Genomic DNA, 121216 nt, shown 5'->3' with positions numbered 1-121216 from the left:
AATGCTGAAATGTTGAAAGAATGGTCAACAGGAACAGAAAAGAACAAACTGGACTGTATTGCGAAGGGACTCTGAAGAATAGTTGGGAGTTGCAGGTTATTGTTTTCACTCAGCTTTCATGCAGGACTGTCTCAGATCAACAACCTATGCAATATACTCTCACTCTGTTCATTCACACAGCCTCATGGCTACTGGCATCTAAAATCACTATAGCATTAAAGTTATTTTTTGTGGCTGTAATCTTTTGTATTCTGTGTTTTTAATGAATTATTTGGTCAGGAAACTGGTGGCAGGATGAATTGATAATGAGGGAAGCAGATTGAACTGAATATTTACTGTTGTGGAACAAATAACGTATTACAGATCTCCTGTGAGGTCTTCAGTTTAGTTCATTACAATTTCTTCCACTTTATACTTCAACTGCAATACATTTTAGAAGGAAATACTGTACTTTTTACTCACTACAGATGAAAGCACCCTTAAGTATATAAAGCAATTAAAATGATCTTCACATAAACCAGCTAAAACATTAATAGGCTTACATTTCAATGCATCATATTCTACTTTAAGCTTTATCCATATTTATTTCACAGCTGTAGTCACTAGTTACTTTCCTGATCAATATTTTATATGTAAATCGCTGTCAGTTTGTTATATATTCATTGGTATACTTAGATTATTCAACTTTATAAGGTGTTAAAACTACCTTGACAACATAAAATGCAGCTTACATGTACACATCAATGAATCAGTTGTAATTTTCGAATCAATATAACATTAGGCTGTTTTGCATAATAAGTACTTTTACTTTTGATACTTTAAGTACATTTTGCTGTCAATACTTGTATTCTCTTACTTAAGTAAAAGATTTCAGTATTTCTTCCTCCACTGTAAAAATTAGTGTAGTGACCCAACTGCTGCACAAAACCACTCACATATGTGATACCACAGTTCGCCACTAGATGACACCATTGGTCAATGTTGACGACTCAACACAACAAAGCTTCATTGAAAAGTAATAAATATTTTCCCAACACCAGTTCAAAGTTACTTTTGTTAAAAGACAGCACATCCTGCTTTGGGATTTGAGCTTGAAAACATCAGAAATGTGCAAAAATGCATTCAAATGTTGATCTGAAGCTTATATAAAGCTTTATCAGTCTGAGTTAGTCATATCACACCTGGCTGTTGTTTTATGACTGATTTGAAAAATTGTGGACCCATTCAGTTCACATTGAAATAAATTAATAATTTAAGTAGGTCAAATGGACATGCTTGTAGTTTAAACTATTTTTAAAAGATTTCTAGATACTATTGAATAACCTGCCTGTGTGAATTTCCAAGGTAAAATAAATATTCACATCCTTTACTTAGGTAAAATTACTCTATTACAAGTAAAAGTCCCGCATGAGTAGTATTAGCAGCAAAATGTAGTTAAAGTATTACAGTAAAAGTAGTGGTTTGGTCCCTCTGACTGTTATATTATGATTTGTGACATCATTAGATTATTAATAGTGAAGCATCAGTGTTGGAGCAGCATGTTACTGTTGTAGCTGCTAAAGATGCATTGCTCCAGCAGCTCAAAAAGATAGTGATATGAGAAAAAACTATAAAAAATACCTTAAAGAGCAATTATAGTGTGTTCAAACTTTTGACTGGTACTGTATAAAAAGTAGAAAGTACAATATTTCCCTTTCAAATGTAGTGCAATGGAAGTATAAAGTAGCATAAAAACTAATGGGAATACTCAAAGTAAAAGTACAGTACTGGTCCATATGCACTTGGTCACCCTCCACCAGTGAGAGTGAATCTGATCATAATCACACGCATTACCAATAACAGTCTGGAAAGTAATCACGCATGCGCAGTGTTTTCCTCCTGGCAGACTGGGAACGGTAATTACGTTTCTTTGGGCAGAGCGCGAACACACCGCTGTGAATATGAGCTGTGTGTCTAACATGAGGCGAGATTATTGATAAGAAGAGCCTCTTTACGTCTCGTTTCTTCTTTGGAAAGCCCTCTCTTTTTTTCTATTTGTTGTTTTTTGTTTTGGTTTTTTTTGTCTCAACTGGAAGTGTCTACCGTGGAGCTGTTGCCACGCAGGCCGCGGATCGGCTCTTGTTGCTGGGAGGAGACCGTTCAGAGACCCCGCCGACTCCCCTGCTAGCATCTATTAGCTGGGGCTATGATGCGTCGCTGCTGCTGCTGTAACGTTATTTCCCACCACACAGCAAGCCACTGTAAAGCGAGGCAGGTCCTTGGTTAAACTGTATACCCCCCACCCCACACCACTGACGGTGACTTGGAAATACACCACACCTTTCAAGGTAATGTCTTGCTAAGCTAGCTAACGTCATTCATGGGGCCGATGAATGCAGTACACACACAGACATACTAGCAGCTAACCGCTAGCCGCTGCACATTTGCATGAATGGCCGCTTTGCTAAACCAGTGCTAGGCAAATGTTGCATCCTGTTAACTAGAGGGTAATTGCCTGGTTGGATGAGATTATCACACAACATCAGCAGCATACAGACGGTGTAATTATAGCTAATGTAGTGAATTAGTAAATTACAGTAGCAGGCGTTTGGGGCCGTTCATTGTAACATAATGGTGAGGTGGTAATGTCGAGTTAATGCTACAGGTAATTTATCATTAACATTACAAAGGATGGGTGTCTTTCTGGTTAAACACAGGTGATACACTCTGACTTTAACTACACTTATAATGTGTGTAAACAGGTGCATGCACTTGTTTGTCCTTTAACGTTAAATTGCCATCATATAATTTGTTTTATTTATTGCACATTAAACAAAATACAAAAAAGTAACATGTAGAATTGTTTTGAGATTAAGAAAAGAGAACAATAACTAACAAAGGAGAAATGTGCAGAAAGAGACAATAAACCCCTTAAAGGGCTTGTCGGGTGGCCCTCCTATGGTGAGACATGCAATATAAAAACTAGAATAAAGAAATACAGACAAATGCATACAAAAGTTAAACTAAAGCATAAAAAACTAAGGTGTTACAAGAAAGGTGACAATTTATCTATGATATGATAGTGACAGTATGATAGTGACAGTAGTTATGATGCTGCATTGGTTCATGGATCCAGACAAAAAGAGTATGGCTAATGTTGTTTTTGACTGGTGGAGTTTCTAATATGAACTGGTAATCAGTGCCAACAGAAAGGACCTCTGAATCTGGTTGAAAATTTGTGTCAGTAAAATGCTCTGCACGACATGTCCCACACTGTGTAGGTGTTAAAGATGTTCAGGAAGACAGTCCAGTGAAGATGAAAGTGTGTTTACAATGGGATGGAAATGAGACAGCAATAAAGCTGCTTAGGGTTGAAAGTGAAAGTGTCCTGAGTTTGATGTTGGTACAGTCTGGAGCATACAAAAGAAATCCTAAAAACCTTTTATTTATTAAGCACTTTTAAAAAGCAAAGTTAGAAAGCTTCACATGAGAATTGATTAAAAAACCTATCTAAACAACATAATATAAATGATTGAGGCAGTGCATAGAACATGTTAATCAAAATAAATGAATACAAGGTGCATAACAGAAAAAACCTCCACTTCATACTCAAATGCAACCCCCTAACCCTAACCCAAATTTATAATAAATTGTTTTTGGAAGTTACTGAGGTAGCAAAACAGATTTCAACAGAAGAGTTTTGGTCCCTGACACCAAATGAACAACCGCCTGTAGTTGTAACTGCAAGCACATTTCTGCAGGATCTGAGTCTGTATATCAGTGTTGATCAACTATCCATAAGATTCCTCGGGTGTTAAAAATGTCTGCCCGTGATTTTGGCTCGAGCAGCTAACATAATGATTAGTGGGAAGTAGGAAAAAGTTATGCACGAGATATCTTTTACTCTGTGGTGCTAGACTAGTACATCATTTCAATACCAGATAAAACACAGACTCTGACTCCACACTGTCATCAAGCGTTTGACATAATGAATGTGATCATGCCTGCAGGGATGCCACTTTGGTGCTCATGTCTCAACCGCCCGATCTAAGCATAATTGACCCCTAAGATGAGCATTATAGGAGCAGCACCCAAAACAGTATTTTCCTCAATAATCAACAAACACCAGATGAGGATTTTAATAAAATATGTATTGGAAAAAAAATCACTCTAAGCCACTCACAAGCCATGCCAAGGTTTCGGAAATGCAACTTGGCAGATTGTGCATGATAATGTCCTGTTATTTGGCTGTTTCCTCTTTGCTCAGCAGTGTGTCCAGTAGAACTCTGACTGCAATATTTGTTTTGTATTTTATTTTATTTTTAAAGGATGGATGTTGATTTGTGTGCTGGCGGGGACAGTACCAGGAGGAAAGTGGATATGTCCGGGGTCGCTGAAGGTACAATGGACGTCGTACCGTTGGAGATGTACGACTCCGCCAGAGCAAAGATAGCGGCCAACCTGCGGTGGCTGTTTGCCAAAGCCTATGGCATCGGTAAGTGATTTTAATTTGCATACCTGCTACTCAGATGTGAAGTTTCTTTTTTTTTTTAATCGCCAGTGAACTGCATAACTTCACTGTAAATAATATCTAAACACCTACAGATTTAAGGTGGCACATTCACTACGAACCTCCAATCTGTGGCATATTTTCCTGTTTTTCTCATAGGTATTTCAGATGTTGTTGTTGGAACAATGTGTTTACTCTTGTCAAAATTCAGCCAAATTTGTAGAGCTTCAGTGGTGACACATTGACAGCGAGAGCCCGAGGAGAAAGAAATATTTGTGTATGTGTGCTCTTGAGCCAACACTAATTCCTCCTTGACACTTGGCAACTGGAGGCTCCCCTCAGTGACTAACCACATCCTCCCATTCTTGTAGGGTGGCCAGTGAGATTGAACCCAAATCAGGCAGAGTGACAAGCACCAAGGATTAGGCTTTATTTGCTAGACTGTGCTCAGAGCATGGAAAATACTGATCTGTGCTGCCAGTCACTCACACTCCCTGTTAAGATGGTATCAGCATTAGTAAGTGGGCCTCAAGGATAGATTTTCTTGTCTGCGGTTGATACAGTAGAAGAGTTGAATGGATTTCAGCACTGAGAGGAGTTTGTATGAATTTTAGGATTGCCCTGATGGATTAGTTCTGTTGTGACTATAAAACCAGAAACCTTAAAAAAAACTACAAAATCCCAGCACCATCACTGCTCATTTTTTATTGAGTAGTTGATATGCTGAGTCCACTTTCTTTACACAGAGCCTTTGTGTCTGTACTCGTTGTATCTGTGATGCAGGACAGTCTTCACCAGTACTGTGAGCAACTTAGCGGGTCAGTGGTGAGATAATGACAGATACTACCAGATAAAAATAACAAACAATCATTTGGTTTGTGGAGTTTTGTTATGTGCAGTTGAATGTAATATAAATCTGAGTTTTGGTAGAGGTACACCTAGCAAAAAACTAAACTTGTAAGTAGGGCTGGGTATTAAAAACTACGATACCAGTACCAATCCAAGTACTTTTTAAAGTGATACTGATACCAATTGAGTACTTCATTATACAGTACACCCATTATACATTTTGTGTACTTGCTTTTATCTGGTGTAACATGCATGTAATGTAGCCATACTTTAGAGCAGTGGTCTCTAATCCTGCTCCTGGAGAGCTACTGCCATGCATGTTTTAGGTATCTCCCCTCTCTAACACACCTGATTGTAATAATTAACTCATTATCAAACCCCTTGACGAGCTTCAGCTGCTTGATAACGAGCTCATTACTTAGAATCAGGTGTGTTAGAGTGAGGAGATGAACATGCAGGGCAGTAGCTCTCCAGGAGCAGGGCTGTAGATCACTGCCCACAGCTTTTTGGGCCAATCACATGTTGCTTTAAATCAGAGAACACTTGTATTTGATTGGCTGTGAGCAAGTTTATTCAAATAGTCATATTTTCAAGCTTTCGGTGCAAAAAGGAGCGATTGTAGGTATCGTTTGACAGGAGATGTTTTGATGTTACTAGGTATCGTTTTATTTTGGTTGATACCTTTAAAGGTATGGAGTACCAACACCCAGCCCTACTTGTAAGGTACGCAGCCAAAACTAGTGCAGCTGACCTGAGTGATCTAAACAGGAAGGGCAAAATACTATAAACCTGTTTAAGTTTAACGCTCCAGTGTTTTGTCATGATTGTGTCTCTAACTGAGATTTGTCAAACTGCTGTAAATGCAGACAGTGTAGCTCGTCTTATCTGTGACTACATTCACAATACAGGCTGACGTGGTTCAAATCTGATGTTTGTTTTTTTCATGGAGGTGTAAACAAGCCAAATCTGATTTTGGGCAGCTTGCACATGTTGTCCTAGATCTGATACATATCTGAACTCTCGCTATGTGACCGCTCTGTCACAACAGTCAGATAGGAATTAATGATTTTGTTTTAACATCTCACATCTCTTTGCGCCTGTTGTCTTTTTGTTGTCATCATTCAGTGTCGGCACCTCACAGCGCAGTAGAAACAAACAGGGAGGAGAGCAACAGTGTTTGTTGGACAAATAATCAACAAATAATTGTGGACATGTATGCTAGCACATTCATGTCATCCATGTTTATGATTCGACTTTCACACAGATGACATTATTGTTTTTATTCTTGAAAGCATGCGCGGCGGTTTAGGACCTTAACACTGTCACTTATATGAATATAAACCATCACCACAAAAACATTAGGTAAGACTAAAACATCAGAATTGAGCATTAAAGCCTGTAGTATGAACACAGCCTATTGCGGTGTTTCCACTTCACTCTACTCGACTCTACTTGCTTTTCTTCTCTGGGTTTAGTTTTCCTCTGCAGAGAGGACCCCCCTCAGTGGGGGTGGGGTATACAGGGCTGACTGTCGCTGATTAGTCAAACACACACAACTTTTGTACCCGATGCTCTTAGTCTGTTTCAATGCTGCATTTATTCTTTTCATTCATTGATTTAATCCAACTAATGCACAAGTAAATAGAAATAACAGGACAAGTCTGTGTTGTTTTTTTCCTCGTGTGTGAACGCTGTGTACTTTTAATTTTTTAGCTGCGGAGTGTACAAGAGAGAAATGGCATGGTGGTGGTCTAGTGAGGAGAGGGAGCGTCAGAAAGCAGTGAACGAGAGAAATGACTGACCAATCAGTGGTCTGCAGTGTTTGTCACCTTTTAGCATCAGCTCAGCTTGCTTTAAACCCTGCTGGAGGTGATATAGAAAAAAGTAGCAGGTGATATCCGCACCTTTCACCTGATAAAATACCAAAAAATGGCAGATAGTCGAGTTGAGCCGTACCACATGGGGGAGAAAACGGCTTATTTGGCTTCATAACAGTGCTGGAACAAGTGGTGATTGGACTCATGTTGTGAGTTTGCTGAGAACCTCACAGCTCTTATCAGAGGTGGGCCATTAACGGCAATTAACTGTCAAATGTGGGTGCGTTTTCTTGTGTCTCCTCTGCCAGCATGATAACCATAATTTGGAGCTCCAGTTAATTTTATAACGGTGAAATAGTGAGACCAGTTAAAACCAGTCATGTGTCTTGTAGTAACTGAGACTCCTGTCCTTCATATTGTCATCAGTCAGCACAGTGCTGGCATGTTTTTAAGATTAGATATACTATGAATCAGTGGGGGTGGGGAGTTGTCTCTATACAGTGTGTCCACACAGGGACAAACATGAGTAATTTCTTCTGAGTCAGGTATTTTATTACATGACAATTTTGGTACATTAATTTACCAGCCAGTGTGGCAGATAGCTTTCCAAGATTTACTCACCAAATGGAAAATCTACCTGTATTTGGTGCTAGTTGGTTGTGTCTTAGTCAACTTCAGTTTCAAAGAGCTTTATTAGCCTGACTGTTTGAATACAGTGTTGCCAAAGCTGTAGGATAAATAACACAGAAATGTTTAAGAAAGGAAAAGGAAGAATACAATAGAATAAAACATCAGAAATCTTGCACAGTAATGTGGGTGGAAGCAGTAATGTGAACACAGAAATAATAGTTGCTAATAGTTACTCCTTCTCTATTTGAGCTGCATCCTTATATCTATCTTTTGGTGGTTCCCTCTTTTCTCTCTCTTGCTCTCTAATCTCCATATTCATTCTCTGTCCTCTGTCACATTCACTTCATCTTTTTTCCATTTGATGCCAGCTGTGTTAAAATCAAACAGCTCTCAGGGTCAAACTCTTCAAGGAGCATCAGATTGGTGAGATTTGTATTACTCAGTGAATTTAGTTTTAATTCTAAATCCACATTTAACATGTCACACTTGGAGTTGTGACCAAAGCGATCTTAACGAGTTTTTTCCATTTCAGTGAATACACCACTACGTTTATGTAAGACAGGCTCGGCAAACTGTTGAGAGGAACAAGAAGCATATACGAGTCACTGGAAACCATGACTTGCTTCAGTGAACACTTACCGAGCTTCTTCTGCACTTATATTACATGAGAAATGTGTCCGAAGGAATTCTCAGAACTGTTTTAATATCATGTCTCTTATTGGCTCCAAAACAGTGAACCATGACAGGATATAGCTTATGTCAATTTCATCTATCAAGGATCCTACGTACCTGCTCTTTATGTCATCAGAGGCTGATTTTAGGGTTGAAGTCAAAAATCTCTTTAAAACTTGTAACCATGAAGAGAGCTTCTCTTCTCCAGGGCCTGGATGCACTATTATCTCTCTCAGGGCCTCTTTGGTAACTTCAACTATCTGGTGGGCTGCTGAGGAGTCCAGATCTTCTCTTTTTGAAGTGAGAGGGAGAGAAGGAGCACATGCATAAATACGTCCTTCATCGTGTGACAGAAGGCCACAGAGCTGAACTGTCTGACAGCTCTCAGCAAAGGGTCCAGAGAGTCGGAGGCAGCCATGTGCTCCAGGACATCTCTCAGGGCTTTCAGTGATCTACACACCACTGACACAGCATTGTGAATTGACAGCCACCCCTCGCCGCATTGGCCTGGGTGAATTTCAACTGGGGGTTCCATCCAACTGTTTCTGCAATTGACGCAGTTCGTTACTCCCGACAGCAGAGTTGCCGTAAAATGCGATAGATTGACTTAAATTCCTGCTGAAATTGTGATTTTTGTGTCAAACATGGGTCAGGTTAGTGGTTAACATAGTTTTATAATGGAAAGATGTGAGGTGTACTTTATACATTGTTAAGGAAGAACATACTGATCATATTCTGACTCATTATTAGCCTCTACACCAATTCACATTCACAAATTCCCCATCAGTCATTAATAAATATTCAATCAATTCTTCTGATTGATAAATGTTATTGAAAAAGAGACACTCGCAATCACTATTTTATTGTTTCATAGAATATGAGGAATAAAACATGTTTAATAGGTAAAACTTATACATTTGCATATATAATAATGTGAAAAAACAAACAAACATTTTATTTCCGTTTATGTAACCGTGGTTCACATTAGGGGAAAGTTCAGCTAAAAGAAATATGTGTTAACAGGGTGTTTTTACAGCAGAATTTGACCCTGAACAGTATGTAAGGGTTAACATGTTCACCCCTATTTTGGGAATAAGTTCAGTTCAGCTTTTCTTTCTATTGGTCATGAAAGAAAAAATCCCCATTGCTGTCATGTATGAGTATGCTGGCCTAATTTTCCTCCTAAGAGCATTCTCTCACATTATAAATTTTTAACCTCTAAACTCCCACATGGCAACAGAGAACATCTCTGAGTGGTTGGCAGGTGTCGTAATGATCAGCGGTCAAAAAAGACACGTAGTAGGATTAACACGACCACATACCGCCATTGTTTTTACTGCAAGGCGGCTGTTTACTTTTTTTTTTTTTTTTAATGTGCGACAGGGTGTCTCCTTATCGTGGCGGTAAAGCTTAGTCAGTGTTCACTTCTGCTATCTGATGCACACATCCAGTCAGTCACTGTTTTGCATGTCAGTTGCATCAGTGTCTCTGACCATATCATCTTTCATTACACTCAGAGTTCAGTTCAAGCTTTCCTTTGTGTTCTGCGGTCCCTTTTACATGTCTGTGGTCATTACACAGATTTCCTAATGTCACTGAAGGATTTAACAAATGGCAGTAAAATCAGAGTTTTAATGACAATCCAGGTTATGGCTGAAAAAAAAGCAATTGTCTGTTTTTGTTTTTTCCTCCAGTGTTTTATTATAAAAACCCGGTCTCTGTGGTTCATTACTTAGACTCAAATACAGTCTCTGAGTTCACATTGAGGCTGACTGGCATAATGATATTGGCTTGCTCAGTTCACTGTCATCACAGGCCCCGGCTAATGAAGCAGACTGAAAGATGGAGCATAAGAACGGTTTCTCTCTGTACAAACAGAAACGATACACCTCAGATGAACTCGGGTGGAGATGCTGTTCAGAAAGCACACAGTACCCCCCCCCCCCCCTTAAAGCTTCGGCAGCCCAGAGGACGACAACTCCCAGGTGCACATGCAATTATTTTCCGCCCATGGGAGCTCAATGTATTTGGCCCATTTCGCTTTCCACCCTATGGCTCATATGGTGTCTGCTATGTTGCTAATGCTACACAGTTGCTTGCTTGTAATGAGCGACAGACGCAAGCAGAGTCACGCAAACAGTCTCAGTGATGTAGTTCAACATATAGAAACAAGGGCCTGACTAATACAGGATTTTTGGGGTTGACGCTGATAATAGGGAGTAAAAAATCAGACAACATATACACTAGAATATCTATATTACATGTTTTGCAGTAATTCCTCAAATGTGGTTAATAAACACTTGTGACAAAGATATGCAATGGAGGGCATGATATTTTCAAGTTTAACAGTAAGCTGTAATTATATAGAACGACACTGAACTGTAAACTTCACTCGAAACATATACTGTATGTTAAACTTGAATTAAGAAAAAGGATCAAATATACATAAAGTGCTGCCTTTATAACTTAAAACATATATATGTATTGGAGCATATCAGACACTGATACTGATATATCTGTGACAGGCCACTATATATAAACGCTGCCACCCCATGATGTGGGGGTTGTGACGGGTTCAGGTGTTCAGGTGCATCTGGTGTGTACTCATCACCCTCGTTTCCATGTCGAGTATTTTAATCATGCGTGTAGCGTCTGTGTTTGTGTACATGCACTTGCCGTCTCTCCGCCCTCTGTGTGGGCCACAGCTGCTCGCAGCCCGAGCGACTGCCAGCCAGACACAACACTGGTGAGAGCGAGCACCTGCCACGGTTTGCAGGGTTATTGCAACGAGAATCCTCACTCACTTGCTAGTGCGCTGATCATGGTCGGCTGACTCTGCTCCGAAGCTCATCTTCATTCTCATGCTCCACCCCATCCCAGTTAGTGAAAATGTCCTGGTGGCAGGAGGGTGGTGTTGGTAGGGGGGGGGTGGGGTGGTGTTGGGAGGGCAGCTGCCACACAACATCAGTGTCTGTGGAATGAAGTCAAACGTGAAGACTTGCCCTGGCTAGACCCCCTTTTTGTTTTCATACACAATGACTCCCACTGTTCCAGCGTGTTTATATACTCAGACGTCGCTCTCCAGGAATGACCCGCACTACTGGATGTTATGCATAATAGATTAATGCTTCAGTACAATGACCGTCTTATTAGCATCATGTGTACGGCGGCAGACAGCACATTAGCATCAGGTCTGTGTTGTTGTTATAATGCATGTCGAATAATAAAAAGTATACAGGATGTGAGGATTATCGCTTTTCCAATTAATACCTTTTTAATGTAATCTTATACTCTCATATATCTTCATATTTATAATAGCAGGGAGATTTGATGGATTAAACCAAGGCTCCTTATTGTTTCCCACATTGCATCAGCTAATGACAACAGTGTGATAAGCCACGTGAACTGTGCACAGGCAGGGGAGCAGACACAAAAACAAAGCCAATGTCAGGAGAGAGAGAGAAAAGCAACACTTTATATTAGGAGGAAACACACACAAAAAGAGGAAAAAATGTGTTTAAAACTAGAAAATCATGACTAAACCTATCATTTAAACTGGATTAATAATTACAGCAAATAAACAGCTAGTCTGAAGAATAAACTTTGAACACATTTTTCATCTAATTTGACATCTTCAAACCAAAGATGGTTTAATCTACCATTGCAGAAAGTAAGCAGCAAATATTCACATTTTTTAGAGGCTGGAACTGGATAATTTGTGGTATTCATGCTTTTAAAAAGTATTTAAATAATGAATCACCATTTAATTTTATGTGAATTGACAAGTTGTTCCAGCTCTAATCACAACTTCACACCAAAATGTGATATGATGAATGAAAGCCACAAATATGTCCAAAAAACTGACACTAAATGACACAATAGGAAAGTCATTATTTAATGTTTTCCCCAATTAATGTGACAGAAAGTCATACACTCTTGTCCAGAATAATGCAACATAATGATTTGTCTCAGGCTGTATTCTCCATTATTCTTCAGCATCGGATATATTAGATGTAGTAATGGTGATCTTTACAGTGGTGTGTTCGATGGAAGAAGCTGCCTGCCTTTCTGTTTTCGTGAACAGGAGATTGCTGACGAGTGACTCCCTTTATCCCATCAGTCAGAGCAGAGAGCAGACATTAAGAACACGCACACACACACACACACACACACAGAGGGAGGGAGAGAGACAGAGACAGAAAGAGAGAAGGCTTACGCTGTGTTGCTGGAGCTCAGGCATAGTACAAAATAGATTTAATAGAACAAGGTTATTTCTCTGCCTGCACATGTCTGTAAAAAAATGGAGGATTTCAAACAGGTTTTGTGCGTCGTTCTAGACCTATTTGAAGTTTCAGTGTGTGTGGTTTACCTTGTAATATAGAGCATGCCTCAAGTCAAGAGCTGTCCTCAGTGCCCTTATATGGCTCTGATTTTTTTTTTTTTTTTTTTAAAGAGAGTGACTTCACATCCAGAGCAACAGAATCTCTTGTTTTCTTTCATTTTTTTGTAGCTCCAGTAATGTTTAAATGTGTCACCCGCTGAGATCGGAGCTTTCCTACTGCACTTAAACTACTCATCTAAGTGCAGCCGGTTACTTTGATTCTGATAAAATAGTTTTGCTCTTCATCTACATTTACAAACACGAGCTTCAAAACAATGTGAGCATGACGAGAGATGAGAAACGTGCCCTTCTGTCTGTATCAGTCCTGCCCCCTCACATGCTCTATCGATGTGCCTGTGTGTGTCTGTGTGTGTGTTTGTGTGCACGTGTTCAGCTGAGAGGTCGCGTCCTGCCTATCAGAGAGTGGAGAGTCGACTCCAGTGTTTGACAAATATTAGAAAAATAATTGATGAGAAAACACATTAAGAATTGCATTGATTGCACAGAAATCCTCATTAAACAAGACACGGATGGCAGCAACTTGACTTGATTGTGCAGTAAGTATTAAAAAGCCCACTGAAAGCCCTGCATTTTCCGTATACGCCACACAGACGTTTATGGCTTAAAGAATGAAACAAATGAATTAACTATATTTTATGAAACAACAGAGAGAGAAAAGAGGGAACCACAACAAGACAGACTTGTGTCCATATGAGGAAAATGTAGGCTGTGTCTTAGCCTCACACTCAGGATGACAGTTAGATGAAAATGAAGACAGACCAGACCCCCAGATCGCCAGACCCCAACCCCCCCCCCCCCCCCCCCCACTCCCACCCAGACTCCCTCTTAATGACTACTTTTTCCCACTGGCTGACTACTCCTCATCCTTCCTGTGAGAAGCCTGTTCTCACTGATCGCTCTGCTTAGCACGGATCTGTGTCCTAACGTACGACGTCCCGAGGCAATAAGCTGCGACTTGTAATTGCAAATGTTTGCTCCGAGTAAACTGAAGCTGTTACACAGCAAATATTACGCAGACAGTGCAGTGCTTTGTTGCATACCATGGCAGGAGTTCAGGCTGACACAGGTATGGGCCAGATACGGGAGATGTCAAAGGTCAAGGGTGCTGACTTATAGCCCACTGAGGCAGCGTCATTCTCCTGCTTCATACAGCGCTGCATTGTCTTACCATAAACTCATACCTGTCTTCTATCCTGGTCACAAACTTAAAGCCATTTGACATTTAAAATTTTCGCATCCTATAAAAGAAAAAAATGAGTGGTAGATAAACAAATCCAAAGTAAGAAAGCAGGAGCTGGACCCAATAACAAAATCTGTAAAAGCGAGAAAAAAGTCTGCACACTGCAGCTCCCAATGCAGGTAGACTGGGATCCACCTGCATTGGGAGCTGCGGATGTGCGCGTCTACCACACAATTTTTTCACACCCTATAAAAAAAACGGAAAGAACATTAAGTCACTAAATTATACATTGAAGCAGTATTTTTGCTTCTCTTTTAAAGCTGCAGTGTCTACTGTGCTGCGGAGGAAAGAACGACACGATAAAAGAAAAGCAGCAGCACAATTCAGGTGTTACTGTGTGGCCGAGTTTCTAGTATGTAATATCTGAAGCATCTGATGATAGACTAGCCTATATAATACGGCTACGGACATGTTGCTGCAGCAGCAACAAAGAAACTGGTCACTTTTTTAGAGTTGTGGTTTTTAGTTTTTGTGAGAAAAACCTGCTTAGGATAACTTTTTTTTCTGGCTGTTACCATGGCGTCGCTGGCCTTTTTTGTTTGGAGGTGTGTGCGCTCAGGTGGAGACAGACGTGCCAGGGGAATTTTGAAGTAAAAGTGCGGTTTTAATGATCGATGTCCCCGATATATTGTTAAACCCCTACAACTCACCTAACCCCCCCTCCCTCTCTCTCTCTCCATTGCAGACCACATCCCAGAGGACCTAAGGGACCCGTTCTACACAGACCAGTACGACCAGGAACACATCAAGCCACCTGTCATCCGCCTGCTGCTGTCCTGCGAGCTCTACTGCCGTGTCTGCACCCTCATCCTGAAGACGGAGCAGGCAGCCTCTCTTCAGTCCCACCTGTCCGTCATCCAGGCTCTGTCCAGGAAGGGCATCTACGTCCTGGAGAGTGACGACACGCCTATCACAGAGGGAGACCTGGCCTGCATGCCCATCAAGATGGTGAGTAGATGATTAGGATATGATGTGATTAAGATGGTTGTTATTATTATTATGTAGATGAGGTTATTCTTTTTTTTTGGCATCTTATTTGCGCTAATAGACAATTTTCAATTTAAGCTGTTGCTCATAGTGAAATTAAAAGTGACTAATACTGATTAGTTTATACATTCAGCACCAGGCAGCCCACAGTGTTGCAGCAGGTTTTACAAAATATAGTAGGCCCTGACCGATGCTGGATTATTGAGGCTGTTACTAACATTGACAGTAACTGTTTCTGTGATGATCTTGAAGATGCAAGAATGAGGCAAATTGGGAGTTCTTCTTCTTCTTCATGTACGTTTAATATGAGCTCAAATTAACTGGCTTCATGCATGAGACAAGTGACAATAGGCGACCGAAAGTGAAAAGCTTATATAGTAGTGCTGGCATTTCAGGTATTTCCCAAGAGGTAACCTGAACAGAATATGACCTAGGCATCTGATGCCCTGCCAAGTATTTTTACCCAATGTGTCATCATTCTCCAGTAAGCTTAGAAAATCCGGCGCCGGAACATGTCTGACACAATAACATGATCCACTGACCATACTGGGTACCCAATATGAACAGTAAACTTCACAGGCAATTTCATAATTATAACGAAGGCTGGGTATCGGTACTTGATACTTTATACCAAGTAGCATTGAAACGTTTACTGTCAAGCGATTCCTGCAATTGATCCTTTTTTGCAATCAGAGCTAGAAAATATGACTGATATATGCAGATTTTGAGCATTTTGTATTTAATACATATGAAAAATTTGAAGACCAAATTGTGTAGAAATCATTTATATGTGGAGGAGTGGTTATTTTATACTAATCACATGATGGGTATCGAATGAAGTACTCAACTGAGAGGGTACTTGGATTGGTACTGGTATTTGTAATATTTTAAATGATACCCAGCTCTAATAATAATTATAAATTGCCTTTTATATGACTTAAAATAAATATATATATATCGGCGCATATCAGGCAACATACACGCTGATGCTGATATGTCTGTGATAGGCCAATATCGGTTTGTAGCACAGATTGCCCGTCGGAGAAGAAGGAAACCAGGCCAGAAGCTATAAAAACTTTGCACGTTACCTGTAACATCCTCAGCTCTTCCTGCTCCTGATGTATTATCGTACCACAGTGAAATTAGAGGAAGCGACTATTGTTTTAATGCTTATCCAGCAATGCAATCAGCCTCAGCCACAGGCGTTAAAAGACACTGAGAAAGCTTAATCCCAATTTAGAGTAACCTTAAAAATATTGTGAATCGATGTGCAGTTTCAGTTATTTGCATTTTTGAGATTATTCATTGTGTGTGTGTGTGTGTGTGTGTGTGTGTGTGTGTGTGTGTGTGTGTGTGAGATTTGTCTGATATGATTTGCTGCTGAACTGAGCGGTACAGTCCCTCGGATGATTTGGCTGCACCCTTTTTATAATTTTTTTATTCAAATACAGAGCTGGGATTTGACTGTTACTCATGCTAGTCGTGCCGTGCAGGAGAGAGGACTGTTTGTGCTGTGTTTGTTATCGCGCTATGGCAACAGTGTTTTTAGTATGTTTTTGGCCAGACTTTAGTTTTTCTTTCTCCGTTTTAAAAGTTGGCGTTCATGACGATATCTCTGACATTTGTTAAGGGTAACACAAGTTTAAGGGTCACAGCTCATTGGTGATGAATCAGTGTTTTTTTTTTTTTTTTTTTTTTTTTACATTATGGCTGCAACACAATTACTGATTTACTGAGCTGCAGCAGGATTGCATTATGATGAAATAGTTAAAAAAAAATCTAGCTGAATGAATGAGAAAAAGGAAACACTGAAGTCATTAAAAAAAAGGAAAAGCTGTATTAGCAGGATTATCTTCTGTGCCTGTGAGTCCTTAAATCAGAGGACGTTGCTTTCAACTCTGCTGTCAATAAGCATCCACTCTGCTGTAGTTTCCAGCTGGGAAACTAACTCTGTTTATTACTTTTATTTTGATAGTCTATCTATAGTTCTATCTATTTTATTTTACTTTATTATTTCACAAACAAACGAGGCCTGAGCTGACTCAGAGCATGCAGTTTAATCAGGGGCATCAGTTAAGAGGGTTATTCTTGCGCTAATACTTCTAAGAATGGATTTTATTGTGTGTGATATTTTTCTCACCTACATTTTTGATCCGTTAAGAGCATTTGCTGAATGTTGGCACTTGAAAAATGTTCCCCTTTTGTCCTCATAGCCCAGTTTTAATGCCTCTTATTCAACTGAGCTGCCCCAGTGGACTCATTAGTTTCTAAGATAAATGTTGATCCTAGATAAAAAATGTTAGTATAAAACATATCTGTTTATGCCAGAAACTGAGCGCGTGACTCTGTAGATCTCTTCTGTAGTCGTTATATGAGTTTTATGTTGACCATGTTTGTACACATCAGATCTTGAACAGGCCTCGGTGTGTAACTCACATGCTGCAGGTCATCTCAGGAATCAGTGAGTGAAGCACAGAGTCCCTCCTTCCTCTGTCGCAACGAGCTCTGACGTCTCACATGTTCACAAAGTGCACTTCACGCAGGATAGAGTGAACACCAAACCGGCTCGCTGTGCTCTCAGCCATCTTCCTACCCTTTTGTTGCCATGGAAACCAGCGATGGTGAAGGAGCAGCCCTCCTCTCTCTGCGGGCTGCTGGGAAGTGCGTCTGCATTTCCTGGTAGTGGCCTGACAAAATAATCCACACAGGCCTGCGTGTAAGCATCCAGACACAAAGCCTGGTGAAGGGATGGAAAATCCTGGGCAGGACAGCGCTTATCTCTGATAGACTGCTGGAATCCCCCTCCCTTACATCCCAGTTTGCTAACTTCACAGGGCGTTTCCATAGAAACCGGCATTTTCCTACCTCCCGTGTGTGTGTGTATGTGTGTCTGTGTTTGTTTGAATGAAACGGATCCTATACCTGCAGACAGTTCCTCTGCACCTCGTCTGACTTTTGTTGAGGCAACAGCTGAGGCTTGTAAAACCTCAAGAATCTAGCCGTCCTCTAGGACCACTTAAACCTTTGTTTGTGTGTGTGTGTGTGAGTGTGTGAGTGTGTGTGTGTGTGTGTGTGTGTGTGTGTGTGTGTATATGTGAGAGACTGTGAGACTGTGAGTGTGAATGCACACACATAGCTCAAGGCACGCAGCAGCCCCTACTCCCCATGGGGTTCCCCACTGTGCTGCTGAAGGGCAGAGTGAGAGTGTTGGAGGAGAACAAAAGATCGAACAGCATATCACGCTGTTATATTTGCCCTGTTGTCTATTTATTGAGTTCTACTATCGACATGTAGGTGCTCCGTTAAGTGCACCTTTTTTAAGTTGATGCATGTTGCTGGGTTTTGTGAGTCTTCTGCATGATTTAACTGAACATGTTTTCTATATCAGTACATAAAAAACATTTTATCTCATAAATTGTAATCCATTTTTACTTAATCCTTCATGAGAGAAGCAGTTGAAGTAAAATAATCATTGTTGGTATAATTTTGGTTTCATATCATCTGGATCTTTTCTGTGGATTATGATACACATTGTAATTATCATTTGCCGGTACAGATTAGTTAGTTCCTCCGTAGACTTCTGACAGAACAAGAAACATATTCAGACATCCATCCAGGTTTCAATCAAGCTTACAGTATTTAGAGAATGAAGAGAAATGGTAAAGTAATTACTGAAACTATCATTTGTAAACATCTGTCACTGTTTATTGATTGACATCTTGATTCAACTTGCTGTGTTGGTTGTGAACACAGTGCAGCAGCGGGCGGATTATTGCAAATATTTCCACTTCACTCACATTTAGTTTAACCTCACCAATAAAGCCATTTCTAATATTACGGCTAAACTTTTACTTTGTTTTAAAATGATCAAGTTTCTTGCCCCATCTGGTTTTTAGCAATGTTGTTGAGTTTCGCAGATCTCAGCGGTGCAATAACAATGGAAATGATCAGATGGTCAGATTTATGAAATGTCCACGTTGTAATGAACCAGAATTATCCTTTAAATGAAAGTAGAGCAGGAGCAGCTGTGAACAGAGATCTGCAGGCTAAAAAACTCTCTGTCTCTGTACTGAAACTCCTTTTTGAAGCTCAGTGAAACAGTGACTACTGTGTGAGTGAATCCAGTGACCCCGGCAGAAGATTCCTTTATACATAGTTTTTATCCTTTCTTCATATCTAAACTTTACCGTTGTCTTATACATCACAGTGTGGGGTTTATCAGGGAGTAGATATTCACTGTTGTCGTCAGTTTCCATGTAGGTCGTGCTGTGGAGAAAGCTCTGAATAGCTCTCATTCGTTATGTTAACGAGGCTAATCTCTGTGCACTTCCATCACCAATTGGATTAGTTGGGCCGAATGTTGCAAAAAGCACCGACTGAAATAATGACGTGTGTATTATTTGTTTTATAGTGGATTCAGGTGCTGCATTTATTGGGTTTGATTGTGTGGACTATAAACAAGCAGTCAAAGTTTTATTTATAAATCAGCTTTCACAGACAACAGTCACAAGGTGCTTCACTTTCAAATTAAGTAAAATCAAATACAATCATACAAAATAGAGATCAATAAAAATTTACACACCAGATTAAATGACCTATACAGACATAGGTGTCAAAGTTAAAACATGAAATACCACAAACTACCTAAAAGCCTGTCTGAACAGATGGATTTTAGGTGTTTTTTTATTGAGTCAACAGTAACCAAGGACCTGAAACTTTTTGGCTTTGGGGCTGCTGACTGGAAAGCACAGTCTCCTTGAGTCTTAAAATGTGTCTGAGGTACACTTAAAAACCCTTAGTAGAGGAACTAAGGGCTTGGCTCATGGTATGAGGGTGCAAAAGGTCTAAAATGAACAGGAAGCCAGCGCAGTGAGGATATTAATCACTATACATAAAATCAGGCGTAGAAATAAATGGTTCCACTCTGGTTGTAAAGAGGAATATTTTGGCAGGGCTGTACCAGGTGTTGTGCCACTTGGAGCAGGGATACCCTCGCTAGTCCTCTGTTGTTTTAGGATGAAGACGGTGTGAGGTTGGTTGTGCCAAATGAGAGATTTCACTTTCTTTTCCAGTCGGTTGACAGGAGATGAATTAGCATCTGTATGTAATCACTTCAGTCATACTCCGGTTCCAACTTCTCCTTTGTGAAGATTTCATGTTTTTCTCTGTTGTAAATGAATATAAATGTAATACTTTGGGGCTTTGAACAGTTGGTTGTACAAAACATTTGAAGACGTAATCTTACACTCTGGAAAAATTTGATTTGACATTTCTCCGAATTGTCTTTGACTAAATGATTAATAGATTAATCGAGATAGATCCAATCGAAGTTCAGTGTAGACTTTGTCATTCATGACCACACATGTGAGAAGTTTTAGTCCTTCCTCTAAAACACAGACATCAATTAAACTATAATATTCCCAGTATAATCGTTAATTCAGTCCTAGATTAAGGCATCGTGATTATTTAAAACTCCCAGTTTGTCCCGTTGGAGGTCTGAATTAGACATAAAGCTTCTCCATTAATCGTATTTATTCATCCAGCTAGGATACACAAGCTAACTAGATTTCCATCACTGTGACCTTTTAAATGATGGTTAACTAGCCGCCAAATAAACAGATAGAAGGAACAACTTAACAGTGACAAACGAGTGGCTGATTTCTATCTCTGTGATGAGTGGATGTAACTGTTTTTAAAAAAGGTTCAATGGTTGACTGCTTTGTTTAATTACAAAGAAAACACAGATGGTTAGATGAAGCTCCACTCTTTGAGCACCTTAATGTTTTATGATGTTTGGTTAAACCTGCATTAGACTGCGGATCTCAGCGTCTTTGCCTCCAGCTTTTATCTTAATTGCATTGCACTGAAACTGAATTGTCCTCTTGTTTCTCTTTTCTTTTCTCCTCCAGAGTGCTCACATGCCCATGATCGACGCCCTGATGATGGCCTACACAGTGGAGATGATCAGCATTGAGAAAGTGGTGGCTTCCGTCAAGCGCTTCTCTACCTTCAGTGCCTCCAAGGAGCTTCCATTTGACATGGAGGACGCGATGGTCTTCTGGATCAACAAGGTCCAAAAAAAACACACACACACACACACACACACACACACGAGCTGCCTGCCATCCCACACACATTTATTACATCAGTCAGACAAGCACAAGGTTTCTTTTTAGTCTTGGCTAAAGACCTAAGAGCTAATAAAATGTTTCAAGAACTAATAGACATGTACAGGTTATTCCAGATGTTCAGGGTACTCCAACCACGTACATCTATGCACCTCTTGATTTTTTTGCAATCATTTGCAACCGCCACATCCTGATGACTTATTTTCCATTCACATCCTGTCCACAGAAGCATCAGGATGCATTAGTGTTAACACTACAAAAGATATGTGGTCAAATGCATCTCAGACCACCTCAGCAAGTGGTTTGAGTAATCGGATCATGGAGCGTCTCAAAGGTCATTTACACTTGTATTTAGTGCAGTCCAGTTGTGATCAGATCACCTGAGAGGCGTGTCATCGCCAGGTGTAAACACACAGACATGAGCACATGAGCAATGCAGATTTAATATGAGAGACACAGCTGAACATATTGATTTGAAGACTTTTCACAGTGCATTACAAAACACATGTTTCATACGTCTGTGCAACCTCTCTAAAATCCAGCCGATTACGTTCATGGCATGACACTCACTTGGGACTATGCGGGGTGAATAACGTGTTTCACACTGACATAATCAAGTGACAGTGGTCCACTTGTAATCTTGTGGCTTGTTTGTCACTGGTGCTCAGAGACGGCCAACACACAGGACTGTGGATCTGGTGCTCACACACACAAGAGGCTCCGGCTCATGTTACACTCATCTGTCAATGGAGTCCTGGAGGTAGCGAAAGCCATGACTCAGTGTGTCCATTAATCATCACGATGCCCCACACCATCACTGTCAGGGAAAAGGAATGTGTCCATTTGAGATGGGCAGTATTTCCTCAGCTAGATTTCACCTGGAGGACACTGTTTTCTTGGCTACTTTTAAGCTTACTTGGGTTTCCAGTCCGCATTGTGGTACATGTAAAAATATGTACTAAATAAATCCCTTTTAAAGTCAGACCAAAAACTTGCCACGGTAAATTAGTTTCAAGGAGGTCTGTCTGCCCTCTTATTGCACTTTAAAGAGAAAAAACATTTTTAAAAAAAGAGCTGCTTTTTGCCCTTTTTTAACTTCACTGGATCTTTACTGTTAACTGTATTTATTCATTGTTTTTTTATATCATTATATTTTTCCTAATATTTTCTTTTATTTCTTTCTTTCCTTTTCTTTTACCTAATATTATTATGTGTGGTGTCGTGTTGCTGCTAATGTTTCTCAACACCATTGTAATTCAGGATTCCTCCCCAATGGTCTTTCGAGGTAAAATAAAGGTTAATAATAAATAGGTTTGAGGGTGGTAAAGCTGTTTCAAGGAAGGCTGTCTGCCCTCTTATTACACTTTTAAGGGAATAAAACAGTTAAAATAAGAGCTCCATGCTTCCAAATAAGGTTGGGGGTGAGGAGAGAAATGTATATGCAAATTTAAAGTAATCAGGTCATTGCAGTACGATTACCTGTGTAACCTGTTTTTTGAGTGCATATAAACATCATTCATTGTTTCCTCTGCAGGTGAACACGAAGATGAGAGAAATCACCGACAGGGAGAACAAAGTCAAGCACCACCCGCTTGAGTCCCCAAGCCACCAGAAGGTAAAGTATCTGAAAGTGTAAAGAGAGAGATAGAGAGAGAAAATAAAAATAAATAAAAGTACCAGAGCCACAATGACCAACAAGTTTCTGCAAGTAGCGTAACATTCCTGACCTTTAGGGAATTTTAGAAATAATTCTCTTTTTATTACAAATATTTTTCCTCTTTTGAGTCTGTATCCAGGTGGGTGTCAAGAAGAAACTTAATGAGGAATGTTTCTTCCTGAAGGCATTTTGGAGTTGTTGTTGACCCTCTTCTCTCTTTTTCTCTGTTTTAAACCGGAATCAGATCCGATCCTTTTGTCTGTGACCTCTGACCTATTTAATCTTTCTGCTCCTGTTCCTCATCTGTCCCTCCTTCTCCTCTCTCCCCCCTCCTCTCTTGTCCTTGCAAACTGGATAGTCTCCCTCCAAATGGTATTGGAAGCTAGTCCCTGTAAGTTGGATGCCAGCCCTCGTCCCCCCCTCGTTCGCTCCCCATACCCCATTTTCTCCCCCCTCCTTGCTCCCCCTTGCACGCATAGTTCTGTGTTGATGTGCGCACACACACTCTCCACCGCGGCTCATTCAAGCTCATTCTGTGCTGCTTGTAGCCAGTGTGTCAGCAAGGGGGAGAAAGCTGACAGTTTCTTTTTTCTTTTCTTTTTTTTTTTTCCTCTCCTTGTGGCAAATATGTCACATAGGTGTAAGGTTATTCTGACCTTTTGTAAACTGTTCGGAGATATTCTTTGAGCTATGCAGCAGTGTGTGCTATCTCATTTCAAGCTCAAGTAGGCCATGTGGATTCACTGTATGTGTGTGTGTGTGAAAGAGTGTGTGTGAGTGCGTGTGCGTATGTGCGTGTGTGAGGTATTTGCTTGCCCGGTGAGAATAAGAGCAAATCCATGCCTACAACTCTTCTTCGCTTTGCAGTCCCATCCTCGGCCACCACCACCTCCTCCTCCTCCTCCTCCTCTTCTCCTCACTGATCTGCTTTGTCATCACCCCTCCTCTCTTCTGATCTCTCTCTTCTGCTCTCACACACTGTTTCCTCTGTGCCCCACGGACTTCTTTGACAGTATCTCTGCTCTCTCTCTATGTGTGTGTGTGTGTCAGCCTGATGTAATGCACGAGCTGGCCCAATGCATGCTGGAGCCAGAGGAGCTCCCCGAAGCGGTACAGTGTTCCTTCTTTAGTCCGGAGAAGACGCCCCCCTTTATGTAAAACTCCTCTTGTAGTAGAGCTTGGAAGTTTGTTTGGTAGTTGGTTAGTTCACCTGTTACTCAGTACAGTCAGTATAGTAGCGTGGCATGGAATATATACATAATAAATGAATCAAAGTTAATGTTGAACAAAATGTTGTACATATAAATTTATTTAGTAAAATATCATTTTTATTTTTGCTGCCTGGTTGTGTTGTGCTGTGCTAGATCTGTTTAAATAGTGCGTAGTTGTCTCTAGAGCTGTAACAATTAGTAGATTTTTTTATTCATTGGCTATTGTGATTTTTTTTTTTTTTTTTTTTAACCCCTCTGTTGTCATCCTGTTGTTGATATGACTTTTGGCCTCTATAGGTTTTACACATATTGTTTTGGAAATTATGGTCAACAGGCGTCATTTAAATGGGACTACACCTCATTTTTAAGATTTTAAGATTTTTAGAAAGTCCAGAGTCTCTGATTCTATCTTCTCAAATGTAATTTTTTTGTGGTTTCTTTAGTGCTTCTATGATAGTAAACAAAATCTTTTGGATTGTGGACAAAACTAGAAATTCAAAGACATTCCCTTGGGCTTTAGGAAACAGTGGTACACTTCCCCCCCCCCATTTTCTGACAGACCAAAAAAAATGAAAAAATTGACAGACTAATCCATAATAAAAAATAATAATTAGTTTTAGCTCTAGTCACCTATGTTAAATGTTGGCATGCTTAATTAGTCTTTTGAGAACTCAAAGTAGGGGTTTAAAATCAAGCTTTGGTTTCTTTATTTAAAGGTTTAACTGTTACTGAAGGTTAAAATTGACTCCTGTTATGTTTGCTTGTTGCAGTCATTTCTTTTTCTGCGTCATGTGATGCAAATATATACCGGTTCAAGGCTAATTAGATCTGCATTTCTGAATAGCTTTGATTATTCTTCTCGTTACATCACGAGAGGCGTTCTCAGAATAAAGTGAATACATGAAGAAGCATTAACATGCTGCAGTACCAGTCGGTGCAGTTTTGATTTGGCACCATGTGCTGTGTACATTTATGTTGCTTCTAATCTTAGCGCTCTGACTGATCTCCCTTTTCAGTTTCCTTAATGTGTGTGTAACAATGATTAGCTGATATCATTTAAGTTTATTGTATTTAATTAATTTGTGTTTGGTCAATCTTTAAACCAATCTGAAATAAATACTGAAAGTATTCATCCTAGCCTGTTATATAAGTTACAGTGAGGGAGAGTGAGTGAGTGAGTGAGTTTCTCCACTTACCACACAGTCATTTCTCATAAGTAGGCCAGTGATTACCCCAGTTTCTCTCTTGGTCAGCTGGTTCTTGTTGCCTGGTTTAACTGGGTTCAGCTGCTGGCTGCCTTCCTCCTTTAGGCCTGAGGAAGGTTGACCATCCACTCTGTGTTGTTCATATCACTGCTCTAACACCTCCACCTCCATCTCCTCATTATAAAACCAGCTCTTCAGGGTTCTCCCTAAACTAGGTGATCAACAGAATCTTTTTTGTTGCAAAATTACACCAAACCTGCTGCTGTTGATCAGTTGAAGAGGAGTTTCTGCTTTTATTAATAAAATCAAACAATTATTGCTTTGAAACTCTCAGGGAGAACCTTGATCGGATTATTAAATTGACAGCCGAGGCCGAAACATCCGTGATCAATATATGCTTTGACTAGTTCAGGTGTGAATCTCAAAACTAAAGAGATTTGTACTTGTGGCACTAGTCACTGCATTTAGGATGTTTTAAAATGTGTCACTTATTGGTGGTGGTACTGTGGCAGTGGTGTGTATGTGTGTGTGTGTGTGTGGTGGTGGTGTAGCTTTTTTTCTCATTAGACCCTCATCCTCTCCCTCTGGTGGATAGGTGCGGTATCGTCGGGAGCACGCGTCAGGCCGCCAGCTGCCCTTCTTCCCACTGCTGGAAGACCTGATGAGGGATATTTGTGACGGAGCGGCGCTGCTCACCGTCGTGCACTACTACTGCTCCGACCTCATGAAGCTGGAGGGTATGCTGTGCTTATTTGCATACAGTTTTCACACACTTACCCGGACACACCCTTGCTCAGGGAGTTGGCTGCCTACGATAATAATCAGTTCCCCTCAAAGAATGTTTCCTCTAACGATCATCCAGCTTTCTTTGCTAACACATTGAATTCAATATCCATGTGTGATGCTATTTTTGTCTGTTGCACATGGCTTCCTGTCATAGTGCAGGCAGTGTGACATTTATAGCCATCAGGTCATCGAGTTGTGTCCCGATCTGACCCTTTGCTGTGCCCGTCTAATCAGATATTTGCCTGAAGGAAGTGCCCTCCATCGCTGATAGCCTGTACAACATCCAGCTGCTCAAAGAGTTTGCTAACGAGTATCTGAATAAGAGTTTCTATCTTACAACGGAGGACATGCTGTACTCGCCTCTTGTGCTCAAGGTAGAAAGACTGACACCCTTTTTTTGTTTTCTTTAATAATTATTCCAAAATGACCCATGCAGCACAGATATCTGATGGTTCATTATGCATCAGTGCTCTTAAACGCCATTATTCATCAGCATTCAAGTGTTTCTAATGTGTTCCCTTTCGCCAGCACAATGTGATGGTGTTCATCGCTGAACTCTTCTGGTGGTTTGAGACCGTCAAGCCAGAGTTTGTTCAGCCCAGAGATCTACAGGAGTTCAAAGATGGTAATTATCCTCCTCATACAAACGCATAGTGCATGAAAATGACCAAGTTGTATAATATAATGAAGTTATGACAAGTCAGTTTATCTATACAGCACATTTAAAAACAACAGACGGTGACCAAAAGTGCTTTACAGACAGATTTAAATGTGATTGATGGTTACATTCAAACAAAACCACAGGATCAAAGACAAAAACACAGTCACAAATAAGTCAGAAAATCAGATTACAACACAAACAGCAGTTCAGACACAACAAGTAAATACAAGCCAGTGTTTCGTCAGCCATGACATAATGAAACCACACCTGCGGTTCAAGTTTGGTGTAAGTTACTCAAAACATTAAGTCGCCATTTTAATTGTAACATTTTTTTTTTTTTACATAATGGAAGAGTAGCAGATAATGAAGTATTATTGTTTTGTGCCCATCTGGACCAGTCCATTAAGTAGGTTGAAGTGATGACTTACTGTACTTATTTAGTATCTTGTTGATCTAGAAACTGGTAGGCTTTTACCATCTATGTATTTATTTTCTTAATAAGCAAGAAAGTTGATGTGATGACAACTGATGTGTATGGAAATGTGTTGTTGGGCAATTTAAGTAGACCAAACAAATTCATGTATTTTAATTTCTAAAAGGAATTATAACTGAGAGTGTATGTTTCTGTGATAATCTTGAAGATGCAAAGGTAAGGTAAATCAGGAGTTATTTCTTAATGCACGTTTTTTTAATACTGGCCTGGATCAACAGCTATAGCAAACAGCATTCAAGAATACAGTTGATGATGATACAGAGCGGCCGAGAGACCGGCTTATATGGTAGCACTGGCATGTCAGGTATTTCCCCAGAGGTAACCTAAACAGAATATGATCTAGGCGTCTGATGCCCTGCCAAGTATTTTTACCCAATGTGTCATCATTCTGCAGTAAGCTTAGAAAGTCCGACACCAGATACCAGAACATGATCTACTGACCATAACGGGTAGACATGTATAACAGATATATTGGCTGATAATAAGACCCTGTAAGGTAAGACCGCAGTCTTTACCTGCACTTCAATGATTAATATCTCTTTTCTCTTCTTCTAGCTCGAGCCATCGCTCAGCCCAAGAGTGCCCGCCCATCAGTGCCCATCTCCAATGCCACCAAGCGCAGCTTCCTGGCCAGCCCTGGCATGGCCGATAATCAGAGCAGCCCTGAAGTCTGTAACAGGTACTTCCTGCACCCCGAAGACTCTGACCCCCTGTAAGTCTTCCCTCACTTTCCTCCTCATTCCACCTCTTCATGCTCCTGTCTCCTAAGCTGTTACAGTAGCCCTCAGACTCAAAGGATGGGGTAGATATGGAGCAGTGCCAGGTTTTTATTCTCACACCGGCTTCTCCCAAATCTCAACAAATATATTAATGATATGCAAACAGCCAAGAAGATTCCTGCATTGCCTTTTGTTGTTCTGTGTGTGCGGTGTTGGTACTTGTAAAGCAGACTGAAGGTTTAGCTTTGCTCTTACAAAGGATTACATTTAAAGTGTTGGAATTTTTTCATGCTGCTACTTGCTTGTCTGATGTCTGTTTGAATATTTGTGTTTTACTGTCTGTGTTGAAAGATAAAGGAATGCATTTGGTTGGCAAATGTCTCTTGAGTGTAACCACCTGTGTGTACTGACTCGCTTTGATGAGGTAAAAAGTCGTCCTGATTTCTTTTATTTTTTGGCTTTTAGTAAAGGGGGTCCAACCTTCAGTCCCTCCCACCCACTCTTGCCCCTCCGACAGAGGCAGCAGAAGCAGCAAGGAGAGGATGGCCCAGGTGAGTCTTTATTCCATTTTATGCATATGAAAAAAAGATATGGGTCCATGTTCATGTCCTAATTAACCATGTGTGTGTGCTTGTTTGTGGTAAGGTCTGAGAAACCGCTCCAACTCGTTGTCTCAGATGGACGGACAACCTCGAGGTTCTGTCGTTGCATGGCCTGACAAGAGGCAGAGGTAAGAATGAACTTTGTAACTGTGTTTTGAAAAGTGCAAAGTGCCTTAAAATAAAAACATGATATATATAAAACGCAAAAGAAACTAAATAAAACACCATAAGATGATGGATAGATCACTGAAAAGGAATGTGAGGTACCTGAACATTGTACAATAACTACACGTTCCTGCTCATATCTTGATTTTTGGAATACAATATGCTTTCACAGCAGATGCAAATATTGAATTATTGTTTGCTTACAAGTCGGGCTCTTTCTATAAACTGCATTGTAATGTTTTTAGTCTACAAAGAAACAGGTTATATATATATATACATACTTAAAAAAGCTCTAGTTGTAGGTGGAGCTGTAATTTTCCACATATATTTGTTTCTACCTTCACAATGATATCTTAGGATGTCTTGAAGGCTGAAATAAAGCTATTAATACTTAAGGAAACTTTTTTGGGTGAAAAACAGATGTTGAACCATCATAACTTTATATATATGCACATATTTATGTGTCTAGAGTTCATTGGGTTTATTGAGTGGGTTACCTCTCGTTATCCTTTTTACACTGGAAGTATGCTGACTAAATAAATGGGAAAAGCATTCAAACTTTGTATATTGTAAGCTGTATATTAAATAAACTATTCATATGAGTTTCCAGTTAATTAATAAATTCAATTTTGTTCTCTCTGCAGGCCGATGTCCACACTGAGCCCCTACATGTTTCATTCAGCCACGGACAGTGACGCTGACATGGCCTCTGGTGACAGTGTGAGTCTGGCCCGCTCTATAAGTAAGGACAGCCTGGCGTCCAACGTCATCAACGTCACGCCCAAACATCAGACTGCTGGCCACCAACCCACCCAGGCTGGAATGCGCAGAGTCAACGGACACAGTCTACTGGGAAACGTCAATATTGAGGACGAAGAAACTCCGGTGGCAGTCGCTCGGACTGACGCTCCCGCCATCTCAAAACAAGTTGACGGGATGCAAGCGACTGCCAGGGTGGGTCCCAAACCCTCCACTGAGTCCAAACCTGAACCAGATAGCTTTTACTTAGAACCACTGATGCCTGCCGTGCTCAAAACGGCTAAAGAGAAGTCTGTATGCGTAAACAAAGAGGAGGAGAGTGGCGAAGTGCCCCGGACTTCAGGAAGGGGCTCCCTACGCCGAGGAGATGGATCTACATCGGCCGTTCGCAGGAAAGCTCCCTGCACCTTGAACCAAACCTTTAGTCCTCCAGAGGAGGCAGATATGTCAGAGGAGCCTCCTCAGGGTCCGGAAGGTTTCAGACCCAGCGTCACTAGCAGTGTGGACCCCTCATCCAGAGAGCCAGCTGGGGGTTTCTACCTGCATTCAGATTCTGAAGAACCAAAGCCTGGCCAGGGCCTGGACGCTGATCTGGAGGACCTGGATGAGGAGGAAGAAGATTTGGATGAAGCTATTACAACTAAAGACCCCACCTGGCCCAGGAAAGCCTTTAATGAGGACGAAGAAGAAGAATCAGCCAAACTCCAAGAGGACATGAATGTGAAAGAGCACGAGGACAAAGACATGAACGGCTGCAGCGGTCGCTCCAGTCCGTGTCTCAGCGCTCACTCCCAGGCCAGCAGCATGGCCAGCGGAAGTGTGCGCATGACCTCCTTCGCTGAGCGCAAAGCTCAGCAGCAACGCTTCGGCAGCAACCATGACCTACGCTCCAGTGCCTCCAGCTCGCAAAGAACCACTCCAGATGGATCAGAGAGCAGTGGGCCCCTGCCCTCGTCCTGGAGGCTTAAAAGAGACCAGAGCCCCACCTCCCCCATGGGAGGATGTACTCGTACAGGCGACGGTAGTGGTGGTGCTAATGTTTTAGCTTCTGAAATCATCCAGCTCCGTATGCAACTTGAGGAGAAACGGCGTGCCATCGAGCACCAAAAGAAGAAGATGGAAGTGCTGTCGGCCCGGCAGAGGCAGAAACTCGGTAAGGCAGCCTTCCTGCACATCGTGAAGAAAGGTGGAGGCAAGAGTGACACATTACCCAACCCACTTAAAGCCGACCTGTCCAAAGATGAGCTCAATGGGGAGAAAGGAACATCAAGTAAAGATGATATGTGTGTTGATGCCCTGAGAGGGGACAGCGAGGTGGCGGGAACCACCCTGACAGGTGCCTTAGAAGCAGACAAGAAAGGGAGCAGCGGGAGCTTCTATCTCGAAGAAGAGCTGGACCTTAATGAGTGCAACCGCTCGATCGAGCTGCTGAATGATGCCATCGGCAGCATCCAGCAACAGATGATGCAGCTGTCACTCCAGCAGGAGATGTTGATGAAACAGAATGTACAGTCCCCCCCTGGTGCAGCTTCTCCTCATCCCACCAGCGACAAAAACTCTAAGGCTGGAGCAACCTTTCACTATGTGGAGCACCTCTCCAGCGCCGCCACCGCCCCCACCAGGAAGCCCCCCAAACTGAGCTCAGGCCGCAGCTCCAGATCCAAACCGTCGGAGCTAAAGATAGCCAAGGAGCAGACCCGGCAGGCCTCCAGGACCCTCACCCCGACCCAGAGTGGGTCCGAGACATTACCACACCCGAGGCAATTAGCTGGGGGCAGGTCCCCCAGATCCGAGCAGCCCAGCAGCCCCAGAAACACCACTGCAGGAGAGACAATCGATAGGCCAGGCTCTGGCCACATTCGGAGTGCCACTTTCAGGCTCCACGATGAGGCGAACATGCGTCTACCGACCCGAGTGGACCTGGCGGCGGTGGTTGCCCCAGAAGTGTCCTTTGATGAGTGCCTGTCCACCAGCTCCATGAAAGAGTCTGAGCTCAATTCATCAGACAGTTCAGGAAAAGAGAATATACCCTCAGAGGAGATCCAGCGCTGCAAATCTCACCTGATCGAGGTGGATCTGTCAGACCTGAAGGCTCCTGACGAAGAGGCTGCTGAGGGAGGTGAAGGAGAGAAATCAGTCATGGGCTTCTTCTTCAAGGTAATCTGGATGAAAGGAGAAATAAAGCCTAAATAAATAAATAAAACTAACTAAAATAAGTGACCAATATTTATGTTTTGATGGATATTTTATTATCAGTTTCATTTTCTGTGGCTCTAATTTATTATTCCTTTTAGCATTAAATTAAAGATTGACTGAATACTTACATGATCACTCTGTTGTAGGATGAGCAGAAGGCGGAGGATGAACTTGCTAAGAAGAGAGCAGCGTTCTTACTGAAGCAGCAGAAGAAAGCGGAAGAGGCTCGGCTTCGCAAACAGCAGCTAGAAGCAGAATCTGAGCTGAAACGAGATGAAGTCAGGTCACTAACTTTACTCATCTTGATTTGTATAATTTGTTTCCACAAACATATCAGTCGATGCTGATATTTATGTGTTTGATTTTAATACTAGACGGAAGGCTGAGGAGGATCGCTTGCGTAAAGAAGACGAGAAGACACGACGGGAGCTGATAAAGCAGGAGTATCTGCGGAGGAAACAGCAGGAGATGTTTGAGGAGCAAGGCCTCGTCCCCAAAACCCCCAAAACCCCCAAAACCCCCAAACCCAAGCAGAAACACAGACCCAAGTCTGTCTTAAGAGAGGAGTCATCCAGTGATAAATTCTCTTCTTCCACACGTAAGATGATTACATCACTGATTGAGCATTTAGATAAAGCTTCACATTTTACAACGTGTCTCAACATGGTGTGCTTCATTTAGTTTTCCAACTGGGCTGCGAGGCACATCGAATGCCAGATATTTTTTGTTTCACTACAGTAATCATCCTGCGTCCATCGTCCTGCAGTTTTTAACAGTACTGAGACAAAGATTGGTGCTTTTTCTTATTTAGCAGTTACTTAATCAGTGACATTAGAAAATACTTTGTGTCTTATCTACCTCTCATAGCTGACAACCTGAGCAACGCCCAGTCAGGATCCAGTCTGTCTCTGGGCTCCGCTGCCACCAACGAGGCCGACAGTGTTAACTCTGGAGGGGCCGGCTCCCAGCGGTAAGTTACTCACTAAGAGAATTTGTGCATCCGTTCATGAGTTGCTATAAGTTCTGTTTTTTTTTTCTTCTTTCCTTTCCTCCTTGTTTGTCCATTTCTTTGAATGTGTTCCTCTCTCTTGTTGCTCGTTTCAGCTGCGACTCGGTGGAGTCATTTCCTGGAAGTCGCACCAGTCGAACTACAGAAAGAGACTGGGACAACGGCTCCACTGCTTCCTCCATCACTTCCATGGCTGAATATACTGGTGAGTGTACACATTTATCTTCAGCTTTAATTAAATATGTAAACATCAAAAAAAGTATAGCAAATAGGACCTTTTTGTTTTTCTTTCCTTCTGTACTTTTTAGCAATCATTTTAATATCACAATCATTTTTAGTGACTCACTTAATTGCTTGTTTTCTTTTTTTCTCTCCCTTTACATTTCACATAATACATGGCTTTCCTTCTTCAGGCCCCAAACTCTTCAAGGAGCCAAGCGCCAAATCCAACAAGCCAATCATCCACAATGCAATTGCCCACTGCTGCCTGGCCGGCAAAGTCAATGAGCCCCAGAAGAACCAGATCCTAGAGGTCAGTTTTCTGCTTCACGCGGACCAAATAATGTCTGTTTTATAGAATTAATCAAGATGTTTGGTTTAATTGTTTATGTAAAATCTCTGTGCTCAAGAATCTATGTTCATTTTCATTTTTGGCGGGCTATGAGTCATCCTCTGACAGATTACCCTTTATTCTCCATTTCTTTGGTAATCAGGTGGAAACACTTTTCCTCTTATTGAGAATTTTATTTCCTCCGTTGAACCAGGTGGTATAAATGGCAAACACACTTTAGATGGGCAGGGAGAAACTAGCTAGCCTAGCAACATTTAAAGGTCCAAAAAACACAGGATGTGCTTTGTTAGTACATTAATGACCCCTAATCTTTCAAATGTAATAATATATACATTATATATGTTTTTTAAAAGTCAAAAACAGGTATTTCTTATTCTTATTGTCCACACAGATTCATTTTTGCTTCTAGGATTAAACTAACATCCATGCTGGTTAATGTGACCAAATTGTATCTAATGTCATGTTAATGCAAACATTTTTCTTTCACCCTCTTTTCTCCCCAGGAGCTGGAGAAGTGCGAGTCCAACCACATGATGATCCTGTTTCGCGACGGCGGCTGCCAGTTCCGGGCGATCTACACGTACTTCCCTGACACCGAAGAGATCACGAAGCTGACGGGCACGGGACCCAAGAGCATCAGCAAGAAGATGATCGACAAGCTCTACAAGTACAGCTCGGACCGAAAGCAGTTCACCGTCATCCCCGCCAAGACTGTGTCAGTCAGCGTGGACGCCCTGACCATCCACAACCAACTGTGGCAAGCCAAGAGAGGTACTGTGCCAAAGAAGAGCGGGAAATAGCGCCAGGCTGGAATTTTTTTCAAAAAAACCCTCCGTCACCTGAAAAAATCATTTCTCTTCCCCCCATCTCGCTTCTGTCCTGAATAGACTGCATTGACGCCCACAGCTCAAAGCTCGCCGCCACGCTCGGGTTTGGTAACCTACTCAGGAGAGGCCACATTTACACGGACATGTGGTCGTATGTAGGTTGACCAAGGCAGGAACAAGGGAAAAGGTGTGTGTGTGTGTGTGTGTGTATGAGTGAGTGAGTGAATGAGAGAATGTGTACGTGTGTGTGTGTGTGTGTGTCCCAGGTGGCCTAAAGGGATCAGTGCTTGCAATATAAAGAAAAAAGAGAAAAGCTGGCTGAATTCGCTTCTTCTCCTCTGTGACTTCGGTGCGATCTGTTCAGGTTCTTTTCTTGTTTTTTTTGTTTTTTTTCTACAACGACCACGACTCAAGTATGTGGTTTCTTCTCTTTTTTTTTTTCTTTTTCTCCTTCCTTTCTTCCTGTCTCTTTCATATGTGGTGGATGTTCATTTTTACATCAAGTATTTATTAGTTCAGCACTGTCATGGTCGAGAGCTCAGCCGCAGCACTACAAATCCTTCCTTCTCTCTCCGTGGGGGGGAAAAAAAAACAACCCCTTGCCTCTCCTCTCTCCTTGGACATGTTACGACAAAAAAAAAGGAGAGTGGCAGGGATTATTGGAGAGGGATTTCTGAAGCACGGGACCTTTGTACAACCCTTTAGGACTGTTGGGGACTTCTCTGCTGTCCAACAAACAAACACAACAATCTCTTCTTCCCGCGTGGACTGTCGAATCAGGCTGGCATTGCCGATTTTTGCCTCACCAGGAATCTCCGTTTAAAAAAAAAAAAAAAAAAAAACAATACAAAAAAATACAAACCTGCTGCTCTGAACTTGTCTTCTTTTTCGTCACGCGGGAAGCTCTCCTCCGCCTCCCTCGGACATCCGTTTGGCCTTTCACGCATCGTGGGTACTATCGTCTGTTTATTCAACCGCTTTTTAAAACTTTAGACGCTGATCGTGTGTAGCACTGGATATGTGTATAGCAAGAAAAGAAGAAACAAACACAAAAAAAAAGCAAAAAACGGTCATTTTAAATACTTTTAATTTGTCGAAACATCCTTTTCTTTTATTAAAGGGTGTCAAAAGAGGGGGAATTGATAGGCTTTGGTACAGAAATGATGCTTTTTTTTGTTTTTATTTTAGCTTTTTTAAAATTATAATTATTATAATTAAAGCAATGTGGTATAGAGTTTGAGCTGATGATGTTATGTGTTTTCATCATAACGGGGATTCTCTGATGTTTAGAGCTTAGTTGTGGTTTCTCTCCACTGGGCACTCTTGAATTGTCCTGTATAAAGGTGCACTCATGAACACTTGTCGACGGCTTCTTTCATGCAATGTAAACCGGCCCCCTCCCCCTCCTCACCTCGTCACCCACCCAGCCTGCCCCCCCTCCCTACTACTTCTTCTCTGAGTGTTTTTGTCTGTCATCTTTAAACCCCACGAGAGCAGCACACACACACACACACACGCTCTTATTGTGAAAGAGTGTTCTCGTGCTGCTCCGTAACCGCTTTCGAATGACAGTATTTGATATATTCACATGGGTAAGGGGGGGGTTTTGTGTGTGTGTGTGTGTGTGTGTGTGTGTGTGTGTGTGTGTGTGTGTGTGTGTGTGTGTGTGTGTGTGTGTGTGTGTGTGTGTGTGTGTGCGGGTGGGCAGGGGCGGGAGCGGGGGGGGGACTGTGGTTCAGTTATGTACCAACATTAAAGAACATTCCTCCAAAGGTGTTGACAAACACTGCCACTTCGTCTCTCTCTTCTGTCTTTTCAATCATCAAAGTGCTTTTTTTCTTTATTCATTTTTTAAAGAAACCGTTTGTTGGCCTCAAGAACAACCAGAAGTGTTGCACGAGCACTTTACTTTCTGTTCATTTTTTGGGAGGGGTGGTTTTACCTTTTTTTTTTTTTTTTTTTTTTTTTGAATGGGCATAAAAAAAAGAAAAACTCTAAATGAGGACTAATGAATAATTCTGCTGTTTTTCGCCTTCTAACAGTGAAAACTAAAACCAAACACTAAGATCCATTACTGAGAAGTAAAAGCTGATGGCCTCCACTGATAATGATACTACTGCTGTCTCCAAAAAGAAAGAAACACAACAGAATACTTGATTTCTCATTTGCTGCATTTTTTTTTTTTTTTTTTTGGTGAGGGGGGGGGGGCTTTGGGTTGGGGGCGGTGGGGTGGTAGATCATTAATTATATAAATGTGTGTGCGTGTGTGTGTATTTTTTTTTATGTCAACTAAAAAAAGATTGTATTGGCATTTGTCACCATTTTTGTTACACTAGTGTACTTTTCATCCTTGTTGATTTTATTTTTGATCCCATGCCATCTATTTATTTTAAAATGGAAGCACTGAAACAAACGGAATAAATTTTCAATTGAATAAAAAACAAAGTCACAGTTTTTCATTATTTAAAATTCTTTTCCCATGACTTGATTTTGTCCATTTTGTGAGACTCACTTTGTTTTTCTGTTTCTAGCTTTAGACGCCTCGCTGATTGTTAATCTTTAGCTCACTCACACCACAAATGTAGGATGTCTGCTGCATCTTTTCACTCCAACACTCACTTTCTTTCACCATTTATTATTAAAACTAAACTCACAAGGTTTTTATCTTCTCAAAGCAAAAAATAAACAATGTATCATCCAGCATGACACACAGGGTTTCTAATTTAAGCAATCCAAGTAGTCAAAACATGTTCAGGCCTCCCATGGTGCCTCACAGTCCACCGATCAGCTGGAACAGCGGCTTCAATGCCTGAACGCCAGCGCTCATAACCACGACAAACCGCGCTGTCATGACAACTGTGTCTCTCCTTCACACCTTGATGCTTCAGGTGATCACAAGACTTGGGTTCAGATTGTAGACCTGCAGCCTGCGTCCATCACATTGTCCATTATGAAGGGTGAGTACAGTTATTCCCTGCTGATACTGGATTTTTATTTTATTTTATATGTTTAAAGAAAATGATGAAGTCAAATCTATAACGTGATTCCTCTGTTATCTCCACAGTTGTTGCTGTTCTCGCTTTGTTGGTGGTAAATGTGCGTTTGAGTCGTTCTTGTGATGGAGAGGTTCAGGTTTTGTTCTGCTCGCAGATACCACAAGGTGACTACTCCAAAATGTTCAGTTATTAACTTTTAAGTCAACTTTCTGTATAGAGAGATATAAGTCTTTAATCAAATGTTGGATATTCATCAGTATGTAGTGTTTTCTTCTGATTTATATTCTTAGATCTTACCTAATATCAACAAAATCTATATTCCTGGAATTAATTATAAATATCTTGATGTATTTTTTTATTTTTTTAACATCTTTTGTTGTGCTTCTTCAAGAACATTTGACAATTTGATTGAGTGGAGAGTTTTACAGTCAGCTAAAACTTCTGTTAAAGGGCAGTCAGATACAAAATCTGAGGTCTTGAATGTGGTCAAAGAGTTGAGTCGATGAGGTTCTTTGCGCAACATTACCACTAGATGGCATCAGAAGCAGGACTTTGTCAATAAAAAAAAGAAGATAAATCACAAAATATGAATTTAACACATTAGTATATGTTGTTTGCTTTCAGAAACCTATTTGATTCCCTTCTGTGATAAATTAAGTTAATCTATTTGCAGTGTTGGCACAAAATTAAACAATAAAATACAATAAAAACAAAAAAGGAAAAAGAAACATCAGTGGGTATCAAAGAAGTCTGCATATTAAAAACTACACAGCACTGTCCTGTAGTGTGTTTGTTGACATTAGAAACTGTCAGAATTTATTTTTATTTATCTTTATTTTTATTTATCTCTTCAGTATAGGTCACTGAGGTTCCCTTTAATTCACTCATCTTAATTTTCATTCCTGCAAGCTTTATTTTTTCCTCAAATATACCGTATAATACAATATAATAAATTATGTGCAATGGAAAAAATGGCAGCATTTGGTCAGAAAACACAAAGTGAATGAAGATATTTTCATTTTTCAGTTTCAAGTTTCAAACACAATAAAACCTTAATTTTAAAAGAGATAATTCATCGTGTTGCTCTTAAAGTCTAAGAGCATGAAGTTCCTTAAAGAGACATTAGAAGGACTCAGAAGTTTTAAATTTCATGTACAAAAGTGAAACATTTCTTCCTGTTTGCTGTAGGCAGTAATGTTAGATATCTCTCAGGAGATGTAATAATACAAAATGTACTACAGGAAGCTGTTAAATCCTTTTTAGTGTAGTTTCAGTCAGCAGCATCAGATCTGTAACAAACACTCACTACTGTCAGTATTAATCTGTAACTGGTTAATCCACTCATCAACTTTCTGCCACTTATCTGGGTCGAGGTCACATTAATAGATTACTAAATAATAGGCTGCAATTTAAGAATATTTTAATTATTGGTTGAAAATCTTCATTACAAGTTTACAGAGCTCATGTTTGCTCTTCAGACAACTCAGTGTGGTTTGTGCGACCACAAACCAAAACCCGAAGAGAATTGATTTAATGGTCCCAGACAAGCATGAAAACCAAGAATTAGTCACATTTGAGAAGTTGGAACCGGTGAATTTTTGCTTTTAAATAAATAAATAAAAATGGCTTGGTTATAAGAACTGTTGCTGATCATTTTCTGTAGAACTGTTAATCAATTAATGGTTGCAGCTCTAAATGATTGCTGGGAGGTACTTTCAAGAAAATCTGATTTAAATGTCATTAAATTCATGTATCCTGTAAATATTTATATGGCTTTTTGTCTCGCCTGGTTTTCTGTAAATTTGCTCTTAATGTGTTTAAAAGTCATGAGTTTAGTTTGTTGAACCCTGCAGAAACCCTGAATCCTGACACTCTGCTTTTAGCTTTCAGACCTGGTTTTTCGACTCTGCTAATGCGTCTGAAAGACGTCGGAGAAATCAACTCCACCGTGTTACACAGCGACAACCTCGTCTCTGTCACCAAGCTCAGGATCACCAACGCTGGAGTCACAGGAGTTGCTGAAGGAGCCCTCGGCTCCTTTCGAAACCTCGTCGACCTCAATTTAGAGAAGAACCTCCTGACAGAGATCAGCCCGAGCTGGTTCAGCCGGCCTGCCGTCCTCACTGACCTCAACCTCTCAGGAAACCAGATTGAAGTCCTGAATGAATCCATGCTGAACGGGTTCAGTAACCTCTCAAACCTCAATCTGAGGAACAACAGGATCAGGACTATTGATCCAAACTGTTTCAGCTCCCTGACCAACTTGGCTGTGTTGGACTTGTCTGGTAACAACATGACGCGGGTCCCACCTCAAGTCTTCAGGTCTCTTAATGCCACAAGGATGAGATTGGACGGGAACCCCTGGGACTGCTCATGTGGAGCTGAAGACTTTGTTGACTTCCTGAAAGGTGTGTGAAATGTTCGACACATGATGATTTAAGTGTTTTTAAAGCACATTTAAAAACTTTTATTTGGGATTTCATAACTTCATTGATTTTTTTTATACTGAATCTCTCCATAATGTTTCTTTATCCTATAACATTTTGATTGTTGGATTTTCACTTTAACATGTTATACATCGGACTTGTTTTTGTCTGTAATCTCTAAATATATCATGAAACCAGAGTGAGGCTGTTTCAGCAGCAAACAATAGTCAGGTATCCACATGAACAGTAGGAGAGGTTTTCCTTGCTGTTATCATTCCTCCTGTTCATACTGCCTGTCAAATGTACTTTCAGTATAAGTGATGGAGGCCAAAATCCAGTTTGTCCACACAGTCATTTTGTGTAAAACCATATTTAAAAGTTGATTTGAAGTTTACGTGAGGCTTCAGCAGTCTGAGTTAGTCATATCAAGTGGATATCTGCCACATTTACAGTCTTTTTAGCATCAGAGTCCCTCTTTATATTTCCCTATTGAGCTGTGGTGGAAGTACAGTAACAAAAATAGGGACTTTGACATTAAAAAAGTCTGTAAGGTTGATTGATATCTACTTGATTTGACTCATTTGGACAGCTGAAGCTTTATATTAGATTCAGATCGACTTTTAAATACATTTTAGCACAGAAGAGGACTGTGGATTATGTCCTCATCATAAATACATCATGAAGGGATCTTCTAATGGTCAGTATGAACAGGAGGAATAATTGCAGCAAGAAAAAACATTGACAGTTCTCAGTTGGAGTCCTTACTGTTGTTTTAAGACAGACTTGAAAATTGTGAATCCGGACTTTAAAGCTGCTTCTCTTCTCAGATCTACAGAACAGATCTCTGCTGGAGGAGGAGATGAAGGTGACCTGTGCGAGTCCTCCGTCCCTGAAAGGTCGACCTGTGTGGAACGTCTCGGTGTGTGTGACGTCACCTCCATCAGTACCATCGTCACCAACACAAACTGTCGACCCTAAAATCACTGATGCACCCAGAACTCATCCAGCATCCACCGGTACATTTAGTTCTTGTCTCAATTTTCTATTTTTTAGTATCATAAGAATCATATTTAATATTCACTCCAGTTCTTATATAAATATTTTTGACGTGTCACAGCAGGAAAAGCACGTTTAAATAATTGAATGAATTTAGTTTAGCTGCTGTGCTTTCAGTGTCTGAACCACCAGACAAGGTTCCCAGGAAGCCTGCGACTACAGAGGGTTTTCTAAATCCACAATTCATCCAATCCACAAGGGGGCTCCAGCAGACTTCCCATAATCCTCAGCAATATGGAAGTCATGATGTTTTTATCAATAATTTAAAAAACTATCATGAACATCTCGATATGAACCACATTTTTTTATTGATGTATTGAGGGTCATTCATAATACCTACAGGCTTTTAGGCTTAATAACAGATTTATTATAATCTGCTAAAGTTGACGGGCAAACCATCTACAATGTGAGAGTCCTGAGTTGAGGATTTAATATGAATATAATAATAATATCAGTGATTTAATAGTTTAGTTAGAAGATTTCACAAAATATTCTGGTCAGATTTATTGTGGCTATTGTGTAAAATATCAAAAATGAACGGGTGAGTTACGGGTTCAGGAGTTTCACTGCAAACTGAAGGGCAGACATTTGGATTCAGCCACTGTCACAGTTTACTGAGATATATGAGCTTGTTTTCCAGCTATGAGTCAGAGTCAAACTGTCTGCAGTCTGTGATCAGTGTCTCTGTTTTCTCCTCCATCACAACCTTCAGGAACAGAAACCTCACCCACTGACATCCCTGCACCCTCCTCAATGGCCGGTACATTTAGTTCTTTTCATCTCAGTTTTATTTTATATTTAAGGCTGAACTAGTTAATATGTTAAACTTTAATTCACCAGGAGGGCAGAAACACAACTCCAAATGAATGAGTGCTAATGTTGCTAATGATTTAAATACACCTGTGTTTTGTTCACAGCTTGTTATGCTGCCCTCAAGTGGACACAATTAATTACTGCTACGTTCAATTTCTTCATCAATAAAATCAGAATATTGATACATTATTTATATTTTTGTTTAGTAAGTTAGTTATTTTAGTAAATGGCAAAAAGGACACAACAATTCAGTGTTTGTCATTAAAATAAAACCTTCAGAAGACTGTTTGGCTGTGAGCTCTATGAGTGATGATAACTGTTCATTTTCAGGCAATTTTACAGAGAGTGGTTTTACAATTAGTTACAAACTACAAGAAATTTAAGAACTTTATTTAGCAAAATGTCAAAAAAACAAACAAACTGAAGCTAGACACCTGCAACTTATTAACATAAAGCTAATATAAAATGAAGGAACTTTAAAATAAATTCATATGTTATTTTCTTTAGTTACATCCATGACTTCACCTCCATCAACTCCTCCACCATCAGACACAGAAACCTCCATCCATCCTAAATCCTCTGACCGACCCATAACAGACTCCACACCTGCTGGAATCACTAGTATGTTTAATTTTTGTGTCTCTTTTGATATTTGAAAAGCAAAAATATTAGTATTTGTGCTTCATCTCTTCCTTCCAGAAACACTGTCATTTTAATATAAACCAACTCAACACTTTTCTTATAATTTGTAACCAATTGTAAAAAAACAAAAAAAAAAACAACTCTGTAAAATGGCCAAAAAATGAACAGTTAACATCTCCTCCACCATCAGGCACAGAAACCTCCATCCACCCTAAATCCTCTGACTGGCCCATAACAGACTAACCTAATATGCCATCATGTTGTTTGACACACAAAACTACACACTGGTCACGTTTTTTTTTTTTTTTTTTTTTCAATCTGTTAAATAATTGTTAAAAATCAAATTTACTAATAAAATCAAAAACAACAAATTAATTCACATTCAAACTTTTTTTTGTGCAAAATGTCAAAAATGCTGCAACTTAATATAGAATTAAGGAACTGTAAAAGCAATTGTTACTGTGTTGTTTCTTGTAGTAACATCTATGACTTCACCTTCATCTCCTCCACCATCAGGCACAGAAACCTCCATCCACCCTAATTCCTCTGACCGGCCCATAACAGACTCCACACCTGCTGGAATCACTAGTAGATTTCATTAAAAAAAACATATCTGAATCTGAATTTTGCCTCTTGCATTTATAATTTGTTTCATCTTTTCCTTCCAGAAACATCTGTGACATTTGCACAAGGACCTCTGTCAGATCCAAATATTGTCCGTACACTCATCTCTGTGATAGGTTTGTTTCGTTTTTCTCTTCCAGATTTCCATTTGTCCTAAAACACATCATCAATATAACCTTTCTGCTCCTCTGCAGTGTTCCTCTGTGTGCTGCTGTCTGTGGTCTGTGTCCTGGCCGTGCTCTACAGGAAGAAACGCAGAGGTAAAGTGGTGATGCCCGGATCTCAAAAAGAGGAAAAGATGGAGGTGAAAGAAGACGGCAGGTTGAGTCATGGATCTCCAGGACTCTCTGAGCGGAGAAATGAACACTGGGACTCAGAGATAGGAAGGAGGAGACCCGACACTGGAGTCAGAGCTAAGTCGGCAAACGCTTTGCTCATCACGTCTCCTTTTTGTGTGTCTGGGAAAGATCAGACTACTTTACAGACTGAGATACAGGCTTCATCATCTGACACAGAATACCCATCTGAAGGAAAGGAGACACCGGGGAATGAAAGTGAAGCAGCAGGAAGCATCGAGGCAGAAAACACGACTGATGTGATGAATAAGAACAAGAAAGAAGCTTTAGATGAAGACGCCCGCTCTGTTTCAGTCAACACTGACACTGTGCCTTATCTGAGCATCGGTACCAACCAGAAGAAACAGAGCCCCGATGATCTCAACAACCAGTCTGCTGAGAGTCAGGGTCAAAGGTCACAGAGAGGTAAAGCCATGGTGAGGATCTCCACCTGGCCTCCGACCGCAGCTCAGTGGCAGGAAAGATGTAAGGCGAAGGAACAAGAAGAGGAAGCAGCTGATGAAGGCGTGAAGTTTCCAAATGAGGAGAAGAAAGTACAAAGTGAAGTGAAGGATCCCTCATTTTTTGACAAAGAAGGAGTCAAAGAAGAAGTATCTGCTCTCACGCAGGATCCAGGTCTCTCAAAAGTCTCCAAGATCTCAAAACTAAATGACAAGACTTCAGAGTCCACGACAGATCATGTAACCGACTGCTGCTCCCATTTCAGTGATGCTCATGACCTGAATGATGCAAGACAAGAGGAGCAGCTGAAAGAAGAGAGGATCCAGGACTCAGCCGCTGCACGACAGACAAGCGAGCCCCAAAAACTGAATCTGGACCGACTCAAACCTGCACAGAAGCACAAGAGCAGCAACAAGGTAGAGGTGAGAAACGAGCCGAAGCAAGCTGCGATGAGAGAGAACAGACAGGACAGGAGGGCAGAAAACAGAAGCAGAGGCTCGAAGGCTCCATCTGATAGCACCTCGCCCGATGATGAGACCCTGCTGGACGGCAACGAGTACGCCTTCATGGACCTGCTGCATGAGGTGGTGCAGAACAACGGCCGCTGGACCAGAGACAGGTGGAAGCAGGTCAACAAGCAGCGCCTCAACCATTAGGGACCATAAGTTAGAGTTACTGAAGGGATCAAGAGGGAGTTTAAAGTTTTTCTACACATGAAAATTACGCTACAATATTTGATTTAAAATGTTTTATTTTCCTGCTGCTGCATTTTAGAGTAATCTTGTGAGATAGAATCAGTGCTTAAATGAATACTTTGACATTTTTGAAAATACCTTCATTCTTTCTTTGCAGGCAGTCAGACAAAAAGTCATATCAGACACTTAAAGTGATTTATTTCATCCTTCCATTAAATTAAAGGACTCTAAATCAAATCATTGTAGACCCAGACATCTTAACCTTAAGTCTGTAGTTTGAGTCGAACAACAAATATTTATCACTGGCTCCCAAGTTTCCCATTATGCAACCTATGCTGCGTTCACTAAATGTCAGCAGAATAAGAAAATCTCCTGTAATTCTGATTTGGGAGCGTTCACGGATTATCCCAGTATTGTAACCCTGCTGGTAAGTCTGCTTGTAGTCACATCATTTAAATATCCTGCATCAGCTGCTTTTATTAAGTAGGCAGAGCAGTTTGTTTATGAGTGAAAAACAAACCTTTACAGCTTAAAATCAGAGCTGATATTTTATTCATTATGTATTTTATTATTATTATATTTATGTCTTTATTATATATTTTATTTCTATGTTATTGCAATCAATGAAGATTTTGCAGTTTCCAGTTTTGTTGACGCAGAGTTTTTTTCACGTCGCTGTCAGGAAGTCTCAATGCCTTTGATTTAGAGTTAAAACTGAACTTCTGATTTCTGTTAAAAAAAAAAAAAAAAGTGGGGAGCCCAGACTAAGAAATCATCCCAGTTATTTTCTCAGGCTTTGAAAATCTGGCTCCAACACTGCAGAACAACACAGTCTTATGATTATGTGTGTTCACTTCTTCAGTGTGTACCCTACCGTACATCAGTAACTGGTCATAACTACCACCACAATATCCAGCACTAATTCCCGTTCAGGTCAGTTTTGTGCCACTTTGAGCTGTTTTGTTCAGTTCAGTAAAACTGAGCCAACACAAGCTCTGATGATAAGGAGCTCAGCAGCCACTTATTTGCCAAAGTTCTCAGCTTATGAGTTTCTCTTGTTTTTCTTCTGTGTTTTAATAAGCTTTAAACAAAGAGGTGACACACTTTGTATCACAGCTGAGCAGAGAACAGTAGAGTCAGCTGTGTCCTTCACCCGAAAAACACAACTGCCTATAAAACAAATACTTTTCACTTCTTGTATAGATTTAATAAAATAGATATACATTACTATGGTGATTAGTGAGTTTTCAGATCTAATTATCTCCCCTTGCTTCCAGTCTTTATGCTAAGCTAAGCTAAACTAAGCCAAGCCATCTCACTCTTGGCAAGAAAGTGAGGAAGCACATTTCCCCAAATGTCAAACTATTCTTGTAAGTGTGGCTGAATAATAGGAACTTAATGATATGAAAACCTGTGATTAAGAGCTGTTAAATTGTTTATTTACATGTATTATTTACAGCATGTGATTATCATCCTCATGTTGCCACGTGATGATGTGTGGGGGGAAATAAAAAGACCTTTTCATCCAGTGTCTCTGGCTGCATGCAGCATTTATTTGTTCATATTTTATATATGGAGAAGTACACTCGCTTCTCATAAGAAATAGTACAAAATGGATCAACCCCTTTTTGACAATGACTTAAAAACACAAAAGTGGAAGTAAACATAGTACGTGGGCTTTTGATAACACCGAGACGACATGCATGTTCCATTCATATAAATACACAGTATCAAATAAATGGCTCCAATTTGCAAGCAGTTGAATTGATTATGGGTTTTGTCTAGCCATGAGACACTAAACGTCCCGCTAAATGTACAAAATGATCATTCTTGGCAAGCTGTATATCAAAAAACATGCTTTTTAGTGTTTACAGTTCATGCCCCCTTGTGGTATTTGTAAGCACGGACAGTAGTAGATCTGAGGTGAACTGATCGTGGAGTGTTTTAAGATTTTGTCAGAAGTGAGGACGCAGGAAGACGTTAAATGAAAAGATCTACACACTTATCATATCCTCCGTCGCGGTCGCTCGCTCGCATGTCCACTCCTCAGCTCTCACAGTCCTGTAAACTGACCTCATGAGGGGCAAAGATGATGATGATGAAGATAATTTCTAAATGATAAAATAATAAAAAAAAACACTGGCATATCTCAATCAGCAAACAATCCATCTGAGATTACTTCAACGTGACGTCACCTCTTCTTCATATTTCTTTTATAGATTAAAAAAATGGCGGACACACACACACACACACCAAAGAAAGCTTTGCAAACTTCTGCGAGGTAAATCAAAAAACATCAAACACATGACATGGTTACAGCACATTTGACTGTTTCTGCTTCACAGGAATGAGTGAATACTGCCCGCCGTGTTGTACAGATTCAGATTTAAAGGGTCATGCTGTTATGCTCTAGACATCACCGCAGAGCTTAGTGCAAAAATAGTTCAAGTCCTCTTTCACTTTTTTTTTATCACACAGAAGAGACAAAAACTAAAAGAACAAAATGGCAAATGATCAAAATCTCAAGATGCTATTTACAGTGATGAAACAAAAAGTTAAGAAACAAAAATTCGACATTAAATACTGACTCTGCCTTTATAGACGACGTGTGGCCTGTACAATGTGAAGAGGAGAGCACTTCCTTTTTCAACTCAAGCACGTTCAAAGTTAGACGTAACAGATTTGAGTGTACTCGTCGCTGTCTGTGCAAAATTTTTCTGCTACCAGTCGTACTGCAACTCCTGAAGAGTTATTAAAACTGGAGGATCACAATAAATTGATGTTTGTCATCAATTCATAATGAATTCAAGTTGAGAGTAACATGATAAAATAAACTGGAGCCCGACGGGTTATCCGTTCTTGAGGCGGATATGGATAGATATGAAGGTTAAAGTAATTTGATATGTTTGTATAAATAAATATAATACTTTCTGATAAAGAGCTCTTAAAAGGAATAACTCGACTGTTTGAAAAATAATCTTTCTTTGCTTTCTTGCCAAGAGTTAGACGATAGAATCAGTTCCACTCATGTCTGCACACTAAATGTGGAGCCACAGTCTGTTAGCTTAGCTTAGCTTAGCTTAGCATTGAGGCTGGGGACAGGTCAAAGCAGCTAGCCTGGCTCTGCCCAAAACCCCACCAATCAACACCTCTAAAACTAATTAATTAACATGTTATACAGCAGCTCTTCTGTTAAATCACACAAAAACTGATGTGTGTTTTACAGGAAGTGTGTGCTTCAACAACCTCATGGACTCTGAAGTCACTTCTTCCAGCTAAGAAATAGTTAACTTACAGCACATAACTCCCTATAAAAGAGACACCATTGTATTTTTTACTCTTTGGTAAAAACGTCTTCTTCATATTAATTGTAAAGGAGGGACAAATCTTTCATCTAACTCTGGGCAAGAAAGTATATATACATTACTCTCTAAATGTTAAATCATTTTTTAAACATTTAGCCTAGTTATTAAACAGTTGTGAGACATGCAGTTAAAATAACTAAAATGTAATTAAATGTTACACAGTTCAATAGAAATTAACTCTGTAGTGTTGTGGCTGAGCCTGTTTTATGAACATTATGTTAATTTCTGATAGTAACTGATCACAAATGTATTATTTGTGTTAATTTATCTGTAATTTACTGATGCACTTTTGGCACTTCTTACTTATTGGCAGACATATTGATTTTAGCTTATTGTGAAAATATCAACCCAGCCAATGTATCTGTCAGATCCCCACTGAAAATAGATGCTAAATGGCACATAGTGTACAAAATAAACAAAATAATGGCACATACAGTAGTGTAGACATTATTTTGGGACACTTAAAAGTAGTGAAATAAATTAAACATAATTCAATTTTTTAACAATAACCACAACAACAACAAAAATCGGTTTTCCAAAACATAACGACAGAGAAATAAATGCTAACATGACTGATAAAAAACGTGCGACTACAGTGTGTATATTCACAGATGACAGTTTTCTTGTAAAAAAAAAAAGAAAAAAGTGAAAATCTGGTCTGATTTAAAGACGAGCAACAGCAAACCAAACAAGACATTTATAATAAATTAAGAAATAAAAAGTTCACATGGGCTGTAAATTCATGGTAAGTTTCATTTCAGAGCATCTACGACGTACATCGTTAGAAAACATGACTGTTGATAAAGATGGTAAATCAGATTCATGTGTGGGTTAGCGCTCTTGTCGGTGCCCCCCCTCCCCCAACTGGCACTGACACAAACAGAGCTGGAGTTGGTCCCCGGTGCACCTGCTGCACCTAGTCTATAGGATGGGTCAAATGCAGAGGATACATTTAGTGTTAAATGTATGTGAGTGCTGAGAAATGACGATAAAAGAAATAAAAATAGGGTGTAGTTGCCCCGGGATTCTGACTGGGTGTCAGTTTTGGCGGAGGGGGAGCTCAGCCTGAGTCGTGGCACGAGGGCAACTTCACCCCTGAGCGAAATACGTCGAGTGAAATGATGACGTCAGAAAAAAAAACCCTCTTTTGACTGTCTCACAACATCTGTCACATCTGTCAGTCCTTTGGTTGGAAGGACGGGGTCGTTTCCAGTGCCTGTTTGTCACTTTTAGATACAGTAGGTATGCGAGACAGAGAGGGGCAGGGAAGAGGGGTCGGGGTTGATGACGAGGCACTCTTCATGCATCCACCTGTAGCAGCTCAGTGGGGAACAGCAGATCTCTCGAGGCCGTCCTCTTAAATGCAGACACATGATTCACATTCATTCACTGTGGACGGCCGTGCTTCCTTTTAATCTGTGAGATAGACGAGCTCCGTCGGTTTGGGCGGTGCTCGGACGTTTAAGGGTCAGGGTGATGAGGACTAAGGGGGAGGTGGGGAGATTTTTCTTTTTTTCTTTTCTAGAGGTGAGTCTCATCTCTGGTCTCTGTGCCAAAGTCCTGCTGGTTCCTGGTGCTGCGGGACTGCCCCACCTGTGAGTCCTCGGGCATGTGTGCCAGCGGGTCGGACCGGATAATGTACCTGCAGAGACAACATGGAGATGATCTGGTGCTGGTGTAACATGACGGTTTACACTCTAATTTAAAACTGAGATTATAAAGCCTTCAGGCAGAGTAGCATCGTCATGGCAACACAGAGCCACCAACTTGAAGCGTGTCATTACAGGTGGCCAAAAACTTGTCATTTGTGTTATGACGCAGGATCTTCACAGTCCAAGTTATTGCTTCTTAACATGTTAAAATATGGTGTCTAAAAGGATCATTGTGTCATATATAGAGGCATCTATCTGTGTGGTTACAAATTGCAACAAACTTAATGCCCCTCCTCCTCCAAGAGTGATAGAGAACCTACAGTAGCCACGAAGTTTCAGGCTACAATGAGGTACTGGTCTGCCTGTAAACCTTTTTATATCACCTGTTGTTCATGGCACTGCATGTTAAGTGGTACATACGTTTTGTGATTTTCTGTTACTGATATCAGATGTTTATGTTTAACTTGGTCCCAAAACTTGAGGTGAATGTACTGTATGTAAAAATGCTTCCTGCAAGTCAAAATCCAGGGCTTCAGTCTGCTCCAAAACCAATCAGAGTGAGCTCCCCTGAAGGAGGGCCTTACAGACACAGGAGACATTACATATTTGGTTATTTGGTCCAGCACTTGCTTTCTTACTCTGGATGTGTGCGTCTCCCACAAACCTTTTGATATCACATGCACTAACCCTAACCCTTTGCACAGGACCTTAAAGGAGATATAAAAGATGAATACTGAAAATAGCCCTGGAAAATTAAGCTAAACTTGGCACTTAAAAAAAACTCATAATTAAACTTGAACTTGCTCGATTTGTCTGAAAAGTTTAATCTTTTCTTCATGGTTCCTCTTCAGTTTAATTTACTGTTGAACTCAAGGAAGAAAATATGCTCAGTTATTACTGAATTGTGCCTGCAAATATTCTTCCTCCATGATTTATCAGGCTACAGGAGGCCACAATGCTGTTTTTATGTATAATCGTAAAGTTTACTGAATGAGGGAAAGATGGCTTTGTTGTGGTTCTTACACAATGTCGTTGAGCTCCAGCATGGTGTCAGGAGGAGGATTAATGAGCACGTAGGACAGCGTGTTCTGGTGGTCGTTCATCTCATCTGTGAAAAGAGACAGAAGAGACCTTCAGAGGCGCTCTGGAGCCCTCCCTCATCCTCCTCCATGATACAGTTCATCAGACAGAAAATGAGCCCTCTAACCGCTGCAAATATGGGACTCCCTCATTTCCAGCGTTTCAGTGAGGACAAAAGCAAAGTAACCCACGCACAGTATAGGACCAAGTGGTAGGAAAATAGATGTTTAAATGCTTTGTTTTCTACTGAAGTCTGGCTGCAAACTGAGAAGATGCTCGTTACAACTGTTAAGTTAACAATTTACAATTAATTCAAATAAAATGTAGCCTAGTAACACCTACTAGTATTGAAATGTACAAATCGATCATAAAAAAATAATAATAAAAAAACAGAAATAAATATATGAATTTACAAATAGTCCCTTCTCACTTTTTAACTACTTTTTTTTGGTTAAATCGTCACAGGTGGCATGTTGTTGTATTTAACCCTCTTGTTTTCCTCTGGTCTATTTTGACCTGAGAGGACAATACACATTAACTCAAAACTGAGGTGTAATTTCATTTAAATGAGGCCAACTAACCATCATTTCCAAAGATATGTGTAAAACGAGTGGTAATAAGTTGAAATGAAGCTGACTAAAAAGGTCTAACAAAGAATTGGGTGATTATTTATACCTTACTGTATACTTTATAACAAGTCCGGGTCAGTTTTGACCCAGGATGACAAAAGTTGCACTTTTGAAAGGAGGGTTAATAAGGGCCGTAATTACACTACTAATGTATGTTGGCATGATTTTGCCCTTTCATAAATAGTTTTATTCAGAAATCACTATTTGAATTTGAGTACACTTGTGATCTGACTGGTTAATTTGTAAAATCCTGAATTAGTCTCTTACGGTTAGTGTGATTATTTATTATTATTATTATATAAACAATAAATAACATTAACAGTTGTAACATTGGTCTTCTGTTTTTATAAGTATTTTATTCCTTCCACAATCTAATGAAGCAAACTGTGGATAGTTTTGTGCTCTGGAGTCTCAGTCAGTGAGATGTGACTGACTGTTAACATTAAATCTGTTTATCACTGTGTGAACGTGTTGAGTGTGTGTTGTTCATGTTTATATGTGTGTGATGTGCTGTCTGCTGGCATCTCCTACGTGTGTTATGTGAAGGACGGAGGGAGGGAAAGGAGGGCACATGTGTCTCCATGACAACCCACCTGCTTGTGGCCCTTTATAAAGCCAGGCGGGGTGGAAGAGAGAGAAGGGCTAACCGTTACTGACAGGGCACTTTGTGGAACAAGGGGAGGAAGGGGGGAGGCCCATGCTGCCTGCTGACTGTAACAGCACCTCATGCGCAGCTTCAGATCGGAGCCGACATGCAGACAGCGTCCGCGGCTACGCCAACATATTGACTCCCATCACATTCCTTTATTGTCCTGCGCATTCCACACTGGACCGACAGGCCGGTAGAGACGGCAGGTTGCCATGCCAACGGACGACACTCAGCCCCCACAACCCGCCCAAGAGGGACAAGTGACACACCGACAGACACAGAGGACATGCTCCAGCATCCGTCAGACTGGACCAAATGCAGAGCGACTCAAACCAAACAGAGCGAAGCAGAACACATTGGGAGTGGAAGAAGTCGACCTGCTGCTGGATCATCATCTGGAAGTTAAATCTACAGTGTCTAAAATTACTGAAAATCATCAAGGGCTGTTAGCGTGGAAGAAAAGGCTCGCAGGATTTATGTAAATGATGTAAGGGTCTGTTACACACCCCAATTTGTGTGTCCTCTAAACACACATGGTGGACTCCCCAGTGCATTTAATATGGATTATACCATGGCCACAGACATTGTTTGACTGGGTGAGAGCTGATGTTTAATCCCATGGTGCTACAGTAAATATGTAAAGCAGTCACAAACTATTAGGTCAGTGATGTTTTTCATTGTTGTGGCTCTGTATTCCAGGACATTACATTTAATGAGGGTATTGGAGGGTGGTCATGTCTATACTGGGTGAGCAGTGCAGGAATATGCATATATAGTCCCCTGATATTAGGACAGTGTAGCAACCATGTAGTTATTACTAGTTATTATTCACTTAAAAACAGACTGAAGGCAGAAGCTCTTAAAGCAAGCAGTACAGGCCTGGCAGAGCGTCACCAGGAAGATAAAAAAATGTCTGCTGATGTTTGGGGGTCGCAGTCTTTAGACATTAATATTTGGTTGCAATCAAACGACTTAAACAGTAATTTAGTTTGTTCTTCAGTTACACTGGATCCTCTAAAAGTGCTGCTCATCTAATGTGGACGATCACAACCTCAAATTAACAAGAAGAACCTGATAGTTATTATTTGTGTTCTAGTGTGTAATCACCAAAACAGGATTTATATTTAGAGTTAAGGAATACGTTAATGCATGCTGACATTTGTTTTATTCACTTTAATTTATTTATTTTTTGTTAATGATCCCTTAAATTTGGTTATTTTAAAGGTGCAGTATGTAGAATTTAGTGGCATCTAGCAGAACGGATGTGCAGAAATGGAATATAATACTAATAAGTATGTTTTAACTAGTGTATAATCACCTTAAAAAAAGAATCACTGTGTATTTGTTACCTTAGAATCAGCCCTGTATATCTACAAAGGGAGCAGGTCCTCTTCCACAGAGCCCACCATGTTTCTACAGTAGCCCAGAATGGACAAACCAAAACACTGACTCTAGAGAGGATCTTTCACAGCCACTATAGGTTCTTCTACATGGTTGGAAGCAGGAGTGGTGGATGGGCTATTTGGCTGGTTACAATCTGCAACCTTACCACTAGAGGCCACTACATCCTATACACTGATCTTTTGAGATATGTGAACAAGAAATGTGCTGACTGGACATTTCGCTGTTGGAAAATAAACTTCTCAGTGCTTTCTGGGGGACAAACTATTTAATGCAACATAATTTCTAAACTACTCAAAACAAGTTATCAGTACAGCTGTGATAAACTAAAATAACACCAGCGGGTTAGTTTATCAGTCTATTACAGAGCAAACACAACAGAAAAATATTTCACTGTAACAATTTAGCCTGTTTTAAATCAGCGCGCAAGTAACATTTGAAGTCCAACTAACCATTATCAGCAACAGTAGTTCTGCTTCGTGTCGACTCACAGGTGAAAAACACCAAACTATGAGCTAAACTGTGTGTGTCAGTGTGTGTGTAGTGGCCATGATATAAATACAATAATACCAGGACACCTCTGATTTAATTTTTCATAAATCCGGGGTATGCGAGGTATATACTACATCTATCCTTCCATCCACAGACATAATGTATTCCGCTCCACTCTTTTTTTAAGCCATACTCTGATGCCCTGCAGTACTCTAGCCATTTGGGACGTCACCTCACGTAAACACAATGCAGAAAAGACCAGATAGAGGCAGAGATAGTAGAGTGAGATAGTGAGAGGTTTGGCTGCTGATCTAACACTCATACTGGCAGGACACACACACACACACGCACACACATACACACACACACATTTACATACACGCGCACACTCATGCAGTAAAGTTGCAGTACTGTGATCAACCAGCTAACCTGACGGTCTGGTCCCCTCTGTATACGGGTGCTCTGAAATGTCCTGCAACTCTAAGCAACGGTATTCACTGTTAACTTCAATGGCCCTTTATTGTTAACAAATCTCAAGTGCTGAGCCAAACCAACAATGAACTGATCTGCTTACAAGTCTTGTGCGTGTGTTCCTACTGTAGATCTACCTGTTTCTATGTATAACTATAATATACATGTATAAGTGGTCTAATGATCATCAGTCTTATTTCCAGCTTGTATCCTAAATTGTAATTTTGACCACTTGTTGGATATAGTATTTATTGATCATATTTACTGATCAAGTGATGTCCTTATGTCCTTAATTGTGCTGTTATCTGTTGTATTTCACCATTTTGATAATTTTCTACTCTTTATAATTTTTATATTCTATTGTCTGACAGGTGACGCACACTATTAGTAGGTTTATAGTACTGCGTCAACTCAATGCTGGAGGCATGTCGTTGCCTCGGCGCCGGCATGAACCTTTCGAAGTTCTGGGTCGGGGTTGAATGGTGCTGTGCAATTCTCCACCAAAATAGTAGGGGGTGTGAGGTTCCTGAAGGGTTTGTCGTGAAAGTTGTTTACTGTTTATCTCGTAGAAGAAGTGCTTGTAATTCTGTACCTCCTCAATCAAGCACTCTTCTACTTGATACCTGTGTTCAATTTTTTGAAGGATACATGCACAACACTTGTAAGTATATGTTCATTGTTGGTGTGGCTCTGCACATGAGATTTGCAGAGACTGCAAAATATGTAAAAAAAAAAAATCTCCAGTTTTATCCTTTAACCAAAACAGATAAAGCAAAAAGTGAAAAAGAACATCTACAAGTGAGTATTTCTACAATTTGTGGCTAAATTCAGTGCACTATTATTCTTAAATGGATGCTGGTGAAAGGACAAACTCCTTTCTCCACAAGATGGAACCACTCACATGTTGTAAAATGAGTTGTATAAACAGCAACACAATTTACCTTGCAAATATCCTAGATTTACTCGATTCATGACATCGCTCGCAGTGAGATTAGAAACATCCTCTACAAGCCAAAAGAGGGAAGACAGGAGATAAAGAGAAAGAAAGGAGGAAAGGAACAGAGGAAGGGGAAAGGGAGGGGGAAAGAAAGAAAAATCAGGCAGACAGCGAATGCATTTGCAGTTTCGAAAAGAACTCTTAAAGAGGTGAGAGCAATGCAAAAAAGAAGCCATGCATTAGTGTGTGCACAGAATCAATTCCAAATTAATCATCATGTCACACGTTAAGATCCTCTCCCAGTAATCCTTACTGACATTCATGGTTAAGATGGTCTTGACCTTTTGGGGTTCTTCCTGAAAGGTATTTAAGTGACATGTTACAAAATATTTAGTAAGTGCAACACATCTGGAGCATGATTCTGCTTTTTTTTTTAATTTTAGAAAGCATGAAGCTGCAAGGAGAGAAGAAGTGGAAAAAAAAATACAGAAGTGAGCAGATAAGAATGCAGGCAAATGCAGTCTGTGATCAAATGCAATAGAAACAAGGTTTAGTGCTCCCTCATCTTCATGCATGATGTGTTCACATCCACATGTTGATATGATCATGATTAAGTGTGTGTGTGTGTTATGGTACATGAAGGAAGAAACTGATGAATGCGATAGTGAGAAAAATGAGGTATTCTGAAGGTTAATGGTGATGTAATGTGATGTCGGTAATGAGCTGAACTATCAAGACCCGCAGCACCACGTCTTAATAGGAAATGAGATGAGACAAAATGACTGGAATACAGTTTTAAATTAAATACGTTTTTCCAAACACAGAACTGCCTTCTCGCCTGAAATAATCTCATTGGTTGAGAAAAAGCCTCAGTAGGAGGAGCAATAGCAGCACCTGAAAACAAACATCCACTCCTTTTCTGTCCAATTGAAATTATAGTTGAGTGATTTCACTGAATGAGCAGCTAGCATCAGGCTAAGCTGTGAGTAGATTTATCTCTTTTTACTTAAATGAATACAATCTATGATGCAGAAAACTAAAGGTTTTGAAGAGGTCGCTGTCTACATGTAAATACAGCATCCTGCAATACATAGTTTAAAAGAGAGTGCTTCATTATCTAAGTGTGGTTTGTTATGTCAGACTGAAGCTTAGTGAAGAGGACAGATGATAACAGAGCAGCTTCACTGACTGAGGCCGTCATTACACATATACTATGGTCCATGCCAGATCGACAAGCTCTTCAAATAAAGTACCAAACTGGCCCGAAGACGATGTATCGATCTGAAAATTACATCCTGACAACTTTTCAGATCGTAGATTACAGATTGCCATTATGGCTTTGTTATATGAATGAGATAGCTAATTATTATCTGTTTTTATTATATAAAATGGCAGATAATTGGCCCCTACAATTTCCTAGAGATAAAGCTGACATCTGTAAATGTGTGCAAATGTTTTTTCTGACCAACAGTCTAGATACCAAAAAGATTCAATTTGCAATCATAAAAAACAGGAAACCAGCGAATATTCACATTTAAGACACATTTTTTGCTTATGACTGATCAACTTATGACTTCAGCTCTACACACCATACACGGTTCATTCTGCGCTTAATGTTGGCCTTTGCGGCTAGGATGGATTAGCTCACTGCATTAGATCAACTTTCAAAGCAGTCACACCTGCCGACAACTACACAAGTCATGTTCTTACTGCTGATCTGTGACGACTATGATCATGAATATAAAAAGTGTCACCGCCTTTTGTATTTCAGTCTTTTTAATATTTTGTCTCCTTAAGTCTCTGATTCTTACTGCAGGCTCTATCCTCTGAGGTTCAAATCAACCAATGGCATTATTTCTGCTTCCAGAGGTGCAATGACCTAAAAGAAATGTGACTCCAGTCTGCAACAAACATTATAATTAGCATTATTATTGATTATCAAACACATTATACCTAATAATTATTTAATAAATATAAAAAGTACATAATTACATAGAAATCATACATTTATCTGTTTAAACCAGCTTAAAATAAATCATATATTGTAAACTACTGCAGTGAATTACAATTTAAAATTGAATAAGTCAACTTCTACAAACAGTATGAAAGGAAATATATAGACTTCTTATCATTTAACCATGTTTCAATCAGTGGTTGTACTCACCGTATCCCACGGTGGGCAGGCCCAGGTGCTTCATGCGATTCTTGACCAGCTCAGACAGCTCCTGTCTCTCAGAGCGCCGGTACAGGTTGAGTCTCTGCTGCGAGATGCGCTCGGCTCTGCTCGACGGCTTTGTGCTCTTCCTGCTCAGACGCCGCGCCCACTGCATGCTCTTCTTCCTCAGCAGCGGGTGCTCTGATTGGTCACTCGTGGTGGAGTTTCTGTGGGCTGTCTTTTCCTTCCAGGACTCTCCACGTTCACGATGCTCCTCACCCTGCTCCACGTTGATGGACACCTGAGACTGAGAAAGGAGGGTTTGTTTGACAGTTTTTTTAATTATTTCGATTTCATTCTTTCAAAAAATACTTGTTTGAATGACAATAAAATCATCTTCTATCCTTTTCTATGCGCTATTTTCAGTAACCATCTTGCTATGATGGTTATGAACTTTTTATATTAATGTCAGAAAAATTCCAGTAAGGTATTTTTCTTTGTTGCATGATGTCAGCATGGAGTGACGACAATTAAAAAAACACATCTGGATCTTACCTGTGCGTAACTGTCCTTGCCCTGGAACAAGAGAGGGACAAACAGACATCCAAATAAAAGGAGATGCAATGAAAGATGGGGGCATTCAAAGCAAAATTGTTTAAAGCCTCAGTAAGCAGCATAAAAAATAGTAAATGTGCTGCATTTACTATTCCATCATTGACTATTCAGCAGTGGGGAAATGAACACTCCCCAGCTATGATACATCTCTGGTTGATGATGATTTAGAGGCTGATTACTTTGTTAATAATCACCCTGGCTAGAATAAAAGTCAGTGTAATTGGGGACTTTCTGATGAGAGCTGTGGTATCCAGACAAAAATGTTAATTTCCCTTGACTGCTTTGGCATTAATTCTTGTCACAAATAATTGCATAAACATAACAGTGGCACACAATGATGCAACTGAGGTGAAATTGAAATGAACAAAGGAGAAAGAAAAGTGGAGAAAATAGAGGAGCGAGATGCATAAAGAAGTAAGCAATGATAGATGGTAAGGGAAAAGGAAAAGCAATAAAGCGATACAAGCAGTTAGAAAGAATAAAGACAGGAGGAGATAATGGAGACAAATACTGACTTTAGAAAAGAAAGGAGAATGAAAGGAGGATGTGAACAAAGAAAAGACATTTTTACAAAAAGAGACATGAAAACAGAAAGAAAGCGAATCAAAAAACTATACAACTATACAATGTAGAGGTAATGAAGAAAACACAAGAAGATGGAGGGGAGAATTTAAGGATGTGTAAGCCAGGGCCACAGCAGTTTATAAGCTGAAGCTGAAGCCAAACCAGGAGCCGAGGCTGAGACCGAACCCAGATCCAGGAGTCACATGATAAGTTTGTCAGACTGAACTTGCCTCTGAGGTTGAGAACATGTGCGACTCGGTGCGGTAGATCCCGATGGGAATCTCAGCGCTGGAGGAACAAAGTTTCTGGAAGAGTCTGCCGTAAGTCCTGATCCACAGGTCCTCCTCTGTGATCTTCATCTGAGGAAGGAGAACAAGGATCAATGCGATTACCACTTCACGGTCATTTTATCAAATTTACAAATCCACTGCTCAGAGGAGGGAGCATCGCCGCTTACAGCACACAGATACCCAGAGCCAGGCGTGGTGTCCAGACCCAGAAGCAGCCTCGCAATTGCGATCATGTAGTCCTTAACAAACGACTGTCGAAACAAAGAGAGAGACTGCGGTGAAAAGATATTCAACTCAAGTGAAGTCCAGCTGGAAAACGAATTGTTCTGCATCGATATGCTCAACACAGTGCTAATCAAGTCTATTTGATTATTAAACACTGTCAAATACTCCCACATTATTTTACCCCAGGACTTATTTTGTGACAAATGGTCCTAATATTCTTTTTTTGTCTGTCCATTACAATGTTTTTAGGAATGATTTGCCCTTTTAATATCAATTATCATTATTATTATTGTTGTTGTTGTTGTTGTTATTATATTCAACTAATAAATGCTGCTACTTCTTCTTCTTTGGACATTTAATTCATTCCTTTCAATAATGCTGTTTGGAAGTAACACTTTGATTGAAAGTGTGTTCAGATTATGTTAATTGAAGATTCAAATCAAGGTAAAACACAAAATACCTGTAATTTTGACATGAAACTTGTTGAAAATGCTGAATATCACTAAAAAATATTGACTTAGCTGCTGTGAAACACTCTCAATCAGTTGACGTGTGTGTGTGTGTGTGTGTGTGTGTGTGTGTGTGTGTGTGTGTGTGTGTGTGACTTAAGCCTAAATTTATCTTGACATCTAATATGATGAATCCTGAAAAGTCGGTGTTTGTCTTCCCACCTGGTACAGCAGAGTATCCAGCATGCTGATACTGAACACTCTGCCTGCAGCAAACGGCAGCCGGAACATGAAGGCCAGGTTGGAGCCCTTATCTCGCTCTATCTGAGGATTTGAGAAACAGAGCAACAAGATGATAAAATCTCACTCTTGTACATTTACTGATCTATTGCTCTCTTTTTCTCTACTCACAACAAGATAGATTTGAAAACAAAAAAAAGGCATTTTAACACCAGAAAAACAACAAGTTGGCCAAGAGACAAGTTTTAAAGCAAATTATTACTGTAAGTAGAAGAAAAAGGTGACATGAAACATTCAGAAATGAGAAACTACCTTCATCTAGAGTTGATATACAACTAAAATTCATGGGAAAATGTTGGTTTGTATACTGTGACGTTGTGGCCATGATACAAAATATTATTGATCGTCATTATTGTGCTTTTCAGTGTTTATATCCTTAAATAAACTACCTATTATTGGCAAAACAGCTGAAGAAATTACATAATAGAACTAGAAAACCTTTAACAGTATGTACGGTTACTTGTTTTTGGAAGGGTGAAAAATCTCCTCCAATATAATATAAACAGAGCAAATGCACTCTCCTCTTAAAATAGCCAAAACATAACAGATATGATTATGCAGCGTGAAATAGGAAATGAGTATAATTTTCGTGACACATGCAGTAAGACTTACTGGTGAGAGTAAAACAAAAAAACATGATTCCCTCAATCTCTACTCACACACAAGCAACTTGTATAGAGAAATCTAAAGTACTTTAAATGACTGTACAAAGGTTAACTTATTTTAAACATTACAACGCTACAGATAGTCTATATTCCAGTTCTGATTAGTCCTTTTATGAGATGGATGGATTGCAGAGTTTCACACTTTTCACACAGAGGAAAAACAATGTGGGTTAACACTAGGGAGTCTGAGGGTCACTCCCCTCAGTCCTGATCATCTCACCTTCTCCAGTTTGGAGAGAGCGAGTGAGTAGCAGTCCTTGGCTCTAAACTGCATGAACCTCATGTTGGACGGGTGTGTGAGCTCTGTGATGATGCTGAGACTGGGGAACAGCCTGAGAAGGGGGAGAAGAAAAAAAAAAGAAGAGATACAGAGGGATGTGTGAAGAGATTAAAAGTTTCATGCTGTGGCAGTGATCAGTGCTTTTAATTTTGGTCGTTGAATAATAGAGCAGTTTCAGAGCTTTGGCAACTGTGGTTTGTCTTTGAAAACACTTTGAGATTAACTCATTCTGGCAAAAAACAAGCATTTATTCTCCAGACTTCTACTGAGAACAGATGAAGAAATTAATTAAATGTGGTGCTCATTTGATGCTCCTTTGGACAAGGATTGGATTGGATTAATTGAATGTTTCTACACTGTAAAAAGTCTCTCTGTTACCTGAACATAGTCTGGACGTTGACGATGGTCTTGGCGTCTGCCATGTAGTCCTCCTCAGCGCTCATGGTGCTCTCCTTGTCCACAACCACCAAATTGTCAGCATAGATTATACCACACTGCAGCAGGTTGTCCAAGCTGGTCCATTCAAAAAACAGCAGAGTTTATTATTTCATGGCATGTCAACTCTTTCTTATTAACACAATGGTATTGACATCAATCTGTGATGTTCAATGCAGTCCACTGAATCATTTTAGAGCACACACTTTTCCAAAACCTGCATAATCGACATATATTATAACTAGGCTGTAAGTGGTAATTTGTACATGGATTAATATTAGCATACATTTGTTCACACACTTAAACTGCAACTTATATTAGCTTGGTAATATATGGCCTACTGATATAGAAATGTGAAATAGATAACATGGTATATGGTCGTCATATCTGAAGATTTAAGATTAAATTTCATAAAGATAACACAATTGTGCCTCAAATTATAAAGGTGCCATGTCCATAACGTTATACTAAAATATCAAATAGCATTGGTTTGGTTAGCATAAATACTCAATAATGTTGAATAACTCTAAAACACAAGTATACATTTATACACAAGTATATATTTTTTAATTATTGTAGAAATAAATCAAAGTCACACCTACATATACAAAAGGTAGACAAGTTTAATATATGGTTTTCCCCTATAAAACTCTTTTTTTTGGCAGTTGTGACACAACAGTGACTTCCTGTTTACATAGTTGACTTTTGATTGGAGCAAAACCAATGTTTCCTAGCAACTGATTCACACATTACTTTCTCATTTCTCACTGCTATTACTTTACTAACTAAGCTTCTTTAAGTTTTAAAGGTGCAACACAATTAAGTGAATCAATAAGATAGTTTGTAAATACCGGTAGTTAGTAGTTACTAAAAGAATTAAGGACTTTGGCCTGTGAGACTCTATCCTGACTGAGTATGAACTGTACATTTAGCTGAAATCAGCGTCTGGATCGTTGTAAAATTACTTTCAAGCCATCACTAGTTTTAAACATTGCTGTAAAACTGAGTGTTGAAAGCAAAAGAAAACTATATCTATATAACTATATAACTATGTCTTCACTAGTGTGGTGCGCATTTGTGGAGGCGGAGGGGGAGGGAGAGGGTGGTGGTGGTGGAGGGGAAGGGAGTGCGGGGGTGGGATATAGGAGGGAGGAGGGGTTGTTGCTGTTCAAGGTTTTTCAAAGTGCTGTGTGAAATGCAAGAAAGGTAGTTAATCATATCAGCATTTTTTTTATAATCCAAAGACATACTTATCGATTGTGCCAGCCATGAAGTAAACCATTGGGAAGCAGCAAATGGCCTCTAAGAAGTGGTTGTCTGGCCTGCAGTAAACAGGAAACATCATGAATTAGCATCTCATACTAATTGTTGCAGATAATGACATTGTTGAAGTAATTTCCTGAAATGTACTTGTTGATTTAGGAAAGGGGTTGATCTGCTTCCACTGTATTAAATGATGCTTTATTATGCAGCAACAGGAAAAAATATATGTTTAATCACTCATGCCATGGGAGGATTTAAGTGGTTGCCATGGAAACTCCTGAGGGTCTCACTAAGGAAAAGCTTTCTTGGCTCTCTGTCTGTGTGGTTTATCGGTTTCAGTTACTGCAAAGATTTGGCCAAAGTTAATGAACTCACAGTGAGTTACAGCAGAAAAAACACACACAAATGTATACGTACCCTGAAACACAGATATGCTTTCTTATGCAAAAAGATCTGTGTTTATGAATAATGCAAAATGATTGTTTTCTTTATCTTACAGCAAAGAAAACTGAAGTTCCAGCTGTTATTATAAAGTCTCTACTGAAAGCAACTTGTTTTAAATTGCAAATACATGAAAGTACTGGGTGCACTTTGATCCTTTTTAAGCCCACATGCTTCGGTAGAACACAATTACTGTACAAATACACACTAACAGGCACATACAGATACATTCCCCATCCAATTTGTTCTGCATAAAGCAAAGTGTTTTATTAATAATGTAACACTCATTTTTCTTCAAGCTTTAATCTATTGCAGGCAATTCTGGCACAAAATGTGCTCATATTTAAGAACCAGATAATTTTCATCAATGTCAAACTCTGAAATAATGAACTAATAAACAAGTAGTGCAAAAAAAAAAACTCTTTTAAAGCTACTAAACCTTTTATCCGCATCTTGTGCAGTAGTGTTAACATTCATGTAGCAAAAGTAGAGACAGATAAAAGCCTGGTTTCCGAGTTGGTAACCGAGCAGCATATTAACTGATACAGGGCTGCAACTAGTTATTATTTTAATTATCAATTCATCTGTTGATTATTTTCTCAATTCATCAATCAATTGTTTGGTCTATGCAAATGTCTGATATGGTGAAAAAATGTCAATCACTGTTTCCAAAACATCCTCAAATATCACTTAGTGTTGACTGAGACAAAAAGGATATTTAGCTTACGTTGATGAAGACTAAAGAAACCAGAAAATAGTTCATATTATATTTATTTGAGATTTTTTTTAAACAAATGACTAATTGATTGTCAAATAGTTGAATAGTTGTTTTTTTCTATCAATCAACTAATCGACTAATCAACTAATCATTCCAGCCCAAGAATGATATTTATATTACTACATACATTTGAGATATAAATACATTGTGTGAGGTTCTACATTGTTTGATGCCCATGTATTAAAGAAACTTGAGCACAGCCTTTGATTTGATTACTGTATGGAGAAAGAGCAACCAACCAAACAAACAAACATTAGGTTGGACAGGTTGAGTGATCTTACGGGTAGTCCAGTAGCAGCACTATGGGGTTGAGCTCCTTCCTGGGCCGATAGTACGCTCGCAGAGGGACAATGAAGTTGTACAGACCATTTCCTGCCATCTCCGCAGACACTATAATCAGCTTATTCTTGAAACCGTACGCCTTGGCATCTTCAAAGCTGTTGTGCGTACAGCCCTGCACAGAGACAGACAATTCAGACAACAGGAAGTCATCCAGGTTTTAGTTTTACAAAGCTCTACGGAGACACATAACGATTTCTTGTTTATCAGAACGAGGTTAGTGCATGTTGACATTTCACAGTGGTTTTCTTGTGGTTGAGTTCTGAGCTGTCTCTTTCTTTTCTTGCGTGTGGATTCACCTTGTCGAGACGAAGGCAGCAGAACGGCGCTTTTTGTGGTAGGAGGTGACACAGAGTTGGAGAGCTGCCGATGTAGGGCGAGTTGGGAGGGTAGCCCTTCACAAAACTGAGAAGAAGCAAAGAAGAGAGGAAGAAGAAACACTCAGTGAGAGGCTTTTGAGTGACAGCAAACTTTAATAACTTATTTTTCTTCCAAAGATACTGTCCACATTTCATCTGATAGAGATACCTACCTGTTCATAGCTATATTAAAACTGTCTTGCCTTATCTATTTTTTCTATATATTTTATGAAGGAACAACAAACTTCCCCTACAGACAAAAACAGCATGAATTTTAATTCAGATTTTTACTGATACATGATCGTACAGGTGTTCTAGATCACTGTCACCTTTTCATCATTATTTTATCACACTGAATATCACCATCATTTACTGAAAAAAGGAAAATGTTCAACTTTTCTGTGCATTGTCGCATTCTGCAGTCTTTTAGCTCAAATAAGTGATGCTTTAAGTCTGAAGAACTAATTTTCTTCTCTATACCGAGCCCATTTAGTTTTATTTGTGTCTCATTTAGTCAGTTTGGTTTTGTGTCCCCAGATTTGTAATGTGTCAGCTACAATTACCCTCATCAGTTTCACAGTGTCCTCCAGTTGGCTAATGAAACAGACTCTGGCTTTGTTTATAGATGCATCACCACTGGATGACCACATGATGGCACTGTGGGACCTTGATACTCTCTTACTTACTGTCCTTGCACATGTTGCAGATGTGTCTAGCTCCCCTTTGGCTGTGCCTGAGAACTCATACAGGTGCGGTGTGCAGGATTTTGTGACATATAGCAAAACGAACTTGGCAGAAATTGAATATAATATTCACAAGTATGTTTTAATCAGTATTATATTCAGTTGGTTGTAGTCTGTAACCTCACCGCTAGATGCTTTTCAATCCTACACAAGAAAAACTACTCAAGCATCATGGGGCACAGTAATAGAGGATCAGAGGAAAGGAGGACTTAATGTCCAACATAATGAGAGCCAGTCAAGTCTGGTTCTAACCAGACTCGACCAGTCACTCTTTTGATGTACTTGTGTGTGCTGAAGTACAGACTGTGAGCCACAGAGGCACATGCAAACAATCCATCCTAAACGTATCTCCATCTAATGAAACCACATACAGAGAGAAAAGAGAGGAACAAAGAGATAAATGATTTCCTCTGACCTGCTGAACTGTAATGGCGACTATCTGTCTGGCCTGATAAATGAGTGTTGAGGATCTATGTAAGGACACTGTACGTGAGCTCCACCCAAGAAGGAAAGTGCTGACCTCCCTTGTCATGTCAGACACATTAATCACTGCCACGTCAGCACCTTGAGGCATCATGATACACAGATTACACGCCTATTTCATCCTCGTCAATCTCTCCTCCTATAACCACTCAGACACGAAGAAGACAAGGAGAATTGGTGACATCAATCAAGTGTACAGTACCGTATGCTTTCACTATTTCGATCTTTACTACCCCAGCAACCTCATTTTCTGACAGACAGACAGACCAACCTAACGCCTCACCCCTCCTTTTTTATGTCTCAACCACAGCCACGTCACTTACTCTGACCCCACAGAGCCCTCTTCGTCTGACTGGTTGGTCTCATCCTCTGATTGGTCACTGAGGAGGTCGCAGGGCAGTATGGCAGAGGAGTCAGCGATCTCTAGGACAGGTGCGATGCTTGGCCTGCGGCTTCCAGCGCCGTTCTCTGTCGGCAAGGTTAGTTTGCTGCTTTCCTCGGGGGGATCGGGGTTCTGGAGATCTATGGCTACGGTGCCTGAAAATAACAAGGTGCTATTGTATGTATCCCACTGAGAAGCACACCATAAGGCTATTAAAATATAGCAAGGGCAGCACATTTATTCTATTGTGTTTTGAAGTAAACAGCAGATAAAAGGACCCAGGACCATTTTTATCTCAGAAAACATTCTGCTGTTGGAGAACATGTTTTCACATTCAATATTATATCGTGTATGTTTAGCTTGTTCAGCATCTTAGCCTCCCTCAGTTACAGCACATTTTTTAGATTAGACATTTGACCTTGACAAGAAGATATATTGCTCTGGCAAAAGCTACAGAAAAATAACATGCGAGCAATATTGATCATACATCATATTACAGATAGCTAATATGATGTATGCCAGGGTATTTCAGGTATGTATGTGCAATGTGTATGTCATCATGGTTAATGTGAAAATGAAGATTCTATAAAACAAAAGATATTAAGTAAAGGGTAATATATTAAAATATCACTATGCCTACAGTGTGTAATAAAGAAAATAAGTGTTGTTTCATGCACAAACTTACCATATGAAGTGGCCTGATCAACTTTCACAGTTCAAAGAAAAAGCACAACACAATAATGTCAGCCAGCAAAGTAAAAAAGCGTGTAGTAAGAAAAACAATCATGCATAACAGTAAGTGAAAGCATACAACACCGCCCGTGCAGTAACCATTGGAAAAATGTGCAGCGTGAGTGCAATTTAGTGCAAGTAAACATCATCAACAACAAAGCACCCATTTTGTCTTCTTACACGGAAACCCTTTCAATCAATCATACAGTAAGACTTTGTCTGCAAACTGAATCTTTACTCGTACCACCACTACAAATATCACATTCCCTACGTCTAAACCTGCTCCTCCACAGTCTCTCAGCCTCTCTCAGTCTTACCCATGCTGGCGATGATACTATGCACAGGCAGTCTAGAGGGGGCGTCGTAGAGACCGGTGACGGGCAGGCCCTTGTTGTGCTTCTCCTCCTCTTTGAAGATGAAGGCGGAGTTCTCCTCCTTGGTGATGTTGATGTAGTAGCAGGTGTCCGCGGCAGTCATGATGTGGCGGGGGCCAGGGTTCAACATGATGCTCTTGTTGTCCTCCCTCTTCACCCCGATCAGACACACACCATACCTGTGAGGTAAAGGAGGAAGCCAAAATTCAAAATGCCCTCCTGGGAAAATGCTTTTTCATGTGTTAGACACTGTAATGAGATACAATATTAATACAGTGCGTCCAAATCAATCAGGTGGAAGTTTTACTAACTTCTTATGGGCGTGGAAGGAGGCGTAGGTGAAGCTTTTCCCATCATATTCCCCGAAAAACTTGCTGTCACACAAACGGATGTGGTAGACCTCGTTTCCAGAGCAGCGTCCATACGTCCTCTGCCACTGCTCCGGTGACATCTGTCCTTCCCTGGAAAAGTATCATCAGAATAGTTGCTGAAGTTTCCAATTTCTACCATCAAGTCAAGGTTTGTGCTTGGAGTAGATGATATCGCTATCAATTTATCAGTTTTTATGTTAATTACAGCACAAAAGTAATATCAATGCATAAAATAAATTGCCTTCGAATCAATTCTGACTTTATTTGCTTTTCCCATCAACTGATAAACGTGTTTGGCCTTTTATGACCTTTCGCTCCCCCGCCTCTGAAATTAAAATCACAATAACGATCCTAAGAACACAATAGGTCGAAGAGGCTAAAGGGTCATTTTACCTGAGCAGTTCATCTGCTTTACAACTTTAATCAATTTGATGATGTTTAAATTAACACCCGTCACGTAGAAGTCTATTCCCATTCCTGTCACCTTCACTGCCCCAAGCCAGCACAAATTTCCCCTAATGGAAATTGAAATGGATGTTTTAAGTCTCTGCTGTGGAATATATTGGTCACCTTGCACAGAATGTGAAGAACACAGCCAGATTTATAGCCAAACAAGGAACGTTGTAATGTTTACTGACTTGGCAGTGACAAGTTTCTGCAGTGGTGACAGTACAGTATTCAGCGACAAAAACCAGGAACAGTCTGTGTAATTATAAAACCTGTGCTGCACTCATCTGTATCAGTCATCTTTGTCTAGAATTAATCATCAAGTGGGATCGAATCTGTCTACATGAGTAATGAAATAAATTAATATTAAACATTAGCAAGATTTAAAGTTTACTTATAAACTTGGTTGAGTTGCTCTGGAAGCAGAAATAATGTCATTGGTTGAGTTAAATCTAAACAGACAGAAATCCACAGAGGTTTTGGATAAACGATGTCAGGATGAAACCCAAAGAAAAATATGAAAGACAAACTCTTTTACTACTGTTCAAACTGCTCAAGCAAACCAAACTAAGTTATCTAGGGTCACTCAGTAGCTTAGTTGACATTTCAAACAGCTACAGTAGCATCTGACTACCAAAGCATGGTATGGTCACGATTCAGAATAAAATGATGACGTTAATCATCATATTTGAGGGGCTGCCAACAGCAAATATTTGGCTTTTTTTTATTAAGAAATAATTACTCAATTAACAAACTTGTTGCCAATTCATTTTCTGTCAGTCAAGCAGCTCTACCGCTGTAAATAAATGCTACTTGTAGTTATTTCTAATAAATGTACAAGATGGTGTGTACTCACTGTCCTCTGGAGGTGTGAACCAGGAGTGTGACTAAAGTAGACGTGGCCGGACACACACAGTTCAGCGCCAACATGGCATATTTGAACTCCTCTTCACACACTACATGATCTGATGAAAATGGACAAGTTGCAATGTTATAGTGTTAGATTTAGAAGTGTAAAAAAATGTGTTCGTTAATTCAAAATGTGTGTGTATGTACTGGGTTTTAGAAGAAAATCATACAAAATGTAAGAGGGATAAAAGAGAATATGAAGAACTTACCAGCAAATTTAACATGAAACTTATTTTCTGGTTTGAGAATTTGGACATAGAGAGGGCAGTTTGGAGCAAAGTCCTTTGCAGCCCAAGCCCTCAAAATAGTCTGGTGATCCTATGGGAGAAGAAGTAGTTCACCTATTTTACTCATCCAGTAAGTCATCTATACAGCAAATGCAATCTGACTTTTATGGACCATAAATTTTGCCTCCGAGACTCAATGTGCTCTCAGCACTCAGCGGCGCCTCCAACAGAATCACAAGATCAGACTATCTCCAGTTCGCAGCTAATTTGTAAAGGAAGTAGAGTGTGAAGGAAAATGACTCAATTTAAAATAATTATTATCTTGGGGAGTGGTTTATACTGGAAATGAGGGTTTACAACAACTGAAAAATGACTATTGATGTGACTCACGGCAGCAGTTCGGTCGACCTCATTCCTGCTGCTGAGGATGAAGCAGGCCTCGGCGTCGTCCATTCTGAGGGATTGTCAGAGAGAGACAGACGAAGAAAGGAGCAGAGACAAGCAGGGTTAATGGTTGGTGACTGTGAAGAGAACATTCAACCAAACGTTAAATTCATTATAGAAGGAGATCAATGCTTTAGAGAAAAGCTAGGCAGGGATGAGCGCTAATGTTCAATGAACAAGGCTGAAAAGGTCAACAGTCCCATTCTAGCATGAAAACAATCTGCCTTTGGTTCACATTAGACTGCAATGTTAGAGACACATGAGTGGCACAGTGGTACAATTCATTTGTGATAAAAAACCTGCATGTACTATGGACTTTAAGAGAACAACAGTAAGACATGCTTACAGTAATATCCTCATGTATTACCTACCTGAGTGATTTTATCTGGAATATCTAGTGCATAAAATTGCCTCAACATCTAAACACCTGCACAACTTCACACATTGAATTGGGTATGTAACAAAGAAAAGAGAATGGACTCCTGGACAAATTTATGACTGTGATTTCACACTGCCATGTGCTAGTGAGAGGTAGTTAGGCCCCATTGAATTTTATGTTCATAACATCATGACAAGTAATATAAAGCAGCACAACACCATCTGCCAGTGAGAGGCATGATCTCCTGAAGCAACAGTACAAGCATGAATGGCACACTGGTGCTGAAATATATAGTAAGGACATAAACAAAGTTGACAGGTGAAACATATATCACAATCTATCGCAGTTTCTATTTCTGCCGAGGTATATGGCCTCTGATGTGAACGCATGATCAACATGGAGTGAAATCCCATTATGTTAATGTGCAAGCAGAGGGCAGCCAAGTGGACTTGTATCTCACCCTTCAGCTGCACTTCAGTGACTCTAATTTTCCCGTGGAGGACATACATTTTAAATTTAACATGAAGTCTTTTAGCTGAGATTTTTATCCAGAACTTTTGCATTAATGTAAAAAAAAGTGCTAGAACCTGAAAAGTGCATTTCTTGGTGAATATGCCTTATTTATATATTTAGAATCAGAAATTGTATCCAACTGCTATGAAGACAACTACATGCATAGGTATTTGTATACATGTATCCCCTTATGTGTGAGCATGAGCATGCAACCACTCACTTGGCCCTCATCAGGTCCTGATCTTTGAGGGCAGATCCTTGAAGATAGATGACCCTCTGGGACCACAGAGGGATCTGGAGGATACGACGGACTTGAATATCTATCTCAGTCGGACACAGAATCACCACATAGTAATCCTGCAAGACAAAAGAACATGAGTGCATTTATTGAAACCATACTGCCATTCGAAGCACATATAGTATACTGTGCATAGTTTCTCACAATGTATGGAGGTAAAGTGTGTTAACTTGTGTGGTGCTTTAAGTGTGGTTCATTTGTTCCAGACCAATGAAGAGTAAATATATGGACACCTTTTAGTTCTGGTCCGGTTCATGTTCATGCTGACTTTTTACATACAAAGCAAAAACTGTAAGCTTGAAGTAATATGAACTGACAGAAAGGTAAATCATTAATTGGATAGTTGGTGATGGTAACGTTGTCCGGCATCATCAGTGCTTGATGGACCCAGACTGGAAAATTAAATTCTAGTGACTGACAACAGACCATGCTGCACTTCGCTGCACCGTTTTGCATATTTATGTTCTCTGGTGTCTCAAAAAGGTCAGAAACAAAATAAGTTAGTCAAGACAAGACTGTGACTTTGCATATTATAAATTCTATAGTTTAGTGAGTAATAAAAAGCGGGTTGTCCTGTCTGCATTTAAGACAAACATCCAAACCCCTCTGTTTTTGTCTTTCTGTTGTACCTGTAATCTTGGATGAGCGTAGAACTCGTTCAGGAAATCCATCAGCAGGTCTATCTTCAATGAGCTGACACACAATACCACATGCTTCTCTGTCTGTGCTCGGTGTCGGCTGTAGTTCCCTCCTAACTTCTGGCTCTCCATCCACAGGTACGCAAGTTCTTCAAACTGACACAAAGATCAAGATTGGTGTCAAAAGCATCAAGAATGAAATGATGGAGTGAAAATTGTAAATGCAGTAGTTTTCGGGTAGTAGGAATTCTTTGTATTGTTTCTATTTCTCAACCAATTTGCACTTTCATATTAGATATGAGAACATGTTTGTGATCCCTATAAATAAATAATGCAATCAATAGTTGGATTTATCATGCAGCAAGAGTGTTCTACTGCACTGAGCCAGCATGATTGATCTGAATTTTAAAAAAGATTTGCAGAGAGATTCTGCAGCCAAAAAAAACACAAAAAGTAAGACACTTATTTGCTGTCAGGCTGAAAAAGCTGCAAGAAAATGATAGATAGATAGATAGATAGATAGATAGATAGATAGATAGATAGATAGATAGATAGATAGATAGATAGATCTATCGATCGAAGAAATCTTAATGATAAGACAGCACTTTGGTAAACCCTGGTTTTTTACCTGCAGTGGGAGCACCACCAGAGCAACACAGATCAGGATGACCACAAGCAGCTTGGAGGGCCAGATCTGTGGCGTCACATCCCCATAGCCCACAGTGGAGAAGGTGACGATACAGAAATAGAACGAGTCGAACAAGGACAGGTGCTTCCCGGCTCTCTCTAAGTGCTGGATACCACAAGCTCTGCAAAAAACAAGACATTAATAATGCGTGACACAATAGTCTTACATAAGACATATCTCCTGTAGGTAAATATAATTTAAATAAAACATGCAAAAGGATATAAGGGCAATCTGCTCCAGAGTTATAATACTATTTTATTCTTCTTGACCAGCAGAGATGGTATGTAATACCTAGACAAAGAGGCCTGACACCACTACATCACGGCCTGTTCCAATCTTCCAGTTGGTGTAAGGTTCAACACATGGACCTGGAGCATTTCTCTGTGCCCATATTGCTTTAATATTTGCAGATACTGCTGGATAAAGGACTCCTTGTCGCTACTATGGAAGTGTGTATTGCTGCTGTATCGGCTTGACATGTATTGGTGGATGATTGAACTGTAGGGACACATTGTCTGGTGAGCTGTTTTCTGAAAGGTGCTCTCTGGTTGCAGCAGCTTCATGTTCTGTCCACTGCCAGTGACAGTTTGTCTTGTAATTCTGATAGGCTTGGGGTTACCAGCTTTTCTCAGTTTGGCAGTATTTGCCCAGCAGCCAGGTGTTGAGGAACCGCATTCTGATGTAAGTCTACTTTATCCTGTTTTAGCTCCGACACAGTAAATAGATGTGTCGGCTGGATTCTGCCAGTCTGATGCTTCATTTGTTTGTTATGGAGGGCAAAAGAAGGGTTGTGCCTTGTCTAAACAGAGACTCTCGAACTAGATTATCAATAGAATATTACAAACACACAGCCTCAAGGGCCTCCAGGTCCCCCCAGTGAAATGTCATTCTATAATGAGTGTCTCCATTTCCTGGGCTGTATTGAAGGGTGCTGCATCTGTGCTGCAACTACATGGGCCTCTTCCTGTACCTTTGCCCGCTTCTACAGAGTTAACGTGGCCACCCCACATCCTGTGTAGACAGTGATGTTGTCTGCTCCTTCTGTCTGCAACTGAGAAAAGAGTACATATTCCTTGGGACCTTGTTGATGTTACATACCATCTCTGGCAGTCAGGGAGAATTAAATAGAATGAGAATTACAAATGTAACTTAGGTTCTGGATATTCTGGATGACCGCCATCGTTATTCAGAGTCTTGACCAGAAGACTGTGATGGAAATGACTGCTGGCTGGCAAGCCCCTTTATCCAGTTCCTTGCGTCATCACGTCTGACTTTGTTGATATTATGTCTAGACCCTCTGGTCTCTGGTGGCCATACAGAATTCATAAAACCTTAGTTACATTCGTAAATCTTGTTTAGCTAGTCGACTTGATAAAAAAATCCAATTTGCTCCAGATTAAATGGTACCAAAGTCAATACAGTGTAGCGTACAGTTCAGTATGTCATTTAAACACCATTGACATTCATTGACACCATTGATTGCTCTGTCAGTTCCATGTCACTGCTCGTGTTAATTCATTTGTGTCTTTTCATTGATAAGTTGGAAGATTTAATGAAAGCCTGAGCTGGAGGTGATGGGCAAGTCTAACTGGATGGAGCAGAAGAGGAGGCAGGTGCTGGGTGGTGGCCAATGAAAAAGGCTGCCAAAAGATGACATATACAGAACAAATGACAGCCTTGATTACACATTGTGTTATAGTGGTGGAAGCCAGCAATACATAGGAAATGAAGAAGGATGGCCATGTATGTATTGTATTCTGTATATGTATTCTTTGTATTGTATATTTATGCAACTGAATTGACGTCCAATTAAGCAAAGTGTTCTTGGTGCATCACTATATTTAATCATTTTATAGTTTTTCTAGTTAAGTTCTGTCTTAACTGGTCAACTCCAACTCATTTTGTTGCTTTTTCAATTTGTCCCTCAGTCTAATTTCACAAGAAAATGTTTGAGAGATGTTTTAATAACTTCATTTTCCGTTCTCCAGACATGTACAATAGTAAATGTGCTGGAAAAAAAACATTTTCTGGGTCATGTGGTGCAATCTACAGGGAACAGAGCAGCAATGGTCAGAGTTGCATTTCTGTGAATAACAACAAGAATTGATGTTCACTCACCCGGTGAAAACCAGACACAGTAAGGTGCAGATGAGGATGAACACCTGGTTGAACATGGCTGAGTGGGTCCTCTGGATGGCACGATGAAAATCATTCTGGAGAGAGGAGGAGAGCTACGTTACATAGGCAGGTGAATGGAGCTATTGGTCTACTGGATATAGTTTTTTGTTGTTGTGTATATCAGGTATTCCTAATTTAATTACATACTGGATTACTCTGTACAAAGTTTATAGATTCTCAATAAATCTCCATCAGAACCATTAGTGACCCAATGCTTGAAAAAGTCAGATACTGTCTTCACATTAATTGTCTTTGCATATTTTTTTAAAGATTCTTCCCTGTCTTAATATATTGGTGGAGAAAATTAAAAGATAAATATAAATGAACACAATTAACTTTCTACTTTCATCATCCAGCCATGTATTTGCTACACAAAATCAACATCCGTCTCTGCTGTCCTTCTCCTAAGTACTCATCTTGAAACGTGGGAGCTCACAACTCATTTTCAGTTGCACCTTGTTAGCATGTTCTGCCTAACACCGCCTCTCCAAACTGTCCCTGCTCTCTCTCCATGTGCTGGCCCCAGATTCTACCATCTGCCCAACTACCGCCTTGGCATGAAGCTCTCACTCTGTCATGATCTCGCCTGAATCACAGCAAGAGCACACCCTACATCAGTTGGATATTATTTAATTGCTATGAATGCTATGTACCAGTCATTTTGCACCTACTATACATCCTGGACAATATATTCTAACACCAGATTTCAAGAGATTTCATATTTTCATTAAATGCTTAAAAATGTATATCCTTCATTTGTATTATCACCTTTATCTAACCTCCAGCAAATGCAGCTGGTGGGAAAATCAAGATGAGTTGAATGAGTGCAAGTACAGTAATTGCTAGCTCTCTAAGTAATCATCCGTACAAGACATACATCTTAAAGAGCTTGCTGTAGGGTCTGTTCAGTCCTAAACTAACCTGAGTTGGATTAATTTCAGTTCTTTGGAAAAAACCTGTCTCAACTTCCTGCAATCTGTACTCCAAATAACCCAGTTAGCCTGAACAAATGGTTTTAGTTTTGTTAGCCAACTAATTAGCCACAAGGCAAATTTATCAACGTAATCAATGTTCATGCTAACAATGTTACACAACCTATTGTAGTAAATAACACTAACTTCCTGAGTATATATTGGCTGGTGTGCTAATCAAATGGGGGTTTAACAGAAGACAGTGTTGGCTAACCAGACTGAAAGAAATTAAGCTGCTCAATTTATTTCTCTTAGAGCCAATACGTCTGCCTAAGGATGGAAAATGGATGGAAAACTTTGAAGTGATAAAACCTAAGCAGTTTCTGGGTGAACACACAATCAACAGTGCTACAGTATGTCCAGTACAATAAATAAGCTGACGAGTACTTACAATCATGTTCTCCAGGGCACCTTTGGCAAGCCAGCAATTAAGAAATACAGGGACAAATATGTTTGTCAAAGGAGGCCAGAAGATCTAAAGGAAGAAAGGAAGAAAGGGAGGGATATATCAGTGAAATACTAATCATTTAAAATACTTGAAAAGGAAAGATTAAGATATGTAATTGAATATGCCACTAGCAATAAAGGGTATCTGGGAGGTAAATCGTTTAGTATCGGATGAGGTTCAAATGGCAATGACATCTCATAATTAGATAGCTCAGAGCAATCTGAAACTAAAATGACCTTCAGCCTAAATAAAGGTGCCTGTGCTAATCATGTTTATTTTTGTGGAACAGATTGATCGATTGATGAAGTTAATTACTCACCGTGATTATAAATGGCACTGTATTCATCATCTCCAATATGAAGGATATCTGGAAAAACTGCTCCCAGATGTTCCCCTGGAAAGTAAATTGATGGTAAATTATTCATCTAGCCAATGCAGATTGTCTGAGATGCGTAACTGCAGTAATAACAATAAAAATGTTTGTATTTTTTCTGAACTGATCAAAGCTAGGATGAAGTAGTGCGGTAATTATTCTCGGGTTCAGAAACAACACACCGCATTGACCCGATTTTTGCTCTTACAGTATTCAAAGCACATGCTGGTTTATGGTGCATAGCTACTGTAAAACCCACAAGAGTTTATAGATCAAGAATTACTCCTGCATTTTCCCCAATTAAATCTATTTTTTAACATCACTACATTCTTCTAGATTTTAAAACTTGGCGTTAAGTATTTTGGAGACTCTGCTTTTGCTTTGTGTTATGTAAATGATGTTTATTAGCATCCTCTCATTATTATCATGTGCTGCAGCATGCATTTAAAATTGCTGATAATGAGGCAAAGCTTAAAGCAGTTTTTCAAAGATAAGATTCTTTTCAGTCTCGCAGTTCTTTGAGGATCCTGGCAAGATGCAGACTCGAGCTTCAAAAAGAGCCAGTGACCACATATGCTATAGATACAGAGAGAAAAATCGATTGGGGCACTTAATTACCCAATCCATAAGAGGGATTGTATACTGACTGGACTTTTGAAGTAAAGCAGAAATTAGAAACCGCAGGTCAGTGATGGTTTATTTTGGCTTGCAAAGTACAGTATGCGACACTAAAATGTTTAATTCCTCACCAACTGCAGAAAAGGAGATTTTCAGTATTTGCCCCCCAGAGATAAGCAAAGAAAAAACAAATGGCAAGACATAAAAGATGAATAAGATATAGCCATATTACGGAAGAGGATTAGGGCCACTGTGGAGAAAAAAGTTCTGACTTTTTTCTCAGAAAGTCAGAATTCTGAGATTAAAGTCAGAACTCACTTTTTTTTCTCCACAGTGACCCTAACCAGGACCAAAAATTTGAGGACCACCACAGAATACGGATATTAAATCTGTCAGGCTAAGATGGCTAATATTTCCAAGCAGAGACAAGCTTGTTTTGAGACTGGCAGTACTTTGAGGAACCTTAACACTAGCAATATGCAGTACCTTCTTGATATTTCTAAAGTAATTGAGCCCTACTGTGCTCATACATAATGTAATCCAACCCACACCCCATAATTTAATATATTCAGCTGCACCTGTGTGAAACTTAACATTTCTTTTGAGCATATTGGTCTGTCTGTCATATTTTATTCACCTCATTTACATACTGTATATTACTATAATGAAGGGACAATAATCCTCTTCTTATGCCCACAAATGTATACAAAGAGCGTCTGTTGCTGCTTGTATGAACTTGAGTTACGGTATTTCAATAATGTTATCTATACATGATTATCCCTTTAAATGCGTATGAACTAAAGACAGGAGTGCATCCCTAGAGGACCCCTAGATGAAACCCAAATTGCACTCCCAGCTCTCAGAGGCCATTTATATATAACTTGTTTCTGAGGCAGAGTACAAGAGGTCTGAATCTAAAATTAGTGGCAAAAGACTGCTGGCCTGCTGTTTTTGATGGGCCGACTTGGCACTGGCAGTTGGACTGGACACTGAAAGTTGAGCCAACAAAAAAGAATAAATGGCCAGTGCTGGTCTTTGATCAGACAGCTGTAACAGACGTCAAGATATGGGTTACAGAGACAAACTGTGGATTGTGGACCAGTTCCTTACCTTGTAGCTGAGATATGTGATAAGCATGGTCTCCAAGAAACTGATTAAGGCCACTGTCACCTAGAGACCAAAGCAGAGAAGGAGATAAATGAACCCAATAATTGCAAACTCGTCTCTTTTGGCTTTAACCTTCACTGAGGAACCATTGTGCAATGCTTTTATCTAATAAATGCCTGCTGGTGTTTTGGGTTGAATCCTGCATTGAGATTCACATAAGGCAGTGGAATTTGATTTATGAGCACTCTGTAGCGTTGGTACTCTTACCTGTATTGCCCATACAGGAACCCGTCTGTTAACCCAGAAAATCAACTCCCTATCCAAAAGCAGAAGAAAAATGTCTTCACATTTCAGTGCATTTGCATATAATTACAACATAAGAGGACAAACACGCTTCGGTTTACAACTGTATACTGTTTTCAGTAAAACATACCAGTTGATTTCGTCCGACTGTGTTATATTAGTGTTGTTCCGACACATTGCACTGTGGAGAAAATAGCAACAAGGGAAACACAAAAAGAGTGTGAGATTGCATTCAGTGGAAATATGTCCGTTGGGAAACATTTCCATCATTTGCTACTGAATGTTACCATAAAGAACAAACCCAACGTGTGTCTTTACAGCCGCTGGCAGTGAACAGATGTTCTATAACTTACATGACTGCACAGAAACGGCAACTTGGCTTCATTTCTTCCCCCACTTAGATGATTTAGACACCCAAATGCACGCACTCCAAACAATAAATCAAATAATTTTATTACTAATAAGACAAGTGCATCCACAGTCTTAATCTATACATAATGTTCAGGTCAAATTTGAACATTGAAAAACAATACAAACACCCTAAATTAAACTCTTTATGCCTGAAATGACCCAGAATGTACAACAATGAAAATAGTTCCATTCAAATGTTGCATGCTTCAGTTTCAATGAGTCAATGGAAATAATTATGGCTATTATGTTCTCATTTTGGATAACATGAGATCATAATAGTGATTGTGAATGTATTTTCACTATAAACAAATAATAAAATAAAACATTTGATATATGCACTAATTATATCTGAATACTTAAGTTGGGTCAGAATATTATTAGTATTTAAGGGTTCATTTTTATCAAAAACACACAATGTCAAATTGATTTAAATGTTGAATTAAATTTTAAGTTTAAGTTATTAGTTTAGGAATAATTCTTAAAAAACCCTAAAAATGAATAATCTTTTATAAAAATAGATTCTCTGCTGCCCTGATCTCCTTTCACTCATTTGTTGTTGTGTGCACATGTCAGCAGGAAAATATTTTTCCTCTGACATACGGCAAGTCATCTGGTTGGTTTGGACTTAATACAGGGAAAGAAAAAAAAAACAAAAAAAGCACAGATGGATTGTATGAACAGTTATTTCTAAGAAGAGCTTATGAGGTGGCCACAATTAATCGTACAATAAAAAGCAAGTATTGAGAAAACATTTACATATCTGGAAAAGGAGATAATCAGTGAGTGGGTGATAATGATGTAGAGTGTGACGCTCACCTTGGGGTATCATGGGGATTATCCAGGCTGACTCTCACTATGTAGAGGACACAGGTGAGAATCTTCAGGGAGAAGTTGAACAGGCGGATTCTCAGGCCTGCGGATCCACAAAAACAAAAACATCTCAAGTAACAGAGAGAGAGAGTGATAATCAGCTAAATTAGATCTCTGGTGTTTTCCTCACAGTGTTTACATTCAAGCTAAACGCCCTCTTCGTTTATTTTGTCACCCTTTTTTTCCCCCACAGATTTCTGAAGTTCTCTCCTCACTACAAAGTTAGCAGGCCTACTGCTTGAGCGCCAGTTTAGGTGCAGGAACTGCCTCATGTGAACCACCTTAAGTGACTATGTCTGTCGAAGCCCTGAAGCGTGACTAATGCAGCTCCTCCGTGCTGCTCTAGCACCCTGTCATAACTGATTTCCTTTGACGTGTAACTTTCAATCCTCTAAGAATAACACCAGCACTTTTATGGGCTAAAACTGTGACGAAGGATGCGCCAAGATAACGACTGGTGTGAAAGTGCAGAAAAAGTTGGGACGGGTGATAAAGTTTGTGGAATCAGAGTTTCCCGTTTGAATAAGTGCAGGTTTATACTGATAAACACTCAAATGACCTGCACCAGCAAATATGCATATAACAGAACTTGACTGCAGACTTCCCTGCTAGCCAGAGGGGGGTGCTAGCTGTATTACCCATTTCTAATCAGCTTCAGCAGCTGCCTAATTTGTCCTGACACAACCTCCTTAGAAGAAGCCAGCGTCAATGTTAAAATGATTTGAAGCCGGACAAACAAATAGCACCGCAATGATACAGAACAAAAGACCCCTGCAGCCAAGTGTGACATTTTCATTACTGCGTTGTTTTATGTCAAAGACTGTGGGGGTTTAGTGATAATGACAAGTGGACGGAGAGAGAGCAGACCCCTGCTAGAGCTGAAGATATGTTAACAACATGCTGCTACCAGAGACACAGTTATGGTAAATGGACTGCATCATGTAGCGCCTTTCTAGTCTTCCCACCACTCAAAGCAGTTTGCACAACAAGCCACATTCACCCATTCACACACACATTTGTACGCTGATGTTTCTGATCATTCGCAGTCACACAGCCCTCAGGAGCAATTTTGGGGGTCTTGTTCAAGGACAAATCGACATGCGGACTGGAGGAGCAGGGGATCAACCCGCTCTTCCCACAGCCGCCCTGTAGTCTACATTTTTACAACAACATATAAATGAATGGCTTCCTGGCACAATGCACCAAACAGCTGAAGTGCACAGTGATGTTGTGGTATTGTCAGTCTTAATGAGGAAAAACACTGCAGCCACCCTGCCTCCATATCAAACCCACTCTTCAAGGCCAAGCTGGACTACAGTGGTGTGCACACCCAAATATACAGTAAAAATGAGTCCGCTAATGTAATAATGAAAACCCCAATGGAGAACAGAAATTGGATTTTCATCATCACAGCCTGCAGTATTCTTCATTATGCTTTTATTTACTCATTTAAGCCCTGAGCATATCAAGGAGCAGCAAGCGTTTTACCATTTGCTTCGTGAGAGAAAAGCAGCAGTGGTGTGACGTTCCCTCCCGGCTGTACTTACTTGACCTTTGGTTTTTGATGAAGAAAAGCTTCAGCCTCTCCTTGAAGGTGTTTTCGTTCACGTAGAACTCCACCTGCACCCTGTGGGGAACAGTGACATGATGTCGGCGTGCAGAGACATGAACATTTAGAGGCCCCCACCAACATAATATAATACACACACACACACACACACACACACACACACACAGAAATGTATAACATGTTACCAAGAGTGATGGTGAGTTACATTTGACCAAAAAGTGCATATACCATACTGAGCAGTGACAATGGTCCAGGCATGTTTACATTCACCTCAATATGATCTCACAATATTTTACACTGCTGCCCAGTTTTAGTAGAAATCCCTCAGCTTGTAGAATACAAACCTGTTTTCATCTAAGCTACAGCTTCAACTGATGATTACTTTCATTATCGATTACATTTTTGGGCTTTATAATGCCAGAAAATAGTGAAAGATATCTGTTATAATATCGTAGAGCTCATGGTGATAACTTTAAATGTCTTTTTTTCTGATTAACAGTGCAAACTGTATTCAAGTTATTATCCTGTTTGACAAAAAAAAGCCTCAACTCATCACATTTGAGAAGCTGAATTCAGAGAAACTTTTGCTTTAAAAAGTGACAAAAACAATTGTTCAGTATTTTTCTGTCCATCAACAAATCAATTAACTGACTAATTGGTGCATCTCTAAACTAAGCCCCTTTTCAACAAAGGTTAAATATAGTTTTAAAACTATTTGCCAAATTATAAATTAAACATAATCAAATTTAGAGCTGCAAAGATTAGTTGATAAATCAATCTTTTTCTTACAGTACAGATACAGTAAGTGATGAGAAATGTCTGGTTCCAGCTTCTCCAATGTGACGATTTTCTGCTTTTCTCATATAAACACTCAATATCATCAACTTGAACATATTTCAAAAACGTCAGATGTATTGATAATGAAAATAACTGTTCATTGCAGCTTGTAAAATGAGTAAAGTCATGATTTCCAATAAGTAAACAACCTGACCAAGCATTGAACAATCAGTAAAGGTTTCCAATATGAAAAAAAGACTACCAACCAGCTACATACATTATGCAGATCTAGCACAAGAAAATAAATACTGTGCATAGTTCCCTTTGGATTAATTCAGTTTCTCTCTATATACCATCAGTCATTATGCACAGGTCCCTCTTCACAATGTAAAGTATCAACCTACAAATACATATGAGGCTTACACCCTTATGTGCAGCACCAGTACTTGTATTTTTCATATACCGCCATTATCTTAATGGCGCACTTTGCTGTGATGCATACGCTCATTGTAAAGACATGACACGCACGCTGAGTTAAAACTAAGGTTAGAGTTTTTAATTAATCTTCTGAGACATTAGGCTGTATCAGTTGGGCCGAGACTCTTCGTGCATATGAATTAGCGGGGTAACTTGAAAGAGCTTGATTGATATTGAACACTAACACAAAAGCTTTCATTTATAACTGACAATCATCTCCTACTTAAAACTACAGTACTTAAAATCAAATAACAAATGACAAAGCCTTAGCTATTAAAAAAGGGGTGTGAGGGGGTGGGAAGGCAGGGGAAGGGGAAGAGGGCACCAAATTATCACTTAAAGACAGATTATGATGTAGCCACTGCAGGTAGGATAAGATGGATGCAGGTAGTGAGACTAGCCTATTAATGATTTCTGTACTGTCGAGGGCTCAGTGTTACTAATGAGCATAGAAGGGATATAACAATAATAATGTCCTCGCCGTTACAGGAGAGACCCTCAGAGCTTCCACCTTGTCTTACAAGATGAACACGGGGTCAGCGCAAAAAGACGGGAGGAGAAGAGAGCAGGAGGGCAATTACGGCAGCCAACCCCGCAGGGAGGTTTGCATGAATAGATATACTGTAGAGTGTAGGTGGAAGAGAGAGAGAGAGGGAAAGAGAATATGAGAAATACAAGCTATCCCCCCACCAACCCATCATTCTCACGGCTGTATCACCATAGCGACAGCTTCCAAGGCAGGAAATATCTACTCATGTGTTTGTGTTTCCAGTACGGGGAGTCATCGGCACACACACAAACATATATACTGTATACACATAGACACATACAAACAATGACATACTCTTCTCTATAAGCAGTAACCACACTCTCACCACTCTCTCACCCCCCTGACTCCATCCTAACCAACACTCAGCCATATGTAAAACCACATAAACAGTGCAGAAGTAGAAGGAGTAAAAGACTAATGCTGATCAATAATGGATGTTTTTCAGGCAGTCTTCATTAACACCGGTCGTTTGAACAGATGTGGACGAGCACTACAAAAGGCTGCAATGTTTACTCAGCTTGCCTGCTACATTGCTGGTACATGCAATTACACTTCACATGGTGAACACAGCTAGAGCCTGAAATCTAACTCCAAAATAAACTCTGATGTAATAATTGTAATGATGTAATGATGCTGCCTTTTTTTCCTTCTTTTTTTGGTTTGACAACTGAGCCTCGTGTGTGTTTGCTTTTCATGTGTGGAGGCATAATGACGATGGAGTGACGTGTCTCTTCTGCTACTAACAATCTAATATGAGGATTTCCCTTTTAGTAGTGTTTGGACAGAGATGAAGTGTTGGACCTGTGTTCTTTTGTGTCAGCAATTTTCTTCTTTTATTTGCATTTTAAGGAAAAAATGATGCTTGAGTTATGTAGCACGGAAAAGGAAAAAGACATAAACAACATTTTTTAACAAAATACTTATACATATTATAGTTCATCAAATATAGTAAAGTAGATTAATAGGTAAATAGACTATTAGAATATTATATTATTATATAGGTCAGAGGATATATTATACCAGTGTACAAACAAGAGCCAGGTACCATATATATATATATATATATATATATATATATATATATATATATATATATATATATATATATATATATATATATATATATATATATATATATATATATATATATATATATATATTCTAAGTACTCACAAACACCCACACACACAAACAGACTCACACATATGTGCACACACGTGAATATGTGCACACTTATTCACACAAACACACACCCATATCCATAAACAAATTGAGAGATATCAATACAATTAAATTCATCTTATAGTTGTCTAGTTATCACATTTAAGGTCACTAGAATTATTATGTGTTACCATTTTCCCATCTTTCTTCAAAAGTATGTACTTGATTTATGATCCTCATAGTTATTTAATCCATTTCATACATTTACTTTACAAGTTGCTTAGCCTAACATGCTATGGAAACTCATTAAGTCCTTTGAAGGATAAAAGTTCACAAATTAAATATTGAGTATATTTCTCTTCAATTTCATCATAGTTACCACTTCTCTATCTCCGGCAGAGTCACCTTTTCAATGTCCTGGATCCTGAATGATGAGATATTCAAAGTCATTGAAATGTACATCTATCATTTCTCCTCATGGAGCTCTTGTGTTCATTTATTCTCTGTTTTAATGATGTTTTAAGTACATGGGCTAACCCACAAAGATGATAGCAGTCCATTTCAATGACGTTAAACATGACATCTCATCATTCAGGTTCCAGGACATTGAAAAGGTGACTGCCACAGATGTGAAGATATCTCCTTTGGAAAAAAAAGAAGAGCTTGCATGCCTTAAAATTGTGGTGAGAATGTGTTAAAATGGCTACAAATCCCATGTTGTTCACCCACATTGACGTGATCCCCAACAATCATCCTCAAAGCTAGAAGGTGGCACTATACCCAAATAATAATAATTGCTTGATTTAAAATCCAAAGTGTTGAATTACAGTGAAAGAATGATGAGATGTGTCTCACTGTCAAACACTTGTTTTTGTTTTCAACCACCCGGCCAAGCTAATGGAAAAAAACCCTTAGTGCTGGAGACATACACCATAATTACTTTTATTTATGTTCATACAATTAACAGCCACACGAGCATATGACTGATGATGACTGATAAATACTCTGCAGGGCACTGTAGCCTCTTACCATGTTTCTATCATAGTTCAAACTGAGGCTACAAATAGCAGCACTTCTTCCATATTAGCCGACTACCAACGACTGTAAACTCACAGCAATACCTTTTAAGCACTTGCGCTCCTTTCTTTGGGATCCTGGTAGTCTGTGAACCATCACCACCAATCTATGGACATCAGCCAGATTGCCCAATGTAAACAGGAGCGGTCTGAATATCCAACAAGCCAGAAGACATTTACAAAAGGATGGTACTTCTTAACATGAGGAGAAGACACCCACCTCACTTCACTTACTGTAAGGCAATGCATAACCCAGGAATATTTTGCATGACCTGTGATCAAATGTTTAGAATTGAGTAACTTTTTTTTGTCCTTCGGCTAAATAAAGTAAATGGTCAATTTTTTTTTTTTTTTTTGGCTGGTGAGTTAAGCAAATCTACCAGTCACTTGTAGATTATTGTGTACCATCATTTGGCTGATGGATGGTGCCAATTTTGTGCCCGGTGACACACCCACCCACACACAAACCCACACCCACACACACACACACACACACACACACAGAGCGATTGCCAGTGATAGGATTACAATTTTATGCACCCTTGCCTGATATACTGAAAGACCATAACTGCTGTGTAGACTCTGTAAATAAACAAACAAGCTTGTTGACCTCAGGGTAATCTCCAACAGAACAGAGCCGTTCAAACGCCTGCATTCATTCTGTTGTTGACAAAAGAAATATCAAAAGGCGGCCAGATGCTCTGTGACACGTGGGATGTTTTTCAGTGTTGCAGTGGCAAGCAAAGGTGAACAGCAATATCATTTAGCCTTGTGCAGAATCACCTGGGGGCACAGATGATCATGGGCACTGTGGGAAGAAGCTACAACACATGTCACAGTTCTGCATGCATCACAGGAGTTTGATCAAAACAGCATTTCATTTCCTGCCAATGTGGTACTGTAGAGAGCAAAGAGAACAGTTGTCAGCATAAAAAAAATCAACATAAAACACCACAAATGAGATAAGTAAATGACAACAAGAGTTGGCATGGTAACAAATGTGGAAATCGTTAGCTCAGTTATCTCAAACCAATCAGGTGGTTTAAATAAACCTGCCTGTTGTATCATAGCACATTGCCCTTCTAGCTTAAGGCCTTTTTCCACATTAATACTGCAAATTATCTTGCAGCCAGCACAGCATCAGTCTTTCCCATCAAAGCCTGAATACTAATTTCATATTTTCAGATTTCAAGTTTGTCTGCTACCCCCTTTTGACAAAGTAAACCTTTGAAAATAGAATCATATTCAGACACCACCTTTTAGATGTGTGCCTGATATAAAAGCAGCAGAGATTCTAAAAATATTAGTCTCACGTTCTGCTTCTGTTTCAGCTCGCCTGCATCTAAAAACCTCACGTGGCGAAGGTACTTGTCATCCAATATCTTCGTTACGGTATTCCAACAGCACAAAAAAAAAAAGAAAAGTTGACTGGGCCTCGGGCCAGACACGGGCTGTGAGAGTACTTTGTTAAATGGATAGTGAAGTCAGAAGGCTCAAGAGGAAAGTGTACAGTTTCTGTTATTATCAGCGGGGGGGAGGGGGGGGGGTGTAATAACTTTAATGGGAGCTGAGTGGCCTGTGGATCAACATAATAGAGCAGGTGCGGGTCACTTCTGATCCTTTGAGGTATCCTTACACTGTAGAACCTGCTATATATATATGCATGGGAGCTGTGGAGAGCATCCATGTATGAGCACATAGCATGTATGAAGGACCTAGATGAGCCTGGAGCATTGTGTTGTAAAACACTTTGTATGAGGTTACGTGAGTGCACTGCAGCAGAACTTATACATTCAGTTTAATCAGCATTTGAAAGAAGCTGATTAAAACCAGCTGTCACTTGTCTTTCAAGGTCTGTCAAAGAGGTCGGGCTCAAACGTGCTGTCATGATAACAATGCTGCTCCCTTTATTGAGGACTATGCAATTTCTGTGAAAAATTAATTCTCGCTGTTGAATGAAGTCAAAATTTTGAAAGCTTCAGAGCCGGATTGCTGGATAGTTGGAGAGCAGTCCTTGACAAAGCAATTTCACATAAAAGGGATGTTCCTCAAAAGGCAGAAGAGACGCTGAACACAACATTACCAGCCCAGAAAACTCTTGGGTCAACTCAAGAGGGTTTCATACAATGTTAGCTGAGCCCTATTTGCAAACCAATATCATACCAACACTACACTGATTAACTAACACATTTTAAGATGTTACTCTATTTCATGAAATTCAAAGTAGATCATAGCAATTAAAAGAAGAAACAACTATTACTACTTGAAATTCTTTACAATAAACTGCCTTCCAAATTAAGACCTCTGTATAGACTTGTGCAATATCAGTATTTCAGGTTTACTATTTCTTTCAGCACAGATGTGTGATGTATTTTAAAATCTGTGTAATATCAATATCATACTCTTTCTGAAAACACCAATATTCCTCTTGTACATAATGTTACTATATTTTTAAATTCCTAATTGTTCTCACTGCTTGTTTGCTAGTTATTTATTGTTCTCTATTTTTGCGATCCACTTTGCTGCTGTAACACTGTAGATTTCCCCATTGTGGGATTAATAAAAGGATTTTCATATCTTAAACAAGACAGACTTACATTTCATACAAACAGAGACTAAACTAGACCCTACATTAAAGAACACACTATTCTACCACTTCTCACTTGATTTGACTTTCCTATGAACCGGGAAAATTAAAAAAAACAGTGTCTTCTATTCACACACAGTACCACTTTTTCCAAAAGTAGGACAACGTGTTCATATCGAAACAGCCTTTTCACTCTCACTATGGAGACAGCTGATGATGAATGAACACTTCACTTCAAGTACCCAGCGTTATAAATGAAGGTCACACAGCGTCAAATAGAGTCTTCAAAAATGTACATCATCTGAAGTTCAATGCATTTCAGGAAATATTACTTATAATATCTGCTACCTACCAACTGTCGCTATTCAAAGCTGCCTCTGTATGACATGGCTGCTCCTCCATATTGAGATGAACTAGTCTAGATGTTTTGACCGCCTGCTAAGGATGCACCTCGAGCGTCTGTAACCAAGATGATCTCATTGGTTTCATAATGTGTGGCTGCTGAAAATGCAAAGATGCACTTCTTGCTGTTGTGCCATTGCAGAAACCACAATGTTTGGTTTCAGCTCGTTACTATCAGAATATCTCTTTGAAACAAAAAAAAAAAAAAACATTTCCTGCCATGTTTTGTAAGTATTTCCTTTAGTAGCAGAGGTAGTTTTGTTATTGTAGCAGAAATTAAACATAAATTATTCAGTTGCTGAATATGTGTTGCTGTGTTTAGGATCAGTATTGCTTTAATAACATGTTGCTATGATTCATGCAAAAAATTTAAAATAAAAGTATGCTCTGTTTGCCTGAAATTGCACATTCAGTCTCAGCATAACAAAAGGGAAACAGTTGAGGGAAACACTTGCATGTCAACACATACTTATGGCTTAGCACTTAGCACATCCCCAAGGATCACAATCCATTTTCCCATAGCAGCAAACACCACACTAAAGCAGCAATCTGACACAGCTGAGTGCTAAAGCCACTGCAGAAGATTGCCTCAGTGTGAGCTACAGTCCTCCTATTAGCTGCTGCATGCTGGTGACAAGAATAATAATTGACTGTAGAGACAATTTTAAAAAAAGGTCCCTACTTCTCTCTGGAAGTAAAAGCTGAAAATAAAAGGCCTCTGTGTTTTAATTTATATATTGGTACCAAGTCTGTCATTAATGATACATGATGCTTTAATTAGATCCTATTTTGGGGTATGTCAACTTGATTGACAGGTATCTTAGCTGCTGTGGGTATCTCTTGCTAACCCACCTTGTTACATTTAGTGCTCACACTTTAACCAAATTTGGATTTTGTGGTTTCTGTTCTCAATCACAACTTATAAAAGTTTAAAGCTGAATCTAAATGTGCTGACTTTCCTGCACTTGCAAATTTAGTGCAGCAGACTCATTCTCAAGAAAACAAGATCAGCCAAATTCTGCTATTAATCAATCTGGAAGCCACAAATCTTTGTAACTAAAAGTAAAATCGTAATGTTTTCTGGTGCCTGTTGTTTTTCATTCATTCATCCAACTATACAGAGCTATTCATGCTGCAGCAAAAAAAACATACACCGGGTGAAACTGTGTTAAACATTCTTAAGATCAGAGACTCTGCAGCATGCACAGTCCACAGTGAGTATACAGGACAAGAAAGTGACATGTTATCAGCACCAACGTCACACCTCTAACCTGTAGATTATCTCTGCTAACATGATTGATGCTTCAAGCCCAGATCTTACATGGACGATACTGACAGAGAGAAGATACATCCAAGTCATGTGACAGATAAGATGCCAAGAGAAAGCTAATTTTAAAAAAAAACAAAAAAAAAACATCCAAAGCTGCCTTTTCACCATTTACTGTGGTGTGATCGAATGTGACCTAAATCTCTGATAGGGTTAAATGTTTTGAGTTTTCTTTGAGCCACAACAACTGTTGAAAAGGTAGCCACAAGTGAATGAGTTACTCTCAGCATTCTTTACCATCACCATTACAATCATTTCCCACTTTGCAGGTCATGGCACTTAAACCTCAAGGCATAATCAAGACATTATTTCTATATACAGTCTATATGCTGAATCAAAAGTGAACAGTGATATGTGCTCTGGCTGTCATCCTTTGTACAGTTACCACCGCAGACATAATCCATGCCATGCAAGCATGATGCTGCCAGGGACTTACTGGGCATTGGTTGAGTCCATACTGTACTCCTCCTGATACCTGGACACAGCACACATGGACACAGATAGGCACAGGTTAGGAAAGAGTGGGGTTGAAGAAGCAGGGAAGGGATAGAACGGGGGGGTTGGAAAGCAAGGAAAGGAAAGGAAAGGATGCCACTGCAAAATTTTCTAGCATTCACTTGCATCTCAGGTCAGAATGCAACCATATTACAACCTTGAGGGATATTTTGAATATTTTGTGCAGCAAGAAGGTTTAAAGTTGGGATCTGATGCAAATGTGTGAATGAATGGAATATGTTAGAAAGCGGATGTGTTCTTACTGCACAGTTTGGACCTACTGTCAAAACATTTCCAACAAGGTTTTAATGACTCACGCTCCAATTCCACATTAAATAGACCTAATTACAGCCGATATTGGTGATGTCTGAGGTATTGAGGAGATGCAAGGCAAACGCTACACAATAAGTTCATCATAAACAATGCTTCAATGGACTGAAGAACAGTTGTTAGTGCAAACCACAGGGGATCAGTGGACACGCCCTCTTTGGTCAGTCTCATTGACGGCCGTAATGAGATGACCAGGAAGAGAGGGGAGCGTGTAACACTGAGAGAACTGACAGACAAACACACACCCAGTTATAGATCGAAATCATTGGAAAAACAGGGTCAGGGGTCAAAGGTTACCATGAATATAAACATGCAAAACAAATTGGCTTCATGTATACTGTTTAATTTATTCTGTGACAGAGAAGCACTCAGTATATCAACAGTAATCAAACTTGCGATCACATGGGCTCCTTGAGACAGAAGCTCATATCAGTGATCCCAGCAAAATGTTTCTCATCACACTGGATATTTTAAACTGGTGTAACTAATAACATTAATGGTGACTGCGTTCCCTTTGGGTGGTCCAGGTCTAGAGGCTTGGTACTGTACAAGTTTTACTCTCTGGCTCTGGTTTACTGAGACATCAATTAAGTGGAGCCATCATTGTTATTAGTTACACCGCAGCCTTTCCTGCTGTGACAAGGCCAAATGTCATCACAACAAGAAAAACTAAAGTTTTAATCTTCACATCCTGGACTGAAACTAATGGAAATCATAAAATTAGATAAATGAATCAAACCGATAACAGAGCTTCTTTACCAACAGTTCTCCTTTTGTGCTGTGTTCTCCAAAAAAATATTCCTTATGCACTGCCAAATGCAGTTGCAAAAACATTAACTATCGATTTTACCTTTGGACTAACATTACTAAAGGCTGAATTCATGTGTAAAATAAATAAATAAATAAAATAAAATCTTTTATACCATTCAGAGTTTGTTGTTTGTGGCTTGTTTGAGATTCATTTTATAAATAAACCCAAGTTTGCAACTTTTAACACCCTCAATAACTGTTTTTATATCTATATCTGGTCTTACTGAGCAAATACAAACCAGGTTCAGACTAATTTTGTAACTGAATGTTGGATTCCAATTAAGATATACGTATATACATGACAGGTGGTTTTATTGGGGCAACGTGATTATCTATTTTTTGGTCAGGCTGTGGCTTTACTTACTTCCTGGAGCCTAGCTAGGCAACCAAAAAGATACTACTGTACAGAGGCTGCTTAAGCAAAAAACAGTGTCTGCTTTTTGTATTTAATATACAGATATTTGTAGTCTGTATCACTCTTTTCAAAATCTCAGTAAGAAAACAAACAAGTGTGTTTGCCCAAATGTCCAAAAATTCCTTTGACACCATTTTGATCCAACGCTAGCCAATCTATCTATCTATTATCTGTATACTCCCATATGCTTTTGGGCTGATTGATAAACATTTGCTTATATACTGTTTTGTAGTTTTCAATATGAACTGAAAGATATTACATTGAGTCCCTCGAAGGCAAAAGTGGCAAAAGCGGATGGATAAAATGATGTTGATATAATTTTGTAAATGGTAAAAATAAATTCTAAAATAGTTTGTGTGAAAACGGTTGAAAGGTTTTCCGGAAACACTGAAAGTCATCATCCAGTTTACGCCTTTCTAAAATGGACTAATGGAGCGTCCATTAAACCCAGGAAGTAGCCAGGTCATGAGAGAAGGCCTGTACCATTCCAGTAATTAATCAGAAACCTTTTGCCATTTCAACAAAGCACAGTCAATTATTACAATCCCTGAGAAACAATAAAACCATCAGCTCGGGGATTCCTACTGTTGATCAACTCTCAATAAAAGAAATTACATTTACATTAAGCATTCATTCAGCTGTGACTTTCTATTTCTACTAACAGCATTTTCTTTATTTCAGACCTGTAGTGAAAATATAAAAGAAATAAAAGAAAATATATATTTTTTTTAATGAGTTATTGCATATTTTTGAAATTTTCTCTTAGCAAATATAAATAACCTGCTTTGAAGGATATGCAACAGATTGATGGACTGTATGTGTCAGAGCAACACTTATTTTACAGTTATTTGACAACTGCCATTTATAAAGTTAGTTCAGAAGTGAAATAAAACAACTATAATAAAATAAATACTCTTTATTGGGTATACTGTAGATTATAACATTAACTCTGCACTGCTGTGATCCATCCTGTTATTTGGCGGCTATCTGGCAACACTTTAATGAGCAATAAAGATGCTATCCAGATGCTAAGAAACTTTAGCAGTGTAGAAGCTAAGATAAACAATGTTCTCTTTGCCTCCATTAGCTTGCAGCTGATATACTCAACACAACCACTTTGTCTCATCCTCTCTCTTTATAAGAATGAAGCACATAAATCTGCTCAAAAGTTTAAAAAAAAAATCCTAATATGCATGCAGTTAGCATCGTGCTGCCCTTTACACCTTGCTCTAATTATAATATAGACATTCAGCAAAAGGAGAAAATTGGTTCTCACCTCACTGCAGATCTTGAGCCAAAAGTATCAGCTGAGTGGCTGATACTAGAAATGAAAATGACCAGTACTTCCAAAGTATGCTTTCAATTACACTGAGAACTGCCTCAAGGACTGACAGATAGAAAGTGGGAGGGCCTCACACGCATTCACTATCTCTGCGGCAATTTCAAGGACAAATGGGATTTGTAGTTTTCAATCCTCTCACCTGCATCAGACGGGATGCCAGCATTCCTCCGTACACTACAGCTCCCATACTGTCCCTCACATCTCACACAGACAATTAAAGTTCAACTGCAGCATGTGACAAAAACATGATTTGTCTCTTCTAGCACAGGTAGAAATAACTCCCATTACATTCAACAATAACAACAACCATAAAGATGCTGCCCTGTAGCTGAATTTATTCTGGTCTTAACCTCAGTCAGTCAGTCAGTGAAAGTATCGAACACTACATAAAGAGATGGACACACACATACAAAACAGAAAATCAATATATTATACTGAGCTGTGCTGACTGCAAACCTTTTTTTTGAATGGTTGGCAAGTGTCCATCAAAATCTATAAAAACACCTCACACATACTTCTAAATAAGTATGCATATATATTAAACTGCAGGTAACCATAGCAACAACACCTCTGTTTGATGTTATGTTACCAGTTACAGTAACTCCTACAGTTTAAACGCACCCAACGACTGGTTAAAATGGCTAAAAGATAGCAAGGGTGGAAAAATACATACAAAAAAATATTGGTTAATGATTCGCTTTTTGCCTCTGGCCGTAGTGAAAGCCCCCCCCCCCCCACCCCCACCATGAATTATTTGTATAAGGGAACATTGTCATCTACTCTCACATACATAATGGCCTTTGACATGCTTCATGCTGCCTCGTCATCATGTAATGTTCAATGATGTTGCTTCATCTCACAGCGTGCTGTAAAAATAAACACTTTGAAATATAATAAACAACACCAACCAAAGCTGTCCTAGCAGTGGCAGATATTCTCAACCAAAATGTAACACTATAAGCTTCAAAAAGTAGTATTTACATAGCTTTGGGTCATAGTCTGTGTGTAATGTCACCCAATGGAGTCAGTTGAAGCCAAGAGTTATAGCTTATGGTCGGTGACATCATTTCCATTTGGAGTCACGCTCTGGAAACGTGCCCAGCTAGCTGAGACTGAAGCACACACTAGTTTATTGGGAATAACAAGAGGTGCACACTGAGGTTAGCTTTCATTGCACTACATTAGGCCACTCACCATTCTCTGTGAAAGCCACAACTCAGTGGAAAGCCCTACCTGATGACATGAGGAGCTGCAATTCTATCAGCACCTTTAAAACCAAATTAAAAAGTCTGCTAAAAGCTTCTCACCTTTGTAACCACTGACTCTACACTGTATGTGATGTGTGATTATGTGTAGCTTTGTATTCTGTATGTGTCCTGTGTTCTTTGTACTGTTTGTTATTGTGCTGTTAAATGTTTCAATATTGACCTACTGGAGGGACTGCAGATGAAAATTAGCTATAAGCTAACTCTGGGCTAAACAATTAAGTGACATTTTATCAAAATCGCAAATTGGTGTACTGCTAACAGGGCAGGTGTCACAATCAACTAACATTACAGTCTGTGAAATATTGCAACAGTTGTCTGACTCAATGTGAGTCCCGGCACCGGGGAGAGCAGCAGGTGAGCCAGCTGTCAATCACAGCTGTCGGTGCTATTGAATTTTAAGGTACTTTTACCTTTGCTTCAGCCTCAAGCCGTGATAGTTGCTGCTTGCTTTGGGTGGTATGATGACATACAATGTAAAATGATGCAACTCTGCCTGGTATAAGATATTTTGTAATGCCATTCAAACTCTGACAGCTATTCCGCTGACATACACGAGTTTAGTAGATCATTATGGACAATGTTGTTAGAACTACACTGTGGGTATGCTGGGATTTCTATATGGCTATGAATCGATATGATACATACATTTATTTGTTAGGTGCTGAACCAAAAATACATTATTACCTGGTTATTTTGTGTTCCTTTTGCCCGTTCCTTTTTTTCTTCAATGAGATAATTTGACCCATGAACAATCTACCATCAATCTACCATCAATACTATATTTCAATACATGCAATAACAGTATCAATTCAAAGTATATTGTCATCGGACACAAATATTACTTTTGTACATAATGTTTTTTTTTTCTCCTATATTTTTTCCTACTATTGTTTGTTTGTTTTATTGTTTGCGTAGTTACTTATGTATTTTTTTTCTCTTTATTCCTTCTATTGATGCTCTTTTATTTTTACTGTCCACTTGCTGCTGCAATAATGTTAATTTCCGCACTGTGGGACTAATAAAGGAATATCTTATCTTATCTTACATTATTACATATGCCATGATAGAGGATTTTCTCATCCATCTCAACCACATGACAGTTTTTAGTCACTTGCATTATGTGGTGGTTGGTGGCCGGTTAATGTGTTCATCATATAGTGTCCACACCCTGCTGAAGCTCTAAGGGTGTGTCCGGTACTGATGGGAGTCAACACATGATTCATCAGAAATATTACAGATTCAATGATAACAGAATTCTGGATAGCTCTCTATAACAAGATTCAATCAGAGTACTTCCCTCCCCTTTCCTTACAATCAACTCAGATTTCTAAAAGGTCTGTGCTGGTGCTCGTCTGCACTCTGAGCAGGGCGGTCTTATGAGTTTTTATATATATATTTTTCTGGAGCACGACTCTGATTCAGTTCAGTCGACATTGAGAGCTGACTGCGTGAGCTATCTTGAGTTCGTCCACTCTGCTCAAATTATCCCTCATTCTCACATTGTTAAAAGGCCTCCTGGCTGACTCTCTGCTAACAAATGCTCTCGAGCAGTAGGAGGAGGGATGTAAGACAATGGCTGTGGACAATGATTGTACTTATGAATGCACATGGGCGCTAATGTATATGACACAGGGCCAAGCACATGCAATGACACAGAGAACTAATTAAGGGTCATGTCTTTCAGTATACTCTATTGATAATTAAGGTCTTTTTAAAAGTTCATTTTGTTTAGGGTCATGTGAATCAATAAGGACACTCATTATTTCTGAGTTTCCACACTCACGTCAGCTTCTGAGAGATTTCCTCCTGGTTTAATGAGTGATGATGATGGATAACATGCAATTTACCGCAAGGGCCATATAAAAACCGCCCATTAAACCAAGGGTACTAAAAGCAAAGTGAAAGCATAATTGTTCTGTGAAAGCGGGGAGCTATAAATACACATTAATACAAAAAGAGGAGGAGGACACATGCTGTAGAGTTCTGTGTGATAAAACAGTGCATTTGCAATCGTGGTTTGAGAAGCAATGAATGTGAAATAATCGGAAAAGGCTAATCAGCTGTAAAACAATGCAAAACAAATATGGTTGCGTTACAGCCAACAGCAAACTATAAAGAGAGTGTAAAACAGTTGAGAGAAGCACAGGAGGTTTGCCAAACAACACATCCTCTTAGTTGGTTTCAGTGACACTGCTTTTAATTTATTACATCTGCATCAATCTCATTTATTAAAAAACAACGTGAATGCCTGTTACTGTACCTTCCCACTATTTCCCAGCTGACTATTGCTTACACCAAAAAAGAATCTCATTTAGTAGGCTAATCAAGATCCATTCCCCAAGGTAGCGTTCACTTGACAATATTCCAAGAAACCTAAAGATCTGGACTTATACGTAACGGTTCATTGACTGTTTCTGAGGAGGATAACTGCATTAAAGTTACTGCAGTGGGATGACAAAAAGGTATGGGAGAGTAGAGGAAAAGTGAACATAAATAGGATCAAAGTCAGTTTTGGTGCACAGAAGAATTTACAATGAAACTGAATTAAGGGTCTTTGTTGAATTCAGTCTGGAAACTCAACTTTTCAAACAATAAGATTGAAAATCATACTGAATGATCTTTCAGGTATCAAACATTTTGTTTTTGTGTTTACTGTTATCATATCAGTCCACAGATAATATCTAACAAATCTATTCTGTCAAAACATGTGTATATAAAACATATTTAAGATTTAAGTTTAAAGTAACTGATATTATGTACTTACAATTAATGCCTTGGCATTAATTTGGCAGTGTTTCTGCTTCTTTACAGCCAGAATTTCACTCTTTGTAATTAAGAAAAAAGCATTAAGATCTCCCCAAAAAACACAGACTAATTAATTCTCCTGCTTGGTCTAGTGGATCAGTTTGCTAAAGCACAAAAATGCAAAGATAAATAAATAAAATTAATGAATTAATCCATTCAAAACATCCATCAAATGGTGAATAGCATGAATGGCCAATATCAAACTTCACTCTGTAGCTTTGAAATTGAGGAGGCTTACTGTATAAGTCTTTACAATAAAAAAATGAAAGTGATAAAAATGATAAGGTTAGTGAAGAGCTTCAGATTGACAGAAACAACTCTATGGAGGGCTGGCAGTTGCTGAAATGTCAGCAAATATATATATAAATATATATAAATATGGTTGATGCTGCATATGCGTCAATCTAAAAGTCCTGCTTCCTATAAAGTTGCTTCACTGGTGGCAAATTTCCTGTAAAAAGCTCAAATCAGCCTGTGTAATAGACCGGTGTAGCCTTAATGAGATTGTGACTAACAGCTCCCACTGAGCTATAATGTTCAGACTCCTTTCACTGTGCACCAACAGGCTAAACCAAATGCTCATTTTTGTAAAAACAGATTTTTCACAATGTGGTGGCGAGGCTAGATGAAGCCAAACAAATCTGTGTGAGTTTATCTGTTTTTTTTTTTTGGTTGTCATTTTTACCACATCCTGTGTTTAAAAGATGGTCGATCCCTCTGTTCCTGAAGATCTTCCAAGTCTCATTAAATGCTCCTTCTGCCTACAGTATTGGAGATGTCACTACTGTACGGAGGACACTACAAACATAGACAGAGAGAAGAGATTTCCAGCTGCTGTAAATTATGCAGAAATAAATGAATTCTGGATGAACTGTTGCACATACACTGAGCCAGATTATTGATTCTCTCACTCCCCCAACGCATCCTCTCATCATTCTCGAGCCAACTGGACACAAATCCCTCCCTGATCACATTTCACTACCTAGAAAGCTCCATGATTCCTGACAGCATCCCGTCAGCCTGCAGGGTGGGCGGACAGCTACACTGGGTGGACTTTGAAAATGAAATAATGAGCTTTGTCATTTCTAAAAAAGAGTAAACTGACAGGTTGATGACTATAGGCAAACATGTATTCATTGACTCCATCACTTAAGATATAAGTACCAGTTGCCAACAGTCACAACCAAACCATGGTTGACAGTGGTCCAAATATGGTTGCCCGGGGCAATTTGCAAAATGGTGCATTAGGGTTTACAGCCTGGGCCATTTGCAGATAAAAGTGTTTTATATCTACATAGTAAACAGCCAGGCACTGCAATATAGCCTTTGTCAATATTGTTCAAATGCTCAAAACTGATGAACAGTTCTTCCAGCCTTTTTTCTTTTTTTCTTATTTTTGGACTGTTTGACTGTATGACCTGACTTAATATGGGCTACTGGATGCCTTAATGTCCTTCGGGATCAAGAAAATATCTATTTATCTATCAGTCAGCTGATTCACTGAGATTTGAGAATTTGATAACTCCAACAGATCAGAAATCACCACCACATCCACTTGCAGTACAACAGCAACATCTCTGTCATCATTATCATGTACATGTCATGTTCATGCTCAATATTCATTGTCATTATTGCCAATTTATTATTACATCATAATATCTGCATCTATACATTTTCTTTGCTAGTTTGGATTTAATAACACACAACAAGCTTGTTATCGTCGAAAGCTGTCGACCTAATTATTGTGATCTAAAACCATAATTGCCACTATCCATAGTATTTTTAGCATCGTTGTTGCCATGGTCACCAGATACATCACATCCTGCTTGTTTTTAGTAGCAGCAAGCAAAAAGCACATTGCTCATGCTTATCCTGTCAAACCTGCGTTCATCATTAGCCTTTATGTCAAAATCAAAGTCAGCAGCCAATTTAAGGAAACTCTCCTCTTCACTGTAGTCATCACTTCTTGCATCACATCAATGCTTCTTACAGTGATGAAAACGCAAGCTTTGCTGTCATCTCAAACTCATGATCTTAAAGACCATAAAGGATAAAGAGGAACTGATAAGTGCCACTGTTGCAAATTTAGAACTCCTGGAGGTGAAGGATGAAACTTTCCTCACAGTATTTCCACTGCAGACTTCACTTTTATTATAGCAAAACTGCAAAAGCTTTTCTTTTTTTAAACTGGGTCACTAACAGCACTGCAATGCATTTCCTGAAAATAGGTCAGAAATAGGTAAGAAAGATGCCAATCAGTGTCACTTCAAACCTTAACCCCTGAGCAGAGTATGTCTGGCCCCTTCTTTGAGGTCACGTCACCTGCATTCTCTGCTTGGGAAAACACACCCAACTCTGTAACACACAATGACATCGCTCCAAAATAGAGCAGCTAAGATTATTAGACATTGTGCCACTGGGGACAGCCTTGCAGGGGTGTATTTATTCAGTCTATTGAAGCATTGCCATAGACAGAGAAGCATTCAAAAAGGAATGCAGTATTTGTGGACTTATTCACTAAAAATATCTCAATGAGTCTCCATGGGAAATTAGAGTTAGCATTTTATTAATATTTAAAGAGATTTAACACTGTAAAGCCTGATGGTTATGAGCTGTTCCAGATCCTATACATTATTCTGCAATGTTTTTACCATACCACTCTTGCGATATGTAAACAAAATTAAAATAAGATATATTAGACAGTAAGTGCAACAGGAAATCCTAATACACTATATCCCTCATTTTTAAATCACACAAACACCAAAATGTCAGTACCTTTAAAGAAATACTGAAGAAAAATATGTGCTGTTCATACTGATAGACTTAATGCACCACCAGCATAGTGGCTGTGCAGTGGTTTCTGACACACAGCCAAACAAGCACTACCTTCTTGTTTTTAAGCCAAACCACACTCTAGAGTACCAATCTGAGCTCTAACAGCACAATTTCTGCACATCTCGACTTCTTTTGTCTCTCTGAAAAGACACAAAAAAAATCATATTATCACCTTCAGTTGATGTGAGTTCAGCCCATTTCACACAAACCCAAATCTAATTGTCTACCAAATGCAATGAGAGTGTCCTGATGGTTGAAGTCTGCATGCAGATTCAGACCTAAGGGTGCAGACATGTGTTGGGTTGATCTAAACATGAAGGCATGTCAACACAATCTCCCGTGGTTTGCTTCTTTTTTTTTTTGGAATTTCTATCTAGCAACATGTCAAAAATATCTTAAGCTTTGAATGCATGAGGATATATCCCACCCTATAGCAGCATCAGGATTCATAAAACTCTAATGGGAATGCAGCATCCGTCGAATTATGTAATCACTATACACTGCAGCCATTAAATGAAGCTCAATGATGCTGAGGGAGAGAAAAAAAGGGGGTTGACGGCAGATGCGTTTGCAATCATACTGCTATCTGTCATCAAACGGGCTCGTAAAGAGGCGCTCTGGTTGCGTTAATGTGTAACCCCCCACTGGGGAAAATGAAGCCTACACACCCGGTGCGTAACGATTATGTCATTCACATTTCCACATAATTTCCGTGGGAAATATCAATGAAATATTGATCACGCCTCAACTTTTCTCTGAGGGTCATTACGAGCTAAGTTGTTAGGAAGACTTTATGCACCATGCGCTCGCAGCATCATCTTATCTCACGAATGCTGCATATGTGCAAAGCGAGCTGCATTCAAGAAACATGCGACTTGGTGCGGATCTACTGCAGCTACCTTTGGCCGGCATCGCTCCCAAAAGAGCCCATGGTCCGAAGAGGGCTGGAGGGGTTGACCCAGGTGGGCTCTGGTGTTTTCTGAACCTCGGTCTTGACGTCCGGGTCGATCTCGGAGGGTGAGGGTGTCAGCTTGGCGCCTGCCATGGCTCCTCTGCCTCCCCGGGTGTTACCTCCAGCAGAGATCGGCCAATACGTTTCCTTCTCCGGGTACCAGAACTGGCTCAGTCAGCGGGGAAACAGCATCCCCAGTCTCACTTGTGCTGCACGAAGGCGGAGGGACAGCGTCTCCCTCCCTGCCGCATCACGGGGTCCACAGACACACTGATGGGAGCATCAGCTTGTCTCCTGCTTATCGAGCTCTGCTCCATCCCTGATGGAGATGTGATGTCCCCTTGCGTCTCCGAGATTCACACGTCGTCACCAAGTAACGTCAACCGCGCGGCCAACAGAACGGGCTCCCCAACGTGTTACATAAGATGGTCAAATGTAATTATCCGGGTTTGGATTTGATCATACCAAATGCATCGATCATGGCACGTCTTCATCATGACAATCAGTGTATCGCCTGGTCTTCACGTGATTCCTGACAATCAAGAGCCTCATTAAAGCTTCTGAATCAATCTTTATTTTCTTTAAAAACACGGATTTTCTTCATGTTAATCACACTGCAAAAAATAAATAAATAAATGAAAAAAATCCACCCTCACCATTTATATTTTCATTTATTATGCAGCTTCTCTCATCCATTGCTATTGTTTTGACTACAGACACAAATCTCTGAATAATTTGAAGCCACAGACAAATGAGCAGGTGGCCTCATCACAACACACCAGCAGCAGCCGGTCTGCATGGAAACACCAGGCTGGCTCACACCTGAGTCACACCTGGACTAGCTACTCTTCAACCTGTGACACACTTTAGTATTAATGTTGCCCTGTCTGTTGATCAAAACAGCTTAGACAAGTTACACATGTAATCTCTCACTATGGGTTACATTTTTTTTAGAAGTAGGGAATTTTGGGTGAACTAAACAATACACTGATAAAATATAATTATCAATTAGCAACATAACACCTGTTTAACCTCCTTTACTGAGGATAGACTGTAGTTTCTAAAACTAAAGTAAAAGAAAACAACATTTGCAGCAGCAAGTAAAAGCAAAGCTATGCACATTAAACATAAATATAATGTTCAACTAAATTCAAGTGTAGGGCTGCAACTAATGATTATTTTCATTATCAAAACTATTGATTACTTTTTTTGTTAAATCAATTATTGATCATTTGCTTTGAAACAAATGTCAGAAAATGGTGAAAAATGTTCATCACTGTTTCCCAAAAACCCAAAACAACATCCTCAACTCTTATCTAGGTCATAAACCAAACATGTCTAGTTAACCATACCAGAGAACTAAAGAAACCAAGCTGCAAGCTGAGAATTGTGACATATTTTTCTTTAAAAAAAGACAAAGAAAATAAAATATGAACTGAACATTAAAATAAATGATCAAATGTCTGTTGATCAATTATTCATTGCAGCGCGATAAAAGCAAGTTAAAGCAGCCGTTTGGCTTTGATCAATTCATTGTTGGACTGCTGGAGTCTCACAGTAGAGTGAGGCAGAGGGCAGGAGAAGCTTTGTCTGTTTTCATCAGGATTAACATCGTATTGACATTCCTGTGACACTCATTAGCCAGTCTTGTTCCTCAGTCTATGTGCTTTGCATGTGTTTAGATTGGAAAGTGGAATAAACTGAGACACTAAATGAAACATGCAAAAAGGAGGGAAGTGTCCAATAATGGCCTTTTTAATAACTCAGCCACTGTTACTCCAATGAATTTGAGTTGGTGGCCAATATGGAGGAGAAAGGAGTCTTTGTCTGTATAGTCTTTAAGATGAATTTCACCTTATAAACAAGAAAGGTTGTTGTACAAGTGAACAAAAAAAAGGTGCACAAGAAGGGTTTTCCAATTATGAAATACAACACAAACTTACATCTCATTTATTGAAGACTGAAATGCTATTATCTGCCAGTTTATACCCCTTTGTGCCAGTGCAGACATGACTTCAAAACAGCTATTAAAGATTAAATTAGATTCTCCTGATGTTACAAGCCTATTGACCATCATAGGTTTACAGGATGCAGTTTATTTCTAATGTAGCCAGAGGAGACACATGAAATGATTCCTCATCACTAATACATTTAGGGAACATATACACTCCACAGTCATCATTGCACATGGCATTTTGAGTTCAGCCTTCAGGAAACACATTAAATTATTTGTTGATAGTAGCTTTGGGATTAGAGGGGCGGACCTGTGGATAGAGTGCTGTCTCTTTTAATGCCACACAGATTTTTCCTCAACAGCTGCAGTAAACATGTGTAGAGTTGAATATGATAGGTAATCCTGATGCTTCAACTGTTATAAAACAGACTGATTAGCTCCTAAATGTGAATGTATGTAACATTGGTGATAATGTGAAGTGTATATAGGACAACTTACCATTCCTGATAATGATAAAAGTTAACTCTTTTTGTCATTACAGATCTTGCCACTCCCCTTCCTGCTATCACTTCATTCCCCTCACCAGAGTTTCCCCACCCTCTTCCATAGCTGGCCCTTATCATCCTTAGTTATTCTACTCTGTCTCTCTTTTACAGTATATACTACCCTTTCTTCAGTTGTTCCCTGGCAGATAGTCTGTCTTCATGCCCTGCTCTTGTCCTGTCCATTCAGCTCAACCTCAGACTCCCCTGAATTTGCTAGAGGTGTTTTTTGGACCTTCCTCTTTCTGTTTGGTAAGCGTTTCAGTTTGAAGTCTAGTTTTGCTTTGTGAGTTAAAGACTTTTGGTTTTAGACACTTGCTTTTCTTCTGACTCATGCTTTTGGGTCCAGTATTTTCTGCATCATTACACAAACAGCATTACCCAGTAGATAAAGCTGAAACATAACTCTGCATCTCATGGGAAACAATAACATGCTGATCAACAGGGCTCAAAATTAGCAGCAGTAACCAGCCAAGCCCAATGTTGGTAAAATATGCAAGTGACTAGTAGATTTGCTTCACTCACCAGGTTGTCTACTGAGAGGCTGGTAAAAGTTTAACATTTACTAGCCATTTGGCCGGTGGACAAAAATGCTTATTCTGCACTCTGCTGATCAATACGGAAAATGTATTCTATGACATCTAGCAGCTGTAATGTCGTGGTTTTTACTGTTGCCATGACGACGAAGGTTATATAACTTCAAAGGAGGTATAAACCACATTTGAATTGATCATTTTAGGTCAAATCTTGAGCTTTCCCTTACCTTAACCGAGTGGTTTATATGCCTAAATATAAACAGAGCTTAACCCCAGTGTCTTCATATCATAAAACATAATTATTTTTTTTATCAGTTAACAGTTTTGCAAAGCAGGATGGGTCGCTCTGGAGTGCATTACTCCAGCCGCTGAATGGGGTAAACATGATTATCAGCCTTTTTTTTAATTTGCTTGTTAAATTTGAGACCTTTTTAGCTATGAGGATGTGTCATATTTAATCATGTAAAAAACAAATCTGCCCTGGATGAGACTGTAAGTGCTGGTGGGCGTGTAGACTGGTTACAGTTGAGTGAAAGGAAAGGAAAGTCATAAAAAAAAGAGAATATTAATGGATTGAGGAAGAAAGTGCATTATGTGAATTATACAGAAAGAAATACAGATGCAGATACACATCCATCAGTAGCAGAGACAAATGCACAGAAGCACAGATTTGTGCACAGAGACACTGTGTGGTGAAGTAGGGCACTGCACATCGTCTCATCTGTCAGCAGGTTTAATGCAATGTATATCTAATGACACAGATGGCAGTACAGCCTTGGGTTTTTATCTCCTGTGAGATTGCACTAATACTGTACAACTACAGGAAAACAAAGCAAGTTATGCTCCAATGATGCAAAAAATTAGTGTAGAATCCAAAAAATCTATATAGATTCTGGAGAAAGATTAATACATAAATAAATAAATAAATAAAATCTCAGTGAGATTAGCCCAATGAAACGCTTCAAATTAAAACACACTGGATATTTACATAAATTACGTCTGACCCAAGCTGGATTTCTAGAGCGTAACACAATGCAGGAATATAACAAACAGAGCGAGCTGCAGTGAAGCTCCAAGTATAGCTGGTAAAACATTTCACACTGAAATGCTTGGCACATGGACCTGAATCAATTCCACATTCTGCAAGATGAGTAACTTCCAGCCAAGGAGATGAAACAGAATAAAGGGGGAGAAAAAAAGAAAGTGAGTTGTGGGAGCATACAGTAGCTGATAAATGCAACACCACATTATTATGCCACCACTGTCACATTTAAAGTCGCAGACAGAATGATGGGTGGACTGAGGGCTTTGTTAAAATATATATGATATTGCTGGATAAAATTTTGATTAAATAAGAGGAAATAAAACAGACTTACAATCATTGTTTATTAAATCTGCATAGGTTTAATATATTGAACTACATAAGAAAGTGTCAGATTTCCTTTTTTCCATGACTTGCCTGCAGGAACTCAACAAAGCTGTTGATGGGTCAGATAATCTTGGTGCACGACCAGGCCTCCCTTTAAAGCTACAGAATCGTAGTTCTGTGCTGCAGATGGGCGTTGAGAGCTGTGATAATACTTCCTCTGTCAAAACATATTAAGGCAGTGAGCTGGCGCTGCTGTGGGCGAGCTGTCTGCCTGTGCGCAGCATACTGTAGCCAGAGAGGAGGAAGAAGTCTAGCCAATGCCACTGGCAGTCTTACACACAGGAGTGCATACACGCACCAACTGCACCAACCGCACCACCACACACACACACACACTTACATTTTTGCTGTTGTGCCAATGGCGGTTTAGTGCAAAAAGGTTCAACTACCCATTTATGGGTCGCAACCTTATGTTCTCTTTCAAAAGTGAGGATGTCTGAGGGGATGTTTAGTTTTGTCAAGTGGGTCAGCTGGAGCCCAAAGTTCATCCAAAATAAAAGTCCTATTTGGTTTTCATAATATCTACGGGTCCATTAAATCATTTCTTTTATTCTATTATGTGTGTCTTCAAAAAGATTGGAGAGTTACATTTGTGGACAGTTCCTGATGAAGCATGAAAAAGTACTACTTCAGCTTGTGTAGCAGCATGCATCATTTATCCCAAATAAAATGCCGAATATGAGTTTGGGGGTTTTTGTATACAATTACCATTTCCCTTTGAGACCTCTGCAACAAATATGCATGCACTTATATTAGGCCAAAAAGGCAATGGTCAACAGTTTCATGAATAAAACAACTGCTCCCAGCGTGATGCTGTGCCTCATTTGCATGGCATAGTTTAATCAGCTAATATCTGCCTGTCGTGTGCATGTCACGTATTAGTCTGCAGAAATTCATAATTGGATAGTGGTAAAAACTTTTAATTTCAGTGATAACACACAAGTCTCATCTGTACTGATTATATGAGGAACCGGTGCGTGAATAATGACCTCGTAACTCACTCGTAACTCACTTCATCTACCAAAAAGTACAGTGAGGTTTTCTACCATAAATCAGTGACATTCACCCATTAGAACAAATTTAACATCTTTTACCATACCTCACTATCATTTGACTCACAATCTTGAACAAGACAGTGCAACAAAACTTAAGAACTTCAGTGTTACTTTTCAATTAAAAGTTAATATTTAAGGCCATCATTTCCATTTCAAATACCTTTTATAGGCCTTTTATATAATACTGTATTAACACAAGTTCAAGAAAATCATCAGCTACGTCGTTAAGCAAACCTTATGATAATTTAGTCAGCTGAAAGAGCTAAATAAACTACAAGTATGTATGTCACATACATTTAAGATGCATCAAGATATGCATCAACTAAAATCTCATAACTTCAAGTCTTCAGTCACAACATGAATATACTGAGCTGGAGTCCAGCTCTTTTTAAAGGAATTTCAAAGCCTGTAAATATGAAAGAGCTTTGACTCAGAAACATTTACAACTGGGTTCAATGTACTATGTACACAGGGTCATAAATAATAATCATTTAATAATGAAACATGTATGCTTTCTATATCTAGCAGCACTGACAAAGATTATATTAGGATGAACAACAGTGAAAACACTTCACTTGATTGGCAGGCAGTTGAGTTATTTCAAAAAGCTGCCACTGGCCCTTTTTTCTAAAATAATGCTGCAAATCCTTGCTCAGTGAACCACAGAGGTTATATTGATTATGACACATTTTCCTGATTGCCTCGGCATGGCAGGAAAATAAGTACATCATCAGAGAAACACACAATCTCACAGTTTCTTGGACTTCACAAATGTAAATAACAGATATTACTGACTGGTAATTAACTTGGTATTTAATCAAACCACTAAACTGCTTACAAAACTAATCACATTAATTATTTTGCAATTCAAATGTGGCTTTGGTATCTATGCGTCATATCTTTTTTTTTTTCCAGTCTCAATTCGAACACATTTCAGTAGTGGAAGGAACCAGAATAACCCTCCATGTAACACTGCACATCTCACACACACCCACAACACTGGAACCCACTCTGCTGTGCTGACAACCTCATCCAAATGCCTCCATCATAATAGCTGCTTATTAAAGTCTGACAGCCCGGCTCTGCCAATGCTAATTAAGTTGGCAGGACAAAATATGGGGGCTAAATGACAAAATGCACCAGAGGTTTCCAGCACAAAGCATCAAATACAGGGTAAAACAAATAATGTTCTTTTCCCTCAGCACCCTCTACCCCCTCCCTTTGGTAATTCAAGTCTTTATAGTCTACCTTTTCTCTAATTGTCTGTCCCATTTGAGCTATCCCTCAGAGACTGTGTCCTCAGCCACCACTGTTCCAAATCATTTTATAGGAAGACTAATAAATGCGCTTTAGTGGAGCTTGCATGCTCATTCTTTTCAGCTTAAGCACGTTGTGCCACATCCACTAATACCTCCACTGCGCTAAGGGGAGATAAATCAAAGTGAAAACTGCTGAAATGTAGCGTCGTCTAAACACAGCTTTTCAGGAATGCAAAGCCTCGATTCTCTCTCTCTCTCTCTCTCCTGTTTACTTGTTCGCATACCAGTTTCTGCTCACTGGCTGCACAAATCCTCAGGGAAACATAACCCCCCGAAAGAATGTGACAAAAACAGACAGAGTGTGACCAACATGTTTGATAATGTTGCTTCACCATGACAAAAACAATAATCCTTAAACAAACAGCACATCACAGACACTCAGACATTCTGCTGTTGATGAGAACAGATAGCCAGTAGCCCTTAAATGTTGTCCTCCCACTTGGTGCTGACGGTAGTGACTAATGCCACCTATGGTTTAAATTGCGAGCTCTGGTTGCCAAGTGGAGCCATGAGTGTCACTGGTAACAACACTCAGCCTTTCAAGAACGCCAACGCATTTAGCCGAGATGATACCTGGAAACTGTGGGGTCACAACTCGAGATGTGAGATGTCCGAGTTGCTACCCCTTCCCCCACCCTCTCCAACTCACCTGAAGTGCAGATGTTATAATTACAAACTCTAATATTCTAGACTACAAACATGGCACATCAGCCTCTACAGAGATGTCAAATTGAGCCAAAACTTGACTTCATATAACATAAACTAGGGCAGCCTGACACCATGTATTAAAACATTGCATCCTGTGATTTCTTGTGAAGTGTGTATTTCTGCCTGCATGAAAAATATGCATTAAAGTCAAAATGAATGCGTGAGCGTGAGACCAGCAGCAGGATGTGAGTCGTGTCACATCTGCATGTTTGTCCCCAAGCACAACATAAACAAAACAGGGACCCAAAGGGCACCTATAATAAGAATATTGTAATATGGGAAAAGAAAACACCGAACCCTTGGCATAAGCAAAACAAGAGCTTACTAGAACAACTTGTATAATCAAAGCTTATTTTGTTTTCATTACAGCTTGTTTCGAATTGTTTTTTTAGACAGATAACATAAGTTTATGCAATCACGATAATATTCCTCTTTTTGGGGGGCTTTTTTTTGCCTTTATTTGGTCAGTTAGAGGCAGAGAGGCTGGCAGGGACCAAGGGAAGAGAGAAAAAAGGGCATGACATGCAACAAAGGTCCCTTGCTGGACTCGAACCAGGGACGTTGCCGGTACTGTACAATACGAAAAGGCTTTTTTTTCGTTTTTTGTATTAGATTCAAAACAAATAACAAAATAATCAGTAGTCAGTAGGCTATTTCATTTTTTGATTTGATTCCATGAATTTCGGATGACCACTGACCTGTCAGTAAAAAAATCATAAAACATCAGAATGTGGGCTCGTTTGTGACAGAAGCGCCATCTCCTGGTCAAAGTCTGTATTACAATGAATAGGTGGGTTTACAGGAAAAGATAGACACGCCCAGGAGAAGGAGGGGGTCTCTCCAGCTGCTGGAACTCAGCTGGAACTTGGCTGGGAGTCAGCTGCCATTCAGCTGGCATTCAGCTTGGAGGGGAACTTTGAAGTGGCTACTACTGTATATGGCATGCGCTGCAACCACTCGGCTATGAGGGTGCTCTGATAATATTCTTCTTAAAGTTAATAAACTATAACTGAAAAGCTTACCACATTATATGTGAATTTATGACACTGTTTGTAATGTAAGTATCGTAATTATAAACCAACATCCTGAATTTTGGGAATTGTGCATAAAGGCATGCGGTGTGAACACTCAGTTCATTAGTCCACTCTCCCATTACTTATTATACCTAATCACCATCACTAGTCGGCCTCCTTTCTCTCAGGTCCTTCCTCCTGGATTCTCCTCCATCTTTTCCTTCCTTTGGGTTTTTGTGTTGCTTCTGTTTCCCCGTCTCTCTTTTTGTCTTTGTTTTCTACCTCATCATCATCAGCCTCTTAAACTCGCTTGGATAGAAATCATCCAGGCATCAAATCCCAGCAGATACTCCTGCCACAGAATCAGAAGCACATAAAAGCAGCTGCTGCCAGTATCGGTGCACAACTATCAATTCAGGACACATCTCTCCACATCAAAACATTTATACTTGACCATAAATATACTGTCAGGAGAAAACTTGTGGCTTCAAATACAACTCATGTACACTTATACAACAATGTAAGCTGTCATCTTGGAGACGGGGATCTTTACAACACAAGTGAATAATCAGTGTTGCAGACTCGATGTTACTCTAACAGCAGAACATACGTCATTGGCGGGTCAACGTTCCCAGCGCCACCATTTGATTCACAGGGAGGTGTTAAGAGTTGATTTAATGACCAATTAACACTGCTCATTCTGTCAATATTATTCCCATCAGCATCCTGCCTTGATTAGAAGAGAAAAAAGAAAAAAAACAAATGAGAGTAGATGTGTGGGGGAGAGATAGATGGAACCAATTTTCTCTCCGCTGTTCTGTTTTCAAGCCTGTCGGCGGTTATAAGGCTGTTTGGTGGCGTGTTTCTATTTCTGACTTTGACTGAGGCTGCCCACCTCTGCCGGCTGACAGACTGAGAAATAAACCCACAGACACACACTTCAATGTACAATCAGAGGCTCACAGCTGCACACATATAGGTGCGTATGACACCTGTGCAGAGACACACCAGTTGCTTGTCAGACCCATGACTTCCAGCGTGATTGCTCCTCTCAAGCACCCACACAGCCGAGCCGTCATTAAAGCCCTTTTGACACCCAACCCTGGAGATAATGACAGCTCTGGAGGGAGACTCCCCACCCACCCTCTTAAAACTCTTGCTTCCTGCAGCGTCCGCCCACATCCACACCGTAGACACAAAGACACGAACAGAAATACAAGTACACACACACACACACACACACACACACACACACACACACACACACACACACACACACACATACTCTAACAGCACAGACAGGCCTATTGCTTTAATATTGTTGGAGTGACAGTGAGAAACTCGCCTTTGCCCACAGAGTTATATAACACACCAAGAAACATATCACCATGTACTCATTCATAGTCAATGAATGCATTTATTTAACACTGTTAGTCCTAAATTAAAGGAAAGTTTTGCTTTTTTAGGAGCAGTGTCTTGTTTTCAGAGTTTTGTTGAGATTTAGGAACATTACAGCATCAGTCCAAAGGAACAAAAAACACAAATATTTAGCCCATATTATCTAACTGTTTTTTTTTTTTTTTAAATAATTGTGAGACTAAATGTATTTGTCCACCGGGAGAGATTTTGCTATGTTGTTTATGATATTTTATAAAAGTTGATCCCTTTAATATCTTAGATATATCAGGCAGGATTTTCCCAAGCTGAAATCCAGGACTCCCACAAGGGGTCACCAGATGATCTTTTGAAGTCTTTTGGCCTCTAAAAATCATTCAAAAAAAGGATCTTCCATCAGTGAGGCTGCTCACAACTTCAAGGTTCATGGTTGAAGACGCTCTAAATGCACAGCAGAACAAAAAAGTGTTATATGGCTCACACTGACAATAAGCAAAGAACAGAAATACAAACATAAATACCAATGAGGTCATTTTAAACATAAATAAACTTGCATCCTGTGATAAGATGAGAGAGTCTGAAGTGGTTGGGAATCACCATTTTACATGATTGTTGGTGATACGGCAATATTTTGGTGTCAGTGTCATTAAGCATAAGCCTTGATTTGTCAGGTATTTAAGATTCAGACATTCAAGTCTGGATGTTTTAACCATGAGAAACTTCTTCAATTGATTTTCCTGCATTTGAATCACAATCCTGAAACATAGAATTATTACGTTACAATTATACTATGACGGAGGACTTTATCCACGTCGCTGAGTCCTGTTATAGAGAATTTGTTTGTAAGTGGTTAACCACAGCAGTGGATGTTTACTGAAGCTTGGCCGAGGAGAATCAAGTATATCAGTATTAGTCAATATACCCTTCTGATGCATTATGCCATCAGGTCTCTGAGGAAATGGTCCCCCGTGGGTAATCTTTAAACCTTCATACATAGTACCACAAATACTCTGTGCCCATAAATGGTCATACTCAAGGCATCTACAGTAATTGAATTAGCCTATTGGTTCATTATTCTACGTCACTGCTATCAAAGTGACTCCCCAAAACACAACAGAAAGCTGCCTTAACTGTCTCAAGGAGAGAGTCAGTATGTCTCTCTGCCAAGATGATAGTGCTGCCTTTACTTTGACCTCAAGGCCCAAACATGACCCTAAATATGGAAAATTCCTTAACAAGTGCAAAAAAAAAAAAAATAGGTGTCAGTTACAGCTGCTTCCTTGTTCAAATTTAAGTTTCTAACATATCTGTGTACATAGGTATATTTCACTGTAGTAGTAATAGACATTTCCACAGGGCTCACCTTAATTTTCAGTTTTCTATTCTTTGGTTTTGATATCCAGCTGAACCTGTTTGAGAATTTGACTGCTCTCATAGCTGCAGCACTGAGCTCCCATCTGGTGACGCTCTTACATTAAATGAGTTATCAGTGATCACTGCTTGTGTCCTTCAACCCATCGCCTTTCATTCTCACAACCCTCTATGACTGACGCAAGGAAACAGATGCAAAAGGCAATCGGGGCAGTGAGAGTGGGGGGGTGGTGGTTCTGGCTCTCCCTCAGGCGGTTAATTTGTTTTGAGGCTTTACACTCGACAAGGCATCAGTGCAGGAAATAACCAAGATCACAAACCATGAGCATGAAACAGATCATCTACCAACAAATAGAGTGTCTCCAAAGCCCGGCGACATCGTATGCTTATTCCACTCCAGAGCTCGGAAACTATGATCACAGCACAAGCAACATGAGATACTATCAGTGGTGGTTGTTTCTTCTACTGCGTTCATTGGGTAACAAACACTGTGCAGAGATGCCTGTGAAAAGCTGCAGCTGCTCTTTGTTTTCAAAGATACAAAGGCTGATGTGGGTTTTTTAAGGGTAGGAACTGTGTATTATATATCTTTGTGAAAAGACCTAGCATGCGCACACACACACACACACACACACACACACACACACACACACACACACACACACACACACACACACACACACACACACACACACACACACACAGAGGAATAGATGTGTCTGTAGCCCGGCAACAAGCCCTAATTACCCTTTGCAATTGAACAGTGATCAGCAAAACAATTCACAGGGCACCCAACAGATGAAACATGCACACAATAAACTACATGCATACACACACCCACACACACACATACATACATCTGGCTCAAACCATTTATCATCTTGTCATCGGTGCGGGTAAAACTGGCAACTGTAAACAAAGCTATAAGCATCTGTGGTCCAATACTGTCAAATTACTGCACCCCCTGGGGAAATGGCCAATTTGTGTGGCGGGTAGAGAGGAATGGTCAAATACTGGACTGCAACTCTTAAATGTTGTGTGCAGAGGAAAAAGGTCTCGCATTGACATAAAACATACTGACAGCAATTTACCGCAGGAAGCCCCAGAGACAGCGGGAGATTGAACAGAAAGAGAGAGAGAGAGAGAGAAAGGGAGAATAATGGTGAAACAGAATGTCATATTTACTTGAATACAAAATTTGGGGTTCAAAGTGAAATTTCCCAGCGACGCTCATTTCCCATTCATATGAGATACGGATCAATGAACTAATGAAATTTTTTTAAAAAGGCAACAGCCACAAAAGATTATTGACTCATTGCTGAAACATGGCCGCTGCTGCTGCTGCTGCTGCTGGCAACCAAAAAGCCTGGGTTGGAAAGATAACACGCACAATGTACCGTCTGTCAGATTTAGCGGCTGATAAAATTATAAATAAATGGTACTGACGGTAAAGGCAAGAACAGCTACGGGAAACAACAAGACAAACATTTAAATACAAGCTCTTGGTAGGGGTGTAACGTGTGTAACCTCTGATAAGTCAGGGTTCACATGTGCACACACTTTAAATGTCTACCATTATCTAGCAAGGGTGTCATACATACGGCCCGTAAACCAGAAGCAGCCCACTAAAAAAGGTCTAATCTGGCCCACTGGATAACTTCGCAAAGTATGAAAATATAAAACACACCGCTATTCTCACTTATTTTCACTCATGATTCATAGGCAAGGCTTCTGATCTGCCTGTGGACATCCAATTTGGGATATCTGACTAGCAACATGATTCAAGTGTGAAGGAAACATTTTTTCCTCAGGTGGCTTGGAGACATTTTATCACTGTCTCTTACCACGGTAACCCAAAACTGACAGATCATTGTTTGGGACGACTTATCTATTGAGAACAAGCTTTTCTGTGATGAATATGCTTTTTCTGGTTCACACTGAGACATAATATTGTTGAATTTGTACTCATTTTTCTTCTTCGTCTGTTTTGTATAAAGGTGGTTTATTATAGGAAAGGTATATCTGGATAACTACTTTTTTTTTTTTTCCAGGCAACAGTCTTGGCTAATTATAAAGCAACTATGTCTGATTCGTCAAACACCCCCAGGCTCTACTTGGCTTCCAATATTAATGGACAACAACAGTTTACAGCACTGTCTTAAAGGGCCAGTGTGTAAGATTTAGTGACATCTAGCAGAACAGACTTGGCAGAAATGGAATATAACATTTATAGGTAAGTTTTAATTAGTGTATAATCACATGAAAGTAAGAATAAGATCTTTTAAGAAAGAAAATACTGAAAAAAACAGTTGAGATAATAAATCTTAACTTTTGATTCAAGGTCACTGGCAATGCAACCGAAAGAGTACATATCAATGCTCTCCCATTGCTCTGTAAAAGCCAAAACTGAAGTGAGTGCTGATGCTTTAGAGAGATGGCTTCGTTTCAGTACCATGGAGAGCTCCGCAGCACTCAGCTGTGGCTGATGCTTGACTAATTCTCATCCTCTCGGGCAGCAAACAACATCTGCTGGTCTGCCTCTCCAATCACAGCAATAATTAAAAACTTGGGAGACTCCCAAACACTCCAGCGCTCTAGTGACTATGACACCAGTCAAGGGCCAAGGGAGATGCAATTTCATGCTGAGTTCAAAGTGGACGAGAAGAAAGAACGGAAATTGGTAAGGAGAAATCTACTGAAACACTTCTATTAGAGTAATCAGACCATAGTAACAGCACTAGTAATGCACCGAGCATTTTGGTGTTAATCCCTCAGAATCAGGGAGAAAAGTTTTTTTGTTTTCCATAAATCATTCTGAGCTGATGTGAAAATGATACAGGAACAAATTCATTAAATGTAGAGTCAGAAGAGACAGAGATACCAATTACTTTGTTCAGTGAGCACAAAGTCTGAGCAAGGGCCAGACACAGTCACTCCGCTGTTACCATTTCCATTACTCTATCCACCTCCTACGTATAAAACGAGGAGCTGAAAACAAGTCCCGCCATATTCTCTGGAGGGTTGTCATGAAAAGTAATACTGGAAAATATTGGAAAACAGTTGAAGCTGCTTGAGGGAGAGTGGGTATGTAAACGAAGCCTCAGACAAAGCAATCTATCTCAAACTGTTGAAACGGTGTCTCAAGTATCCAGGGAGATTTTGAACTTAAACTACAATATATGCACACACACACACACACACACACAAACAACAGCTCCTCCAGGAATATATCTGAGCAGCCTTTCACACAGCACACACATTTACAAAGTTTTTTTTATGCTACCTGTCATCATTCTGAAATGTCTGATCCCCCAGTAATAAGTCCCTGAAGCGGTAGCGAGGTGGAAGTGGGGGCACCTCTGTATCTACTTCGGCCATCTTGAGAGTCGAGATGTCCAGAATAACACCAGAGTTGCTGCTGTTGTTCTTCTGCAGAGTCTCGGTCTTCTGCAGAGTCTCGGTGGACTGCCTGCGGGATGAGAAGAGTAGCAGCTGCTCATCAACATGCTCATTTTGGCACTGGGTAGCTTAAAAAAAACAGTTACATCACAACAAATGACTTATTTCATGTTGACAATAGATAGGACCATCAGATTCTAGAGAAAATGTGCTGTAATTACTGTATAGCAATCAAGGAAATGGCCAATTTCTATGGAGATTCAATCTTCTGGGAAATCTAAGGGCAGTTACAGGGTTGAGCAAAAATGACATGCTGTATATTGTACAAAAACACTGACCAAAAAAAAGGGAAAACAAAAACTACATAGCAAGGAAAATGGCCCATTTTTCCTCTGGTTCATGAATAATGATTCAAAGAAATTATGGCATGCATTTATTGGGGATTATATAGCAAAAACAACTGATGTTCTTTTTCGTTTTAGGTCATCAGACTTCTATAAACACTTCTAGGCTGAACTGCTCTGTCTGAAAAATGTCAAAACACAGCTGTGAGAACAAGTTAAAGAAAAAATGATTTGATTTGTGGAAGAAACGCTAAAACATAGACCTGATTCTCTGTGTTTAAAGCAAGTGGTGCGTGAAAGTCTGGACAAGATGATTTGATGTACATTTACTTCCCTATCTGGCATGATGTATTATTAAACAGAGTAAGATGAACACAGATAATCCCATGCATTATTCAAAAAGAAAAGTGACATCTTTTTTAAAACATCAAAGTAGATGGTGTCAGGGCTAGGTCACATCAGAGACAAGTAAGAAGACAGAAACACTGTATTTACACATGGGAAAACATTTGTGATGATGTGTGTGTGTGTGTGTGTGTGTCTGTGTGTGTGTACATGCGCTCTAACTGTGTCACTCAATGTCACATGTAGGGGAATGAAGTGCTTCAGGAAATTACCTGTCACTATGGGAACTCGATGATCGACGTGGAGGGCTCATGACTGCCTCTGGCGGAGGATTGAGAGAGAGAGAGAAAGACAGAAAGAGGGAGAAATAAGAAAGGCAAATAGTTTTAACATACTCATTTAAAAAATGCACCTCGTTAAGACTTAGAGAGGATATAATATGATTACATCCTCTGCTTTTGCCGCAGCTTAACTCTTCTTAGAGTTCGGCAAGCCCTCTGAAATGTGCTGCTCTTCACAGAAAGGATTACACCAACACACTTCTATGCCGTTTAATATTAATGTGATAACTCTCTCACACATACTCACTGGATGGTGTTTTATTATTCATACTGATTATTCTGAAGTAGCATTTCAGGTGGTTCAATAAACTCATATCTATTTGTGTGTTTATTGACAGCACCTTAGAGTATATGTATTAAATAATGCAGCATTGATGAGAGGAGATCTTCTTACAGGGAGGTGTTTAAAGGGTTCCTACACCTTTTCTTTATATCAGCACCTTACAGCTGTGGTACACTCAAAATGATTATTTCATTTCTTCTTCACATTATCATCTGCTCCTCTCTTCTTCTCGCTCTCTCCCTCTCTCAGGTGATTAGTGGGTAGCCCTGCTTTATATGTAAGAGAGGCTGGAGGAGAAGGAGCTCTCTCCACTTGACTATTTAATTCATGGAAAACTTTTGTGAATAAAATTATTTTAGCTTCATATCTAGGTCCTCGGGTATGACATCCTCTTTGTACGTCACTGGTTACAAGGTTGAGCTAATTGTTTCCTTTGTTGTGGCAATAACTCACATTCAAATCAGATGTTATCCTTCTAACAACCAGACGGGAAGTGTGACCGACGCAGCGATTTACTATGAAAATAATGCAATTACAATTTCAAGTGGTTTCAAGCACTTTTCTAACCTTGAACATACCAAATTAAAAAAAACAAAATCAAGCATTTTCAAGGATTTCCAACACCTGTACAAACCCTGTGTTCAATCAATTTTCTGCCCGCAGAGCAACACGAGGAGAAGAAAATTATCTCAGAAATAGGACACTGACGATTCACTTCTGCTTTCACAGTGTATGAACAATGTATGAATGTTTGCTCTTTCTGCCTGAACATGAAGGGGGATCATTCATGTGTGCATGTTTCTTCTTCAGTGAAGCTATGTTCAGCTTATAGATGGCTTTACTTGTCCAATCATATGATCTATTATCAATGTGTGTGCTGTTGACACTGCTTCAGTTTGTTGGTAAAGCCTCTAAAGAGGAAACAATAAGTGGGTAATATATATCCCTGTGTGTGTGTGTGTGTCTGGTCAACATAGTACAGTGTGGGCAGCCTCGAGTGGGCTAATAGCACCAAGAAACATATGCTCTCCCTGATTAACAGTGAGAGTGTACACCCTAACAAGTGCGGACTGAGAGAGAGAAGAGAGTGGCCAGATGATAAAAGGAGTGTGCTGTTGAGGAGAGGAGATATGAGGAAACAAAAGGAAAGGAAAGCAGGGGGTAAAAGGAGGTCAGTGCAGAGGAGTAAAGAACACATTGTATTAATGTGTTCTTTACTTCAGGGCTAAGGAGAGGGGGAAGATGAGACTTTTTTTAATAGGTGACTGCAAGTCCAACATGCAAGTAAAATAAGCCTTGACTCTTATGAAAATACAATGTGCAACTTCTGAGTAGATGAGACAAAGAGGCTCATAATAGGGAAAAGAGATGCTCCTGGTAAGAGACTTACTGGAGGGAAGATTCAGAGTAAAGAAAGGAGATGGAGCGAAGAAAAACACATGCAAGGCAGAGATAAAATTGGTCTCAAAAAATTGAGTGTGAAAATGTGTATTCTGCTTCAAATAAAGCATTGCAAATCACTTCAGGTTGATGTCACATGTAGAAATATCTCAAACATTGTGTATGCTCAGACATAATAGTGTTTCAGTAGACTTTGCTGTGGTTATAAAATACTCTTTTTAAAGTCAAAATGATGATTTGGGCAAGGATTGATCTTTGAAATGCATTGAAACTGAAAGAAGTTTCTTAATGACAACACAAAACATATAAAAAAGATCATTTTCATCTGCAAAACATGCTGCACAGTTCTAAATCCCAGCAGAATATTTCAGAAGCAATTTTAACTTTTGGTACCCAAAACGGCTCATGCAAGTTTTATGATGTAGCCTAAATTCCTCCATACACTTTTAGGGTGACACTATAAATAACCACTAAAAACAACAACTGAAAAATGGCCACAAATGTCAAAGTAAACTCCCAACTGAGCACCAATGCCAAACTTCAAGATAGGAAAATACAAAGCTGCAGCACAAGGTTCTGATATTATTGAGTTTTTACTAAATTAAACAGTTAGGTCACTTACTATGCCACATAAACTGCAGCTACATAAAGTAGGGCTTCTTCTAGGAGCATATACATGGGTTTCTTTCTTTATAACTTCATTTACCTGACTGTATTCCCGTGTCTGACCGGGGTCCCGTCATTGTAAACACGGGTTGGGTTTAGATACCCTCCGCACACTTTCCATACAGCTTTGTGACAGAGGCTGTTTCCCATTAAAGCGTCCCTGAGAAACCTCTGTCATTATTGGGAAATAGCGAGGAGGAGGAAGAGGAGGAAGAAGAGGAGGAGGGGAGGGAAGTCCACGCCACTCCAGCGGTCAGGAGGTCACAGAAGTCCAGTGGAGTTATCTCTACATGCTCAGGTAAATCAAATTAATCCGCTGTAGGTCTTCATTAGACCCGAAAACTGGTCCTGAGAAAGCTAAACTAGCTCTCAGTTAGTTGTAGCTTATTTCGAGTTGTTTAGGTTTATAAGAGAAATGAGTCCCGGCCTCCAGCTCTGATTGGCTGACACGCCTTTGACACCGTTCGATTTATCGCACACCTGACATTTTAATTTAAATATTAATGCGCGCCGTCCAAACCGTGAAGAGACTTTGCTGTCGCTTAGCAACACGTTTGTTTGCGACTGTTAGCGAACTACGTTGTTTGGCGGAGGGAGGACGAACCATAACGTTAACTGATATTTTTAGTCCTACTGTGGCGATTAAAAACTTAAATTTCACGTGCTCTCGCGTCCTCGTTGCCTGATAGTACTGCTCCGCTGTCTAAACGCCTGGTTTAAAATCACTATTAGTAGCGCTTCTTCTTGCTCCTTGGTCCAGAACATCAAGTCAGCGCGCTGCGGTCCCTGCTGGTTGCCATGCTTTGCCGTCAGCATCATCAGCATCCTCTCCTCCAGAGCAGAGCAGGAGGAGGGCGCTCATCTCATCTTCCAAACCTGAAGTCACCTAGTAGGCTACGGATGCCTCGCCATCTACCGGACAACCTTGACATGTTACGGTGTCTTCTGAAGGGAACTGATCTCGACAGGAAATGTCTAATAAAAAAGGCTTTTAGTGAAATGAATAAATGTAACAATAGCTCGCATCATTCTGCATTGTCATGGGTTTTTTCTCCTATGCTGTTGTCATAGCCTATTAAAGAAATCTCGGTTATCTGGGTTTTAAAAATGCAGGACGATTTCTAGACAAATGCTTTCTTCTGTTTTATAAGCAGTGCCATGATGTGAAATCCTAGTGTTTATCTAATAGTAGTGTCCTCATCATTCAGAGTCATCTGTTGGCAAGAGGTGGAAAGTCCAACTTTTCCACTGTGCGCTGTATTTGTGAATGGATTACATATCAGTCTCTATAAATATAAATAAACGTGTCAAACCAAGGCTTTGGCATGGCAATGAATTATAAACAGTTGTCATAAAACATTAAATATTTAGACAGCAGTCCCCAAAGTATTAAGTTATTTATTTATTTTATCTCAACATCAATGTACATGCAAACTCTTTGGTGACTTCTAGGAATTCACAATCTCTTACTCAGCTATATGAATTTTTCTGTCGCTACATACCTGCAACAGGTCTGTCCTCAGCTACTTGCCTCACAACAGTCCCCCTCAGATTGAAAAAAATATTCATTCTGTGTAATCAGAGGCACGGGTGGGAGACACTGCCGGCTCGTGTGTGTCTCGAGAAAAGCCGTTTTGCTCTGTGTGCATTCCTTTTGCTCAGCCTCTCCACATTTCAGCCCATTATTCTCCAGGGGAAAGAGCTATGAGCGTCATCATTTTAAAGCCCACACAGCCACTTATGCTTTCCCATGCCAGCAGTCGTATCTCACTCACTCGTCTATCTCTCTCTCTCTCTCTCTCTCTCTGGACATGGATTCCCACAGATTTCTTTTCCACAACTTGATCCAGCTGATTTTGTTGTGTTTGTGTTTGTTGTCTTTTGGTGATTTGTTTACACAAGCTAAATTGTGAAATATTTCAGTGCTGTACGACATTTACAGTAAGATAGCGTCACAGATGTTCACACAAGCTGATGCAACACACAAAATGTAGTAGTATGATTAACATCTATATTTTAAAAGGACAAATATATCAGATACAGACATATTTCAAATTGAGATAAAGGCTCTAAACATATTAAACACATCAATAAAAATATGTCATTATATCATTTGAAGGAGCCACTTTTACAACATCCTCTTCTTTCTACTCTTTCAACAACCAGCTGAGTTCCTCACCTTCAAATCCTCAAATACATCCAGATTCAAATTAGGACTGCAACTTACGATTATTAAATTAATCAATCAATTATGTTTGGTCTATAAAATGTCAGTAAAATATCATGTCTTTTTTTCTTTATTTTGTCCACAACCCAAATATGTATATCGAGTTTTTTCTTCAATTCAGATATTCGACTCTCAAAACAGTTGGCAAGTTATTTTCTGTTGATCAACCAATTGTTTTATCAGCTAATCATTACAGCTCTACTTAAAACAACCAGTTTCATAATCCACTAACCTACACTATTTTTTGAATCCTGCACTTTCTTTAACCAAATACCTGCATTATTTCCATCTTTAGCTTAATTCCTACTCTGTAGAAACAACTGTTGCTTCACATGAATATACATGACATGAACATTGGGATATTTACATTAGACACTCATGCACTATTGCCATATAACACTAGATACCTTTATCATGTTTAACAATGTGATGATATGCATATTCAATCTGTGTTTGAAGGCTGTCTATCTACAATCCTACACACCTGTTAATGGGGAAAAATGCAACCTGAAATGTACAGTACTGCTCATCCAGCTTCATAAAAGATGCCTGTTTTATAAGCTAGAGACATAAAAATAGGCATAACTTTAATGGTAACCTGTTAGCCTATAATGGGCTTTAATTTAATGCTTGCAGTCATTGTGTAACTGCGGTTGCCAGCTTTGACTAATGCCGCGATGTCTCATTTTTGAGTGAACTCTTCAATTATTCAGTCATTACGCTGCCTTACGTGAACCATATCACAATGTGTCCTGGAGCCTGGCGCACATCCATTAGGCTCGTTCTCTTAACGCTTCTGTCCTGTTCATATAACATGAGCATTGTTGAGGCTCATCACAGCCAC

The 121216-nt window shown here is 39.6% G+C and overlaps 2 protein-coding genes and 1 long non-coding RNA gene across 3 annotated transcripts; 2 read left to right on the top strand and 1 right to left on the bottom strand.

Moving 5' to 3' along the window:
• The first annotated feature begins 1963 nt into the window (after nucleotides 1-1963).
• Nucleotides 1964-34293, top strand: camsap1b (calmodulin regulated spectrin-associated protein 1b). Its single transcript, XM_053325428.1, has 18 exons — nucleotides 1964-2327; nucleotides 4308-4474; nucleotides 14785-15047; nucleotides 20996-21157; nucleotides 22749-22829; nucleotides 25883-26024; nucleotides 26308-26447; nucleotides 26602-26698; nucleotides 27783-27939; nucleotides 28412-28497; nucleotides 28592-28676; nucleotides 29358-31629; nucleotides 31815-31951; nucleotides 32043-32266; nucleotides 32536-32638; nucleotides 32773-32882; nucleotides 33091-33209; nucleotides 33752-34293. The coding sequence occupies exons 2-18, from the start codon at nucleotides 4309-4311 to the stop codon at nucleotides 34046-34048; spliced, it is 4641 nt and encodes a 1546-aa protein (XP_053181403.1). The 5' UTR covers nucleotides 1964-2327; nucleotide 4308; the 3' UTR covers nucleotides 34049-34293.
• Nucleotides 34294-42527: 8234 nt separating this feature from the next.
• Nucleotides 42528-42870, top strand: LOC128364812 (uncharacterized). Its single transcript, XR_008321789.1, has 3 exons — nucleotides 42528-42596; nucleotides 42677-42748; nucleotides 42827-42870. It is a non-coding gene; the product is annotated as an uncharacterized LOC128364812 (long non-coding RNA).
• A 5827-nt stretch (nucleotides 42871-48697) lies between these two features.
• On the bottom strand, nucleotides 48698-119714 carry kcnt1b (potassium sodium-activated channel subfamily T member 1b). Its single transcript, XM_053324828.1, has 38 exons — nucleotides 119648-119714; nucleotides 116297-116314; nucleotides 115727-115790; nucleotides 115227-115233; nucleotides 114650-114810; nucleotides 89229-89267; nucleotides 80413-80492; nucleotides 78812-78908; nucleotides 78658-78682; nucleotides 77715-77731; nucleotides 77549-77597; nucleotides 77285-77344; nucleotides 75503-75577; nucleotides 75127-75210; nucleotides 73705-73799; nucleotides 72557-72565; nucleotides 71527-71707; nucleotides 70890-71054; nucleotides 70183-70319; nucleotides 69017-69080; nucleotides 68609-68717; nucleotides 68347-68455; nucleotides 66984-67133; nucleotides 66616-66851; nucleotides 65508-65721; nucleotides 63899-64004; nucleotides 63542-63714; nucleotides 62029-62100; nucleotides 60722-60856; nucleotides 60284-60395; nucleotides 59321-59422; nucleotides 58592-58675; nucleotides 58365-58493; nucleotides 57511-57531; nucleotides 56965-57262; nucleotides 54805-54867; nucleotides 50165-50249; nucleotides 48698-49131 (listed from the first exon to the last, which is right to left on the bottom strand). The coding sequence occupies exons 1-38, from the start codon at nucleotides 119712-119714 to the stop codon at nucleotides 49011-49013; spliced, it is 3813 nt and encodes a 1270-aa protein (XP_053180803.1). The 3' UTR covers nucleotides 48698-49010.
• Nucleotides 119715-121216: the final 1502 nt, after the last annotated feature.

The sequence above is a fragment of the Scomber japonicus genome, chromosome 9 (genome assembly GCF_027409825.1).
Source record: "Scomber japonicus isolate fScoJap1 chromosome 9, fScoJap1.pri, whole genome shotgun sequence".
Taxonomy (NCBI): Eukaryota; Metazoa; Chordata; class Actinopteri; order Scombriformes; family Scombridae; genus Scomber; species Scomber japonicus.
This window is presented reverse-complemented; position numbering and strand designations above follow the sequence as displayed.

Coding starts and splice junctions, on each gene's coding strand:
- kcnt1b (XM_053324828.1), bottom strand. CDS start 119,714: ATGAATATTTTTTTCAATCTGAGGGGGACTGTTGTGAGGCAAGTAGCT. Junction 89,268..114,649: donor ACATTTCAGAATGATGACAG/GTAGCATAAAAA, acceptor TGCTGTGTCCAG/GTATCAGGAGGAGTACAGTA. Junction 75,211..75,502: donor CAGTGCCATTTATAATCACG/GTGAGTAATTAA, acceptor TTCTTCCTTTAG/ATCTTCTGGCCTCCTTTGAC.
- camsap1b (XM_053325428.1), top strand. CDS start 4,309: ATGGATGTTGATTTGTGTGCTGGCGGGGACAGTACCAGGAGGAAAGTG. Junction 27,940..28,411: donor CCCGAAGACTCTGACCCCCT/GTAAGTCTTCCC, acceptor TTTGGCTTTTAG/TAAAGGGGGTCCAACCTTCA. Junction 32,639..32,772: donor GGAGGGGCCGGCTCCCAGCG/GTAAGTTACTCA, acceptor TGCTCGTTTCAG/CTGCGACTCGGTGGAGTCAT.